Raw genomic sequence first — 141,954 nt, 5'->3', positions numbered from 1 at the left:
GGGACGGGACGGGGCGGGGGTGCCGCTCGGGGCTCGCTGTGGACACGGCACCGGGTCCAGCAGGGGCATGACCAGCGTGGGTCAGACCCGGGTCCAGCCGGGCCGGAGACTGGGTCCAGTTCTAGGTCCAGTTCTGGGTCCACCATGGCACCAGCACGGCCCGGCACTGGGTGCTGGGCGCCTTCCCGAAGTGACAGACCCTCAGCCGGCATCCAGGGGCCACTCAGTCCTGGGGCACCGCAGGGTACTGATGGCTTTGAGCTGTGATGGGCACGGTGTGATCCTCCCGAGACCCCCCTCCCGCCCCACAGGGCAAGGGAAATAGTTTCTTGCAGCCACCCGACGGGTCAGCAGCGTTCCCAGGCTGTGGAAAGCTGCTCTCGTTACTGGAAATGTGTTTCAAGAAGCAGGACAATGTCCCAAGGAAAACTCCTTTTACAGGACATACCTCACTCCACTTTTCCTCCTCCTGCATTAGGTTTCTGCACTTGGGAAATCTGAAACGGTTCTCCTCAAACCAAACAGGTAAAACTACTTGTATCATAGGAATTTTGCTAAAGGCTTCGGTTGAAAGCAAGCATGCAAATTTTAGCAAATTATAATGCCAGAAAAGGTGTGGTTTAGATACAGGCCACGCATTTTTTACCCCAGGAAGTTTAATGGTTCAGAGCAGGGGTGTTTGATGAGAAGGTTGTATTACCAGAAAGGTATGCAGTCAGCTTTAGAGTATACAGATATGTGTGGGCCTGTAGTTAAAGTATGTGTGTATAAAGATATATATATATACTCTTTATATATATGATTATATATATAACTTTTATATGTAAAGTACATAACTCAGCAGTCAAGTTTCTTTAACATGATGTTAAGCACTAAAACCAGGCATCCTGTAATAGAACCTATCTGTGACCTTTTATTTGTGACTGTGTAGTTTTCCTTCAGCTAATGATTAGTTCAAAGTGGAGAAAATATTTTTATACTTATTTTAAAACTAAAAATCCTTCTTTTCTCACCCTTCCCCCCAGTAGTTCTACATTTTTCTCCCTTCAGACTGGATATTACATGCTCTATACTTAGTTTCCATGCTGAACTCTCAGGATCCCTTGGGAATTAGCTAAAGTAAACACACCCCTTTTAGTTTGACTGGGAGTTGGTGGTGTGTAATAACCCTCGATGACTAATGATTCAAAGATAATCCTGAGGTTGTACAGTCTGGTCTCTCAGTGAAAGTTTGCTCTTTACAGGAAAAAGAAACCACTCCAGAAATGCAAGTACAAATTCTCTGAGTATGTGACTTTGACTGAAATTTGTCTTTTATGCTTGAAATGCTGCAGATAAGTTAAACATTTTTTTTTTTTGGTCTTTTTGTTTTTTAATAAATACAGAACTCACGGGTTGCCATGTTTATGTTGCTTGTGTTTGCATTGCTACTGCAAGAAATTCTGGCTAATTCCCAAGCTGAAAATCCTACTGAATTCACAAACATTCCAGAGGAGCCATTGTATAGCTACAAAGCTATCAACTTGCCAGATGAGCATATTCCATACTTTCTGCACAATAACCAGCATATTGCTGACATCTGTAAGCGGGATGCTCTTTGCCCATATAAAGTAAGTTTACTTTTGTTTGTTTGTTTGTTTAAATGTTATATTGAGGTGGTTTGTTCTTGGAGTCATAGCAGTTAAAGATGGTGATTAATTGATCTCCTTACCAGTTAGTCAGGAAAAGGGTTTGGCCTAGAACAGACACATTATAGACAAGAATAAAGTTTCTGTGGATGTGTGTCCTCTTTGGAGCCTCTGTTGTGGGTGAAGAATCTGGATGTTCTTTCTGAAATTGTTTGAAAACAAACCAGACCAAAAGCCTTTTATGCAAGATTTATGAGCAAGGGGTCATTTAAAATCTAACAACTAACTTAAGTCATTTCCTATTTTGCTGTTGCAAAACTAATTCAGTTATTCTTTGTTACAGAAACACTTGAAGAAACTAAAATCCTGCTGGGGTTATGAGAAATCTTGCAGATCAGATAACAGGTTCAATTACCCAGTATGTGATTATGTTGAAACTGGATGGTAAGTTTAATTTTAAAAATATACTGTCCATTATGGTAAAAAAAAAGTGTAGTGCTCACTTTGTTATTAACTGTGAAGTCAACGTTATTGTGATATTTACAATTTAAAGGATGATTCTTTGTAGAGACTTGTGTGTATGTATAATGTGTGTATTTATACATAACATGCCTTTCAACATGATTTTAAAAATTTAATTTTTTAATGAAGAAAATACTGTTGGAAATGCTTCCTGCTAGAATGTTTTCGTTATTCTGATTTAGCCTTGATTTCAGATTCCTAAAATAACTGTGTATTTCCTTTCTTAGCTTTAAAAACAGAGGGGAAAAAAAGGTTAAAAAAAATTTTATACCCTTTTACGGGAGAATAGCTTTAAATTGTCATTGATGTTTTCATTTACATGGAGCTGATAAGTGCTTCCTGTTTTGCATCTTAAATGCCAATAAAGTAACTGGCTGGTCCTTTTCTTCCACTTTCAGTGAAAAAAAAATGTTATCTGTTAAAAGTTATTACTAGAAATAAGCAATAGACCTTGATTTTTTTTCCTCTGTCCTTCACACTTCAGGGCAAGTGACATTGAGACAGCCCAGCAGATATTCTGGAAACAAGCTGATTTTGGTTATGTTCGAGAGAGGCTCAATGAAATGAAGACCCACTGTAAGCCTGCAGCAACAGTAGGTGTTTCTGGTAGATGTGATACTTTGCACTTGTTTTTAGACATAATTTTTGTTATTGACAGAATTCTGCTTGTTCTTTTCTTAACAGGGGGATTCATCTCTGACCTGTTCCCAGTACCTTCAACACTGCAGAGCAACAAACCTGTACATTGATTTAAGGACTGTGAAGAGAAACCATGACAGGTGTCTGGCTTGCTTGTGTTATAGTGAGAACAGGGTGGCAGGGAAAAGGATTTGAGACTTTGCTTAACAAAGCTGGTGTGCTTCTTGCCATGGGCTTTTCTGCTGGTCAGAGACTTGATGATGAAGTCTTGTTGAGGGTTACACCTCTTCACTGCTGTCTGCTGCTGCTGTCAGCAGTACAGGTTGTTTAGAAACCTAAGTGGTCAGTTTTATGGAGTAATGGTGGGTGATTGAAATACTCCCTTATGATAGAAGAGAGGAAGACTTTTCTGTGTCTTCGGTCATGTCCTTTCTTGATTAGATGATATGCAAAACAGAAAGTTTCCATCTGAGCCACCAAGACCTTTCCTGTGCTGGGTACCTTTATACCAGATCTAGGAACTGCATTTTTAGATACAGTGTGACTGAAGAGAGATCTGAGCCTGGATCTTCCATATCCCAATTTAAAACGGTACACGTTGGAAAACTGGGTAAAAATCATACTGCTGATGCTGGCATCACCTCCTGTCTTATTTCTGAAGTCAGTGTCTTGGGGCACATGACTGCAAAGGAGGTGTTTCATGACTGACAATACCCCTCAGAATGGGTTTTGTCTCTTCTCAACCTGTCCTGAAAGCTAATTTAGACAGTGCTTATAGTTGGCAATTTGTTTTCATGAAATTTGTTCTTGCACCTCACTCTTCATATGTTGTATAAAATCTTTGCATAGCTAACTGGGTTGTGAAATCTGAGGTGAATTTCAGTGGTTAAAAACAAACAAAAACTCCAACTAATGGTGCTGCTGTGAGTAATCATGTAGCAAAATCTAATTAAGTTACTCATTCAGGTATGTGAAAATGATTCCTAATAACAGTCTGGGTGGATTAGTGCTGTTTTCTATGTTTTCTAGAACTTTAAGGACACCACTGTCTTTATTTGGGAATTGTGGGAAATCCTTTATTTAAGAAAACACTCAGGTTTTAAATATGTGTGAAGTGCCTTGCAGAACTGACACTAACTAGCACTGCCTTGAGTATGTAACTGAGATTGCAGGGCACTGGTTAGCCCTGTTGTAGCAAAGCTGATCGACTTTTCCTAATTTGCATTAGATTCAAAGAAGACTTTTTCCAGAAGGGAGAGATTGGAGGTCATTGCACCCTCGACGTTAAAGCATTTTTGGCTGAAGGTCAGCGCAAGAGCCCTCTGCAGTCCTGGTAAGAATCTCTTGTCAAGGATTCTGCTTCCAAGTTCACTCACTAATTATTTTTGGTTTTTTGGCATTGGCATTAGCAGCTGTGTGTAGGGGATTTCATACTGAGGAAAGAGTTGCTCCTTTTAGGGTCAGTTTGAGAGTTCATACTAGATACCTCTGGTAATTGCATCTGTGCAGAACCTCTGAACTATGCTGTGGGTAATTGTGTCCTGCCTAATTTACTGCAGCAAAAGATCTGAAAATGTCTTGTAATTGGGAGTTCTAACTTTCAAGTGTTTTCTGGGCAAGATGCTGGCTCTCAGCCTAACCTGCCCGTAGGAGGAGATAATTGTTTTGTTGTGAAATGCCTTGGAATTGGCGCCTGTGTGTTAGTTCACACAGTCCGTGGTGATGATGGGGCCAATGCAGTGCCTGAGCTGGATGTGTTCACACAGTGTTCCCAGGGAGCCTGTGCTTGGAATGTGAGATGGGCAACACGCTGAGGCTGAGTAGGAAGTGCAGAGTATCACAGTTTGCATGTTAGCACTTCAAAGCTGCATTGCCAGTTAATTGAGGAGAGATGAAGGAATTGGAGCCATTAAGGTCCACGTTATAATTCATTTCGTGCTTTTCTCATGTTTGGATTTTTTTTCCCCCCATCATTTTGGCTTGATGGCTAATTTCAGTTGAGAACAGAGGAGGAAAGGACTTTTCTTCTCTACCTGCTATTGTCATTGCAACTGCTCATCCTTGTTTAGATCCAGGAATAATAAATATTACATCTACATTCATTATTCTGACCAAAGCATGGAGATTTTGCTTGAGTGTCTTTGTCAATGCAGATCAAGTTGGATGGACCCACAGACCCAGGCTCTAAGGCTCTTTGTTACATCTCTGCTGCCTTGATTTGTAGATCAAAGATGCTGTTCACTCTTGAGATCAAAGGCAGTGTTTAACCTCCAGAAGCTCATAAACTGAGGAACCCTCCATTATAATTTCAAATCATTTTAATTGTCAGACTCTATCAGTTTTCAGCAGTCCTGTTAAATCAAATGGACTGGATGGACAGTTACTAAACCTTAGGCGTATGAACTACATTTGTATAAGTGTGTTAATGTCAAACCATGTTCTGTGTGATTGAATCTTTCTAGGTTTGCAGAACTCCAGACATTTACTGCATTAGACTTCAGGCCTCTAGAAGATGAAAAGTGTGACATTGTTATTGAAAAGCCAACGTACTTCATGAAGTTAGATGCAGGTAATCGGTATCTTTAGTTTATTTTTTTTATCCTGCAGTACTGCAGTATAAAAAAACCCATATTCAACTTGCCCATCTACATTATGCCTTTGTGATTGTTAAGTTCACTTGTAATATATTTTTATTTTTTGAAAAATGATGTGATTTTTCCTTCCTTTTTTTCCCCTTCTAGTTCCAGTGATGAACTCAAAAACTTAAATTTGAAAATCTTACTTTTTCCCACAGATGATTTAAAAAAAATCAAAATAATTTCCTGCTGCCTTGCACAGTGGTTTTCTTGACTGTGATTTGAGAGTGTTTGTCTTTGTGCCAGAGTCTGTTCTCTACAGAGTCTTTGGCTTTCTTTCTTTATGACAGGTTTCATACTGTGAAACACAACCTGTGGGTGTCTGTGTCTTGTAGTATGTACTCAGTAACAGGATTCTGAGTGTGTTGGATGATATGGAAGAGAGGTGGTATTTCAGGAGGGGCAGCACTCAGGCACCTCTGGGAATCAGCCAGTGGTATCTGACATTTTTTGAGCTTCACCAGGCTTTTTGTTGGTACAGCACAGTTTGCAGACAGCTGTTAGTGGCACAGGGTGCTCAGGATGTGTTCAGACAAAGCAGCTGCAGTGGTGAGCTGTGGTTTGAACAGGATGGTTGTGTGCTGTGTTCTGTCCCTGTGACACATGGCAACTGTAACCTGAATTCATCCTCCTCTCGTGCCAGTGTCTTCCCTTTTAAGCAAAGCTGTTGTAAGGAACTGGACTGTGTTGCCTCCTTTGTTTCATGGTAGTTTTTTATGCACCCTGGTCTTAAGCTTAAGAAACCAAGAATGAACAAGAATGCTCTGAGAGAGAACCTGAGGAATTAATTGGGCTTTGGCTTGTGTGCAAGTACAAGTTCTGTCTTGCAGCTCTGCAGACAGAGCTTCCTTAGCCCCACTAAAGCAGAACCAAGATCAGTGCCCAGGGCCAGCTTTCATGTTTCCTGTGTGTCAGACTGGTTTGTGTTAAAGCAGGAGTTCCTTTCATATACTTCAGAAAGCAGCTGCAGACTGTAATGAGAAATAGCACATGAAACTTATCTGTTTCTTATGCTTTCTTTTGGCCAATCTACTAACTACTTTGTAAAAACATGTTTTACTTCAGATTTTTTACCATGATTCCTTCCCTTTAAAAGTTTGCTTTTTTTAGGGTATATTAGAAGCATTCAGTCAGAACTAGGGGAAAACTAACATAAAAATACAGGATACTGCTAAGGAAAAATGCATGAACCAATAAAGGTGGAAGGAGTGATGCTGTGCTTTGCTAACAATTCTGTCTTTCTCAGGTGTCAACATGTACCATCACTTCTGTGATTTCGTCAATCTTTACATTACCCAGCATATCAATAATTCCTTCAGTACTGATGTCAACATAGTCATGTGGGACACTGTGAGTCTGCTGTGCTTTTGACATATTTGTAATGAGTTGTATTTCTGCTTTGTAGAGACTCTGAAGGCTTTAGTAGCCAATCCCTGGCTTTCCTGTGGGCTTAACCATGTGGAACTGATAAATTTTTAGACCCTTTTAATACAGGTGCACGAACAAGAGCTGGGGAACAGATTTTCCCTGATAAACCATGTGCTGTTGGAACACTACTCTGTAGCTCAGCTTTTGCTAGTGTGTAGTTATGGCTTTTTTTGGTGTGACCTCAAAAATAATATGATCACTTTTTCTAATTTGTAGCATTTGAACATTTCATGCTGTTTTCTGTAGGCTTTTTTTCTCTCAGAATATTGAAATAGAATTACTCAACTGTTTCTTTTATATTTAAAAAGAGTGCAGTCTTGCATTTCTCTAAATCAGTAATGTGCAGCCTGTAATAAAGAAAACAACTAGATTAAATCCTTGTGTATGTATCAAAACAGGGTCTAATACTTAATTTCTTTAAGTAGCCTTCTTGCAGTTACTTCTCTCCATCACCTCTCAGAATACCTTGATGACATATAAAACAAGTTTTTGAGTGGGGCTGTTTCTGTTGTACTGCTGAGTTGAAACCATGACTGCATTTAAGAGTAATATTAATTTTACTGCCCAGTATTTAGGTGGTGTAGGAGACTGTTAGACTAAATAATGAACAACTGAGGAATTTGTAATATGCCAGATAATGTGTATAATCAGGTCCAGAAATAACACAGTTCTTCAGTATGGTATTGTCACATGTCTGTTTTGTGTTCGTGGAGTGCTGTGTTTTCTTTCTGAGTATTTACTGCTAGGACAACTAAAGTTCAGTAGAGAACTGCTTGCTATTTAATGAGAAACCTCTTTGACTAGGAGAGACCCTTTTTTTTTGTTCTATTACATTTTTAAAGATAAAATGCCATCTGCTAGATAAGTGAGCTCTCTGGATGTTATACAGGGACCTGTTAATCCAGATTTTATGACTTTTCAAGAAGATCAGATGTCAGACAGCATTGTAAATTACTTTGAAAAGCAACTCTTTGTCTTATATCTCATTGTTGAATCGAATAACTCGTTCAAATGTCCCATTCAAAGTACTGTCACAGTACTGTCATTTTAAATGAACTTTACCTGCTCAGGCTGCTCGAGTTCATTGCTGTGTACAGCCAGGTGATGGCACCAGTCAACTGTCTGTGCTGATCAAAAGGTGGACTTGAGCTTATTATTCATTCTCTTTTTTTAATTTTTTAGCTTGATGCAATTAGATTTGGCCATGCTTCCTAGCTACTGTTCTTATTAAACAGTAGTGCCCTTAGATGTAGGTTAAACAAAGCAGAAAATGAGGGGGGATTGGTTTGGAGACCATCTCTGCAAATGCAGGGAAGAAATGTTTATAAAGCAGTTTTAAGGAGAGCAGAGAGGGTTAGAAAGTGGTACTTTCATCAGTTCTCTACTTTTAGCCCAGAAAAGCAGTTCTTGTAATACAGATGACCAGAAAGTAGTTTGGACTGTAAAATCCATTAAAACCTAATGGCAGAGGAAGGGGAAGGAAAGTGCCTTGTCAGCTGAAGGAAATCTGGTGCCCTTTAGATTTTTACATCTCAGTAGATATCTGTTCTTTTCTGTGATCATTTGTAGTCTGATTTTCAAATTTCTCGTTGAGAATATTCCCACATAACTTTCCCAGCAGCCTGAACCAGCCCTAGAGTTGAAAGGAAGCTTTAAGTGAGGAATCTGCACCAGGGCTACTGAGGGCACATTTAATTGTGTTCAAAGAGCAAGAGGTGGTGACTCAGCCCTGGGATGTGCAGGAAATGTGACAGATTGAAAGGCAAGAGCCCCTGGGGACAGGCTGATGTTGTAGGGAGTAGATGGCTCTTTAAAGGTTCCACAGAGTGTTGCTGCAAAGGGAAAGGGTTTTTACTGCTCGGTATAGAAACTTCTGAGCTGTTTCTCCCATCAAATCACATCGTTGCCTTCGGTTTGTGGTACATGTGCAATATGCAAGGGACAATTCCAAAAGAGAGGCAAAGACAAAACAAGCTTGTTGTGACTTTTTACCTCAAACCTTACTGCTGCACTTGAATTCTCAGGTGGTTTTTAGTTTCAGGAATTGAGGTTTGCACCCTCTACCATCCCTGTGTTTCTTTTACTTCAAATTTAACTTGTCTTCTGTTGTCTCTGGGAAAGTAGTTGGTACTTCTCTCTCCTGACTCAGAAATTTTAATCTGCTACTGAAGTACTCATCTAGATTGCTAATTTATAGAAGTTTTTATTAAAAATTAACTACCTGACAGGTAATTTGAGTTATCTGTCACTGTAAAGAGAGAGTTTGGTGTTGTGTAATGTTTGTGTTCTGTGCTAGGCTGTTTTGGGTACCGTGGTGGTGTTGCACATATTAATTGTGTATTAAAACTCGTATACAGAGCTTAAATCATGAAGAGAGGTTCTAATATGCATTTATGTAATCATTATGCCCTTGTGTTTTTTGCTTTCCTCCCAGAGCTCATATGGCTACGGTGACCTGTTCAGTGAGACATGGAAGGCATTTACTGACTACGAAATAATTCACTTGAAAACCTTTGATTCTAAAAGGGTATGGAATTTTATATATTGTTTGAATACATAGTCACTAGGGAGAAAATATGACAACTTCTCAAGCTGCTTGTGGTTATGGGTGTTTCAGATTAAAGCATTAATACCTCCCATGCATGTTTAATTTGTGTAATATGAGTATTCTACCTTAGAAATGAGAGTCAGAGCTGTAACCTAATTCTGTGGTGTGTCTCTCCTTTATGTAGATGGACCTTAGTTTTGTGTCCTGAGAGGTGGTATTCATATATGGGGTTTCCTTCTGCAGGGACCCATTACTGAAGTTAAGGGTTCTGTCTTTCTAAGTCTTCTGATTCCTCTTGAGATGTTTCTTTTCCCCTGTAACTTCAGGCATACCTACTGCTTATCATTTAAAAAATTTTACACTACAAAATGTAACCATTCATTCACAGCTCATTTTAGTATCTTAAATCCAGTCTTAAACTCATTAACTGTCTTACTTCTATTTAGTTCATGTTTGTTCTGTTTCAGGGTGTTTTTTTTCACCTCTCCCCACACTTGCATCCATAGGGTCCCAAGTGAGAGCTCTTTTGGGATCAGGATTGTCTTTATTCTGTTCATTTGCACAGTCAAGGAAGTGGGGTTGCTCTTGATGGGAGCAGTAATTGCTGTCTCATTAGAAGCAGGGATCCCAGTGAAGGAGGCAGTGGAAGGTGGCAGTGGGGTGTAACTCCCTGTGATCTCCTTTGCAGGTGTGCTTTAAAGAAGCGGTGTTCTCGTTGCTGCCTCGGATGCGATACGGCTTGTTCTACAACACTCCACTGGTGAGTCCCATTTAGCCATCCACTGCTAACTGGAGGTGTGTGTGACAGTGTGAAATCTGAGCTGATGAATCCCTCCAATATCCAGCTGAGTTATCATGGAAGGTCCAACTCCAAATGGAATGATCTCCCCTGAAGATTAGGATGTTGAAGTTCTTCAGCTGGTTGTGTGCAGTCCCCTCTGTCACAGCTCAGGAGATGCATATTGTTCTTCTTTAATGGGTGGGCACTCTGAACTTACTGGTATTTTTGCAGAGCACAAGACCTTGAACACAGTCAGACTTTCCCAATGGTATCAACTCATGCATTCAGGCTCTAACACTAGAGAGAGTTATATTTCTTTCTAAATGAAGGTGCCACTTGTGTTGCAGTGAATAGTGACATGTTTAGTGCAGTGCATGATACTGGGCTTTTGTTCCACAAGAATGGCAAAAAAACTGATCACAAAGCACAGTTTTCTGAGCAAAATAACTCTGTATGTTAACAATTGCTTTTTTAATTTCAGATCTCTGGCTGTCACGGTACAGGGCTGTTCAGAGCGTTTTCTCAGCATGTGTTACACAGGTTAAATATTACACAAGAAGGACCCAAGGTATGATAACTGAATAATGGCAATTGTAATATGGAGCTCATGGCTCTTAACAGAGAAACAGCATTAGGAAATAGGAACCAGTGGGGAATGAGGGTGTGTTGTGCACTTTTTGCCTTTTTCTGTGATGCCTGGGATTTTTTTGCCCGGTAAGTCAACCTGTTCTGTAAAGGCCTTCAGCAAACATTTGTATATATTTGTGAAAACTGCCCTTTTGTCTTTTTTTCCATAGGACAGACTTTAGAACATTCTAAGGGTCTCATCCCTGTATCCATTCTCTCTGCCAAAGGCCTTGGTGTCCTTCCTGGTTAAGTAATACGTGCGTTACATGTTCTGAGGAGGTGCTGCCCTTGGGTCCAGCAGAAGGGATCCCTTGGAGCAGTGCCCTTTATCAACCCTCATAGGTACTGCTGAGCTCGGATCAGACGAGGAAACGATGGAATCTGGTCCTTCCATCCTTGCCCAGCACCATCTGTGTGGCCCTGGGCAGGGAACTGTTGTACCCACGGGTGGTTTTTGCACGTGGCATTGATGGGCACAGCAGTTCAAGGCTGGCTGAAGGATTTTCCAGAGGGTAGCCTGTGTATTGAGGCTGAGGGGCACCATTCAGAGCTCTGCACAGGCATTTAGTTATGCTTCTCCTGCTGACACTAATGGGAGTCATGCAGTTAAATCTCTTTATTTCACTTGGAACACTTACCCCTGTGAGTCCAATTAATTAAAAGAGGCAAAAGGAGGAACTGTTAGAGAAGTAAAATATTTTTTTCCCAAGGATCTTGTGCACAAGCCATCCTGAAAGCTGCTTTCCTGCTTTCAAAAACTGCCATATAATGTGTAATACAAAGGCTCTTTTGTACTGAATAAAATAAACCTTTCAGAAAATATTTCATTCTTGGTTAATAATCAGACTTTCACAAAGTTTTTGACACTTTGAATCTGTTGGGAAATGGGATGTGAATTTTAAGATGGTTACATCATCTGTTTATTACATGTGGAAGGAACATATTTGGTTGCTCAAATATTTGCCAAAAGTAAATATGGAAGTGTCTGGGATTGTTTTTGTGAGGTCTGCCTCTCAGCTAACACACTGCTCCTTCTTTCTTCTCAGGATGGGAAAATTCGAGTCACGATACTTGCACGCAGTACAGATTACAGGAAAATATTAAACCAGAATGAGGTGTGGTCCTTTTTATTTTTATTTTTAAAAACAGATTTATTAGAAGTTAAGTTTTGCTCGTTGGATTTTTTTTTTTTTTTTTTTTTTGGGTAGAGCCAAGACATCTATTTGCTGACAAATCTTGGACAAATATGTCCAATGCTTATATTAATTTCTTCTAATATGTCTTGTAGCCAGTCTCCATTTCTGTGCACCAGACACTGGACCTTGCTGCCCTTTCTAAATATTGAATGGGAGACTACAAATGTAATACTAGAAGTATTTCCTCTCAGCAAACAGACACTGCAGAGCTTCTAATAAAATTAAATTACTTCGCTTTCAGATTATTTCTTTTATTTACAGCATCCCCAGTGCTGAAGTCTAACAAAACCCTTTGTAATGTCTGCAGATTGAAATGCATAAGCCATTGTACTTGAGTATGTGCACTCAAAACTTAATGAATTCTCATATTGATTCATGTTTTCAAATCATGCAAGTTACAGGACTTACAGTGTAGCTTCTTTTGTGGTTGAATGGTCATATTTAATATTTTCATACCTGGTTTCATTCCTGCTGTTTAGTGCCTGACAAAAATGAATTGGGATTATCATCCCCACCTTATTTAGGGAGAAACTGAGGTTTGTGTGATGCAGTAGCTCAGTGACAGAACAGACAGAACAAAGGATTTGTGCTTTATCTGCTGGGCTGTCCTCAGTTCATGACTCACTGCTGCATGTAGTGTGAGTTCTGGTCAAGTGCACATGACAAAGGGAGAAGTTAGTTTTATTTTTACCATACTTCTGTAAAAGAAAATGCTTGGCTCTTTCTCCCTCTACTGCTGGCTGTGGATTGGAGGCTCTCCAAAAGCCCTTTAGTTCTGAAGCCCAGGTCTAACCTGTTTTCACTCCTCATGTCAGTAAGAGTCTGACCTAGTAATGGATTTTTGAAAATCCTTCTGATTACCAATTCCCTGGTGGGGAGGAGAAGTGTCTGAAGTGTTCAGGAGTGCAGGGGAGCAATTAATCGAAGGAGAACACCAAATCATTGTCTTTTTATTCTCCTCCTCAGCTCGTGAATGCTTTGAAAACAGTATCAACATTGGAGGTCAAAGTGGTGGACTACAAATACAAGTACGTAAGTTGGTGGATGAATCTGGTGTGTGCTGCCTGTGGCTGGGGAAGCTGTTTGCAGGCAGGGCTGTGTCTGTCCCCCTGTCCAACCTGTGCAAAATCCAAGGACTGGGAAGGAAGAGTGTTACTGAGGGAGTGGTGGGTGAGCTAGTCAAGCCCTCCCATCCTATGATACTCTGCTTAGGATTGAATCTCTAGAGCAGTAGGTTCAGATTAAAGCTATTACACAAGGAACAATTTTTGAAATCAGTTTTCTTTCTGTTTCATCCCTTCTCCCCAAACCAGCTGTGTTTCCATCACCCTTTTACGTTTGCTAATGCTCTGCAGAAACTGTGGGTCAGCGGGGATTTCTCTTGTACGATGCCAGAGTCTTATTTTATGTGACCCTTAGCTTAGTAAGGAATAATAACTCTCCTTATTTAATGCTCTGGTGGCCCCTGGAGACACCACTTGAGGTCAGTTTGGGGTGCCAGGTGTAGCAGACACTGTGCCAGTAAGAAATGGATTGAAGGAAAGTTTCCCAAATAGTGCATGCCTGTGCCAAATGGCAGCAGCTCCATGGGCTCACTGGTGCTTCCATGGATCATGCAGGAAGAGTGGGAAACTGAAACAATAGTGAGAGATCAGTGTTCTGACCAAAACAGAGACAATGTGAGGAAGTTTATTTGTGTACTTCAACATCACATTGAATACAGTTCAGAAACAGTTTTAAGTCTTTAATGTTGGATTTTCAGGTGTTTTTTTTTTTTCTGGTTTGGTTTTCTGTTTTTAAGGAAGTGATGCAATTTATTTTAAAGGCAAGTAAAAAGAAAACCCCAAACTTACAAAAACTTTAACTTGAAAGAAAATGTTTTTGAAAGAGATCCTTGTGAAGTTTTGAAACCTGCCTGCATTTCTTTGAGTTCCATGCTGAGTTATTGCTGGCTGCAGCATTTGTGATTCTTAGTATTCTTCCTTGAAAATCAGTTCTCTCTTTCAATATTCCCTTAAGCTAATTTTGTGCTTTCTCCATGTGTGGGATCCTTACTGCTGTGGGTAGACCTGCCATGTGACCAGTTGTGTTGTGCTGTCTGCAGGGAACTTGAATTTTCGGAGCAATTGAGAATTACCCACAACTCTGATATATTCATTGGGATGCACGGAGCTGGACTGACCCATTTGCTCTTTCTACCAGACTGGGCTGTTGTTTTTGAGCTGTAAGTCTGTCTGGTTTTCCCCTCTGTTGTACACAACTGCTCATGTCTGTTCCTATGTGTTAATGAAACCTCTCCCTTGCTAGTATTTGACCATGAATCCTTGCGTCGTTGTTTGCACTTCATTTTTGGCAGCCTCTTCTTCTGGGGATTGAAAGAGAGGAAGCCTTCATTATAAAATATAGTGTAATTATATCATACAGGTTTAGTCTGTGATTTCCTAATATACCATGGCAGAAATAAAATGCAGAAATTTCTTGGGGGAAATGGCAAACAATGGGAAAACTTCACTGCTCAGATCCTGCAGGTGTGTCTGAGATCTAAGGGTGTTTTGGTGACCCAGGTGAATTGATTACATCAGATGCATGTCCAAGGGTGCTAGAGATCCCCTGAAGGTTTTTTTATCCTTTTTGTGCTCAGGACATGAGCACCAGTGTGCTGGCCAAGGTCAGCCCTGTGTCATTCTGTTTTGCTGAGATTCCTCTTGTACCTTCCTTTTAAACGTATTTTGTCACGAAGTACGGGTATTATTAGCAGACACTCCAGTTCTACAGAACTGAACAAAAATGGAGAATACTTGTCAGAAGAGCACTGAATTCTCCATCCTGGGAAGTTTTGCTGTGGGAAGGCTGCAGAGCTGGTGTTTGGCAGCCTAGTCTTGGCTTGAGAGTATTTTGTCCAGTCTCCAGGTAAAGTTCAGAAACCCAGAGGTTTTTTTCACATGTCCAAGAGCTGCTGCAGCTGGACAGGGACATGTCTGACATGCAGATGTTCCTCAAACTGCCTCCTAGGCAGTTGTTTTCAGTTGAGCAGAATTTGTCTACGGTTTTGGTGCCTTAGAACTGAACAACAGATATTGCAACTCGCAGAGTTTTTTCCTGTTTCATCCTTCAGCTCAATCTGTGTAGGTAAAACACGTTTTTTTATGCCTGTACTTAGATACAATTGTGAAGATGAGCGTTGTTACCTGGATTTGGCAAGGCTGAGAGGGATTCATTACATCACTTGGAGGAAAAGGAATAAAGTATTCCCTCAGGATCGGGTAATGATGGTCACTGCTGGGAGGGTGAAGTGCTCTAACTGAAGCATTTTGGGGTTATCTTCCTTTACCTATCTGTGTTCTGGTTTTTGAAATACGATTTTTATTCTTTAGACCAAATTAACTCCCCTGATGTGATAACAAAATTATTTCATGTTAATGGCTGAGGGAAGAAGAGAAATTAAATTAATTTGCCATTAATCCAAACCATCCATAGCACGGCTGTTCTGCAGTTACTTTGCTGATTCTTTTGCCTCAGAGCAGATCAGTGGATCAGAAAGAATAAATTGAAATGGCATATTTTCAATTTTTTTTTTTTGCTTTTTTGAATAAAGATGCATTGATTTTTTTTTTTTCTGTCTAAAATTCCTTATCTCGTTTTTCTAGGGACACCACCCAACACTGGGAGAACATCCAAAATTTACAAACTACTCCTTTGATGTGGAAGAATTTATGTACTTGGTGCTTCTGGCTGCAAATCATGTTTCACAGCATTCCAAGTGGCCGTTTAGGGTAAAACATGATGAATTCTAAATTAGATTTCTGACTGAAATACTGTTTTTAAATAATCACGGAATGGCCTGGGTTGGAAGGGACCTTAAAGATCATCCAGTTCCAACCCCCTCCCATGGGCAGGGACACCTTCCACTAGACCAAGTTGCTCAGAGCCCCATCCAACCTGGCCTTGAACACTTCCAGGGATGGGGCAGCCACAGCTTCTCTGGGTAACCTGTGCCAGGGCCTCACCACCCTCACAGGGAAGAATTTTTTCCTTGTATTTAATCTAAACCTGCTCTCTTTCATTTCAAAGCCATTCCCCCTTGTCCTGTCACTCCACACCCTTGTCCAAAGTCCCTCTCCAGCTTTTTTGTAGCCCCTTTAGGCACTGGAAGGAGCTCTAAGGTCTCCCCAGAGCTTTTTCTTCTCTGGGCTGGATGCCCCCAGCTCTCCCAGCCTGTCTCCAGAGCAGGGGGGCTCCAGCCCTCAGATCATCTGCGTGTTCCTCCTCTGGACTCGCTCCAGCAGGTCACTGATCTCCTTCTGGACATCAAGTCATTGACCACAACTGAGCACAGCCACACAGCCAGCTCCTTATCCATCCTCATAATGCTCCATAAAAATACTGTAACAACAGGAAGCAAAGTGCTGTTGTGAAATGTGTAAACTTCTACGAGGGAAATAACCCATCTTTAATTTGTCAGACCACTCCTTAGCATCATACCTCTGTTTTTCAGGACTCTCTTGGTTTTTGCACTGTATCTTTGCATTCCATATTCTGAAATACTCATCTTTATACAAAGATATGTCCATCCATTTCATGTAAGGTTTTCTGGGGTAGATACAGTGTCAAGAGACTCTGGCAACTCCCTATTTTAAGTTTAGAAACATTTTCACGTTAGAGAGCACAGTCTTTTGTTTTTACATTTAAATATAAGCTTTGATTCCTCTCACTTTAGTTTTAAGTGCTCAAATATAACAGGTCAGTAGGTTCAGTCAGACTTCTGTCTCAGAGCAGGGCAGTCTTTTCCTAAGTGAATACTTAAAGCTTCAGGTAAACTGAGTGTTTCCTACTTTTTCACATAAACCAGCATGTTGCATTGGAAAACTTGAGCAAATTGGAATAAAACTTGAGTCTTTTTGAGGATGATAAAGGGAATGGACTTCTATTTTTTTATGACAAATGGTAAGATGTGTACAGTGTCTTTCAGCTGCAGCTGAAAGGAAAGGAATTCATGAGGAACCTTGGAGTCATTAAAAGCCTAATTGTTAATATTCTTGTTTCCTCAAAATGTTGAAGATTCAATTTAGAAAACTTCTTAAAACCTTCCCAAAGCCAGTAGCACAGTTCACTGTTTCCAGTGAAGGAAATACTAAGCCAAAGCTGAGTTCTTTATGAAATTCCCCCCCCCGACCAGGGCTGACATGTTTGTGCTGATGGGAAAAAAAAAGCGAGTAGTCGTGTTCTCTTAAGTGGGGCCAGAAGGATGTGTGAAAGAATCAAGTCCAGTGAGATAAAAAACAGAGTTCTATGTTAAATTATAGATTTTTTTGGGGAATGTGTTCCCATGCTAGACTTGCAGTTCAGCCATGCAGTGCCGGTGGCACGAGGCAGAGCACACATTTGTATGGAAAAGCAGGAGAGTTCCAGTGAATGTAAACATTTCACTGGTCTAATTGTAGATGTTATTGACTTCCCTTCTCCAGCAGTTGTAGGCAATTCCACAGAGTGTAGGTGCATTTACTGACCTGGCTGTACTGGGAGGGATGGGTTCCTGTAAGCACAATTTCCATATAGATCTCTCATGACCTTAAGCAGTGCATAGGGAAAGCTGGATAGAGCTGAGATCTTTGTATATCTTGTGTATCTGGTGCAATTCTTCCTGTAGTGTGTTGTTTTACTGAGGGAGAAAACTGTTTCACTTTAAAGAACCATAGAAGCAAAATTGCACTTTTTGACGTAAGGAAAAAAAGAAAAAAGCCCTCGAGAAATACAATTTCCTGTATTTGTGTCTGTGTGGGTTTTTTACCTTGTGGGATTTTTAAAGGAAAAAAAATGCATGAAACTTAAGTTGATAAAATGCTTGGGTTTGAATGAAACCAAGTCAAAATAAAGAAGACATTTAATTATGAAATGCACATGCGAGTTTTTTAATAAAAAGCTTTTTAATTAAAAAAAAAATTGTTGTCATAGTTTGCCAGGTTTTAGGGGCAAATGTTTTAAATATTATTAATTGCCTGGAGTCATGTGTCTTTGCTTTCTCCTCCATGACAGCCTGATATTCTGAGATCCAAAGTGATACTCGGATCTCTTCATCTGGGGATCATTTAGAGGTAATGCTGCCATCCTGCACTGATGGCATTTGAAGACTGGTTTGTGAAAGTATTTGTATATGTTTAATGGTGCAGGTGATGCTGCTGAAGGCAGTGTGTGAGTGCAGGCATGTGCTTGAGTCTGTGCAGAAGCAGCTAATGAGGAGCTGCTCTTTCAAGTGATCACTAAAACAAATGGTTGAACATATGCATGGAGGAGAGGCTACAGGGACTTAATCCAAGGGCAAAATATCCTGCCAACGTTCACCAGTTTCAGCAAATTTGAGTGCAGCATCAACAGTTGATGGCCAGGACATTATTCAGCCTTTATGTCCTAATATTGCTGGGATGAAAATACTGGTTTTGTTGATTAACTTTACAAATAGTCACAAAATTTTCTTGGCAGCAGAACAGGCTTGGTTGGATTAATGGGGTTTTGCCAATAAATCCTGAGAGAGTTTGGACAACAGCAAAGATCTGTGGCTTTCTTCCAGAGGGTCTGGGCCATCTCTGTCTGGAAGCTGGAATTTGAAGGAATCCATGAGGCTTTTGGGCCTCTTGTTCTTTAGGCAGGATATAGCTCTGGATTATGTTTTCCTAACAGACTATGGAAATCTTGTTCCTTGCTATTTCTGATTTTTGTTTGTTTGTTTTGCTCTCTCCAGTTTATCCAAGTTTGGAGTCTGTTTTTAACTGGCACATTGGTGTGATGAGTTTCATTTTGGGACTTCACATAATGTTGCCAATCCTGAACACTTATGGGATTGCCTGTGTCTCGTGTACAGTGTAAACTGGGGGCTGGATTTGAAATAAAAAATAATTTATGGATGCATGTGGTGTCTTTCCTTTTTACTTCAGAAGGCTTCAAGGTGTAATTTCAGGTTTTTTCTTTGGGAAGTTCTGCAGAAGTTGGGTAAGTGTGAGAAATGGTTTGTCGTGGGAAGGTGGCAAATCAGGATTATTAATCTTAAGAGTACAATTATAAATATTAAAGTAATAAATTTTTAAAAGCAGTTAAATAATAGTAGAATTATTTAATTTTTGCTGTTAATCTTAGCAGTACCATTAATGAGATAACTCAGGGTTTAGAATGTTTCTTAATCTTGTATTTTTTTAAGGAGAAAAACGGAAGGAAACATTCTCCTTGAGAGCTTTCTGTGTGCTCAGAAGGGTAAAATGTTTGATTTCAACATTGAGTAATTGTTTCAATTTGCAGTGTTTGCCTTAAGTTGCGCTCTTACTCTCTCTGAACACACATTTCTCATGGACTGGGCTTCTTGTCTGAAATAAATGAACTGCTATTAAATACTCTCCAGCTTTGGCCCTGAAATGGTCACAGAAGCTGGTCTTTTTGGTGTTCATTCATGAATTCTTGTTCTGGCCAGGGGTGGTTGCCACAGTTGGATAGAGCTGACAGCACGTTCACAGATCTATAGTTTAATTGGCTGTTGTCCTCTCTTAGAAAAGTGAAGTATTTTTATAATATAAAAATATAATATAAATACAAAATAACCTTTATATATAAATAAAATATAAATATACATAATATTAACTATTTCAGTTATTACCATTGTCTTCTGGATAAGTGAATAAAACTCAAAAATAAAAATTGCAAACTGTATCTTAATTTCATTTATGTTTTCTTGGTTTCCCTTCCCCTTCCAATCATTCCATGGCAAATCAAAAAGGAGAAGTAGCAAAAAAGGAAAAATGATACTGTTACAGAGAATAAATTTATTTTGAATATGTATAACTTCTACAGTGGCATTGTTCTTTACCTTGGGTATTTTTTTAAATCAGATCTGGCTTGGGCCCTTAGAAAAGTGTTTATTAATGTAGTACATAAAGTCTATAAAGCTTTTGAGTAGTGGGTGACAAATCAATTGTCTGGAGCTCAGCTCCCCCATCACTTGGGAACAAAGCAGTGTCAGGAATATTAATTCTGGTTGCCAGGTCTTTGAGTGTCGGATTTGTTGAACACTGAAGAAAAGATGACGTTCAATCGTGATTTGAAAAGCAAAAGTTCAGCATGCATCCGTTATTTTCCAGTTTGTCCTGATAATAATGTTGCTGTTGAATACAAAATTCTCTCAGTAAAGACAACATATGGGAAAAAATGAACTCTTACCAAACCAGACATCACTGGTACAGCCTGGGGAAAAGGGGGCTCAGGGGGGACCTTCTGGCTTTCAGCAACTCCCCGATGGGAGAGGGGAGCCAGGTGGGAGTCAGGCTCTGCTCCCAGGATGAGAGGAAATGGCCTCAAGTTGCAGCAGAAGAGGTTTATATTGGATATTAGGGAAAATTTCTTCACCTAAATAGTTGTCAAGCACTGGCACAGCCTGCTCAGGAGTGGAGTCACCATCCCTGGGGGTATTTAAAAGATGCGTAGATGTGACACTTGGAGACGTTTTAGTGGTGGCCTTGGCAGTGCTGGGTTAATGGTTGGACTCAGTGACCTAAAAGGCCTTTTCTAACCTAAATAATTCTCTGGTTCCATGCTGGTTAACGCCAGGTCAGCACTTGAAATTTGCTTTCTGTGCTCACGTGCTCCCTTGGCAGTGCCGTGGCTGTGCCAGCGAATCCTTCAGGAGAGCCCGCTGGCACCCAGTACCCTGCTGGGAGGTGACAGCCCGGTGTCCTGCTGGTCCCAGGGGTCTCTGCAGACTGGAAATGCCTTTTGCCTCTCGGAGGGACACCCGATTTCCAGGTAAGGCAGGCGAGCGTTCCCTACCTATTGTGGCAGAGTGCAGTAGGTGTCACTAGAGCCCTTTCCAACGTTCGAGGGGAATCTCATTTCAGATGCAGAAGCCGCTCACAGAGGAGCACAACTAAGCAACTGCTCCTGCAGTCACGATTTTGTTTTCCACCTTCCTGTTTGCAGAAGGAAATACCTGCAAAAGAAATTAATCCAGGGAGATTTTAGCTTTTAGCCCAGGATGATTCAGATGCTGTAATATTGGTATATTTTTCTCCAGGTTTTCTTTAAGCAACTTAATTGGTGTTGGAAAATAATTTCAGTTTATTTTTCAGTTCAGTAAAAATTTTCAGTTAATCTTTTGTTGCAAAAAGCTGCTTCTCATTTTGTTCTAAAAACACTTTTTAGTGAATTGTCACTGTTTAGTAGTTAATGAAATTCCTGTTTTGCTGCAAAATCTTGATTTCCACTTAGGCAGCACATTACCCAGGCATGCCATATATCCTGCACCTTCCTCTGCCTAATTACTTGTCCCATGTAGTGCACTGTGGGGGTGTGTGTGTGTGCATATGCACCTGGTGTCGTGAAAATATAAACCACTGACACTTGGAAAACAGTTAGAAAATACTGGAAAATGGTGGAGTTGTTATTCTGTTTATAAAAAAAAAAAAGCAATTACCATGAGGACATTTGTTTTTTAAAGTAAAATAGGTTGGTTTTATATATTTCCCCCTTTCCAAGCTAATTCCACAGTTGGTCTCTAAAAAGGGTGTTGATTGACTTTGCAGGTTTGGAAAGCTTTGAGCAGACTCAGGGAGGGCTGTGGTGTCTGGCACATTGGTTAAAGCCAGTGGAGATGATTACCCTGCCTCACATCTGATCCACAGCTTTCAACAGCTGAGCAAACTAAAAATAAGCTTTAAATGTTAATATAGGGTAGTAATTGTTTGAACTGTCGTGCAAGAAGGGTGGAAAGCAGGTGAGTTTTGCAATATGATGGAATCACTGAAGGAGGGCAGATGTGATGCAAGAGCAATACATCCATCCTCAGCTTTGATGGTTGAATTGGGTTGAATCAGGGCTCTTTGGTGTCCCCATGTGTGAAGAAACCTCAGAACTATCATTTTGCTTTCAGTGGTTCAGGGTGAGGACAGTGAAGGTCAATAACCAAGTGGTACAACTTGGCATCTCTCTGCCATTCTCCACAGATCTGTGTCAGGTGAGGAACTTGGACAGATCCTGAACACTCAGTGAAGTGTGGGCAGCTCTGGTGGAGACCACAGCAGGTGTTATCCCTGTTTGGCATTTGATTTTTTTGCATCTTGGAGGTAATTAAAATGCTCATCATGGTGATGTGTCAGGTGTGGTAACCTGCCCTAGTGCTTGGGACGTGCAGGAGGCGGCTGTGCCCGGGGTGAGGAGGGATGGTCACTCTGGTCAGGGCTCTGTGAGGATCCTGGCACCAGTAAGAGGGCAGTGGTGACCACATTGGACATCATTCAATACCCCATCAAGGACTCTGAGCATCCATCAGCACAAAGGCGTGTGTGCCGAGCTGACAGCTCCGAATTGTTTCCTCACCAATTACCGCGCCAGAGCCTTGATAGCGTAATGAAATGTGCCTCCTACCTATCACTTCATCTTTGTCAAACTGACTGGGTGTTCTTAGTTTGTTATGACTGGGAGAACTTCAGCGGCGTCAGAAAAATAAGCGAGGCTGTCTCTGGTGTGAAAGGCTTAAAGACGGGGTGGATGCTGTTAAATAAAAATGCCTCAGTCCAGATGAAAATGTACATGGAAAAAAACCCTCACAGACCAGCTGAGCCCTCTCAGCTCTGTCATCATTTGGGACCCAGTGGGGGATGAGAAGAGTAAGAACTTTTCTTTTGCTAGACATCTTTATACTTAGTAAAGTATTCAGCCTTTCTTATAATTTATTCATTGTGGTCTAGCATAGTCTAAAATATCAAACCTTCCCCCTCTGTCCTTTTACATACGCATTTTTGATGCCTCTTAATTCATTATTTAAGCAGCCTGCGTTCTGCTTTACAAAATACCCTCCTCCCCAGTGCCTTAATGTTACCAGTTATTTGTGTATCCGTGTCAGTGGCTATCCAGCAGGGAAGGGGCAGGGTGGGTGGGATGCTGATCCCCCAGCCCTTGCCTCCTGTGCCCACACCAGCTCTCCTGCTTGGTGAGGAGCAGAGGGCTTGGCAGCAAAAGGAATTGGGCAGCCAGAGCTCGAGCGCTGCAGCTCCAGCAAAGCACTCGAATATGTGCTGAAGTGATGCTTGAATGTGTGTTGTTGCTTTGAAGCCTGGGAGCTCTTCTGAGAGAGAAAGTGGCTCAGTGGCACTTTAGAGAACGGGACACTGCAGCTCTCAGCACCCAGACGGCTGGATGGAACCCCTGCTCCTGCTGGGACCTGGAGTCCCACTCCCGGGACTCCATGAAAATCCATTTCGCCGTCACAGCCCCTCCTGCAGCAGCAGCTGAGTTAGCGTGGGTGAGATGCAGGGGATCCCTTCGGTGGAACTGCACCTGGAGCACAAAGTATTCCCTGTCATTAATTACAAAGTTGGGTAACTGTCAACAGGAGCATTTGTGGCTGAGAAACGTGTCTGCACATTGCGAAGCCTGAGCGATGCTTTGATTGGAATTCTTGCAGCAGTCTGTTTGCTCCCTGGGTATGGTGCTTGGACCTCTGCCAGATGTGCCATTCCACCCCCCCCAGATTCCATGTGCAGCGTCTGCGAGGCGGGTCTGCATCCGGGAACGGGGAGTCCGGAAGGTGTCATGGTCCTAGCCCTGCTTTTCCCTAACAAAAGCGAATGGGATAGTTGGTTCAATGCAGAATATTAAACCTCTTAATTTAACAACAACAAAAAAAAGGTTAAGTAAATTAAGAGGAACACAACTGCTCCAAATCTCCTGCTTATGCCCTTGCAAAACTGCCCTGGATATTGTCAATTGAGTGTTTTTAACATTCCAACCAAAGAAAAAGTTGGAACTATTTGACCTGTTAATGCATTTAAAAATCCTGTTAATGCTTCAAAGAAAACATTTCTGAATGTTGTGTAATAAATCAATCTTTGCTTATTTAATAGCCACAATGTTTTCCTTTTGAGTTAGGAACTCATGAGAAAGCCTAGGACTGAAAACCAAAACTGACAGCTTTCTGGTCATTTAATGTAAGTTGCATTCTGTTAATCATATTTGAGAGCATTTAATATTAGCTTTGTGCAGTAACATCAGTTGAGGATATTGTTGTCACTTTGGGGACAACAGGAGGAAGCACAATCCCTGTTTGCCTGGCAGGAGCTTGTTCTTAGCAGAAGGGACTTGGCTGAGGACCTCCCAGATCCCACTGACTCAGCACGTGGCTAAATATTTTTGCCTTATGTTTTAAACAAATAAACAATTTTACTTATTTCTAGGGCTTTTGGGGTTTGCCCCCTCCTGACCAAATAACGTTTACTTGTTCTCATATTTACTTTCTCCCAGCTCTCCAATATCATATTTGCACAGTCGATACTCCTCTGCTGGCAGATTATTTTTAATAGAGCGGTTTATTAAAGCATCTTTCATGAGAATATTTGCATTGCAATGCACGTCAGAGCACTGCTGTGTGAGAAAGGTTACTCCTGAATGCAGCAGTACAGCGACCTGCTTATCAAATTTTATACTTGGAACATTTAGATGAGGAAGGGTAAAAAGGAATGAGACTGGGGATCCTGTGTAGATCCTCGTGCAAATCCCACCATGGGTAAAGTCTTACTGGACATTGACTTGTTGTGAGGCAATTACAGCACGTTTCATGCAACTTTTTTTGTCCCCCAGCTTATCTTTCCATCACTTTTTAAATTCTGGCCATCTACATTCTTGATTTTAAAAATTTTGTTTCCTTTTCCTCTTTATGAAGAAGACATCTCAAGTTTCTCTCCCTGGAGGAAAGTGTCAATTTACATCCAGTATATTCAGTTACTCTGGGAGTTAATCAGGCCCAGACTACTTCTTTTTGGTGGTTTTTTTTTGGTTATGCTTTGAATTTTTGCCATCAGTCTGAGATATAGGACTCAGATGGGGCCCTCACTGAAATCCACAACTCGCCCCTCCTGGGATTTCAGTGGCACTGAGGTTGTGTCAGAGGTGGGGTCTGATGTCACTGAACATGGGAACACTGCTCCTTCCAGCCACTCTCCCAGCCAGCACTCCACAGAGAAAAGTTTTGGCAGGGCTGTTGTAGGCAGCTCCAGTTAATTTTGTTCTTTTTCACTATTAATTATTATTGGAAACAATTTCCAGTGAATTTAAATCCTCATGTCTATGCAGTAGGGCTGCATCGTGCTCTGGGTGTGTTTATTTTTCTGTGTGTCTGCTCATGCAGATTTCCTGAGCCCCTGGAGTTTTCCTAGCTTCTCTCTGGTATTTGACATTTATTCTTTGTGTGCTTTTCCAGCTCATTAATTTATTAAACATCAATGGTGATGCAGTTCTTTGATCCTCTTAAAAATTAACCACCTACGCCTGTATCTTAACCAATTCTTGAGCCATGGAAATATTCCCTCTCTCCTGGACACTTCAGCTCATCAACAAACCCTTAGCAGTGCCTTTTCCTGAGAAGTTTTCAAATATCATATGATTAATATGTGTTTCCCTTATTATTTTTCAGATCTGTATGTGGAAAGGTGCAGTTTTCTCTACAGAAATATGTTGTTCACCGAGGTAACTTACTGACTTCTCAAAATAATCGACTTCCTCAGTGAGTTAAAAAAAGTCGTGACGGGGAAATGGATTTGTCTTGAGCATTTCCTAAAGAAGGGGGACACCTGATGTGAATGGGAAGGGATCTCCGTGCTAGAGGCTCAATTGCTCTCTCCTTGCAGAGCTTTTGGGTGAAGCCATCTGACCCTGAGAGTCTGCTTTCCCCTGTGCTGCTGACTCAGGAGATTCTGCACCTCCCTTCTACCAGAAACTCCTGGGTGTCCCCCATGCCAAGTCCAGGGTTTGAATATCCTCCTTTACAGGACTGCTTGATTCCTGTCCATGTTCCCAAATAGTTGTGGGCTTTTTTTTTTTGGTGTGTGCTCTCTTCCTATAGGAGATAAAATACTTCACTACAATGCCCCACAGCCCCTAAAACCAGATGGTCTAGGCAGAGTTTACTGCTGGACTTTGTTCCTCTGGAGATGGGAGCTTCCCTCCCTGGAAGGAGCCCTTCCAAAAGCCGCCTCTGAGTTGCTAAGAAACAGCTTGTCACTGTGGCATGGGCTGTAATCAGTTGCGTACAGGTAATTAGAAGTCACTACTGCTTTATTATTAACTGTTTGTTGATTTTTCTTTTTGTTTTAAATAATTTTCCTCTCCGTCCCCAGAGCATTCAACGCTCCTGGTACGTCTGCATCAATTATGCATCGTCGGTGTGATTTTTCTTCCTGTGGAAACTTGGCTTCCAGAGGCTCTTTGTGGTGCTCCAGCCATGACCTAAACCCTCCTTTGCTGAATAATTCCTACCGAGACAACACAGTTTCCCCGCTGTGTTTTCCACGCTGCCGTGTTTCAGCAAGGCAAATAAATCAGGCTGTCTCCTGCCACCGGGCAGCCTTGTTTGCTCAATTTTGCTGTTCCATTTCTTGCTTTATTGAATAAGCATGTATTTATGTACCTTGTGTCCTCTTCCTGCCTGCCCATTTTTTATTGAACTTCTCTATCAGCCGCGCGGTTGGGTTTTCCTGACAGGGTTTTGGATCTTAAAATGCTATTTCTTCAGACCAGCTGTCACTTCTGTCCTAACCTTGTCCCATGAGGTCCTGTGTGCATCGCTTACGTGTCTAGCTCTGCCTGCCTGATCTAAGTGCCCCTTCACCTTCTCCTCTGCTCTTTTAGTTTTAATACCTGGTACATGAAATTTTGATTTTCCCTCTTCTCTTTAATTAAGAGAATTTTTGACACTATCGAAAAACCAGCACCCATACAATGAGCTTCCCTCACAGCCCTCGTACTTGAGCTCCTCTTTGTGCCGGTACCTTCCACAGGCAGTGCTGAGCCCGTGTCTCCCTGGGGACCAGCAGGGAGGTGCTGCTGCACCAGCCCCAGTCTTAAATCTCATCCCCAGTAATAGAAACAGTCTCCAGCCACAGACTGAGGGGGTTATTTTCACACACCTCAGCCTGCAATGGAGCTGTAGCTGCCCCATTCCAGGGCAGCTCAGGGTGGTTCTGAGGGAATTTCGTGCTGGCAGCAGCTGGCAGCAGCTGGGGAGAGATGTGAGTGCATCCCCACACTGGGGATCTGCTCCCTTCTCGTGGGATGTTATCCCCCACCTAATGGGTTCAGACTCTAGGACTGAAGAGGAAGGTTTTTGTGCTGAATCACCAGTTTGGGAATGTGCCACTTGGCAGGATTTCCCCCCATCCCAGATCCCATTTCTCTCAGGAGAGCACTGTGGAGCTTTGGGGACGTGGGGTGAAAGAAAACCTTTTCCCTAATGGCTCATATTTCTGCTTAGTGACCACTTGCCAAATTTGATGTCAGGAGATGCTGAGATCTGTAGGGCTGAAAGTTGGTGTCTAATGAAGGGACGTCAGGAAGCGAATGAGGTTTTTATATCCCGCGCAGCCGAACGCTGGGATGTTATTTATAGCTGCTCACTTGCACCATAAGCACCTGTAGAGACTTTATTCTTCAGCCTCTCAGTGGAATCACAAATGACAGAAAGAGCTGAAGATGTAATGACCCTTGAGGTAGGAGAAATTATTTACCAAACCGTAGATAAGGCAACAGATCTCTCCTGCACTGTGTTTAGGGCATCCAATCTATTGCAGATGTTACCATAGTCATGCTGTTTAATTTAAAATTGCCCTGCCTTCCTTGTGTCTCAAATTCTTTTCTTGGGAGACTAAATCCTTTCATAACCTAAATGCAGCGGAGGAGATGAAAGCGGCTGGGCTGGGGATGTATATGGCCATTCCAAGGGAGCTCTAGATAATTGTTTTTTAAAAGGACATGCTTGCTCTATTTTTTTTTTTTTTTGGTCTGGTTCATCCTGGTTTCGTTGTTTGTTGTATGTTTTCTGCCATATGCTCCTTGTCTAGCAATAAAAAGTTACCAAGATTAAAAGCCTTTGTTAATTTATAACAGGCATGGTAAGAGCTCTTCTCATTTTACTGACTTTGCAACCTCTGTAGTAGATATAATACAGAGATTATAAAGGAGTGGTTACCATTGGTTTCCTGGAATAATTTTCTTTGTGTATGGGTCAAAAGGATAAGGATTAACTATACTATTAGGCATTGGAGACAGTAGCCCAGTCTGTTTGCCTCTAGCTTTTAAATCTGTCTCTTAACAGGGCAGGTGACTCTGAAGTAGAAGATTTGCCACTGTCTTGAACTGAACATAGTCCCTATCCCCAAAAAACTTGTTCACTTCAGACAAGTCTTTCCCTACCAAACACCCAATAGGTCTTTCTCTGCTGAAATCAGGCAAGGATCCCAGCTTCATCTAAGTGTGAGGAGACTGATTTATACTTGCAAGACTTTAAATGATGAGTCCCAATTTTTTATATGTGCTTTCAGCTGCAATGCCGAGCAGGGAGCTGTGTAAATCTCTCCAGTGTGAACTTTGTTTATCACTTATCAATCACATGTGAGACCTAATTTTAGTTTTCCCTCTTCTGAGGCAAGGTTTTGGAAACACTCCATGGATGTCAAACACATGCAGCTGGAGGTGGCCCTGGGGATTAATTTCACCCATGGCTTTTGCAGGTCTCTGGTGAGACCCACAGTGAAAGAGAAGCCATTTACCCACAGGTGCTGGATTGTTCTTCCTGGTGGTGCTGGAATCAAAGCTGTCAAGGAAAATGGTCTATGTGCAATAGCTTGATTATACTTGTCCTGAGATACTTCTATGCTAAAGGATTTTCAGGTTTTAATCAGTCTGCATTAACCGTGATGCTCTTGTAGTTGATCAAGGAAAGAAAGCAACTGTTGATTGTACTAAAAGCATTAAGTGACCTCTGCTAATTAAAAGATAATGTCAGTGCAACTGAGTGGAGTGCCTGGGTCCTTAGCCTTTTAGGTAGACACTAAATGAAAATCAAAGAGTTTGTGGGAAATAAATGTGGTAAAGGTAAGAGACTTGTTTGTGGAAATAGGAGGTCATGTTGGAGTAAAAGTTATTTAATCCATTAAGCTAATATGTCAGAGAACCAACAATTTGTTGAAAAAGAATAATCTTCCTCCCCAGTTGTGGGATGTTTTCACTTACTCTGCCTTGACTGGAGCGTTTTTCTTGGGAAGCCTATGATGTAGTGGATCCACTGTGTCCCTCTCTCGTCCATAAATAAACTAAATGTGTTTCCTCACAAATGCATGTCACCTTTTAAATGACCCAGACGTTCAGTGTTAAGCTCTGTGTTCAGTAATCATGTAGTCAGTGTCTACAAATGCAGTCTTACTTGCCTTTTTTCATTAATCTTGGTGTCTGTGAGAGAAAACAAGACAGGTGGAATAACTATGTACGAGCACATCCCTTGCTCCTTAGAGAATACAGGTGGTAAACATTATCTTCTGCTTTCTATATTTATATAGATGCAGAATGAAAGCCCTTTGGAAAGAGAAGCAATGGCACAAATTCTGTAAGAAATCACCTGAAGATGCAACATACCCATGTCCTCTGAGGAGCCCTGGTGGACACAGTGGTGTTGGAGGAGATACCAAAGCAGTCGGTAAAAGTGTGGTATAATTTTTCAGGTTTGCATCTCACCCTTTGACTCCTTTCTCTGTGAGAAGAAACAGAAGGAAGGACAGTTAAAATATCTTTTTTTTCCCCACACGGAAGAAATTAAATCCCATGTGGGAATATAGAGGGGAACATAATGGTTCAAAATGTGGTGTTGAGAATGAGGTTGACTCCATGCATAAAGCAGAGGCTTCATGGGGAGGAGAGGGGAGGTGTCTGCTTCTCTTCAGATTAAAAGAAATGTTCTGGAAGCCGAAGGTAATCTCTTCCCAGGCAGTTTGTAACTGAGCTTCACAGCTGCCAAATTGCATTTGATCACATTCAGCATCTCTAGCTGAGGAGGCTGCAGGGTGAGGAGCAGCACGTCCCAGGGTGTGAAGGCGTCTGAGCCAGCCCTGGCTATGGTCTCTGTCAGAGGCTCCATCCAAGGCATCTTCCCAGACAGAATGTGCCTGATTTGCCACCATCCCAAAAGCTACAGGACAAGGTGGGCTGAGCCTCTGTGGCGCTGCTGATCTTTTGACCAGGAAAGAGTGCTGAGATGAGCTTGTGAGCTACAGGCCCAGCTGCTACCACTGATGGTGCTGCAGCATCCGTGCCCTTCATCCCACCCCTGTGGGTAGGAGATCCCATCACTGCGGATAGGAGATCCCCGTTGCTGGCACGTGACCCCTCCTGCCCCTGTGCCAAGTGTGCAGGGCCAGCAGGCTGCAGGGGCACACCCTGTGCATCACTGCACGACAGTCATAGAATCAGAGAATGAATTGTAGAATCGCTGAATGGTTTGGGTTGTTCCATCTTGTTCCAACCCACCCTGCCATGGGCAGGATCGCCTTCCACTAGACCAGGTTGCTCAGAGCCCCCTCCAGCCTGGCCTTGAACATCAAGGGATGGGGCATCCACTGCTCTTCTGGGCAACAAGAGTCAATATTCACCTCAGGAAGGGCAGCTCTGTCATTGTCTCTGACAAGCACAGCCTGGGCTGCTCCACACTGACTACCCCAGGCTGCCTGGAGCAGGAGCTGGGAGCAGCTCCCCATTTGGCTGTGTTAGGAAGTGGGAGGCACGGATCTGGTATTGCAGGGAGAGCAGCAGCACCACTGCCATGTCAGCCCCCTGCCTGCAAGTATCATTTCAGGGCCAGGGGTTTCCTGTTAGGCAAAAGAGAGGGAAATTTTCAAACAGAAAATAGTGATTTTTCTCAGTGCCAGCCACCTGCCTCACAAAAAATATTGTCCATCTGAAAGGAAATCCAGATGGGAGGTTTTGACGCAAATATCCCTTTTGTAGAAGACTTCCCCCCACCCCTCCCGCTATTTGGCAACAGAAAATTACATCTTCTTATGTGAAACCTGAAGAATTTTCACATTGGAAACTTTCAACTTTGAAAAAATACCCCTTCTGTCTCCCCTTAGCACCGAATTTTGTGGAATCCACCCCTTTGTTGTACTGAGGTCTCAGCAGCTCCTGATGCCTCATTTCTCGCTGTTTTAAAATAAATTCTTATTTCAGTGTTTTTTAAAGAGCAATGTGTACACCTGAAGGTATTTTAAAGAAACTATTTAAAAGGTTATAAAAAATAAAATAAATACTTGGCATCAAGATTCTTGGAGTGCATGATGAATATTTTAATAGCCAAAAATCCAGCCAGAGAGAAATGAAAGTATTTAGTGCTCTAAATAAAACTCTTTGTGGGTTTTAATGTGCAAAAATGGACAACAATGGCTTTAAAACCTCTCCACAAATACTTACATCTATGCCCTGGTATACTCTGTGTATCTTATATCCGTAGTCAGTAATGGTCTGTTATGTCTTTTTAGATGCTGAGGAAAGGCATTACACCGATTTTTCTCCTCTAGGACTTTGAATAATAACCTTTAGGTTTTTAGCAGAGAGTTTGGACCTGTGGGAAGACAGTCATGGATGTGAAGCCTCTTCATTCTCAGAGTTTTTGTATCCTTTGATGGAAAGGAAAACCAGAGGGAGGGGAGTGGGAGGTCTGGGACGTGATCATTCCCACACAGAGCAGCTCAGGCAGCATAAATTGTGGAAAGCTCTGTGCTCACATAACTTCTAATTGTCTTGTGACTGCAGTAAGTTTCAGACCAACAATGGGATAATGTTTGGTTGTATCACTGCTTAACATCTCCATTTCTTTCTCTCACACACACATCCCAACACAGCTGGAAGAAAAGAAGCTTTTTGTAGTATCAGCTGTGACAAAGGTGAAGAATTGCTTGAGTTCTTATTTGTGTAACTGGTCAACTCACTAGCCAAGAAAGCCTTTTTTTTTTTTTTTAATTAACCAAATGTATTAGTGTCCATGAAACATGTATTTCTGTAATTATTTCTGTAAAATAATATCTTTTGCCTGAGCAGGAACCCTGCTGCACGGTTACCTTTCTGCAAATCTTCCTGCTAATCGAATCTTCTGTATTTTCTTTCTTGCTTTTGTAGTAACTCCTGTTGCTAAATGTAGTGAATGCAATTGCTAAAGTGATGGTGCCAGTATAAATTATTAAAATTACATGGAGTAATAAAAATGTGTTGTGTATAAAAAGATGCAGAACAAGGCAGTAGGACTCAAGCCTTTAAGTTACTTCAGAAAATTCTCTATATCTATAATATGGACAAACTATACATTAAGCACAGTTGGGTTTTGTCTTTATGTGTTTTCTAAAACAAAATGTTTGGATGCCATTTATTTTAGGTTTCCAGCTTTCCTTGAAGAAAATGAGATTGTGAGAGGTCTTCTCACAGGTTTTGGACAATTTTTGGAAGCATACTGGGTTGGATGATTAAAAACATAGTGTCTAAAATCATAAGTCACTTCTGAAAATCTATGTGGTTTATTTATAACAAGGAGCACTGAAAAGACTAACATATATGAAGATCACTTTGTATCAAATATATAAATCCATTAATTTAGTGCATAATGTCTGTTTTCTTTTTATTGAAACAGAGAAATTCTTGTGAACCAACAAATTAAATATAGCCTTTGTCACCTACTAGCCCTTTTACTACATATTAATACAAATAATTCACTTGAGTTTTTCCTTTCTTGTAGCAGACACTCACAGAGTGGATATGGGAAGTGGTATGGAAAGTTGGAAAGAGATGCTAAACAGCACAGATGTAAGGTTGGTGTTGCACAAAAAAAGAGTTCAGTGCATAATCTCAGCCCTTGATGGAGAAGATATGGTGAAATGTTGACTTTAATTGCCATGGGACACAGATTAGCAGATGGTCCCATGGATAGACTGCTATCCATGTCTATAAATAGCGTAAGATAATTTATGCAAGATCTCTCTTTTCTTTTATAGCTATCTTCCAATGTGTTGATATCTTTCTGGCAAGGAAGTATCCAGCACTGGAGCTGGAATATAGGTCCTGTTTAAAGCCCTGGTATCATGTGATTATGTTACAGCAAAAAAAGCATCTGATCAAGTAGCTCCTGATTGAAAAGACAGGCTGTGACAGCCCGATCTGGATGCACCTTCATTTCAAAAATAACTTTCGGGTATCTGCAAGTCAGCTGGAATAATGGCTGTGAGAAGTGGGGAAGGCAGCTCGGCTCTGAGCGGGGTCAGGGGGCTTCGTGTGGTTCCTGTCTCAGGCTGCTGAGTGGTGTTTTGCTTTGCACATCTCATCTGCCTTCAGATTCCACCTCCCCACAGCTGGATGAATTTCTTTGCTCGAGGTCTCATTGCCACAAGCTGTTTTTCAAAGCTGCTTTTCCTGGCCGGCCCTGCACAGCTTTGCTTGCTTGTCTCCTTCCTCTCCTGCTGCCAGCACGCTCAGGTTTTGGGGTTGGTGCCCAGGAAGCTGCAGTGCTGGAGGGTGTTTGCCTAGTTTAGGGCAACCACATTAACCCTGTTGGGGTCCTGCTGTTCCTGCCCAGCAGCTCAGTGCTCAGAGGGACCAGCACCTGCTCTCTACCACCTCTCAGCACAGGATCTCGACCTCGAGTGGCACCGTGGGACCAGTCACGACTGGAAGAGGTGTTCCAAGGAGGAGCTGCTGAAGCTGCTGGAAAACCTCGTGTCTCCAAGTACCCTCAAAGTACACAGGCTGAGCAGCCAAAGCACTCACAGGTAAGTGGCAGAAAGTTTTTGGGCCCTGCCATCCCTGTGTGCAGTCTGGATCCCCTGTATCAGGTTTTGCCTCCTGGACATCTAGACCCTGGGTGCTACAGCTGCTCCTTATCACTGGAGTTCATTTCCCTCTTTACTGGGCTTTCCCAGCCATCCCAGTCCATATCTCTCTGTCCGTGGTTTCAGTAATGAAAACCTCACTTTTGGGTTCATGTTTTTGGCTTTTCTGTTGTTCAAGAAACCTCACATTTACAGGCTTGGCTGCAACTGTCAGCAAGCAATTGGGAAACAGATTCCTATGGATGTCTGTGCTTTTGGAGTTTTCTCTGCCGTTTGTGCCTTGTCCAAAGAACTCTCAGAAAGCCCCACTTTTTAAGATATTCATCCATCAGTGTGCAAAATTTGGCATTATAGACCAGAGTCCAAGCAATTTTTATGTCCAGTTCTCCCGTGCTATTAAACTGAATTAAGGAAGTACTGGTAAATAAGAGATAAGCAAGGAACTTGTCTCTGTAAGTACAGGGAGTATTTTAAGACAGAGCACTTTTCCCAACAGTGGCACAGTATCTCCCAGCCCCACAGAAGGGTTGAGTCATCCCTCTGCTCATCACCTGGGCAGGTAAATGAAAACATAACAAAGGACCTGCAGGAATTGACTTTATGTCATTTTGAGCCTGAAGTCGTTCAAAATCAGCCACCAGAAACATGCATTGAAAGATCAAGGTCCGCATCCTTCTCCATGATAAATCTAAACCCCCATGGTTCAGTAGGGATATTCTGGATTTACCTACATGTAATTTAGAGCAGATTTTGGACCCTACTCATGAGCATTATGCTTTTCCCAGCAGGAAGGAAGATTGATTCTGACCTTACTTAAACTAAGCAGCTTTAATCGTTCAGTGTGGAAACACCAAGACTGGGCTGGGGGCTGGGGACACAGACATGGGAATCCTATAATCTTTGGTTAAGTTGTAATGAAATTGTCCAGGATGAGAAGGAAACAGATGGATTCTGATTAATTTCTCACAAGTGTAGACCTCAGCATCCGATGCAACATATGTGGTGAGCAAATGTCACTCATGCCTCCAAAGTGCAGAAAAAATCACTATTGTCAGGATATATTCATTGGCATATTGGCTGCTGAACTCCCAAGGGAGTGAGGATGCTGTGCATTACATTTAGTCCTAAATTAAATATTCAGAGGCCGAGATACCTAACCCTTTCCTGTATGCCTCACTGGTTATCACAGTTGAACTTAATGAATTGAAAGAGGGAGGGGAAGGGAGATTTCCTCCCCTCCTTTGTAAATCGTTATTTACTGGGGAAGGAATATCAAGATGGCTTGATATTTCTGCTTTACAGAGTTCAGATGACTACCAATATAGCCTGAGTTAGGGAAAATAACGCAGCTTTGAGCTGTAAATGAGCAACTACACAACTTTCATCTTGTATTGATAGAAATCAGAGCCCAGCTCTGTGTTTGTGGAGTTGTTCTGGGTTTTGTCACTTCTGTAATCTATTCCATGTAATTGCATATTTAAAGAAAATGAAGTTCATGTATTGATTTCCACTATATTGTTTAAGGCAGGTAAGATAAGAGGCCAGAGCTACTTTCTCTTGTCTCCATGTAGTCTTAGGAAGTGGAAGGAGCCATGCATGTGAGTAAAGCGAGGCCCCATCTGCGCTGAGGAAAGAGATTCATTACAGCTGACTTGTCCTGTCAGAATTACTGCCCTGGACTGTTTCTCGGAAGAGGATGTCACTAAGATATCTATTAGAGTATTTCAACCACAAACTTGAGAAATGAATATTGAGCAGTGGGGCTCTGGTGTAGCTCATGCTCTGCCCCCATGTACAGCTCCCCCCTGTCAGTCACTCCCTCTGCAAAATCAAGAAATGTGCAGGTTAGTGTCTTCTCTTCTAAAAATGAATTCATCATTGGGAAAATGGGAAAAATAGGAAAAAATGAGCTCTCTAACTCACTGTATGTTGAAATTATATCTATCTTTACTTGCACATTTCCCTCTCCTCCTTTGGCAAACACTGCTCCACTCACATTATGGGCTGATTTGTTTGTTTTAATGATCCTCCTTTTAACAAGGGAATGTGATTTTTTGTTTTTTTGTTTTTTTTTTTTTTTCTGGGGGAAGCCAAATCATCTCAAAGAGAGTTTTGTTTCTGCCTGAGGAAGATGTGGCTGATAGGCCTGGGGAAATTTGGAGATATCCACATTAGCTGCTGTCATGCACTGGCTGAAGCTCCCTCGCTCTTCACATGCAGCCCTTTGTTTTGTTCTGAGTGGAAGATGCAGCAGAGCTCAGTAATAGCTGGGACTGTGCTAAAGAGCACCCAACTGCTGAAGTCATAACCTTTGTTTTAATTAAGACCCCTAGTTTTGGAAAGCCTGACCTGAGATTCTTGTTTCCCTTTGTCACCATTTAATATGGTGACCTGTGCTGGCCTATGGTCTCCTCTCACCTCGTGGAGCACAGCAGTGTTTAGTTTGACTTCATTGCTCATTAGAGACAACTAGTAGTCTCTGTGCTTAAATCTTTAAAAATTATAAAAAGACAATGAGACTAATTCCTCAGGAAGCTGAGTGCAATTGAGTGTTAGGTTTCTTGAAACTTCTGATTTTTTTTTTTTCTGAAATGGGTTATTTCCAACATTTTTCACCTGGTTTTGCCTTAATTATGTACCAGAACTGAGGTAACAATTTGTGCATTTGCAAACTTTTTGAACACAGTACTCTCCTTTGTCAGCTGGAACCTCCTGTTCAGTTTTTCTGGTTTTTCCATGGTTCTTGACAATGCACCACTTACAGGTCCCTCCATTAAGCTGTTGCCAGTGCAGTGGGACTAAGTTTGATCATTGCTTATTGCATCAAGGCAAAATAACATAAATCCTCTGTCGATCTCCAAAGTCACTGAACGAGATCAAACCGTTTCTTTTTTCCTTGTTTTATAATGTGCCGCTGGAATTTCCTAAAAATGTTACAGCCCCTTTTGCTATCCTGGAGACTAGAAGCTGTTCTGGGACTCCTTGGCTCATAAAAGTGGTGACATTGCAAAGCTACATCAGGATTTTTTGACCCAGCTTGTGTTGCGTGGAAACCTGAGAGTCCCATGATGCCATCCCAGTTAAATACACGGTTTGCTGAACAAACCTGCCCACTGCTTTGCTTGGTAGAGGTTTTTGTGGACCACCAGGAAAGCCTGAAGCCACAGGAAAAGGTGAAGCCAAGGAGAGAGGTGGGAGGTGGACTTATAGGGAAGATAAAATGGTGGGTGTGGAGATTTGTATTAATTAATTGCAAACCCAGAGAAAAAAAGGAATATTCAACAAGTACAGAAATAGCTGGTGACCAAAAATATTTCCCTAACTCAGATAATTGAGAATATTCTCAGTCAAGTGAAGCCATTTTCAAGGTGCAGAGTGATGAGGATGGGACCTGAGTGCACGTTGCCTTTGTCTCTTCAGCTGAGGCCTCACACATGAAAGTCCCAATTGCTGCTTCCTGTGTTCACCAAACCAGCAGAGATATTAAATTGGGGCATAATGATGAATGAAACTGTGGGATGTGTCTCGATTATCCCAGGTTTCTAATGTATAATTGAATTATTTTGGTAAGTGTATTTCAAGCCCTTTGATTTCTGGCCTCTGTTTTTAATTACTCAGCCCCCTCTTGCCCTTGTGCATTATTATGCTGCTCATTAGCATTCAGTGAGACTACAGAAGTTTGACTTCTGAATAAAGTAGCGTACAAAAGAGAAGGGATGCTTTTTATCTTACCACTTAATAATTTAAATGGAATCCTTTTCTTTAATCAATGTTTAATAGTACAATAGTTGTTTATTTAAACTGTGCTTTGCCTAATTTTGGAAACAAAAAAGCGAGGCAGGATAAACATGTTTAGAAATAATAAACTTTGTAACCGTTTTAATCTCCAAAAGATTTAAAATCTCTCCAGCACTTCTAATGTTGGTTCATCTCAACAAGACACTAACACGGGCCTTGAATGTATCTGTATCGTTCATGCAGTGTTAAGAAGTACAAGCCTATTTTTTATTTGAGGGAAGCAGAAAACACTGCTAATTGCAAAACTGAAAGCTACTCAGCAGCGTTAATATTGTTGGCATGACTGCCAGCTGTGATGATTAGGATGTGTGACAGAGGGAGAGATAATTTGATCACAGGCCTGGGGACTAGAAGCTCCCGTGTCCTGCTCCTTCCCAGTACACCTGCAAAGGCAAGGAGAATACAGTTCAGCCCCACAGTGCCCGAGCTTTCTGGGAAGGGGGTCCTGCAGGGCACAGTGGATGCCATAAATATGTGAATCACACCAGGTGGAGGGGATGGGAGCTCAAGCCTGGGTGTTGACCTCTCAAAGGAAATAGCTTTATAGGGAGTTAGTAGCCAGGTATGAAGGCTCTACATCTGTGATGCTTGTTCTGTGTCATCAGCAAAATGTGGCTTTGGATGGGGCTTGGACACTGTGAGCCAACAACTGGGAACCTGAGCCACGGCAAGGTCAGGGGGACCCTCAGAACCCGACATAAAAGAGATGGACTAAAGCATCCGTCCCTCTGCTTGGCTTCCTCATCTGTAAAACAGGAATTGATCAGGGATATCCTGAGGATTTAGAGATATCTGGAGACCGCTTTGGAGGCATTAAAACCAGTGAGCATAATATCTGCATTTCAAAGTACTCTTTGGACCTCTTAATTCATTTTGACAGCAATGCTGCACAAGAAATGTGGCTGCCTCTATTGTCTGGATGGGAAAACTGAGACTAAGGGATGGCGGTTGTGGAAGGAAATGTGAGCACAGGACAGCACCAGGCCAGGGAGAGCTGTGAACTCCTGTCCTCTGTGGCTCAGCAACCCACTTGTAAGAGCACCCACAGCTGGTAAACTGCTCTATCTCCACATACCAGGGGGTGCTGATCCTATGTAATCCCTGTCTGATGTCCTGACCAGTCTACTTTCAACAAATTGTACTCCAGGTAGAAAGACCAGACCTTTTTTCTGCTGATTTCTGTCTCCTGTCCTCTAAATCATTCCCTTTCCCATCCGTATATCCAGCTCTCTCCCTTTCCCCCAGATCTACTTCTCACATTTCTTTATGCAACCTTGGAGCTCCCTCCTCTCTCTGCCTTTTCTGTGTCCCCATTTCTAGGCTCACTAGAGGTCTGGAGGGGTGTTAAATGCCAGGAGCAGTAGGCAAGAAGGTGACAGCTCCTTATGTAAGGAATGAGATGGATATTTGACTGTATCATAACTCTTGTTGATTAAAAGAGCATAGCTGAGTTGTGTTAACATGAGATGAGGGAGAGCTAAGGGGATATGGATCCTTTCTTTCAGGCTAAATGAATTTATCCAGGATGTGAGAGTCTGCTCCTGTATTATTAATTTACAATGAATGGTGGTGTGAAAGCTGCTGAGATTTTTACTGTTTTTCACATGTGCACTAGAGAAGTTGCACAAAGACAACTTGAAAGGCAATATGCAATTCCACAGCAGCAGCCAACGAGTGATTTCCTGTGATCAAAGTAGCCTGCCCTGTTCCACAAGGCGTTTTTTCAGTGGTTCTTCCAATTTGAGGAATGTTTGTCCAGGAGGATGATGGTTTGTATCACACCAGGATTCAGGTAATATAGCCGAGGTGAACCTACTGTTGCACTGAGCCCTACGGTCACTAACGGTGAGACACTGCCCTCTCTCACAGAAACGGGACTCTATACATATTTAAATTCACGACTCCCACAGAAGCACGTATTTGGACATCACTGTTTAGGCAAGCACCAGAGCTACGGGAGAAACTGAGGGTGTAAGGTGAGGTGATAAAGGTTGCACAGAGTCAGCGGCAGAGCAAGAAGCAGAATCCGTTTCCCAGTGGCTGCTGGAAAAGCTGTTGAAGTGACCCCGGCTTTGTAGCCAGGGAAACACCATCTTTCATTTTTCCTATTTAAACTAAATTTGTGAAGGCGATGATTTATTGATAACGCGCAGGACTGTGGGGTAGGGGCAGCAGCGATCAGACATGCGGTAAGAGGAGGGGGGAGGTTGTGGCCCTGACCCCCCGCACCCGTCTCAAGTTGCGGCTGCCTCCCAAAGATGCTGCGAACTCCGGTCCGGCTGCGAGCGAGAAAACATCTCCTGTCTCTTCCCTCGGCTGAGCAGCGACCACTCGGATACTGAAATAAGGTCAGGGCTCCGTCAGGCGGCTAAAAACCCGGGCTGAGGGAGGGCTCTGCCTCTGGAAGGCAGCGCGATCTTCCCTGGCAGCATCCCGCTGCCCGGAGCCGAGGAAGGGAGGGAGAGAAGGAAGGAGGAAGAGAGGGAGGGAGGGAGGAGAGGGCACCTCGCCCGAGCAGCGCTGGCTCTGCGCTCGCCGTGCGCGGCGGGGTCAGGTACGGGGGGAGCGGAGGTGGGAGAGGCAGCGAAGCCGTGACACTGAGCTTCCAACCCCGTCTCTGAGGAGGAGTGGGAGGGGAGTTCCGAAGCCACTTTGGGCGATGCGCCGCTACGTGCGGGAGTCTGTGCGGAGAATCCTCCCGGTAGCCTGAACGCCGGGTGCGCTCCCCGCTCCCTCGTGGGTGATTCCCCCTTGCCCGCACCTCGCTCCTGCCTCCGCAGCCGCTCCTCGGACGAGACGGCGGCCAGGTGAGCGGTACCGGGGAGCGGGGCCGGGGGCCGGGAGGTGCGGGGCTGGGGCCGGGGATCCCCTCCTGCTGCCCGGGCTGGGGCTCGATGCGGGGCCGGGCCGGAGCTGGGGCTCCCGTCCGGGAGGGGCTGGGCTGGGCTGTGTCCCCACCGCTGCCGGGGCTGGTGGTCGGTTCTGCGCGTCCCGGGCGGGGTGTGTGTGATCCGCGCCGGGGGGAGGCAGCCGGGAGAACCATCGCTTCGTCTGCCGTGTAACTTGTGTCTCGGAGCGCAATTACCGGGAGTGCGGTGGCTTAACAGTGGCTTAGCTGTTCCCCAAGAAGCCATGCGTGGCTGGCGGGCTGCCCGGCCGGGGGCGGAGGGATCCCCTGCTCCGAGCACTCCCCGTGCCGCAGGTGTCGGGGGTGTTTGCTCTTCTCAGGTGTGGAGAGAACCCCGCGGGCTGGGCAGGCTCCGGCGCTGGAAGAGTGGCTGTGTGAGTGTCAGTCCGAAACACTCAAGTACTGATGTTAGAGTTAAATATACCTCCCTACTAGTGTGTCTGCACGCAATTCATTTACTGCCACCGTTATTTTAGTGGTGGAGGTGTCGCTAGAAAAGGGACAAGCTTGGTCTGCAAATACCACTCTCTTTTTTTTTTTTCCCTTTATAAAAATGTTTATAGTTTCAGCTACCGATTTTATGGCTCCTGAAATACTTTCATTTCCCAGATCAGTTGGTTTCTCACCACTGGCAATTTCATCTTTCTGAGTGGGAGATCTCGAGGATTTACTTTCTTTTAAAGAGGGCTCCAACAATACCCTCTCCTTTCAGCGAGGCATGTGTTATATCCTGACCCCAGCAACTTCACTTTGACAAAAGAAAAGCTGGAAATAAGCACTTAAGAGATGCGACTTTCCCTGTTTCAACAAGTTGCTTTGTTCTCTGCTCGCGTAATTTCCTCCAAGATGAGCGGTCATTGTCGTTAGTGGATGATGTGGTGATACGTGTGATGTTAAACCTGCAGTCATCGGGGATTAATGTACGGGCATGACATCACCGACAGCCAATGAGGGCATGGGTTTGGACTCGTACTGACCCAAACTGTCTTCCAAACTGATGTGGTGATCCTGCCATGCTCCTAAGGAATAATGCAAGTTTGGTGGTTTCCTAGCATAGTGTGACTGTATTTCCCGGTCTTGTGTCCTCTTCTGAGACAGTCACCGTTCATTAAACAGCCTCATGTCTGTAGTTAATCTGGTTGGTTAAAGGTTTCACTCTTTGGGAAGAGACTGTTGAATATGGACATATTAGTTCCCTGGCACAGAGGGAGGTAATGTGACTGAGCTGATTTCTAACAGAGTATAAACAGCCAGAGTTCTAAGCCCTTGTGGCAGAAGAACTACCTGAACAGCATGTTTGAGCACACAGTGGTTTCACCTGTAGTAAATTGCCTCCTTTGCCTTATTGCTTAGAGTAGAGCTGCTCACATGGAGGTTGGCACAGACCCCGTGCCAGGGGAGTGAGGAGGGAAGCCGTGCAGCCAGGTGGATGCTGCCGTGGCTGGTGAGGCAGGAGAGCGCGTGTTCCCTGCTGTGGCTCTTGCTGTGCTTCTCCCCGAGACCTCGATGCCTCCATGCTGCCAAGGTCTAGCAGGTGTGAAGCCCTCGGCCTCAGTTCCTATTCCTTTGCTCTAGGGTTGCTCAAAAACTCAGCTGTCTTGGGTGGCTTTTGCAGAATTGCAACAGATGTTGCCTGGCGTGGTCTGGCTCCTGAAACGTGCATTTCAGAGTTCAGGCTGCCTCTTCTGCCTAATGTTTCCTTAACTGTCGTCATTCACAGCAGACTCATCCAAGTCCCCTGCAGGTCAGCCAGGGGCTTCCCCACAGGCTGTGCAAGACCCTTTGTGCCACTATCCCAAATATTTGCAGACAAATCACTTATATTGCCTTAAATATTACCTGTTTGCCAGAATTATTAATGCTGAGAGTAAATTTTTTGCGTACAGACTTCATCCCTCGAGTCTTTTAACATTTTTGGTTGTAATTTATATGTAGGTACACACACACACGTTCCCCTGCCAGTGCCATTGCATCGACAGCCCTCTACACTGAGGGACCCACACAGAGTGTTAGCAACATGACTGACATGCCTCAGAGTTGTGTGTGATCCTTACGCCTTCGTTGCCAATAAGACGTGACAGGATACATCTAATGAATTACCTTTAAATTAGAAAGCAGTAAACAAGCCATTATTGGATTAGAGGAATATTAAAATTAGAAGAACGTTACAGTCTTTTGATATCCTGTGGCACATTTTTACCAGCTAGGAAATGACACGGGTTGCTGCAGAGAGAGAGAGGGTCTCTAGAGAACTGTAATGATTTTCATCTGTGTGAAATAGATTTTTTTTAATGCTATTACTTAGTGTCTTATGTTTTAGATGATGCTGTAGCAGATTTCTTCCCCCCCCCCCTTCTAGTTTCATATTGATGTTTGATATATTTGTCTGAGTGACTTCAATGCTTGTGGAAGGTACAGGTTTGATGTACTCTGATGGCTAAAAAGCTTCTAATTATTGAAGAAAAACACAGGCAAAATGAAACAAGAGCCTTGGTGATAGATTTTAGTCCAACACTGAAGAGCCTTCTGCCTTGCCAGGGTGCAGAGATTGTCTGGGTTCATGCCACTTATTCCGTGGCCCTTTTCCTCAGCTGCCTAGAAGGCTACTCCAGCTCTGGTAATTCTGGGATATTATTCTAACTGCATAAAAAGTTTCACATTGACTTTACTGAGACCCCTAAGAACTAGATTAAATCTACCAGTTCTCCTGGTCATACAGCTCAGGTGCAGGTGTTACCTGGTATTGCTTTCCAGATGTGACTGCTCTGGATTAGATATGAACTGGCAACTGGTTGCTGGTACGTGTGAGCAGCTCCTGATCTCCCCATGCCAGCTTTCTATTAATTGAAGGCCAGCACCTCCTGTCCTCTCTCAGGTAAAGCTGCCCAATTAAGGAGGAGGCTGTGAGTGAAAAAAGCAGAATTTGGCCAGTACTCCTCAAGTGTTACAAAAAAAAGAGTACATATTTTGTATGTACATTTGATGGAAAAATATTTGATGAAAATCAGTTAATTCTCAGGTTGAAGCAAAATAAAATTTCTTATGAAATCTTAAAATTATTATGTTTATTGCCACCTGTGTTGGCCGTTGAAAAAAGTAAGCTCAATCTAGAACTAAGCTTGAATTTGTGGGTGCAAAAATTGTTTTTGTTTGGAATGTCAATCTTTAATAACACTCCAAGACCAGTCTTTTATTGTTTTAAACTCACTATCAATATGAATATGGATCAACAAGGTACCTTGGAGTGCTAAGCCTCATTGCAGTCTCCTGAGGAGAGCCTCGAGCATCCTATTTTTTCCTGGATTTTGGAAGCACATTCAGAATAAAGATCTCTCCTATATAAATACTTTTCATCCAAGGTATTGGATTTTCCTCGTCTCACTCTCAGAGTTTATGGCCCTGGGACTCCTTGCCCCTTCTTGAGGTCTAGTAGAACTCCTTCAGCATCTCTTTTTCCCTTTGAAAAATGTGATAACCATCATGCAAGCGGTTGCTTTGAAGCGGGTGCCAGCCCTGCAGATCAGAAGATCACAGCACACTTTCACCTGAGGTCAGGCAGCTCGAGCTGGGCTGCTTTGCAGTGGCAAAGCATCCTGAATACTTGCAAGCAGTGGGGATTTCTGTCGGACTGTGCCACTCAAGCCTCTTTGCTATTCTGAAGAGGCTTGTAAGGAGGAACAAAGCACGGCGGATTTCGCCAGTTTTCCTCTATTTTGTATTTTCCAGCAGTTATTTTGGAAAGGCTGTGAGCTGAAAGGCTGATTTTCTCGGACTTGGTACAACTATGCCAGAGTAAAGCTCAAACGAGGAAAGTGGTATTGGGTATCTCTGTGACTCCAAAGGTGACCTGTTGTTTTTATTGCCCCTTCTGTTGTGTTACAATTTCAGTTACACTTTACAGGGAACATCTATGGAATGAAAACTCTGGTGGGGTCAGGCCTTTCTGCTAGAAGGATATTTCCCTCTGCACAGCCTCAGTACGAGTTTTCTCCCTCCCACTTTTAAAGTAACAGTTGTGTTACGTGTGCTGTGAGATGTAACAAGGATAAATATATTGAGGGGCAGCAATCCCATCCTTGGTGTTACATGATGGTAAAAGATGGTTAAAGAACTTAGTCCTTGACCCTCGATGCAGAGCTCTTTCCCATTTCTGTTCTCCAGCTGCTTGCCAAGCACAGCTCAGCCATGTGCTACATCCTTCTGAGCTGAAGGACACGGTCTAACTGCAAACAGCCTGTTTCTGGTTCTGGAAGCAATAAACCTTCTCCATATAAAGGAGGGAGAAGAACTCTGATGCTTTAGCTCCTCTTTGTAGGCTTTTTTTTTCCTGACCTGCAAGAAGCTACTAACTAAACCAGAAGCATTTGAGTAATACCTAGACATGGATAAACCAATTAACAGGAGTCCTTTCAGCTTTTTAAAACAAATCGCAAATTTTGGGTTCATATTTGCATAATTCAGGTTATTAATTCATGTGTTTGCATTTCCTAAACTGTGTGCCAGATTCCCATTTGGCGCGAGTTTGAGTGTTAATCTCAGTGTAAAGGGCAAAAGGTGGAAACTGAGTTGTTGTAGGAAGCACTGAAGGGTTAATGATTTTTCTTTTCGACAAAATTAAATGAGTTTCTCTCTTTTCTGAGTCATTTCGGCATCACCTCAGGTATTCAGTGAGAAATTCAGAAACCCTTAATTGATAAGGTACCTCGTCTCTCCTATATGCATCTCTGGGATTTATATATATTGCGAGTTAATAAAACTTCCAGCACACATTCTGTGCGTGTGTAATTAAGGAGTGACTGCCCCTCGGTGTCATTTGCTGTGTTATGTAGATTCCAGTTGTGGGGATGATGGTATTTTATGCTGTCATATAAAAGCAGGAACATCCCTGCATGAGTGAATCTGTTTGAAGGACCAGGCTGTGGCTGGTTTAGTCTAGAGAGCAGTTACCCTCGGATTTCTTTGCTGCTTCCATTATTCAATGAGAATTATGTGTGTTTATGATAGTCGGATCAGCAAACAGAAGTGCATTGCAGATGCAGATATATTGTGAAGTACAGCGGTTTACATTAATGGGAAGGATTTATCTTGTTGCTGTGTTGAATTTATGATGCCAAGCTGTGATATTTTCCTGTTTCAAAAATGTTATATTGCAGTGAGTTGATACCAGGGTGATAAAATAAATGTTTCTTTTTTAATTCAAGCCACCGTAAGATGCTAATAATGTTGGAGACAGGAAGAGAAATGCCGTATTTCAGAAAAAATAAAATGCATCTGTATTATGATTTCCTGGCAAAATTAACTCAGCTTGGGCTCCTAAATGAAAGTTCTTGTTATGTTTGAACTAATAAACAGGTGTGGTTGAGTTCTTTAATGGAGGTACGGTTCTATGACACAAGTACTGGGGTTATTATGCCCTGCTTAATTTAGTCTTTGGGACTCTATTCCCTATAATTTACGAGGGCATGTAGTGATAGGACAAGGGGGAATGGCTTTAAACTGAAAGAGAGCAGGTTTACAGGGTGTTAGAAATTTAGATGATAGGAAGAAATGTTTCACGATGGAGGTGGTGAGGCCCTGGCACAGATTGCCCAGAGAAGCTGTGGCTGCCCCATCCCTGGAAGTGTTCAAGGCCAGGCTGGACGGGGCTTGGAGCAACCTGGGCTAGTGGAAGGTGTCCCTGCCCATGGGGAGGCAGCTGAAACTTTACGGTCCCTTTCAGCCTGTATCATTCTATGATAATTCTGAAAAGAAAATAGAGAAGCTCTGGGTGCTGGTGATGGTCCCTTCACTGGGCATTCAGGCAGCTCATGTTCCTTGCTTGTTTAATTCCAGTTTACTGGCAAATGCTCAGCAGACAGGGTTACTAGGAAGGAAGGAGTGGTCATGTCTTGTCCTTTGCTGTTACCTCCTCCTCTGGCCTTGCCAGGGGCTGTGGCAATGCCAGGGCTGTACTCAGGATGTCCATTTGTCCTGTTCCTAGAAAAGGCAAGGAAACCTTCATGAGAGAAGGTTGTCGTGGCTGCTCTGCTCTGGGGCCACAGTACTGCTTCCTCCCCAAGGAAAACCAGGATGCAACAAGCCAGTGAATTTAACATTGGTCAGGTGGCACTGATGTTATGAAGCTAAACCTTTTTGTCTCAGTATATGTGCAGCTGTGCCTCACTCCAAGAGCATTTTACTGGTTTCACTGGAATTGTCCCAGCATGAATACAGGCAGCTGTGAAAGCCTGATCCTGACTGTCTGGCAGGCTCGTGTTCACTGCATTACTATTTGTGCTGAGCACTGTCAGTTTAATGACTGTGAAGCACCATAGTTAGAAGTCAAGTGTTATAAAATTTTCCCCAAACACAGATCTACAGCAGTGAGTGGACCCGGACATAAAATAGGTTATTGAATCTAAACAAAGGATTAGTCATTTTGTGGAATATAGAAAGATTGTCATATGTGTGTATTCCTGTTACGTTACTCCCTTAAACAGTGTCTCTGAACCTTTGAGTTAATACCCATTATTTGGAGGCACATGGGAGAGTATTTGACATTGGCTTGTTTAGCTGAAAGGTACTACAGGAGTAACAGTTTGACTGTGGAAATACTTACCAGTTATGGGTGTTTGGGCTTAGCTCGGGCTGAAGGTGGAAAAAGAAAAAAAATTATTTTAGCACTATATTATCCGCATATTTTTGGTGTGCTGGTGAAATGATTCATTCTGCTTTTGTTTAGTAATAGATCTGTTTCTGTTCATGGACCATTAAAAGAACATAATTTTCTTAGAAACAATTACTTAAAAAAAACCTGCACTGATTGTCTTCTATTAAGAGAATACTAGGTAAAAAGGACTATCCCTCCTTTTCTACACCAAATTGAAATGGAGGGATGGATCTGAGGTGAAGCAGGACAATTTCTGGCAGAATTAGTGTAACCTTCCACCTGAGAAATGAATAGGTTCATGTAGTTCAATAAGTGTTAGAAATTAATTGGTACTGAGCTTATCCACATACTTAAGAGCATTTCCCTCCAGAACATTTCCTTCCTGTAGATGTTTCTAATGTATTTTTATGGTATATATGTCAGTTTAACAATAGAAGAATAGTCACAGAAGCCTGAAACCTTTAAGAATAATTACTGTTTATAGCTCTGAAAAGGGTTCAGCACTTTAAATACAATTACTCATCCTGCCAGTGTGTATCATTCAGCTATGGAATGCTCCAGGTGCAGTTTGCTTGCAGGTTGCACCCCAGATGGGTTGTGTTTTTGGGTGGATGAACAGGTAGCTGCATTCACCCAGTGTCTTTGCAGACAGCTGTAAGAATGAGAAGGAAAACGTGTCATTTAAGCAAAATTCTTGGGTTTTGTAAGTATTAGGCATTCTTTTTCCTGAACATGTTCTTCAGCAATGAATAAACTGTTACTCCTAAATCTTCCTTGGAAATGCAGTGGAGACAGGTAGCTATTTATAATTTGCATATATGGAATATGCTTAATTGTATTATGGCTAAAAATCTGATATACCTTCTGTGTTTTCCTCCCATAAGAGGAAAAATAAAGACTGAGTAAAGTCAAACTGGTTTTATTTTAAATGCCTTTCTTTTTTTTTCTACAGCAGAAACATCTTCAGTTACAGTTAATGAGTATTATTGTCTTTTGTTCAAATTCTTTGTTACAGATGCTTAGAGCAAAAGGGCATTAATAATAAAAAGGCCTTCTTCTCTGGAATGTCTATCTGATAATGGCCTGTATGATTTAAAAATAATACTGTAAAATAATTGGTTTTCAAAGGAATAATTTTGTATAACTAATTGGAGGGCAAAAGGAAAATCCGCATCCTCCAGACAAAAGCAATGTCTCTTTAAATTCCCAAACAATTTTTCCTTCTATATTTCCACCCTCAAGACCAAAATAATATCAAATCTCCTTCAGGTTATACTTAAATATGACCAAACTGATAATTACATTATTACAGAGAAGGGCAGGATAGCTGGAGGGTGTGTACAAGGTGCATTAGTACTGCAAATAGAAGCTGATTTACTTATTGATAGTGGAGACACGTTTTAGTCACTTTATAGAATTAACAATTGATCAGCTTGTTAGGTTCTAGTTCTTCATAAGCACAGCATGTTTATTCATTATTGTCATTACACGGTGCAAGCAGCTGAGGTCATGATTAGTAAGGCAAGATCTAAAAAATTTTAAACTCTCTTAAATACAACTTCTGCAATGGGCAGTTTCTGAGCAATGCACCGATTCTCCCTTCTCAGAAATAAATATAACATACACCTGCCCTGTTCATTTGTATTTCATTTACATTTTTCAGAACCATCAGATTTAGTTATTTCCCAAATGCCAGCGATTCAGGCTTGTAAAAGTACAATAAGATGGGCGACATAAAAGCATTACTATCAAATTGCCTCGGTCACTGTAAATATCCACCAATCTATAGTATTGCAACTGATAAACAGAACACGCTGCTGAAGGAGAATGGAATGATGTTATTCCAATAAATATATCCATGATTGTTTGTTACTAAGTGTAAGTTATATCTTGTAAATCAGCATTGACTTAAGCTTGAGCAAACTCGATAGCAAAAATTCCCACAGAGGCTTCTCCTGCTGTATATGACTAATATATTAAAGAAGATAAATAGTCATTTTTAAAACTTATTACACAGTAGGATTGAATGCAAGAGGAAACCATTTTACAAATCTGAAAGTTAAGGTCACCTTGAGAAGAAAAGGACACTTAAGATGACTAGAAAAAGTCTGTTTCCTCCAGAAATTGAGATTCAAGTTTACTCTTTTCACGGTGTCTTTTATAAAGCTTTAGAATCCCAAGTGTAAAACCAGAGTTAGTTTTGATGTGCAAATATTTCAAAACTGTGTAGTGGATAGCCATTTAGACACTTGCATCTAACCAGTGCTACAGATTATCTTCCAGTCTCGTACTAATAAATAAAATACAGAATAATAAATAATAAAGAATAAAAAACAGAATATGAAGCTTTTTCGATAGCGACATTTATAATATAACCCAGCATTAGGGCTGAACTTTCTAAAACATTTAATTGGGCTGTCATAATAGTTTTTTACTTTTTCCTTTTTCTATTTATAAGCATTTTGAAAAATTATCATGATGTATATTTTAGTCATACTGAACACTGTCAAGCTTTTGGTTCATAATTCAGACTTTTAGGAGTATGAAAATGTGCCAAATAGCGTTTTCTTAGGGCTTGCTAATAAAGTTAATGAAATATTTTTCTATTAGTCAGTCTTATCATAGATGATACTGTTCCCTTGTTTGGGCTGTAGCAAATCAGGACAACATTGATTTTCTTTAAGAGATGAATAATGAAAGATCTATATTCTTAAATATGTAGATAAAGATAAGTAACTTAATTAAAAAATTATCAGTGGAAGGTAGTAAGATGAATTAGCTGTTTTAATTTGTTGTATATGTCAATATGCTGCAACATAACCCGGAGTTTTACCCAAAATCAATTTATGATACCTTTTTCTTCATTTTTTCAGTGTAATTTCATAGTGTCTTCAATTGCTTATTCTTTTGAAAATCGCTCATATACAGGGAATGTTAAATTCTTGGAACTATCTACCCCAACTTCAGCTTATGTAGGCATTGAGTCTGCAGATGTTTAATGTCCGGAGCGGTGCAGCCTGATGAAAATAGTTCTGCTCTGATCAATAGTGATGTTTACAGGCTCTGTCTCCAGCGGTGGAAGTCACGTTACGAGCCTGATTGTTTTCCCAGTGACTGGCAAATTCTGCTCTTTGATCACATGTGCTATGAATATCCAAGCTGGCAAAATTCCAGTCTAAATTGCTTGCTATTTTTTGACTAGCTTTACAAATTATACATGATGGAAAAAGGGACGTCTCCGGGCCCCCGTCTTTCCCCCAGTGTTGCTTTTAATATCGAGTAGACATCATCAGGGTGCACAGTGTAGGGGAGGAGCTGTTAGGAGGAGCTGCTGTATTAAGATGTGGTAGTTGATCTTATTTAAAGGAGGAGATAAACAGCCCTGTGCTGGAAGGGCTCCTCTGTGTCGCACACATGGAGTTTTTTTTGGTCTCACATTAACGGAGCAGGCACCCATACCCTTTCCACTGGTGGATTCTGTGGTGGGAATAATTATGTGTATAGTGCTGTGCCTTGAATAAGACTTTCACAATCCCCATGCTTAAATTCTAAGTGACTCCCAAGTCATGCTGGTTTTCAAGCTTGAATCTCCAATCTCAGTGCAGCTACAAATACATGATTTGACAAGCACGGCTGAGCTTCTGCTTCAGGTCCTTGGGTCACTGCCTTTCTGTTGCAAATGCATTGTCCAACGGCTGGTTAGAAGGTATTTTTTTTAAAAAGGCTGTTTTTTCTAGACATCTCTGTTAGCTATCCAGGGTAAGACAAAACTGGTTCAAAAAGATTTTCAGATTTTTCACCTTCTCCTCACTAGACTCAAGGCTGTTCTGTTTGAAATGACTCAGCTGGGTGATGAGAAAAGGGGAATGTTGTAGGTAGGCCATATCTGTTATAGGAAGGGATTGGGGAGAGATTTTATAAAATCTCTGGGTAAGGCATTGCTTGGTAGATAAGACATGAGCTGAGCAGTGTGTTAGGATGTTTCTGTAGCGCTTCCCTGGGATGATTTGACAATACAGTGTGTGATTTGGGCAGGAAAATTTTACTCTTCCTACTCTACCCAGTAATGCCCTGGCAAGCTCTGAAGCGTTGAGGAGACATTGGTATCCTCCAAGCTTCAGGCTTTACTTTGTTTTACCTTGTTTTATGCACTTTGTCTTGCTATAGCTTTTGATTAAACACATTACTTCTGTCACCGAATGAGTAGCAAACACTTGCTGTGGATTTTGCTCCATTAGGAGTAATGGATGGGAGTGTTTCTTGTCCAGAACAAGACTGTCAGAATCCAAGATGTAAATAAGAGCCAAGGAAAATTAACTGCAAACCTGTCAAGCCTAGTCTGTCTGTATTTTTATTACACAGTGTCCAAAAGATCTTTCTGGGACATTTTTTTTTTAAAATCCTGTTCCTTGTGCAAATCCATCTGAAATTTACCCAGGCACAGCAGAGGTACTGTTACTGGTCCTCTGTGCTAAGGGAACAACCTCTGGATTCTCTCTTTAGTTCATCATTTTTGCTACACACTGTAGAACACACAGACAGGATATGATTGTGGTTCTGTATTTTGGGACATGTATCTCAGGAGACCAGTGGGCCAGAGGTCTCTGGTGGATAAAACCTCCAAGGAATCTCAGATAACCTGTGTCCAAACTGTTGCAATGGAACTTAAGCCAGGCTTGAGTGCTGCATTCAGAGAGCTCTGCTAACTTCTCCTGAGTGGAGAACAGGAAGCTTCGGAAAGCAATACTTTCCAGTTAGGATGACTGTCGTAGGAATATTCCATTATTAAATGAGAAATTTTTCATATTCTTGAAGACCAGATGCTGAAACCTTCAGGTTAAAAAGGCGATAGGTTATTTATGCTATACTGCTATTGTCAGGTAATAAATTGGATGGTGCTGTTGCAAGCAGAGACATAATTAAGAATTCTGGTACAATTGAGCAGTCAAATTTAAAAGGACAAAATAATGGTTTAAGAACCCAACTGTCTTTGGCTGGAGAGCAAAAATAATTTAAAATGATAAACCACACCCTCCACTGGCCATTTATTCTGTTTTACACAGCAGTGTCAGTATTCCAAGTGGGTTCTTCTGTCTTTCTGACGTACAGAAGCTGCTGTAAGGCACTTCATACTCACAAGTATCTCCTCAAAATCACACAGTCTGAATGAAGCTGAACAAATAAGTACCTATAAGTACCAGAGTATTTATTCTATTTGCCCAAAGCCCTCAGTTTAGAAAAAGAAAAAGGACCACGAGAGTAAAATTAGGGTGGTTGCACTCTCTAGAAAATGTCCTTTGGGTTTGGCTCACCAAACACTTTCTGTGAACAGAGGATGAATTTTGGCCATTTAGGGGAGGATAGAGATGGACAGAACTTCATCCATGGTTAAAAAATGAAGTATTAGACTAAACTGACAGTAGATAGCTACATGAAAATGAATAGGGTTTGCCTAGTGAATGGAACAGCTCTAAATTAAAAGTCTGTACCTTTCTTTTTGGATGTGGTGGTACCCTCTGGTGAGTGAAGGTTCAGTTATCTGCAGCTTCTCTTGCTAATCTTGGCCAAAACACTTGCCACTGAGTGATTTTTTTCCATATTTTTTTTTTTTTTTAATTAAGGTTTCCATTAAAGTAGAAGACTTAAATTCCTGCTCTGGTCCCTGAGATGTAGCACATTTTTAATGACAGCAGTTTTTAATCTAAACCAGTCCTGTGACTGTCTTTGCTAATGGCCTTCCTCCAGCCTGTGTGACTGCCTTGCCTTGTGCCAGGCTGTGGAAATGCTGTGTGCAATAACCCTAGAATTTGAATCAATGATGCAACCACTCCATAGGCCTCTTAAAAGATGTATCTCACAGTGCAGGAAACTCAGGTGGGAACAGTTAAAGTGAGAGTTTCACTTTTGTGTTCCAGTTCATCAATCTTTAAAGAGACATGAGCAGGTCAAACGGGTCTAACACTGATCGATGTACAAGAAGAATCCCTTTTTAAAGTAATCACAATTCACCTCCAATGGACAATTGAGAAATTAAATAAAAAGATGCAGCCACTGGGGTCCTGGTGGGGGAGAACTTAATTAGCTCAGCCCTCACATTGAGTCATCCCTTGGAACCCATAACCCAGCCCGACCGGGTTTTTGCGGCCCATTATGTTTTTGTTCAGTGAGCTCTTACTGGGTCTGAGAACTTGTCTCTGACTAGTGCCTGCCATCAAGAAGGGCATCCCTGCTTGGCTTGGAGGACAGTTCCCTGCAATGTGACAGCAACCAACCATGTCTGTCCCCCAGTCTCTCACTGAAGGCTCCTTACTATGTAACTGCATCTCAGGGACACACAGAGGACACGGCCTGGTCACCACCTGAAGGGCAAATGCCTGCTGGTCTGCAGCAGGACAGCAGCAGCTGTCTCAGGACCTTGCTAAGTGCTCATGATTGCTCTTGTTTGAGTTACATTTGAGTTAGAACCAATGTACTAGTAAGGGTACACATGGCAATAGTAAACAAGGTATGTTCAGGGTGGATTTTAATGGGATTATTGGTTAGGAAAACTTCTGTAAAGTTGTGTGTAAGACGAAGAGACTATTCAGTTGCCTGTCTGAGGCATTTCATACCTGTTGCTAATTCTAATATTATTGAAATTTGGAGGTTGCTCTCCTTATTGTAGTTAAGTTTGAGTACCGTTTCCCCCAGGACAGAAATTCACAGATCATTTACTCAAAAGTGGGAAAAAATGTGTATTGTGGGGATCTGAAAGCCAGGTTCTGTGAATAGTCAGAAATCAGAGAAACGGAAGACTTCTGCAATCCATTCCCTGAAAAAAAAGATTTGGCAGAAATATCTGAGTGTCCACCAAGGTGGCTGAAAATACTGGTTTTTAATCTGATGCCAATATCCGTAATATCATACAAGCTCAGGAAGCACAATCCAATCTCTGGCAAACAATATCTCATTGCTAAAAGATTGAACTAAACATGTCACCAAGTTAATTTTTTTTCTCTGTGAATCTTGAGACTTTTTTTTTTTTCCATAAAATCTCACTTTCCTGGATGAAAATAATTGGAGAAGATTTTTCTTTTCTGTTTTTTAATCATTTTTTAAGAGAGTTAATAGCTCACCTGTAGCAGTGATGAGAAGCTGATTAAAAGCTGATTGTTGTCTACCCTGAAAATAAACAATCAACAGTTTGTTATTTTCACAGATCTCATGTCTTTAAGGCACTCATAATTGCCTTCAAGTGAGGCACGGAAAGTGGGGGGAATCTCATGCTACATTTCCAACCCTGAGCATTTCAAAGCATAATCAAAATTATACCACTTACCCTTCCCCCTGCCCCTCCCATCAATCATGCACACGATCACGAAGAGGCCTTTGCATGAATGGAGGGGCAAGATAAAAGCAAAAATCTCTTCTAGGAAGATTGGGAAATGAAAGCCTGAATTTCATCCTTCTCTGAGCTTTGTGAAAAGGAAGATTACTATTTTTTTTATTTTTTTTTTTAAAAAAAGCAAAGAAGAAAGATTCTAGCTTTAGCCATGAGGATGCTGTTACTCATTCAAAGCCTGGCTGTGGTCATACTTCAGCCAGAGAAACTGGCTGAGCCTCCTGCATGGAAATGTGCTCTTGGATCAGCTGTGATGGGCGCTGGAAGGAGGAACCTGTGACAATTCAGGTGCTTGAGGGGGAAGTATGACCCTAGCAACACCTATAACTGTTTCTGAAGAGCAGTTACCAGCTTGCTCTGGCTGCTGCTGTCCTGTCCTGGTAGTACAGTGACAGGAAAAGTGTCTGGGACTGTTCTTACCAGTCTTTCAGCACCTTTTGAGGTTTGCTCCTTGTTCATTGCAACAGTAGCCAGAGCTCTACCTGGCTTCCTTGTGCCTGTGAAAGGATGAAAACAGCATCCAGCAGATGATCAACCTGCTCTAAACAGGGAGACCTTTTCCCCCTGTTGATCAATATGAAACTCAGGTGGGGTCTCTTTCCCTGCCTCCCAACTGTTCTCTTGATGCTCATAGACAGGCTGCTGCCAAGCAGGTCAACTTCCCAGAGGAGTCAGGGAAGATGCTATGCAAGCAAGAAACAGAGAGGGCTGAGAAGGGACAGGGGAAGAGTTGTGAAGGATTGAACTGGAATAGGGAAGGATGAAGGAAATTCGTTCTGGAGGTGAGGAGCAAAATGTGATTTATAGGACTTGTGAAATTCTCTTGCACCAGGGAATTAAGTCCCTGGTGCTGCTGGAAATGAAAATTGCTGAGAGTGTTACCTCATATATTCATATTGGGATTTGGAGTTTTTCTGGTTACAAAGGAGAAAGACGGGGTCCTGCTGGAGAGAGATGGAGTCAGTCCATGTACAGACTGTGCACAATGCAGGTTCACTCTGTGTGATGGTCTGTGCTTCCATCCAGCATGATGTTGCCCAACCACAGAAAAGCAAACACAACTCTGAGATTGGCTCTGAATATGCTTTTGTTCATTTAACCTGAATCCAGAGTGAATAAGATTGGGATCTCCTTTAAAGTGCAGTTGTTTATTGACCCAGCTCCAAGTCTTCATGCCACACAATTGGCTTTTTACTTATGAGCAGTATTTTGCCTCTGTCATTCAATGATGTAACACTTTATTCTTTTGATTAGCAATTCCTGAACTGGTGGGTCAGGAACCCAGTTCTGGAATTCTCCTATTCAATAGAGCAATGGTTTTCTAAAATAACTCTGATAAGCAAAGAATGTTTTTTAACACTGAGTAAAAAGCTCTGAACCCATAGCATCAAAGCTGGGTTAAAGCTCTTTGGCCTGTGCCTCTCCCCTCCTGTACAAGTTTAATTCTTCATTATTGCCACAAAAGATTCTGCATGGGGCAGAATTTTAAACCAATCCCAAGCTGACTGTGTTATTTTCGTACCAAAATGGGAATACAAAAGATGTTACCTTTCAATTTTCTAGTAGTTCCTCTACATACTGCCCTGAGCCTGGCAGAGAGAGCACAGCACAAGGTACTTTGCTATTGGCTTATGTAGTGGATAACACAGGTGCTAAAAAATGTGTGTTCAGCCCATAATTGCACTTCTGGAAATTTAGTGCTGTATTTATGAAATGCTTTTCCTTAGAATCTTTTAATAATTAGATAATGAGTCCCAAGTGGAACAATTATCTCATATACCCAGACAGTTGGGATTCTTCATCAGCCAGTGTGCATCCACTGCTCATCAAGCATGTTTGTGTTCTAAAAGCAAAACTGACTATTCTGTGTTTTCCTCTTGGAGCATTTCAGGCATTGAAACAAAGGCAGAGACCAGTTTACATGGATGACACAGGAATGGACAGACACTGTTGCAGTCAGGGCCTAATACAGCTTAGGGAAGCATGAGTGGACATAATGCAACTATTTACTGTGAATGAGGTGTCTTGGGGAATAACAAGAGAATATAATATTCTAATGCAGTAGAACCAGAAAGAACCATATTTGGTTGTATAAGGACCCTGAGAACCACCAGAAAGATATCTAAATACAGTACACACTGACCCACCTGCATGAAAAATACCAACATGTGTTGGAGGTTTCTTTCTGCTACAATTTTCCTCCAGGAACCTCTGATTTGATGAGTGTCTGCATTCAGGGTACTGGAGATGACACTGAACCGTGACTATCTACCTCACATATTCCAGCGGGTTTTTTTTGCTCCAAGGCATAAAGGAGATGGATTCCTGTTACATACCCTGAGCAAACATGTCATCCAACCCTGTGGAGAAAGAAGGGAGCCTTGACCACCTCACATGTCCATCCAATTTAAAGAAAACTTCACAAACCAGGCTTCTAGAAATTTTGATTGGCTTGTACCACTACTTTTCCACCCTTAGACACAGGAAGTTTCTCCTCATATACACCAATTAATCTTTGCAGGACACTGAATTTACTTTCATGCTATTCGCAGTAGCTACAGAGAGCCACTTCTTTAAATCATACCCTTCTTTAAAATAAACCTCTTCAAGGAGACAATTAGGTCTTTTCCTGACTAAATAAACAACAGCTACTTCAGTCTTTCTTTACCACTTGCACTTGCTGACTCTCTTAATTTTCATGTTATTTCCCTGTGATTGCCACTTGTTCTTAGTTTGAATGGCCACCCTTAGTCAGTGATGATCTGCTTCTTGCACCCTGAACAGGTCTGGGACCTCCCAATGCATCCTCCATAGGCACAAACAGACATGAATTTTGCTCCTTCAGCCCTTCCATCCGTTCGTCCCTCCTCTGAGCAATCTCTGCAAAATAACCAACCAGCTCACCTGGGTCCCTGGTGAGTGGGAAGAAAGTTGAGTGACCTGTTCTATGGCAGGTCAGGTATCTTTTCACTCCAGGGGAGAAATTAAATTCCTCCGTCAATTCAGGATATAGAAAACATAGGATAGTCTGTACAACAACTTCAGTGCTTTGCTACCTGGCAGGCAAAGTTTACAGTGGGGGAAAAGGAGTATTTGCTGTGTCTGGAACATCCTGCTGAAGAGACTTCCCTCAAAGACGTTTCTCTCCACATTTTTTTGGTGTGCTCTCTGCTTTAGATGAGTACTGCGCTGCTTCTGGGAGGTCAGCTGGGAGTGGAGCAGGGCACTGTCTCTGCTCTGCCTCCTCTTTGAACAGGGTTGAAGCAATTCCTGCTCTCCCTTGAACACAGTGCCTGAAGCCTGCCCATCTCTTAAGCAGGCCTTGCTCTGGGGGGGTGAAGATTTTGAGCTGCTGTGAGGGACTGAAAGTAGCTGGATAATCACAAGGAAAAATTCTTTCTGATAAAGACAGTTGAAAAGAGTTGAAATGCTGAGCTGTAATGAGATCTCCTGTGTTGGCTGTAGACGTTGGTAAGTCTGTGCAACCTTAAAAATGAAATCTTGATGGTGATACCTCCCTCTTCAGGACTTTACTTTAGCAGAATGGTTTTTTGTGGGGTGGTCATGAATAATAAATAATACTGAATGGAGAAAAGCGTCTATTCTGCCTCTGTTCTACAGGTAGAATAGCTGTACTTTACTCTCTGAGCAGTCCTGTTGGTCTTGGTGAACTTTTTGCTGGAGGAAAGATGAGAACTCACTTTGAGTTGAGATTCTAAAACGTCTTCCCAAAAATTAATTTTCTAAATGAGATTCTGTTTCATTCAGATGATCATCTCATACTCAGAGATTATTCTTTTGGACTGCAAGTGATCAGTTATTTGTGCCAGCATGACTCATGTGCTTCATTTTCAAGTCTAATTCTTGCTGTGCAAATACACTTGCAAGCTGTGAGTTCTGGTGACCACAGGTCCCCAGAATGTACACTGGAGCTGGTGTATATGAAGAAGTTACTGTTTCCTTGCCTGGAAGGGCCCTGAACTAGCCTCATTTCAAACTCCTCCTTACACTGTGTGGACTTGAGGTTTTGTGGCAGTCCTCTAGGTCTCACCTCCAGTCCCTCACTTGAATTTGTTTTCTGATTCTGCTGTTGCTGCTTCTGTGTGACCTGAGCTCTACTGAATCAAATTTAGAGTCCACAAACTCTCACTTAAAATGAGTCCAACCGAAAAACCTTTCCAGGGCTCATCCACTCATGTCCCTATTGTGACTGGAGCTATTAGCTAAGGAGGGCTGTGGTGTCTGGAGCAGAGAATTAGGGTGACTCAGGCATATTTCTCCCAGGACATCATCTTAACATGCCCACTACAGACAGAAGGTTTGTTCTCATCTTTAAAGGAGGTGGTGAGGACAGATACAGCCTAGAGAACTCCAAATGCTGCTGAAGACAGACTCAGTTCCCCCCAAACATGTGGCACACAGGATGCCTGTCTGTGTGTGGATGGTCTGGCTGCTGGTGTGGTCGATACCTCATGCTATGTAGATATAATAGCAGTTCACTCCATCCTTCTTGGGAGGCTGTGGGTTTTATTTCCTTTAGTTCTCATTTGGTATTGTTTTCTTTACCTCCCCATCTCCCCCACTTGCTGTTTAGTGAGATTTTGAAATATTCCTGTGGAAAGGGCCAACTAGTGATGACAGACTGAGCTGCCACCAGCAGAAAGTGATGTCTAAATGGAATGTGATGTTCAAAAGTTGCACATGAAGTGTGTTGGGAGTGTGCTGGGGTCTGAGAGGTACTGGGCATTGCTGCATTTCCCCCGTGGTTTTTAGGATACCTGCCTGGCTTTCTCAAAAGCAAGGATGCACACTTGCAGCTTGCTGCCAGCTTCCTTAGCTGATTTTCATGCTGTCTGAAGAGCATTCTCACTTCAGTTTGCTGTGTGGAGCTCGATGTGACAGGGCCTCCCTCCCTCAGAGACACCTGCAGAGAAGCAGAAAAGTAGATGTTGACTCTGGGAGTAAACAGGTAGAGGAACTGAGCCCAAAGAGTTTCACTTTCTTGCACTGTGAGATTGGTCTTGTGCTACCTTCCAGTACTTGAAGGGAGCTTACAAGAAAGATGGAGAGGGACTTTGGAAAAGGACATGTAGTGACAGGACAAGGAGGAATGGATTAAAAGTAAAAGAAAGTAGGTTTAGATTAGATATTAGGAAAAAACTCTTTATTGTTAGGGTGGTGAGGCCCTGGCACAGGTTGCCCAGAGAAGCTGTGGCTGCCCCAACCCTGGAAGTGTTCAAGGCCAGATTGGACAGGGCTTAGAGCAACCTGGTCTAAGTGGAAGGTGTCCCTGCCCATGGCAGAGGGTTGGAATAAGATGAGCTTTAAGGTCCCTTCCAATCCAAACCCTTCTATGATCCTGTGATCCTACTACATGGATAACTTTGTGTCCTTCCTCAGTTTGCACAGTGCCTTCCTACCCGGTGTAACCCTTATTTGGTGTAAGGACTGGCAGAACTGAGGCCTTTAAAGACCTGACATGTCCCTGTGGGATGTGCCAGCTGGGAAAACAACAGGAATGTATCAGGAGGTACAAGCTGGAAGGTGCAGTGTTTAAAGCGAGGTTAAGTAACTCTTGGAATAACTTGGCCAAGGTGGATTTACTACACTTGAAGCTGTCAGATCAAGCTGAGTTTATGTGGCCTGATGCAGAGCTTTCTGTGAGAGAGTCGAGTGACTAAATTTGGAGTCCCAGATGCCTAATTTCGCTGTATCAGCCCATTCCTGGGGGCTGACGGGGCTCCCAGAGGAGACCTGCGAGGAGCCCGTGCCCGTGAGCACTTCCCTGCGGTGTCCAGACCCCGAGGGGAGACTGAGCTGAGGGAACCTGTGACAGCGACGTGTTAATGTGATTAATGAGGAGCCCTAATTGTCACGGACAGCCCGTGCCGGCGCAGGGAAGCGCTGCCGAGCGGGGAGAGCATCCCTGGGGACCGGGGCGGCTCCGGCGGGGAACAATGAGCGGGGTTCGGCGGAGCGGCTGTGTGGACGGGATTTAATGAGATTTCCGAGTACTGACAAGAGCTGGAAGTGTTTAATAGCTCCGATTTAAATTATTCATGGCCGGGCGGGGCCGGACCGGGGCTGGGGGGGGGAGCCGCTGGGGCGGCGCGCGGCCGCCAGGGGGCAGCATTGCCCCGCCGGTGGCGAGAATCCCTTTGGATGGAACCGGGATAACGATCCTGGAACAGGGATAACCATCCTGGAACCGGGATAACCATCCTGGAACCGGGATAACCATCCTGGAACCGGGATAGCGATCCTGGAACCGGGATAGTGATCCTGCATCTCAGGATAGCGGTCCTGCATCCTGGGTTAACCATCCTGCATCCCGGGATAGAGACCCTCCATCCTGGAACAACCACCTTCCATCCCGGGATAACCCCCTTCCCTCCCTGGATAACGATCCTCCATCCCAGGATAACGATCCTCTATTCCGGCAAAATGAGTCACCCTCTCACGCCCCGAAAGCGGCTGCAGGCCGAGGGGTAACATCATCACAGAATCACAGAACGCTCAGGAATGGAAGGGACTTGAGAGATCATCCGGTTCCACCCCTCTGCCATGGGCAGGGACAACTCCGGGTAGAGTGGATTGTTGCAAGCCCTGTCCAAACTCGCCTTGAACAGTTCCAGGGACGGGGCAGCCACATCTACATAACACCTAGTCTAAATCTCTCCTCTTTTAGTTTGAAACCATCCCCCCTTGTCCTATCACTGTCTGCCTGTGTAAAAAAATTGCTCTCCCTCTTTCTTACAAGCCCCCTTCAAGTTCTATTGCTGAATACCTGACCTGTTTATAGAGGTTTAGCCCTGAAATGTAGCTCTGGGTTAGCCATTTTGCAGGGGGGGATATGGCCAAGAAGGTGTTCACTCTCGCTCTTTTCTTGATTTTTTTTTTAGGTCTGGTTCCCCTCAAACTCAAATAGCAGCACTTTTCAAATACATACAGTGACCAGACTAGATCTTTCCCCCCCCCTCTTCTATGAAATGCAGATGTTGGTCTGTTTTCTCTTGTTCTCTTATTCAGTAGGAGGTAAGATTTTAACCAGGCTGACAGTGGGGTTAAGCTCAGGCAGGCAAATCCCCCTGTACAGTACACGGCCCCCAAACTGCTTTCCTCTCTCACCCATTGCTTTACAGAGAAGAGGAGTCTTTTGAGGGATGCACTGCTGTATTATAAGTGAGGAATTACTGAGGATGGAGAAATTAAAGCCTTTTAAATATTTAATGGAAGAAGGTTTTCTAAATTATTTAATAGCTTATTATGAAAAATTGCATAAAATGGTTTGGTAATTTATTCTTTACAGAAAGTAGCCTTAAGAAGCATTTTACAATATATAAATATTGGTAGGAAATGCACCTAATTTAAAACCCTATCTTATTCCTACTGTCAAAGGAATTATACAGCGCCCATACAGTTTTCAAATAACTTTAAACCTTTATTGTTTCTGTTCTTGAAACACTTCTCTGGCATAGGGAAATGCTACTGAAAACTGATTTTACTGGAGTGCAGAGGCACAGAGAACAGACTGTGCTGAGACTGAGGCACATCAGATCTGACCATGGCAATTCCTTTCAGATCCCAGAAGCCATAGTCTTTGTTTTGGGCGTGTGGATGCCCTAAATACTGACACAGGGGAGCTGTGTAGCCTCCGGGGTGACTCATATGCAAAGCAGGAGCTGTTCATGGCCAGCCCAGGGGTAAATACTGAGAGCCCTTCCCCTCTCCAATTCCCTCTTCCTTCTTTTCTATATATTTACTGGAGATGGAAGTGGGATTCAGTTGCCCACTGACTAGTCATTGTATAAAATCAAATGAACAGCTCTACTTTCCAAAGTAGTGCAATACCCTAAGAGGAGATAGAGACCAGCAGCAAATACAATGTTCAGAAAACACACAGAAAACGTGGCTTTGCCATGAAAAACCTGGAATTCCTTTTACCCTTATTAACCAAGCGAGCCTCTTGCTTCTGTTCTGACCTGTCTCCTTTATTGACATAAACCACCTGACGTTGGTTTCAGGAGTTTGCCATAATCTCCCCTCAAACAACCCTGTTTTTAAAAGAAATATCTCTACCTGGAAGGCATCAGAAAGCCCCAAGATATGCTGGTGACTGTATCATCTGTCAATTTTGCTGCTTCCATTTAATTAGAATGAGTTGGAATAATCAATATTTCCTTGTCTTTTACAAGTGTTTAACATGTGTTTACAGAACAGGTTACAGCAACGTTAGTATTTACCTGTAGGTGCATCTACACAGGGTTTTATTTTCCTCTCTAATAAAAATTATGGAACAGATAAGCACTAAAACCCAGGTTAGTGTATTGCAGTATTGATTTCTGCAAGAGCATTGTAAGAAAATATTTATCTACCTGTCCTATTATGAAATGGGTAAAAATGTACCACATAACCATTTCAGTCAGTCAATGCTATATCGAAAAGCCTCTTTGTTTGTTCTTCTCAATAGGCCTTTTGAGACACACTTTTTTATTTTTATTTTTTATTTTATGTGTATTTGTGGAAGAAAGGATTAATACAGGATGGTAGTGCTCTGTCTTAAGACATCTCTTTGTCCACATTTTGTTTTAATTACAACTGTTGTGTTGTGATTTTGGCTCAGTCTGCAACTCCACATTGGAAAGCAAAGAGAGAGTAAAATGTGATTAATTACAGTTTGCTGGCCTGGCACCTCTTTAATTCCAGCAATTACTCTATTTTCTCATGGCATTCTGAACAAAAAGGAGCTGTTAAGGCAAGGCTGGACGGGGCTTTGAGCAACCTGGTCTAGTGGAAGGTGTCCCTGCCTGTGGCAGGGGGTTGGAATGAGGTGATCTTTAAAGTCCCTTCCATCCCAAAGCATTCTGTGATTCTATGATTGTGTTGAGCCACGGGCTTCTGAGAGGTGTCTGCCTAGAGATGTTTTGCCCTCTGATGTGGTGGTGTAATTTTGTGTTTCTTAAAAGCAAATTTCTAATTGATCAAAAGAAGAGTGAAATTAAAAGAGTGGTGGAGAAGATGAGAAAAGGTTATTGTCACCTCTCCGTAGTGAAGACCACATTATTATTACTCTCACAAATTGCACTGTGTCGTGCTTTCTATAGCAGAAGGTCAAGCTGCGCCCAGGGATAGAAGTGAGAGAACAAATATAAACAACAAAAGCAAAGAGACTCAAATGTCTATAAAAGGGAGTGTTTGAGCTGGTTATTCTGTGGAATGTGTGTCAGTACTGCTGCACAAGGGTCTCCATGTAATGATTTCAAAGGGTAACTTCTGGGTACAGGTGGGCTGGGTGTGAGAGGTGATGCTGGAAGCAAGAGGAGACAGAAGTGTCAGAGGGTGCAGCAGTGCACTGATCACACAGACACACTCCTGTGGATGTGACCCTCTGCTCCTGAGGCAGCCACACTCCAGGGCCTTGGCCAAACTTTTATGAAGACAAAGAAAGATTTTTTTTTTCCCCTTTCTCTAATAATCTCTGGTTCATACTGTTAGAGGCTTCATGTAATCATGTGGAAATGTGTTTGCACTATGGTGGGGCCTTAGACCTTACAGCTTTCACAGCATTTGGGTAGCAAGAGGGCACATGGTTATAAAGCCCCAGCAAGCTGCATGTTCTGTTTGTGATTCCTAGTACAGTGAACTCTGCCTTTAGTTAATGCAGTGATAATTCAGAGCTGCCTTACCACAATTTCTCTGTGTTCTTGGAAAGAATAGAGCAATACAACTGCTGTCTTCTGCCCTGGATTGCACTGTAGATGGCACTGTGAAACAATGATTTTGGTTACAGAGATGTATTTTACAGCACCATTCCAGACGTTAATTGCAGTGTAATATGGCTTTCTTTCTAGGTCCCCAAAGTGAAGGAAAAATTCTGAGATGCAGAAAGTCTTATTTGCTGCCGCAAATGGGAATCTGGAATAACTATGAAAAACACACTGAAATAATTGTGTTTGACTGGAACAAAATTCTTACAAAGTCCCCAAGGTAAGAGCACTTTTTATCTTTCAAATGACACTGAAGATTTGCTGTTCTGGTGAGCAACAATATCCACTTGAATCCAATAGAGAATGAAGGCTTGACATTTCTAGAAGCAGCAGCCCACTGACGCTGAAGGGCTCAGCACCCCTTGCTGCATCTGTCTGCCAAATTTCATTTTTCTCCTGCCTTTTCAAAGATCCTCTTGTATTTCTTTACATTGTCAGGCTGAGAACTTGAGTCCTGTCTACCTGTAAGGCAGACCAAAGTCTGAAAATGTATCATTTCAATGGTACTGTCTGCTTTTAGCAGCCTTTCAGTTTGGATATAACTAAGTTGATGCTTGGTAGTGATACACTTATTCCTGGACTTGAATATTCTTGCAGCGGGGTAAGGTTACCCTGTTACCCTGATGAACCCTGGTTTCACATTCCCTGTCTAACATCACAGTATGGCTTCATAATCTGGGAAAGCTCTTGAAATTATTTCAGCACACAACCATTTCTACTGAGACCAGTTTTGCTCCTGCACTGGGAACAGTGGGAACACCTGGGTTCACTTAATTGCTGAAATAGCAGCTGATAAGCACACAGTGCATGATTTGAGACTAAATACCTGTCCCTTCCATTAACTCCTACCAGTAATGGCATGTTCAAAATACCTGATCTGTGGTATTTAATTCCATGGGTTAAATCCTGCTTTCAGACACACCTCAGGAAATCTGTAGGAAAGTTCCCGCCTTTGTTATGATACCACAGAGTGAAACCAGAGCTGAGGTCTCTGCTATTTGGATCAGATTCCAGTGTTTGCATTTAGAGCAACAGACAGATGGGATTGCAGGATGAGCAGATGATGACATCCTATTTAGTGATAACTGGTGCATGAGCTGTAAGCTCATGTATGTTTCTCATGGAGAGTAAGAAAACTAAGATTAAATTCATCTGTCTCCTCAGGAAAATGAGGTTCAGTTACCTGGGAAAGAAATGGTACATTGATTTCAGAACTTACTAGGCAGTTTTCTTAGGCTAATATTGGATCACCAGTAATAATAACATTTATGCTGGTTTCACAGTGACTCAATCCCATTAGCTGCAGTGGCATTATGTGGTTCAGCTGGATGCAAGAGGTGAATTAGGTTCAGCTGCTCTGAATTAGCCTGGGAGTGCTCCATAAGAGGGCACTCACAGGGTAGGCAAGGACTAGTGATGTCTTTATTTTCTGAGCTGTAAAAGACCCTCAGCGTGTTCCTTCCTGTACTGGTTCATTTGCATTCAGGGTGGCAACACTGGGCTTGATATAGAGCACCATCTTAAAGCCAAAAAAGGTACCACATTGTCAAATCAGTCTTTAAAATGTGGGTTCTTTACATGTAATCTTTACATTCTGAGATTTGTAGACATGGTGAGCTCTTTATTAATGCTAATTGTGTAATTTTTAAAAAAAGTTTGTAGGCTGGAGTAAAGTCTATAAGGACAGCTGAAGATGCTGGGGTTTGCACCAATGTGTAAAACAGTATTTGTTGCTAAGATATGTTTACATGCAGCAGACTTTTTGTCTCTTGATTTTTGATATTAGTAAGTGCTTTTGTGATTTGTTTGGGCTTTATTAAGATTCTCAATAAGGGAACAATATTGTTTTATGAAGTGTGAAAGTGAAACTTATGCAAGCACTACTAAATGAGGAAACATGGCCTCTGCTTTGGTTTTCTTTGTAGATGTTTATCAAACTTAATATCCAAGTGCTTCACCTGGCTGTGACAGTAGAGCTGTCTAAGGCATGAATTGTTTCTTTTTTTTTTTTTTTTTACTATCCCTGTATTCAACACTTGAATATTGGGTTAACTGAATAGTCTCAGACATTTTTAAAGATAAACAGATAAATTATTTGGAACATACTTGGAAGAATCAGAACTGGAATCCGCTGGGGGAAGAAGTTCCCAAAGGACTTTTTGGTGCAAATAAATATGCTTGTGATAGACTTGTCCAAATCCCAGTATGTCGATTCACTGCAGACTAACATCACTGCTATGAAAGCAGTATTTAGTTCAATTTATGCAAATCTATAAATTGCCTTTAATTAATTTGATGTATTCCTGCTTACAGAATTTGCTGAAAGTGTGAAGCGTGGTATCTAAGGGTTCAACTACATAATGCCTGTTTATGTATCACACAAGTAATAAATCATCATAACTGAGTTTAAGAAGATGATTAGATTCCCTTTCTATATGATGAATGGCAAAACATAAGCCATTGAGGGATTTAATTGCAGATATTTGCCGAAGAATTACTGAGGATTTGTGATCTTAGGTCTAACGCTAAGACTAACAACATGCACTTTCTTTAGAACAAGTGTTTTCTGAAATGCAGTTTTTAACACCCTGGCAGAGAAGTGAGTCCTTGCATATCTGACTGAGGTGCTGGTTTCATGAATGTTTAACCCTCAACAAACCTACTGGAAAGGAAAGCTCACAGATGTTGTGTGACTGGGAGGCCCAGCCAATTCCTACACACGGTTACATGGGAGCTGGTACCTTTAGCAAATGTGTCCTGAGAAGTGTTAAGTAAAAATGACATTTTTTTCTATGATTGGGGCAAGTGCAGTTTAAAAATAGTAGTACAGCTTATATTTACATTTGAGTGTGGAGGGATCTTAATAAAAAACAACCCACCCTTTATCTCAGATTCATAGAAATGTATTGCTCATAATGTGTTATTATAAATATGTGTTTGTGGGTAATGTGACGTGTGATAGACATTGTTTTGCTTCTAATTATGAAACATTATTAACAAATAACTGATGCCAACTAAATCATGAATATGATTTTATCACTGTTGTCTTGTAATAAGCCATATTGGTTATTCTTCAACATCGTCTCAGCTTTCCTTCCCCGCACCATTTTTATGTTATTCCCTACATACATTGTTCTTTCACTCAACTGCTTCCTTTTCTGCCTCCAGGATGAGATTCTGTGCCAAATCAATGCTTCTCTCTGAGTGGCTCTTTCTGGTCTATGTGTTAATGGTCTGCTGTAAATTGTTGTCCGCCTCTAGCCACCATCCCCGGGGGCACACAGGTAGGAGCTTTTAAACTCATTATGTGCTACTGAGACCAATTAATACCACTTGCAGCATGTTAAAGCCCACTTTTTAGCAATGGATAATTGATGAGGCTGTTGACAGCATGTTATAATCAGTGCGATAGGTTAAAAATATAAAACCAAGAAAAAAATGAGTTATTGTAAATTTTCATGGTTTTTCTCTAATAATTTTATGTACTGAAGCTCACCAGACAGTTTTTTTGAGTGACTTCGTGACTGCTAGGACTTGGGGGTTTGTTTGTGTCATTTTGCTTTATCTGTATTGGGATTTGTGTCATTTTGCTTTATCTGTATTGGGATTTGTTTGTGTCATTTTGCTTTATCCGTGTCCGAAGACATTTTGAAATGTATCTTTATCTTCTCCCTCTTAATCCTGTCATTATCAACTGACTTTACAACAGTGTCATTGGCTTTGGTGGGCAATAGATCAAAGCCTTCAGACTTATCTTAGTCAGTTCTTTCACTGAGTAACACAAATTCTGAACAGTGCTTTAGACCAGCTTGTGATGTGCTCCTTCTTTTCCTAACTTGCATAGTGAGGCAACCAGAAAGATCTCGCATTTAAGAATATGTACTATTATAGTAGGGAATTATCTATGAGGCATAATGTGTTATCACATTACAAGTGACTGAAATAGCTCAGAATAAGCTGGGTTGGCTTTATGGAGAGATATCAGACTGAATCTCTGGAGCAACATCTCTGTTAGGATCATGCAGACACGTCAGTTTGAAAGCAGAAAGAGAGAGAGATGTACCTGTGCCAGTGAAAAGTGGAAGCCCTAAATAAAATGGGGTAGCTGTGCTAAGGTTGTGTCACCTTTGATCCCAGGAGAGAAATAAATTAACAAAATACCTCTTTGAGCACCACTTCTCAGGAGAGGCCAAAATCCTGGCTGCAACACCGTGATGATGCCTGAATTCTCAGCACCATAGTCACCTTCATGGTGGCTTGGGGACTTCAGCAAGTGTTGCTGTTTGTCATGTAGTTTTATTCTTAAATTAGTCCTAGAGTCCATATGTAATGTTCTTAGCTCTGAGCCAGACTCTTGTGGTTCCAGGTCTAATGTTAGCATCCACTCCAGCTCAGCACTAGGAAGTGGGGATGCATTTCTTAAGGCTCCATCCTCCAGATGAGACAAACTATTGATCTCTTTCCTGGCTGCTTCAAGTGGTCATCTAGGTGGGAGCTGAAGGCTCCTCACGTGCTCTCCAAAATGTCTTCAGTCCTGGCAAGCAGGACTGACTGTCCTGCACAGAGATGCTGTGTCTGTATCTACGTGCTCAGAGCACATCAGCAGTGGGTGTCTCTGAGAGCTACCAAAACCACCTCCCTGCCTTACCCCATCACCAGCTCTGTGCTCCCAGGTGCTGTGCAGCACTTGTATGTGTTTGCCATAAAATGCAATCACAGACTATGGAGAATAACGGGAATGTTTTAGCAAAAGCCCAAAGAGTGATTCCAGTGAACAGAGTGTTGGAGGAGGATCCGTATTACTGCTTTGCAGGGATCTTTTATGGAAACTAGTTCAATTACTTCAATGAGGAAGGGGGTTTATGCACAGTGACAAGTTAATTAGGCCCTCTTGACCTTTCCTGTAAACAACTGCTGCTTAGCAAAGCATTTCAGAGCTGACTACACAGAAAAACCTGGAGAACAGCCTTCTGCAGCATTTGTCATTTAGGGAAGAGTCTTGTCAGAGGGAATGATATTTTTGTCTTTTCAAGATGCACTTTGCATTTGTCATTAAGGGAAACACCTGTAATAGGGCGGTAGTGATCTTGTGTTGTGGGCTCATATGATGAACACTTATTATGTATTATGTAAATTATGACAATTTTTTTTACATAACATTTCAGAATGCTTGACCGCTTACCTACAGTTGACACCAGGAATTCTTTCCACCGTATCAGAGAGGTTCCATAAAACACAGTGAGGCTGCTCGACTGTTAAGCAGTTTTGTGCACTGATTTCTCTGGGAGGCTAAAGAAAGGTTCTGCTCTTCCTGACTACTTTGGTCAGATTGTGGAATTATTTTTCAAATGGACACCCTTGAAGCTGGAGCCATCATGCACCTTTTTAGACTATGGTGTCTTGTTCTTCCCCAGATGTGAGTTTCCCTCATCCCGTCCCACTTTAGGGTTCCATGTGTTAGATGAAACAGTTATCCCATTTTTGATTCTCCAACTCTCTGTCTGACATGTGGTACCACAGAACATTTAGAGGGCTTGAGGAGCTCTCCTCAAGGGGCCAGTGTTTCCCAGCCTCACCTTATCTTTGCTGTTTGACACAACACCTAAATAGGCCTTCTAACATATGATCAAATCTGTGCTGGAATCTGTTGTTTGAGCAAGATGTGTCCTTGTTCGTCAGGAAAACAAATAATTCAGAGCTTTCAGCACAGCCTGTTTTGTGGAAAGCAAATAATTAGCCTCATTTGTTTAATAAAATTAGCATGTTCTTGGATGGCAATTGAGACAAAATTTTTGCAGTCAACAGGCAGCATTAACACTTTTCAAAGTAAAAGGTGCAGAAGCACATAAGAGGGATGAATTCAAGCTTTATGTTTGATGCTTTGTCTGGTGTCCCTTGGATCAAGCAGCTGTAACCTGACAGGTACATGCTGAGGTGGGATGCTGCTTATGAGGCAGGAGGTGCTGAGCCTGGGATACTTTAGGGGGAGCTGGTTTTTAAGAACATGTTGTGCCTGCTTCTGGCAATCAGTGTGTCTCAAGTGATGTGCTTGACACCGTCAGTACCTTAGAATCAAATGCGTAATCACTACAGCCAAGAAACTGTATTAATTAAGAGCAGAAAATAGAATTTAGATGAAAATAGGGATTGACTTTTTCTTTTCAAAATACAACCATTTTTAAGGAGCCTAATCCGATAAAAGACAATTATTGACTTGGGTCATGTTAGATGGTGCCTGAAAGAATAACATTCTACAGCTGTCTCTGCAATATTCAGGCAGGAATAGAGACTAGATCTTAAGGACCCAATAACCATCTTGTTTCTGAGAAGTGGGAGAGAACACCACTGAGCAACCCCTTTGACAAAGGGGGCCTCTTCACTGTAATAAAGTGTAAGGCAGACCTGGTTCTTTCTTTTGTTCTGTGAAATATTCACCACCATCAAATGACTGGTAGGGGAGAAAGAGACTGTTCGATCCTGCCAAGGCAATCCTGCCATTGCTTTGCAGAACTTTGGATCTCAAGCCCAGCTTGGAGGACGCAGCCTGTTTTTAATTGGAACACTGTAATTGCTTTGACTGGCAGAGTTAACCAGGCAAAAAGTAGGGAAGAAATGTTCCTTCTCATTACCATTGGATTGTTGAAGATGCTGCTTATGCAGATTATTCCAGCACCCTCCCTGTACATCTGTGTGGAGAAGACAAGTCAGAATATTCGTCTGACTTTGTTGCTCTGAATTGCTTTTCTGAAGAGTTTTTCTTTTGCACTAACAATAGCCAAGGGAAGCATAAGCACCAACCTTACTATAGCTTTTGGGCAGTATTTCAGGCTCCTGGACTACCTAATACCAATATAATGATCAATTCTATGCTGTGCTGGATGAAGCAACATACATTTAGTAGCAGAAAACATTTGTTTCTGCCTCACTGCTGTAAGTCAAAATCCACAAATGAAGAAGCATTGAAAAGACACTTTGTCAGGTCAGCTCACGTGGAGGCTGGACTTGCAGAACATCAGTTGGTACAGCCAGCTGAGCAGTTTCTGCCATGGATTACCAGTGCAGCTTGGCTTTTTTGAGGCTGCTTGTTTTACATGATGATGCTCACCTGAAGTGCTTCCAGCTGCCTGCTGCTTGTTGAAAGGTCTAGATTTTTGAGAAGTCCATTATTATTAGTATTATTAATATGCCTGGAATCCATATATTTAATGAACATCTGTAGCTTAAAGCAGAGCCAAATTGGTTCACATTTCCCTTTTCTTTGTAATTTCAAGTGAAGAGTTCAGTGATAGCCAGAATGGTTTGCTTGCTCACTGCAGCTGCAGGATGATGGAGATCACGGGGATAAATCACAGTGTGTGGGTGCACTGGGACAGCTTGGTCTTTTAGCCATCTGGAAGAATGAGTAGCAACTTTGTTTCCTGGAGTTTTCCCCTTGTTGCATCGCAGACAGTTTTATTTATGGGCTTATCAGAGGTTAAAAGGGAGAAGTCTAAAAATGGCAGTGGCAAGCAAATATACATGACCCCACCAAACCTAGTGACCCTTCTAACACCCTGGGGCATACACACCTCATGGCCCTCTGGTAGGGAATGAGGGAGGAACAGCAGCCCAGAATAGGTGAGGTGTCAGTGTGGGGTGTGTTATCAGTCAATCAAGCATCAGGTGATGAAAAAATGAACACCACACTTCCCCTGAAGGATGAATAAGGAGTTCAGTGGTGCTGTTGGACTGGGCTCAGGGGCTGAGTGGCAGCTGGGCGTGTGTGATTATGGGAACATCCAGCAGAAGGTTGTTCCTTTATGCACAAAATAGCAGCTCATGCTGAGGAATGTATCAGACGCTGGTTTGGTCTGCAGCACCCTCCAAACATGCTTATATTTTTAACTCTGAGTGTGAACTGTCATCATCAGCTGGAATTCAGACCTCTTGATCATGCTTTTAGTTTCAGGTGGTCCTGTAGCAGACTGGATTGTTCCCCATCGATTGCAGTTTTTCACAGCTTTAAGGACTTTTTTTTTCTCTACTTTTCAGAACTTTAGGGACATATTCTGTCCCCACTGGAGTCAGAGGAAAAATTCCTTATTTACACAAGCTCCAGGATTTAATCTGCTTAAGGGAAAACTGTGTGTCTGAAAAACGAAGTTTAGTGTTAGAAATATTGCTGCTTTCAAGGAAACAGGGAAACCAGAAAACTCAGTCTTCTTGTTCTCCCCTTATTTTTGGTTTGGAACGTCATTCTTCCTAGCAGTGCTGTTTGGCAGCCACGGGCTGGATTCCCAGTTCCACCAGAGGGCCCTGCAAGGCCGTGGAAGGGGTTCCGGTACAAAGCCACTGCACTGATTTAAAACCCAACTCTGCATTTTGCTAACTAAAATTATGAGTCCTTTGTATCTCAACGGGTCAGACATGGTTACTGCACAATAAGCTTTAGCCCTTTGTTCTATTTAACTCCTTTTATGTCTTAATGTTTTATTCAGTGTGCTATTTATGTGGTTTATTATCCAGCTTCTAAATATAGGGCTGCTACAATATACAGCCCTGACTGTAATCTCTTCAAGTAATAAGGTAGGGAAAGCAATTCAGTTGAGAAATAGGTTCCCTTTAAGTCAAAAGGAGCAGAATTCTCCCTGTGAAGTTTGCTTTTGAGGAGAAAAAAAACCAAACAAACACATAAGAAATTCTTATTATTTTCTCTTTTTATTTTTCTTAAATAACTCTCAATATATATGACACCAAGTCAGTGTTGATTTAATCTTTTATAGGGTAAAATGTAGCTTCTGGTGTCATTTTTCATGAATGTACACTGTGAGTGGAATGTGATTGTATATGAAAAGATGTGTATATTCCAGGGAGATGGGGTGGAGGAAGATTACAGGCAAACCAGTGAATGAGCAGGTTTTGTGTCAGATTTCACTGTTTCAAAAGTGGGGGGGACAAGTTCTGTAACTAAAATAAGATGGAATCTCATTTGATGCAAATACTGAAGCCCAGTGTATCAACCTGTAGAGCAGGAGGCTGAAACCAAACTCTTTCCTGCAGTATCAAAATGACTTTATTTTAAAGCTATTGGGGAAAAGAATGTGAAAATACAGCCTTTATTTTATTTATTTTACATCGACAGCATAATTTTTTTATATAGCTGCCATCTGCAGTAAATTATAATCTTTAGATTCCATTGACCAAAATTATAACCAGGAAAGCTTTCTTTACTCTTTTCTTCTAAATGTACCTCTCCTAAAGTTAGAATTGATTATAGAAAAAAATTTTGCATTGAAAATGGTTAGGCTTGTGTTAAAATGTGGAGAAAGAAACGGTCAGATAGGTGTAAATCCACAAATAAAATGGATGGAAAATATCTTGTCCTCAGTGTTCATTTGGGTGAAGTGATGCAACAAAAAGTGGAACATGCTTTGTTCTGGGTTTACATGAAGGTCAACACACAGAGTCCTTGAGAGGATGGATACTTGAGTGATGAAGGCAATAGATTAAAATATAAAGGACTTGCATTGAATTCTTTGCTCTGAAATGATTAAAAGACCTGCCTAAGATGAAGTCCTGACCCCACTGAAGCAGGAGGTTGTGATTCTTCTGTGATTTAGTTTCCAGCCTACTCCGGATATGTCATATGGTTTTTGGTCCCAGCAGAAAAGTTAGACTTCATAGTTATGACTTTATTAACGCTTAAGCCAGTTATTCTTACAGAATTCATCATTCAGTGCTTTGCAAATCACTGCCATTTTGAGGGATGGAAAGTGCTTTAGGGCCTGTTCTGCTATTGATCGGCTCGTCTGTGCTCAGTGCCTGGGCTGCACTGCCACAGCCTTACAATAACATCAATTGTGATGGCAGCACAGGGCCTGTCCCAAACTTACAGTCCCATTTCAATGGAATTGTAAGGCCTTTCATCCCAAATGAGTGGCTGCACAGGCTTGAATAAAAGCCCATGGAAATGGGTAGCAGTTTCTGTTGACTTGCTGACTTCAGCTCCGTGTCTGGTTTTGTCTGTGCTGCCAGGGGAAGCGTGGCTCAGAGGCGGACTAGGGCATGCTGACCCTTGGTGTTGGTTTTCCTTTGCCTGGCTGTAAGTGGGTACAAAACATTTACTCTGCATTTAAGAGCAGGAAGTTAGGTCCCATCCTTGGCTGTAGCATCCATCGTGCCCCACCTGTGCCCAGCCCACTCAGACCCCATGAAGAAGCGCTCTGCTCTGCTCTCCTGCCAAGCACAGTGTTTCCCCTGCCAGAGAAGCTGCCCTTTGACTTGAACTTTATGGTGTTGATCTGTCTGGTTTCAAGGATGTGTTTAAGCAAGCATTTCTTCTTGGGAACCAGAAAATGTTTAATTAATAATGGAAGAATCTGGAGATGGAATTTTTTTATTTTTTACTATCATTTAAGTGTTTTGTTGGCGGAGCACCTCTGGATTGCTGCCGGTAGCCCTTTGCTGCCTGTTTTTCAGTGCTTGGCAGCATTCTTGCATTCCTTCAGGAGAGTGACAACTGATAGTGGACAATGGATTCTAAATCAGGAGATTAAAGATGTCTTGTAGGGTTCAGCAAGGTAATCTCTCCTCATCAGACTGGAGATGGAAGCTGCACCTGACATTCATTATCTTCCAGCGTAGCAATCTCTAACAATACCTCCAGAAATGACAGAAGTTATGAGTGGAGAATTCTAGGATCAACAGTTCTATTGCCTAGTGTGTGACCAACCTTTATTTAATTATTTCCTTTTTTTATTTCCACTTTTTTTTTTCTCCCTGATGGACATCATCCATATGCCTTGCAGTCCAGTGATGATAAGTAGTCTTTTGATTTGTGTTGTTACTTTAACACATAATGAACATGTAAGTCTGAGGCAGGGTTTCTCTTAATGTTATTTACTGTTTACATCTTCCTGATGTCAGTTTATAGCTGTGTTTCCTTAAAGTACCATCTTAAGAAGCAGTGAATATTTTGGAATAAGCAGAATTCTTTTACTGTCTTTTTTTTCTTTTTGGCACAGAGACAAATTGTTGCAAATTAGCTCGTGTGGAATGGCAGGATCTCTGTGTAGCAGATGAGGATTGTGTTAGCAGCTGTTTGTAGGATGTTGCATCATGTTGGATATTCTTGCCTGATTGCAAAGTGAGTGATTGTAACCCAAAATATGAATGTATCAAGGTAGTCTTTTGTGTGCCTCTCATTTTCAGGTTGGGTGAAAAAGCTTAGAGCACTTCTTGTGCTCTCTTACATCTCTTCTTCTATAGCTCCCTTTTCCCTTGGGAGATTTCCTTCTATATAGCAGGAAATAGTGTTGACAGGGAGCACACTGTCCTTCCTGCTTCATGCTGTCCCTGGATGGGACACAAAGATGAGGGGGTTCAAGGACTCTAGGGTGGCATTAACCCACTTGGTTAGAGAGTATCTTTGAGCAACTAACAGCACAAAAGGGGAGAGAGGAAGTGTGACAGTCCCTCACTCATAGCTATCACCTTTGTAAGGCACCAGAATGGATCCAGAGCTTTTCCTACTTCAGTGTCCAGCACAATGAAAGACAAAATCTCTTAAAGTGCATGGAAATACCTATTTTCCTTATAAATATGTATTTACATGTCTTTTATCTATGCTACATGCCACACACAATTTCAAAGTATCAAGGCTTTCTGTCACATTTCCCCCAATCCCATTGATATGTTGCACTGTCTGGTGATATATTAAAAAGTATATTGAGGGACTGAAAGTTATGGAACCAGATTATTGCACTTCATGAATAAGCAATAGTTGTGCAAACGCTCTCCCTGTCTCAGTTTTGAATGAGGCACGATAAATAACTTGTCCAAAGGAATGGTACCTGTTTTCTTCTGGCTTGCCATGTTGAGAAGGTGCCCTCTTGAGAGGGGATAAGAAGGAAGATCTTAAAACTGTATGTCATCACTGACATTTGCTACTTACTTAAGATTGTCTTTAGAAAATGTAATTTAATGAAAATATTAAAACCGAGTCAAAATATAATTTAAAAAAGTGAAAATTATGTCAGTTGGCATAACTCACCCCAGCAACATGAATATCTGGCACAAACTGTGAATATGCTAAAGATTTCTGTCTATTGAGTCCTTTCAGCAGATGTTGGTATTCCTCCAATTAAAAAAAATAAACCAAAACAAAAAAACCCACTCCTTCAAACTCAATCAACTGAAATTTCTCATCTAAAAGAGTTTGAATATAGAAAGAGATCCCTTCTGTTCTCTTCATGCACCCTGTTGGAGTTGATACTGTTGGATCACCAAGGAAAAAAAATGTAACTGATAATTTTATTTTCAGAGTATCTAAGTGCATCTTGCTTAAAAAAGAAGCCTGATTGCTCTGGAAGTTGTCCTTTGGGACTGTCACTTGCTTGACTGCATGTCCAGATGAGTTGTCTGGTTCTGGGAGTGCCTGCTGATAATAGAGTTTAATAATTTACTTGCATTGAGTTAATTTTTCAGATTTTGTTCTTCATCCAAAGTTTCAGAAATGAGGAGGGAACACAGTAAAATCTACTATCAGAACTATGCTTGGATTTTTGTGGTTGTTTGAACTGTATAGGGAAAAGCCCTATTTTGACATTTCAGTTGGGAATACTGTAACAGATGTTTTATATTTCTCCCTGCACCAGACATTATTATTACTGGAAATACAAAAAAAAATTGCTGCCCTCAGCAAAATGTAATTTACTGCAAGGGATGCCACAGTCCCCAAACAAGGAGCCAAGATAATTAGTCTACAACTGAAAAATAAGTCTGCTATGCTAATGTAGTGAAACATCCTTTTATCAGACTGTATCACATGGTAGTTTGTGCCAAGCTAGAGAGAAACGAGAGTTTACTCTGAAAACATGTCCTCTTCTGGGGGAACAAATCTAATCCAGCAGTGACTATGCAAAGCATTTTCCTGACCCTTCCCCAGTATCAAGGGATTTGGATTAACTGAATTCTGGATCAAAACCAAGACCTGAGTAGGGGTTTTTGCAAAATCGTTTCCATTTTTCTTTCTGCTGAAACAAGAACTGCATCAAAATGACATTAAAAAGAACTATGGCTGCAGAATGACCAGTTTATCAGGTGATTCAGCATTCTCTCTGTATTGCCTCTCAAAAAAACCGAAAGGGTCTTTGCCCCCAGATTGGGCAGTCTAAATGTGATATATGCTGGAGTAACTCCTTTGGCAGCCAGACTCACTGAAACCAAAGCAATACAAGGTGTTTTTTCAGCAGCATGAGCTGCTTTACAAGAGAAGTGTGATTGTTCTCATTTAACAGACAGGGGCTGAAGCATGTGTGCATGGTGAATGTCTCTGTGTCTTGGGAGCAAATTGGACTCTGTTGCAGAACAGAGCCAGAGGTCATATTTAGATTGCCTTGCCTGGGACTTGTTGGCGGGGCTACTATTTATGCAAACAACACAGAGCAGTACTTAAATACCATCATTGCACCGTGCTGGCAGCTACAGCGAAGGTACACACCTGACAGAGCTGAGAAGTGACTGGTAAGCTCCTTCCCAAAATTATTTCCAGTGTTTCTTGGTCCAGAGTCTGTCAGTTGAGTTGGTCAAAAAGCAATGCAAAGGGATGGCATTTATTCTTGCAGTTATCAGCTTTTGCTCACTGTATTTTTTTTTAATGGGCTATGACATGAGCTTTCATTCTGAGATCTGCTAGATAATAAATAGTATTAATGAGGTTGTTCCTTGATCAAGGGAAAAACGCAAGATGTGTAATGATAAATGTGGTCAGTGGACAAGCAATAGAAAGAGGTCTGGTTTGTGACAGCATCAGCAGAGGGTTGTACTGAGACAATGGATATTTCTAACTGCCACTGCTCTTATGTCAGTGTGTCCACTAAGAACTGGTTTGCCACTTGCCTGTGGGGGATGGGGGATCCTTCTGTCTCAGGTGAGTGATGTAATAGTACAGTCACTGTGTATGAATCAGCTGATCCTCATTTCATGAAAAGCCAGGTAACACCAAGGTATCTGGAGTGGAGGGGGGCAGCATGTACTGACCTCCAGCAGAGGAGGAGTCATTGATGTTATAAGATACTTTAAATAAAGCATTAAACAAAGAATTGATGAATATAAAAATAAAACAGCACAAAACACAAAAGGATGAATGCTGCGCTTCAATAAGAGTGTGTGTCAAGAAGAGCATCCAGTTGCAAAGTTCTCTCTAGGTTAATGAGAGCTACTGACTGTTTTTTGCATAAGTCTGATGACTTCAGCTATCTGCTTTGTGAAAGGAAGATAACATAGGGGTGATTGATAGAGTGAACAGGACATGACAATCTTCAAGGAAGAAGAAAAGCAGAAATCACTTTCAGTGGAGACAGTTTCTTATGATGTCACTGAGCACTTGATAAGCCAATTGAAATTCAAAAATAACATTTAAATTACTGAATGATGAAATGAGAGGAAGATAAATAGGTCTGTGCTAATGATTACATAACCTCTTCATTAGAATCAGAGATTAAATAATGTACTGTACATTTTCAGTCAAGTCTTCTCTCCTGTAATCAAACAACTGTTAAAGCTTAAAATGCAGTTTAGCAGAAACCTGGTAGAAACGTGCAAAGGCTCAGATTATTCTTCATGTTAGGTGCTATGCAAGTCTCGTCTATGCAATGTTTGTATTTGTGTGCAAATTACTAAAGCTTTAGTGCAACACTTAACTTTTTTAACAGGTAAATGGGCTTTTTGTTCTTTGGTATAGGGGCAAATCAGGGACATCTGTTTACCCACGAAATGTAACTATCCTAAATTAGTCCTTCTGAAATTAAGCTCTGAGAGTGTCCTGGGCTTGGTCTTTTGCTCAGACAGAACTGAAATATAAAATAAAGGCAGGTACACTTGCAGATTCTCAGTAGAAGCTGGCTTGGTGCCTGGGACAATGTATACTGTGTAATCACAGGGCAGCTCCAAGTTTTGCCTATGATTCCAGGAGAATATTATTCATAGAATCCAGGCCTTGCTATAGGGTGGAAGGATTCTGATCCTGCTTTTCAGGCAGGTTAACTGTGCAAGGAAGACCCAGTATGTCAGGCTTTCCAAGTGCCACACAAATCCCAAGATAAGCAAAGTTATACTCAGTAGTCAAACCAGATGAAACATGAATTACGATTTTTCCATTCTGTCGATGATGTACTTGAGTGTCAAGTATTGGTAAGTGATGTTTGTTGGGCCACAGTTCACAGTTCTTTGGTGTCTCCCATATACCAAAGAAAAGCATCATCCCCTTCTTTGTTGACTGTTGCACTACTGCTGCTCCTTGGGAGAATTCTGTGTAGTGAGATTTAAAGACAGATTAAAAATGGATTAATTTAAAAGTGGATTAAATGATCATTTTATGTTGCTTGTAGTAATTTTACAGTAAATATGAAAGTATGAAAAATACATAGAGAAACAAGAGTCATTCTCATCAGCATCTCACAGTCTCACAAAGCAGAGTGCTGATTGTGCAGCTAAACTGCTGAGGAAAGCTTTGTCTTTTCCAATCTCCTAGTCCTAAGTCAACCCACTTCCCCCTGCTTCCCTCCCATTCTCCTTGATTTGGAGGAGTTCTTGCCTGTTGATGTCTTGCTGCAGAGTCCTATTAGCATCAGAAATTTATCTTCTTCATAAATTGCCCTGTAAACTGCACCTTGACAATCTGAGTTGGCTTTAAATTGTTGTCACTGCCTCTGCTTCATCACCCACCAAGTAATGATGTTGATAATGAAAATGTTATGCTATCATTTACAAATTCTGAGCCCCTCTGTTATCTGTGAGGGAATGCTAAGTAGATAGAGTATCAGTCTCATTTTGCTCTACACATTTATATTCTGAGCTCCCAAGTACCTAAACAAAGCAGATACAGGCTTTTAAAGCCAGATTTAACAAGATATTTAGATACCTATCGTGGCAGATTAGCAGTCAGTAGGATTTTTCAAATGTGTGTGTTCAAGGTAGTCGCTGAACTTCCATTTTAACTGCAATGAAATTTCTAGATTTGAAGACTTTAAATCTGTGCTGGTACAAGCTGAGATCCTGCATGTTACAGGGCTCTGTGTAACCACTCCTCTGTCAGCTCCAGTATCTTAAAACAGCTAAACAGCTGCAGAGATCGAAGCAGATCAAGTCCGTAGAGGGATTTCACAGTCAGCACCAGGAAAAAGCTGGAGTACAGGTGCCTCTTTTGTCCTCGCCCAGAAGGAGCAGACTGTTACAACGACTTCTTGTTCAGCACCTGCTTTATTTTACTTTCTCTGAAAACTTTTGTCTCAGATGGCATTGACAGCAAGGTGCAGAATGAGCATCAGTCTGACAGTGCCTCACCTCAGCCCTCGTTAGCCATCGATCTCTGCTCAAGTGCTCTCTGCTCAGCCGCCCCACTGGATGGCAGCAGCAGAACACAGCCACGGATTCCTTTTCTGCCTGAGTAGTGGGACTGTCCAAGTTAGAACATATTCTCCCAGCTTTTTACGTGCCTTTCTCTCTGCTTAATCTTCTGTTATTTACCTCTGTGTTTCCAGGAGAGGCGCAGCTTGGTCTCCAGTTTCCTGTTCTCAGTGTCCAAGAACCTGTGTTGCTGTTCCACATCTTCAAAGACCCAGGGTGAGGTCAGGCAGTGAGTAGGTGATGTGCTCATGGACCTGGTGTAGGTCACACTGCAGATATGACCAGCTCAGCTTGCTGATTTCAGGTAGAACTTTACCTGGAAAGAGAAATGAAACTGGGCATGAGCATTTGCTTTCCAAGCTTTATTAGGCTCTATCAACAGCAATTAAAACAGGCAGGTATTTACTGCTGGATAGCATGGACAAATAATTTAATTTCCTACTGCCTAAAAACTGATCCTCATCTTAGCAGGACTTGTAATTAGGTTTGACCTTGAGCAGTCTTGCATTCCTCATGTTACTTGAAGCAGTATATGAATTTTTGAGTCTATTTAAAATGTAAATTATGTTACTCGAAATTGTTAACAACATCTTGTGTAACATTCTACCTTTACAACGTAGAGGTACATAATAAACAAATGTTTCATAACTAAATGTCATGATTTTATGCTGAGTGCTCAGACCTGCAATAGTTTGTATGTGTACCAGCATTTAAGTGGGATCCAGCTCACCTCCAAGGCTAACAATCCATTAGGATGAAAGTGTGGGCAGTTCACCCCAGTGTCAGTGCTGTATTTTCCAGCAGTTTGTGTGTGGAGTCTGTACAGTAAGAGAAAAGAGATCTGTACAGTTACGGGGCTCTGCAGCATGAAAGTCCTACGAAAATTAAAATTCTGATGATGGTAACTTTTTTGGGTGTCTAGGTAGAGCCTGAACTTCAATCAACCGAACAGAGCTTTTTAATTTTTTAACATCTGGTCTCTTGCAACTAAATGTTGAGAGTCAATGCATTCTTTTTGGTTGTTCTTGGCTATTAGTAAATACTGTAGCTGAAATGACAGCAAGATGTATTTTAGGAAATATCACACCTCCTTTCTTTGGAGGTGGCTCTAAGTTTAAGAGGAAATGCTTGTATTTACTAGGGAGTGAATATGGCATTAAGTAGGTACAATCAAGATGACACTGTTTATTGCAGCAGGAAATAAGAGATGATAACAGAGCAGTGGGACCTATAAATTCTGTAGCAGTGACACCCTGTCACTGGATTATTAACAGTAATTCCACAGTAGTTCCTTTTGGATACATAGAAGAGACTTAATCCCAGCCACAGGTCTTATTGATGGTACTAGGCAAGGATGTGGAGATAATAAAGAAAATTTCTTTATCGAGAAAAATACAAGCTTGGAGCTGGTACAGGCTTGACCTCTGTTACAGCCCTTAATCTTGGACTAAAAAAAGATTTTGGCAACTTGTTCACCCTTTCTGAACTTGCTTGCAGATACAATGACACAAACCTGTTTTGAACTTATCAACACCAGCCATGTGCATGGGCTGAATGTATTATCTGATGCAGGGTTTTGGGAATTGGGGCTGTTTGATTTACAGGACTGTCCCAGCTGTTGAATTTATCTGGTTGTCTTAAAGGCCTGAAGAAAAAATTGCTTTGAAGGAAATTTTTTTTCTTAAATAAAGAGATCCTCTAGTTAGGGTGAATTGTACCATTCAGGAAAGGTAGCTCATTAGCATTATTAATCTAGGTCTGTGACTGGCCCTGTGGGAGTGTGCTGTGTATGCTCCAGGTGACAGATGATGGAAGATCCATGGAGAGGACAGCACATCTCCAGCTGGCAGGCACATGAAATAATCTGTATGAAATTGGGGAGTTTTAGGGGAGTTTGGAAGTTTTAAGGGCACAGCACAGAACTATACTGGGATTTGGTCCTGTACATTCATTATGAAATGACACAGTATAACGAAGAGATGATTTATGTCATTGTAATAGTTGTGTAGAAAGGCTCCTGTTAAGTACATCCCTATGCTGATGTCTTGTTCCAAGTACTGGGATTAACTACAGGTGATAAGAACTATGCTTTGGTTTTTGTCTGAAGCAAGCTGTTCCTTCCTTCCTCTTTAGTTACCCCATTCCATTTCAATTTGCTCTTGTATATCATGATACTTGTCAGTCCAATAGTCCAGCATGTTCTGAATTAATTATGAAATGCTTCAGTTTAAATGTAACTGGGACTGTTGCAGAGAGTGGGAGATGGCTGAGGATTACTGTCCTTACTGAGACTCTTTAATTCCTGTTCTTTCCAAAAAGGGAACCATGTGCACATCTTGCATTTCAAACACTTCTGAACCCTGAAGGACTTAAAGTTCTCAAGGAGCAGGACAGACATTATTTTATAGTCCCTCTAACTGACTACCTAATAACTTTTTGAGACTTCTGGGCCAGTAGAAGCTCTTGTCAGTGTGGACTGTGATCCCAACACTGGAGTCTGTCCCTCCCAGCACAACCCTTGCTATTCTCACCTGTGAGTGCCCATTTGGTTTCAATTCCTTTTGATTTTTGTTATTAGGTATCATCCATTTGAAATACCATCCATTAAACATCATCAACAAATGCCAAGCAGGAAAAGCCACTGTCTTCAGTGCTTCTGTGTCCTCTTTCAGACACTTGTGAAAATCCTGTCTGAAAGTCCAACTCTTATTAGCCACTTTCATTTTATGAGCAATGTCACTCCTCATCCTGAAATGACAGGGAAAAACCAATAGTAGTTCACCTATTGCATCTCTTTAATTTTTTATTATGGTGAGTGCCAAAGTTATAAAGTACATTTATCAGGGTCCCAAAAGTAATTCCAAACTGAGAACAGGATAGTAACTAGTTAGCCAGATCATACAACTGCAATGCTTTGTGTTGCTAAGAAGGACTTACTCCATGTTGCTTGCAGAGTTGCTGTTCTGAACCTCCTTGAAACCTGGAGGAAGTCTAATTTGAGAAATATTATGGATTTCTTTATGTAATAGTTCTAAGAAGCCTTGCCCCCAGTGACCTAATTATGTCACCTGGATGCTGCACAACTTTGTACTCAAGCAAGGCTGCCACAAGGCATGTGAGCTTTGTACTGAAATTTTTTTGTAAATTGGATTTTATCTTTTCTTCCCCCCCCCAGCCCCCCTCCCAGTACAAGATGCTGACTTCAACATTTTACCTGAGGTTGGAAGCTCCACTGATTTTTGTTTTCTTTTGGATTTTGTTTATGTTTTGGGATTTTTTTTCCTTTCCAAAAGGCCAAGGAGGCAATGATAAAACTAATTTGTCTTTTTAATCTGTACCTTGTAATTAGAGCTAAGAGAGGCTGGAAAGAGATGCCAAGCGAGTAAGCTCTTTTCCTTTAAAAGCTCTCCAGGCACATAACTGAGTCTTGGGAGACCTTTAAAGGAAAGCACTAATGAAAATCTTGCAGAAAAGGAAAAATAAGCCAACAAAATTAAGACTTAAGTGTGCTATTTTTATTCAGGACTGAGGGTAAAAAAGACTCTGGTGCCCCCTGGGTTCATTCTCAGATAAAACATTTGAATCACTAATTATTTTTAAATGTGTTTTTTGTGTGGATGAGCTTCCATCTTTGTTTCTGCCCTGCTGATTTCCCCAGCATTGAGATTTTAGGTGATTGAAGGTGATGTTGGTCTCACTCGGAGGTTTTGGAATCGTTTTACCTCGGCTTTGTTTGAAAATCAGGTTTTTACTGTGAAACCAGTAATTTTCATGAAGTTTTGTTTTTCTAGAAGGCAAAGCTCTGAAGCACAAAACCCAACTTCATTTAAATACTGGAAATTGAATGGCTGTGGAATTTAGGCACGTGGATCTCAGAAAGGTTTAGAAATATCACACCTTTCACTCGGGCAGAGCACTGAGTTAGAAACAAAGGGCAGACATGATCCTTCATGTTCATAACCTCAAAGAAGGCGATGGTGGTGGCAAGAGAGACTGAATGGCAGAGAGTCGAGGTGCCAGGGCTGGTCTCTGGAGAAGCTGAAGTAGGTGCTAATCGTTCCTTTGGGCAGGATGCTGCAGTCTTAAGCCAAAAGATTTCCACTGGCAGAGCAGTGTTGCTGCATGGATCTGCTGATAGGATTGCTCTAGCAGAGCAGATTCTTTGTTTCTAGGAAACACACATGTAAAATTTTCATTATTTGTTCCCTTCTGAGTACATATAACTCCACAAGCACAGCAAACTCCAGAACATTCCTTCTGCCATCTTATCATCCTGGTCCCATGACTTCTGCTCTCAGCGGCTTTTCTTCTTAGTCTTTACCAACCTTTGTTGTATAAATATGAGACTGTAGGATCAAAATGATGTCTCTGAGCATTGCTCTGAAATGGAGATGTTGCAGAGCTAACCCGTATTGTTCATTGGCACATTATGCTGTGCATGAGATGTGCAGTTTGAGAAGGAATATAAACCTCATATTGTGCTGGTGTTCCTGAGGACAGAGGAGAACAAATGTTTTTGAATAAGATGTCTTCTGATAAACAAGGTACCCAGTTAAAATGACACTCACATCCTTTTTTACTTGTGCAAGTCTAGCTTTCAGGCTTTTTAAAGAAGAGGTGTCCAGATAAATACACTTGGTCTTAGCTGGCATCGCTTAAAACTGGATTATTCCCTCCTACCTTGGTGGGGCCATGAGTGATTACACCTTGCCCTCACCCCTCTCTTTCTGAGCTGATGAGGAACACTGCAAAACTGGTTTTATCTCCTTATTATTTGGAAACTATCCTCTGTCCTTTGGGTTTTCCGGAGTGGTTTGGGTTATTTCTTTGTTTTCAGTGGCTTAGTGAAGGCTGCTTTCTCTGCTGTCTTAGCTGGAGGACAAGGCCAAAGATCCAAGTGACATGTCATCCACGGTCTGAAGGGAGAAGAGGACCAATAGCAGTTAGGGCTTGTGAGTTGAATGGTAAATGACGGGGATTTTTATATTTCTAAAACTAAGTTTTGGAAAACCAGCAATATCCCCCATCATCAAGGGTGTTCTCAGCTATATCTCTAACTTCAATGTGCTGGTTTTCCAAGTGATGTAAATAAAATCAGCGGGCCTGACTTTCTTTAGGTGCTGTGCCTCCATGCAGTCACGGCCCTGGTGCAAACACTATCATCTGGACATTTGCAAGCAGCTGTAAACCTCTATTCTTTATTGCTCCCTGGTAGCTCTGTGCTATGATGCAGCTCAGCATGCAGATTTTTGAGTAAGGAGAGGCAATAGTTTTCAACATAAACAAGTCCGCTGGGTCGCATTAACCTCCTTCAGTCTCTGTGTTAAATAATTAAAATAAACTAGGTAGTGTTTAACTATACGTATTTAGAGGCTTACTGGAGGAGCTTATTAGTTCAATATTCTAACACAGTGTCTTAAACCTTCCTGAGCTCCAGGATCCCTTATTAAATATTTAGTGCATATTGCTGAAAAAGTCAAGATTTGCTTTATTTTTTAGAGGCAATTTCTATTCTCAAAATTTATGCAGCCTTTCAAACACTGGCCACCTATAAATAGTACTTTTCTCAAGTTGTCATTTCTTGCCACCAAGGAGTATTTTTCATTTGTGCCAATCCTAATAGCGCCACAAGAATTAATACTTGCAGAAGGCTCTGCAATGCATCCTTGCTGTGTTCCATAGAACCACCTCAAACACCTTTTTAAGCAACTCATTTGACAGCAGCTCCTTTGGATAGAAAGAAGATGTGTGTCAGCTGCTGACTGTGCTTCGGAGACATCAATATTTCTCCTCTTCTGCTTCTAAAACCGTCAAAATGAAATTAGTTAATTGGCGAGTTCTTTTGTGTAGTTGCTGTGGGATAGTAATTATTGGTGACAAGAGCTGCTGGATGTGCACTAGTACAGTACAGCAAAACCTAAAATTTGGAAATAGAAGGCATTATCCTGCACTATTATTATGACTAGTCATTTTGCCATAGTCTGGCTTGCTATAAATTCAAACCTTCAAGTTCAAGGACTTTTTGCCAGGAGAGAGAAGATTTTTGCCTTGTACAGAGCAGAGTTTCATAAGACTTGCCACATAGCTGAGCAAAGGCAGCTTAGTGGATTAAAATAGCATCAGTGCTATCTGTAGTCTCTAGGGTGATGAGTTATAAGGAAAGGCAAAGACCTCCAGGAAGGGATTTTGTTTCTGTGGAGTCTCTATCAGATGTTAGTGTATAATAAACAAATAACAAATTGTTTCACTGAGTCCATTCTCATTTTACCTAATTGCCTGTCTCAGTTCAGAACTGGTGAAGACAAGACATAAACCATGTTGTGTTTACTTTTACACCCGAGGCCTGATTGCTTATGAAAAGAAATCGGGTTCTGTGTTTTCTCTGCCTGTAGCTGGAAAGTGGTCATCCCCTGCTACAGACTCTTCTTTCAAGATTTTAATTCATCACTGTCTGTGTTGTTGCATGGTCTAAGGTGGCAACTGAGAAAGAGACCCTGTTCAACTCCAGTAAAAGCATCAGCTTTGTAGAGTGAAGGTATCTGGGTGAGCCATTCACAGAATCCTGCAAACAAAACTGTTTTCTACATCTAACAGTGAGTCCCCATAAATGGCCTGTGTGCCTTAAGACATAAACTACCTAATAAACCACCTCTATCCAAATACTTAAAATTACTTAAAATCTGACAAAGGATAATGTGTTAGATTGGCAGCATGTTTAATCTCTAATATAGAATCTATTCATCCCAGTAATTGCCATCCACCTCTCATCTGAAACTCAGCTGTGTGCTTTAAGCAGGGAATCATGATCAGTCATAACACTGTCCTCATAATACTAGGAAGGAGAAATACTAGGTGAGAAATTCTTTTAAAGAAGGTACTCCCAATTTTGACAAGATGGTTCATGCACAAATATGTCTGGTTTTTTCATTGTAGTATTATAAGGCTTTATAGTGTCTAGATTAACAGATTTCCCCTCTTCTCCACTGGAACTTTTACTGAAATTTGGTGGACATGTAAAAAGTTAATTAAAAGAAACATTAGAAATCTATTCTCTCTTACCCAATTTCAGTGCTTTAAATAACAATATATATTACTAAAGTTCCTAATATAATGTCAATTATTTAAAAGAAATAAAAAAAGGAAAAACAAGTTATGATTTTCCAGAGGTTGCACCTTTTAATCTCAGAGTGAGAAATGCATTCCTGAAGGAGATAAATGACACTGTTTTTTCTAGGCCATTGCAAGTGGATGTCAGGTTTGTTGCCAAATAACACGTCTGATTTCATGTCTAATAGTTAGTGAAATTTAATGAGCACAAGGTGAAAAAGGAAATAGTTCTCAGTAGGAAGGGAGCTGAGTTCTTCTTTCGACACACCCTGCTGTTCATTCGATTGTAAAAGATACCCACAGGTGGCAATTCAGTGCTCTCAATGCCTTGCCTGTGTGAAAGAATGAATGTGGAGCCAGGGCATCTTGGGAACAAATCCACCCCACCTCCCAGGCTGAATAGGTTTCAAGAGGAGGGAAAAAGGGTAGCCTTTGGAGCTAATAGGACGGCATTGGTGGGCTGAGATTTTCACCACTGATGTCTGAGGTACTTGACATTTAAGGCGCTTACACCTAAAACTCAGGAAGGGAGTGAAATTTATACTTAATACAGTGGTTAAATCCTTCAGATGTTGAATTGTTGCAGGTTGGAAGCCATACTTGAAAGCTTCTCCAGGTTTTTCTGCTGGGAATCATTTGCCAACTGGGTGCATCAAAACACTGTGCTGTGGCCTGAGTGGGCTTTGTGGAGAGGCAGCAGAGAAATCCTCGTGAGGACTTGAAGAGGGAGCCTGTGAGAAATATGGAGACAGACTATTTACAAGGGCATGCAGTGGCAGGATGAGGGGAAATAGCTTCAAATTGAGAGAGGGTAGGTTTGGATTGGATATTAGGATGAAATTCTTTTCTGGGAAGGGTTGGCCAGAGAAGCTGTGGTTGCTCCATCCCTGGAAGTGTTCAAGGCCAGGTTGGATGGGGCTTGGAGCAACCTGGAATAGTGGAAGCTGTCCCTGCCCATGATAGGTGGGTTGGAATGAGATGATCTTTAAGGTCCCTTCCAATCCAAACTGTTCCATGATTTGAAGTTTCTATGACTGTCACACTTTTCTTCAACTGTCCCATCCACAGCTAGTGCAGAACATGTGGCTCAGGGACTCTCACATAGATTTTACCTTCATTGGAGTTGTCATGGTACCTGGGGAAATTGCATCCTTGTGATGGTTTAGTTGTTCAGCTCTTGCCTCTAGGATGTGTTAAAGTTAAAATAGTCCCCGAGGAAAAGGTGATGCTGAAATGTGTCATTTAGTCACTTCATGTGGAACTGTAGGTGCCAGGAATGGATGTATGTTCTGGTACTTCCCTGCTTTTTTAGGAAACTTGCATGTCAAATTTCCTTCAGTAAAAGCAGGATATCTTAAGCGAGGTGTTGGATGTTTTTAATATCTGAAGGTCTAATTCTCTCTGGTGCTGAGCCTTGTAAACCAATGCTTTGTATAACTTGGAGTTAGGAATACTCTATACATGGCCAGATCAAATTATGAACATGGTGACTATCAGCAAACTGGTCTAGTTGCTGTGTAGTTTTGAGTTGTGATCAAAGATAGATCATTATTTTGCAGCTTCTCAGAGCACAGAATGCTTGGAATACGATATTGAGAAACCTGCTTTCATGTTTGTAAGTGAACTCCTCCGGGGTTATGTTGCTGAAGCTGGATACCTTCTCAGCTAAGGCTATTTCCAAAGTGTACATATTTATGATAACCTCAGGCCATCTGCCACCAATTTCAGAATGAATTAAAATATTCATCCTAGATACATCTTGCCGTATCACGGCCAGTGATTCACAGCAGAATGTATCTTTTACTGTATTTTCTTCTTTTAAACCAAATAACTTTTTTACTAATTTTAGAATCTTTTAAGTCTTCCACCCTTTTTGTCTCTCCCTTAAACTTTGCCCAAAAATAAAGAGAAATTTTCCTTTACCTTCTATACTGCTATTTTTGCATTCTCAAAAGCAACTTGTTGGAGACTGCAATTAAAATTATTACAAATTTCACATGTAATATAGAAGTAAAAAGTAAATGATTTTGTTAGAATTATTTAAACAGAAAGCTTGCATGCAATAAATCATATATAAAGTGACAAAAGACTTTTGAAAAGTCATTTGTTTTTCAGTGCTTTCATGCTGAATACCACCATGCCTGTTCCCTAACAATAGAATTTTATAATAATTTTTTAAGCAAAACTCATATTTTTATTAATGTAGAAATGTAGATATTTTTTCATTACAAGACTCAGGCTATTTCATTACAGAAGTTAAGGCATGACAGTTCAAGTGGGTGAATTATTTTCCTCAAAAGTTCTGTTTGCCAAGGTAGAATTAAACTGGTCTCGCCAGGACTGTCAGTGCACTGACAATTGAGTTCTCTTTGTGGAAGTGGTAGTGCAGAAACCAATTCATTAATGATGTTGTTTGATCTCAAATGGTCAGGTTTGCATGCTCAGAAGGTGGATAGTCACTATAAAGAAAGTCTTGTAATTTCTTGTGCTCAAAAGAGGCACTTGTAGGTAATTGCATGATGCAATCACAAAGGATCAGGAAGCCTCGATGGATTAGTAATGAGATACAGAGCCTTTTACCTCAAGGTCATTGTTCCTAATCCAGATCTGCCTAGTGGTGTTTGGAAGTGCCATCAGACAGGTGCTTAGTTTGAAATTAGCTGGAGATCTCAGAGTTGTTAGTAAGTACATATCCACCAAAGAAAAATTGCTGTGGGTGTGATTTTCTCTCTAGCTGTCTCCCTCTCTCCTACCTAGATAGGAGACAATTTCTGCTGTTCCTTGTATTGTGCTGACTGAGTAAGATTAATGTGACTCTGGCCAGTTTCTCTGCTGCTGAGAGCTGCCTGCTGGGCACTGATGGTGCTGTCAGACACGAGTCCTCTGCCTGCTGTGGGCACTGCAGGGAGGGCAGCAGAGGGAGGCAGTGCAGTAGTTCACGTTTAAAGGAGAGGCTGGTGGGAATTGATGTTTACAGGCTGGAAGGACAGTGTGAGGGAGGCAGTCCAACCACACACAGTGTCCTAGGAAGCTCTGAAAATAGCCTGAGTTGAACAGGCATGGGTGGAAGGGAAATCTTTTTCCATGACCTGTCCAGCGAGTGTCTTGTACAGACTGAAGGACCTCACGGCTCATTGTCAACAGCGGCACCAATGCAGTTGTCACTGATTCCCACTGCTGTGGTTCACTACAGATTAAACTGACCTTTTCTTGGGTTTTCAGGACCTCTAAGCAAGGAGTCCTGCAGAGGAATGTGCCTTTATGAAGCTGCTGCTCTGTAGGACAGCTATCACAAACAATACCTGTTGGTTCTCCCTGCCAGGTCCTTGGTGAGACATTGAGCTGAAGAAAGTACCAAAAGGACACTATGTATAATCTCATAATGTCCATGCATTTTCAAAACCAGTTACCATTCTGACAGTTTATCTTGCAAATGAGGCAGTCTGTGTTTTGAGACCAAGAGAAGCCAACCACACAGCAGAAACTGTTTTTTAATGAGTTTAAGTCAGCACAGTTTTTAAAGGTAAAAAAAACCAGCATGAAATGTTGATTTGAAATTTTTTTTGAGAATAGGATCGGAAGAAACCTGTTAGAAGTTCTACTTTGTAATGTAAGGACTCCAAGAGAGAGAATTCAACTGTTTAAATTAAAATGCCATCTTTGTGGAAAGAGTGGAACTAATGACAACTGTACCAGGTCACCTTTAAACTTTCTCAGACAGGGGAGATGGTGGAACATTGCTGTTAAAGTCAATGGCTCTTGGGGGAGCCTAACCAGCACTGTGTAAGTTAATGGCATGCCCTCTCCTACCACCTATGGCTGCTCCATTATCCTTGAAAGCAGCCATCAAATTTGCACAGCTTTAACAGGAACATCTGCTTCTCTCCCCCGGTTGTTTCCTTCACATCTGCAGTGGTTGTGACAGGGCACGTGCTCTTCTTCATTCACCCTTGTTGCTCTGACCTTTCCTGTGGCTCATTTTTTATGCTCTGGCTCCTTAATGACTATTCTAATTCATCTCTGCATTTGCTGATAGTCTCATTAGGGCCAAGGGAAAATTCACCAGGTGAGGAAACCTGTTGTTTTCTGGTAAGAATAAAAGTTTGTCAAATCTGACAACCTGGCTGGGGTACATTGGAGGGACAATTTTTCTACACCATTTCTGCAGTTGTGACAAGTGTTCCTAATAAAAGAGCAATCCCTCTCTTCTGTGGTGAATGAAGTGTGTCCTCTTTTCTACCTGACTTTCTGCCCCCCCCCCCCCCCCCAACACCTAGAAAGGTATCCAAGACTCTTCCTGCTATTTAAACATCTTATTTCCATTGATTTAAAGTAGATTTCATTGCCAACATAAGAACTGGATGGACATTTAAAAGCCCTTGGGAATTTGAGACTTCCCCTTCAATTCTACCTCCGTTGAGCCTCCACTCTAAATATGCTTTGTCAAGTGTCCTGGGGCAAAACCAGTGTCTGTCTGGTTATATACAGGTGTAAAGAAATGCTATTATTGCAGCTGCTACATTACGAAATAAATGCGCTCAGATATTGGGGAGCAAATTTCCATCTCATGGTAGAAAACCCCCTTCCGAATACAATAATCTACAAGAGTCAAGAGCCTTCTCTGTCCTCGGAGTGATGACAGTAAGGATTGAATAAGATTTGAGGATCAGACTGTCAGACTTTCTCCCAGAGTTGTAGTCTCTTTCTGTCAAAGCTATGCCATGGTATGGAGGGAGGTTTTTGATGTTACTCTCCAGTTTGTTCCTCCTGTACAAATTACAGGATACAGTGGCTTCTGTACCATTTTAAAGTTAAAATATAACTTTTCACTTCAAGCTGAATTAAGATGGAAAATCTACCTAATCACAGTTAAGGACTATAAATTTTAATAAGAATGGAAGAAGACTTGGGTTCCTGCATGCTTGGAAGGGGATGTGTGGAACAGGAAAGGAATGTTTTAACATATAGTTCTTCCCTTTCTGAGAAAGGCCTGTTACCACTCTGCTTTTACTGCTTCATACAGCTTTTTCATAGCAACTCACATTGTAAGCTTGGGTGAAATATCTTTACTGTTGCTAGTCACCAAATGAAAAAAGGTAAATTTGGGTAGAACAAGCCATATACTGACCATAAAAACAGCTTTTGCTGCATAGGACCATATGGTTAATAATACATATAACATGGAGGAAATATGATGAAGGACCAGTGTAGTATGTGTGTTCTGGCAGCACCCACTTATGCTTGCACCCAGTTATTGAGCACAGATGTCCAGATTTGGCTCTTTGAACTGCAACTCTCTGGGATTTTTCTTTGCAACTGAAATGTTAAAATTTTAGACTTGAACCTTTATTCTTAGGTAAAGAAGATTAAAAATCAAAAGTTGAGAGGCTCAAGAGATCTGCAGAATCTTGAAAAGAAAAAGAAGTACTAATGGTGAAACTTTGACAGAGAGCCATCAGTATGAAACAGGAAACATGCAGACCCCCACAACTTCTGAATTCTGACCTTTTAAATCATTATTCTGTCATTACCAGTGTAAGTCAGGGTCATGAGTCTAAATGTGGGCCTATGGGGAACTGTTAGTAGGTTCTAATTCTCACTTTATTTCATTGTGACTATATTTTATATATATATATTTATGGTCTCTTTTACTGTTCCAGCGTAGCATAAAGTGGTGGCACTCTGCAGTATTCTTTTTTTCTGTGTATCATCATCATTCAACAATGCTGACTAAAAAAATATCTGACATTCTGGAAACCTCACTTATGTTTTGCACTTACGGATACAGTAGTTAAAATACCTTAAGTTCAATTAACTGTTCAGCCAGGTTGGATACAGTCTGCACATGCTGAAACCACTTAAAAGTCCGCATGCCACTCAAAATTAAAAATGCATTTGTGCAATTTAGTTTTATGACCTGTTATTGCTTAACTGGCAGCTGGATCTTATACTTGCACTGCTGTGATGCTTTCCTTGAGTTTTCCATTAGATAAACCCAAGATAATCATTATAGGTGCATAAAACCTGATGTAAAATGAGACAAAGTTTGAAAACAATTAATCAGTGGTGATCAAGACATAGGGCTTTTTCCAGAGATTAAAGACCAGCAGAGGAGCTGATGGCCTGGCGCCAAGTGCATCAGCTGATCTGATTGCATATAATGTTCTTCAAAATTTCCTTTGCCTGATTTGCCTATTGCATGAAAATTTCATCTCACTTCAGCAGTGAAATCTATAATCCAAATTCACAGCCTTATCTGCTGGTTCTGGTTTTTGCAAAAGACCAGTAGCAGCAAATGGTGCTGTATGATTTTAATAAACACAGAGCAATTAGTGTAAAGAGATTGACTGCCAAAGTCAGTCTTTTAAATTAAGACTCAAACAGGACCACCAGAAGAACTTTCATAACCACAGCATTTAATGACAATAGTTATGTCTGTATCTTTCTGGATCAGATTCTCAAATGAGGGTTAACTAATGACTTTATTTGCCTACCTCTAACTGCCAAATTCAGGTGCAGTCCTATTACTTTACAGTCCAACAAAATTAATTTAATTTAAGGAGGGAAACACACCTTTGTATTAAAAAATCAAACCCAGAAAAGCAGAAGTTCTTTGTACCTTGTAAATGTGAGCTGTTTTGAGCACTGAAATGGAACATTTCCTTGGTTGTACTCCCCAGTTTTACTGATTCTACTTGGACATGAGAATACAGATTCAATTTTCACTTGAAATTAAGAGAATGCTTCTTTCTCAAACATCTACTTTGTTTTCTGGCATCTTCCATTTTCTTAATCTGCAAAGCCTAATGGCTTAGATGACAATTAGTGTTTCATATTCTCTGAACAAATACCATTCTAGTCTGATGAATGACCTTGAAGTGGGTTAAAAGTACCTCTGGTGTTTAGTAGATTACAAATGTTTGTTTTACACAATTAAGCCCAAAATGATCATTAGGTATTTCAGGTGATGGAGGAATGCTTGGAAAGGCATTCCTAATCTTCAAAATATATTTTGTTGCATGCCAGAGACAGACTTAAAAGTTTTTATGTCTCTTTTTTTTTCTTTAATGTTCTGAAGATTATTGTACTATTAAATGAACTTCTGACATGCCTTAGATGAGCAGTAATAAGCTGTACAAGCACAGTTCTGATCTTGGGTGTAGAGAGCAGCTGCCAATCGCAGCAGGCTCCGGGGACAGTGAAATCCTGGTGCCTTCAAGGGCTGCATTAGTGACATTTTGGTCAGGATGGCTTCATTACTGATGTGGATGGGACAGTCTTTCCCAGTTTGTGGTCCCAAGTATGCTATTTTTGCTTCCCTATGGCAAGAACAGCCCTGTTTTTAGAGGCCAACAGCTCTCACAATTGAGGCAGAAAATTTAATTTTTGCTTACAAACTGGTGAGCAGCTGTAAGCCTGGCCTGTATGGATGTGTGTGTACCTGCTTTCTTCAGGCAAGCAGAAATCTCTCTAGAGAATAGTTTCATTCTTTTTCCCTTTCTCTCATGATAAATTTGTGGAGGAAGGAATAAATGAGAGAAAAAGAGTGGTCCGCATGTAATAGCGAGAGTGAATGTTAATGGGACACATGGGAAATACTTCTATATTACAGAGCACAGTGTGGCTCATTTGCTACAAGTTATGATTGAAAACCAAATCTTTCCTTGGTATTTTCTTCTCTGCCTCACCTAAAACAGCCACACAGTGGAAAGTTCCCCCCAGAAAATGATTAGCTCTGCTTTAGTCTGAGGTGTGTTATGAAGTTTCAGGCTCTTAGATTTCATTTGTACAAGTGATATGTGTGCTTGAACCAGGATAAATATTGCTGCCCAGCTGAAAAGCAGTCCTTATTGATTGACTTCAGTGTAGCACTCTGGCGGGTAGAGACACTCATGTTTTAATTTGTTTTTGCTTCCAGGTCACCCTTCATCTACCTTTCCATTTGCAGCAGCTTTTTCCTCCTCCCTTTCCTATTTACAGCACCTTCTCAGCTGTTTTGATTTATTGACTGCTTAGATTTAATGCTTCATCCCTTGGAGAAGTCTCAGTGCTTGTGTCTGATCTAAGGTCACCTATGCTACTTATTCCATGGGATTTTAATCTCCATATGGATGTGACCTCTGACACTCACCAAAGAATTCACTGTTACATAGATCTCTGCAGCTGTGTCAGCAGGTTCTTCCACCTACTCTGAAGGGTTATGCTTTTGATTTTATTAACTCTTCGGGTCTCATTATCAGGGTTTGGGGTCATTCACCTTTTTTCAAATATACAGCTGTATCTACTGTACCCCCAGGGTTCCTCCCTAATTAGTTGCTTGTTTTGAAAGTTGTTTTTTACCTCGGGTGTCACTTCTCACCCTGCACAAGTTAAAGTGGTTGAGGACTGGTTCCCAGGTTCCTCAGTTCAAATGCTGATTGTGATTTTGCACATACCACACTCCTGCTTTCTGCAAGAGATGAAGACCAACTGTCTTGACTGGAACAAAAGCTGTAACTTTATGGGCTATGAGAAAGAAAATCTGGTTTTAAACCTGCATGTTGTGGAAGCATCAACCTCTGTTCCTTCATCTGGAAGACTGTTGTATCTTTGCTTGCTTTTTTTGCTACAGATACTGGCTCCATGTATCACCATACTGTTGTGTATTTGATGATTGTGAGAATAATGAATAGTGAACTGGATTCCTTGCTCCCCTTTTTTTTTTTTTTTATTTTGGTGTGTGTGTTACATCTGACTTTGCCTTCTGTCATGGGCAGGTGGTTATGGGAAGATATTTCTTGTCTATTTATTTCTAGAGTAGTTGAACTGGGCTTTCATGGCAGTTCTGGACTATCTCTGAGCAGTCTCTTACTGCCAATAAGTTGAAAGGTTAAACTTTAAAGGTGAAACTGGACTGATTTCTATATGTAGAGACAATTTATGAGGAAGTGTATGTATGTATATGTATCTATCTATCTATATAAATCTACTCTATATCCTTGAGGAGGAAGAGCATCTAAGTCAGAACCTTGTGACATGAATGTGAAACTGTGAAAAAAATCCAGAGGCTGATGGAATGGTAGTAGAGAAAAGCTCTGCTGAAATTCTCAGCCTAGAAGATGGTGTGTTAATTTTACCCCTCAATGACTTCTAGCTTCTTCTCTTGAGAAGAGTTTTTACCTTTAGAAACACCCCTTCTCTGCTCCCCTCCCAAAAAAAAAAAACCCAAAGCACCCCGTGAGCTGGAGAGGGTCTTGTAAATATGTTTGGTAAATAATATGAAAAATAGCAAATGTTATTTCCATTAATATGTGTTTTTCTAACAATATTTGCCTTTTGGTGTGTGCTTCTGCAAGTTCACATATTTGTAAGCAAAAGCCAGCATGAAATGAAGGCAGAACAGATGATGAACTGGCACTAACATTTCAGAGTGTCTTCCTCTTCCAAACAGCATCAGTGTTTCTCTTAATGTTGTCTGCAATGTTTGGTTCCAAAGCTGTTCATCTTCCTATTGACAGCCATCCTCTTATCCTTTAAATAAATGATGCAGTTGATTTTGTGCAGACCAATCTCGTGGGTTTTGAGGCTTTCTGAGGAATGTGCTGAGCTGGGCTAGTATGGTCCTACTCCCTAGATGTGCTGCTCTCCACAGTACAGTTGCTGTCTTCATCAGAGGTGGCAGCTTATGAAACAGAGATAAAATTTCCCTTTAAGTCTGTCTTTTCCTTATGTTTCTTAGCCAAGAAAGTAGAAAAAGAGGAGGTTGTTCAGAATTTCTGATTGAGGCATGCTGCCTGCATGTATATTGCATTGAAGCAGCACTCCTTGGGAGTGATTAGGGTTAGTCACAGAGATGAAATGGATGTGGACAGAATTGGTTAACAACCTTCTGAAAGCCTTCCTCTTTCTTTGATAAGTTCCTTGTAGTTTTGAAGCACGACACTATGATGTTTGATATTTTATTAACAATAATTGTATTTCCCTCTTTTCATTTGAGCGTTTCAAAGAGTTTTAGAACATTTAATTGAGTGTCTACCCTCTGACTTGTAGGAAGAAAGTGAAAATACTGTCTTGTCTAGTATGTTAGTTGAAAAAACGTATTAAACTGAGAATAAACAATTCAGTGGTGATTATTGAGTCAACTCTACTCACAACACTTGTGCTGGCTTGTAATGTGAAAGCCTAATAACCTCCTGGCTTGTACTCTCTTATTCTTCAGAGATGATGGCTGTGTGCTCTGAGCACTCTGGGGGTTGTCTCACAGCTCTGCATGGTACATCCTTCTGGGCTGAAAACAGAACCTTCATTGGCCACTCCTTGAGGTCACTAAGAGGTGTTCTGGACTTGGGCACATGAGGCCTGTTGTTATTTGTAGATATCTCATAATGGAAGGCAGGAAAATTCATAGCAGGGAGTGTCGTGGAGGTTACTTCCATTAGGAAGTCCTGTCCCATTATGTCTGTGCCCTTTATGGAGAGAGAAAGTGTACTTAGTGAACTTGAATAACACTGATATTTCTAGGGAAGCTAAGCTGTACAGAAATTGGGATATGGATAACAACACATGTGCCAAACTCCTGGTCAGAGGTAACCCAGATCCCCACAGTTTCCAACACTCATTCCCCATCCTCTGCAGTGCTCAGCTGGCAGATGTTCTGTCCTTGATATTTGGGAGGTGTTCCATGATAGGAAGCTTTCTCTTGTAGTGTTGCTGATAAAATGTAGCTCTCCTTGGAGAGTTTTCTTATTTAAATGTGATGATGTAACTGAATTTCAACTGCAAATATTGACAGCCCTAAAGTTGCAGATCTGAATAAGTTTACTGGTGATGAGCTATGAATTTATGGGCTTTGCTCTCCACAGCCTGGCTTTGTCCCGTTTTCTCACTGCAGTTCTCCCTGAAATGGCTTTCTTGATGTGTCTGGTGTAGAATTCACTTACTGTGATCTTCATATTTTAAAAACTCTTCAGTCCCTGCTCCTCAAATGACTTGGCTTCCAGGGACTCCCTGAGTTATAACACACTGTAAGGCTGTTCTTGAGTGTTTCTGTCAGTACACTCTCAGCTGTACATTAAATGTACTTTAAACCTGAGATGAAGGTTTATTTTAGTGCAAGATGAATATCAAAACATGCAGGAGAGTATTCTTATATACCTTCTTTTTGCTGCCTTTGGGCACCTGAATGCAGATACAACAGGTTTCAGTGGATATGGGTAGGAATAGACTGAGCTGATGGTTGGTTAAGATATTCTGTGAGTTTTCTTAAATGTAAAAGTCACTCTGCAAATGGGAGTGCTTATCCTCAAAGTTGCTGAACACTGACAAAAACAGGACCAAAAGCCACCACATTAACCCTCAGCACTTGTTCAGCACCTGTTCACAGATGTGTCTGAATATTAAGAAATGTGTGTGGTGTTCAGCAGAATAAAAAGTGTTAAGATATGTGTGAACAAGCAGGAGGAAATATTGATGAGAACATGTAGGAGGGGAAAGACTATTACAAGGGCAATCCAATTAATGCAAATGATGCATGCAGATGTCTGTGGCTTTTTAGTTCCTCTAGTGTTCTACTCCTTAAAGAGCTGTGCACTAGGGACAAGGGAGGAGAGCTCTGTCTTTCTTTGGGTGCTTTGAAACCTTAGCACCCCACCTCTGCCAGCAGATGAAGAGGGGACACCTCCCCTCACCTGTCTGTGTAGCTGCAAAGCGTGAATAAGTGACAGCAAAACAGCTACTAAACCAAAGGGTGCATTCATAAGGGAACTTAATCTTGCCTTCTGCAAACAGCAGTGTGTCTGTTGGCTCTTGGTACTTCAGGGCAGAGCTGTCACTGCTTTAAAATTCAAACAACATGATTGAAAGAGAGCCCCAGGTTTCTGGGGCTGTATGCTCAGGGCCAACCTGTTTGATTTCTTTTGGTATTGGCTTAACAGGACTCTTCACCTGAGGGAAGCAGGATTTGAGCTTGAAAACAGACATTCTTGCAGCTACATACTGAGAGTTGGAGCTGGATCTAGTCCATCCTTATGATGTACCTTCTGGAAAAAAGGCTTTTATCTTGGCATCTCATATCTGGTGACTAATGACTTCAATTAAAATGAAGACCTGGTCACTTGGTCTTTCAGATGAGATACATGGCAAACACAAATATGTGGCCTGGGCAGTTAAAAATTTTTGCTTTTTTTCCCCCTCCCTTATAAAATCTGCTTCTCAAGAGACAGTCCAAAATGACCTTGCTCTCCTGAAGTCAATAGAAATTTTGTTGTTGACTCCAGTGAATGCAGGGACCACCACAGTAAGCACTGTAGGAAACCAATGGAAGTTTTTTCTGTTTACTCCAAAGAGTTTTGACTCAGGCTGTAGATCTAATACACAGATAATTAAATAAATATACTCTCTTAAATTAACAACCTCATTTTACAAAATCTTTTCTATCAGAACCCCATACCACCTTATTAACTCCAAGCATTGTCATGTGAGGCGCTTTGTGGAACCACAATTTGGAATGAAGTGGCCAATTTGCCTTTTCTTCTGTGTATGTTTTCCATATTGACTTACAGAAAAGCAACTGTCAAAGGGATTAGTAGCTTTTTTTTCATTTTTTCCATGTTTATTATGATATTGATATTAGGTACCTGCATGAAAATTCAGTCTGCCAATAAACTGTGTCTGATATTAGTTAGTAACAGATTTTGTAAAAAAGAAAAAACACCCCACCCCAAACAACAAACCCAAAACAGAGCAAACCTGGAGTGAATAGGAAATAGGATAATCCTCTGTTTGCCACCTGGAGGATTCTGTTCCTGAAGAGTGCTTTCCCTTTCCCCTGCCTTTCCTCAGTCTCTGTGCCTTTGATATCAGCCACACCTACACCAATAACTAAGCTGTTGTCTCTTCTCATATCAGGAGCCTGTACTGCTTTGATGGTGACTATTTTTATTATTCTCAGCCTTGTCTCTCTGTCTAGCTCACTTATGAAATAACTCCCCCTGTTCTGTAGTGCTGTTAATTTACAAGGTGCTTTACAAACACAGATAAGAGCCTTCCAAGGCTCTGCTCTAAATAAGACAAGACAAATGCAAGATGAAGCACTTGAAGGCTGTTCAGGGAACTGAGGATGTGGAAATGACTTATGCAAAGAGGAGAGGGGTTTGTGGAGTTTCTGAGGAAGGGTTTTAGGCAGGATAGAGAGTAAATTTGGCAATGGAAGAAAAGGGTCAGGTGCAAGGAGCAGTGAAGTCAGATGTGAAGGCAAGAGCAAGGAAAAGAGAGGAAGGGGAAAATGACCTCAGAGAAATAAGGGACAGTGAATTGTGAGGAAATGCACTCAAGAGCATAGAATATTTAGAATATTTATACAACACTTATCACAGGTTTATTCAGAATGATCTAGGAGGGAACTTGGGAAATCCATGTAGTTTGGGCGTGGTTTTTTCCTTTTCTTTTTTGACAAAACTTGACTGCCCATGGCAGCTTTTCAACCTACCTCGTTCTTGTTGTCTGCAAGCAACAGGCAGGACTCACATGTTGTTGTGTTGGAAAGTTTCCCTACTATTTAAGATAACTCTCTCCTGCATTAAACATTATCCTGTCCATTGTGTCCATTTATGAAGTGAAAGAATTGAGTACCAAACCTAATGGAAGACAGGAAGCCAAAGGAAGGAAGAGCTTCTTCTGTCTGCATGTCTGTTCTTCCTACCTAATTGACTACTCCAACTTCCTTTTCTCCCTGTGGTTCTGTAAAGGCCAGGGAAGATAGACTGAAAAATTGATTTATGATGAACTAATCTTTGTTAGTAAGAATAGGATAAACTCAGGGAACAAGCCAGATCCTACAAGGTGCTTTGCCTCTTTGTTTTTCTGGGCTTTAAGCTGACGCTGGGGAGACTGAGTACCTCGCAGGACTGTATGAAGTGTCTCTTCCTTTATGTGCTGATGTTTTGTTTTGCTCTCCATCACTTGTCTCTGCATTTATTAGGCCAGCACCAGGTCAAGCAAGGGACATGTGAGGTTGTGGCCGTGCACCGTTGCTGCAATAAGAACCGGATCGAGGAGCGATCCCAGACAGTGAAGTGTTCCTGCTTCCCGGGGCAGGTGGCTGGGACAACACGGGCCCAGCCCTCGTGTGTGGAAGGTAAGCAGCCTCCTGCTCACTAGTGGTTCATTGTTTGAGGAGTTTAGTCTCCTTGATGTTTGACTTCCCCCCCATTGCCTCTAAAGCGTAATCCTTCCTTTTGTTAATTTTGGAAACATCTCTGTGCATTGATGATAATGAGTCTGTGAATAAATCTTGGTGTAATTAATCCTCTTAATATATGTACTAGTCCATTTTGTGTGTGTGCCAATAAAGCTCCTTAATTTTTTCCACACAAGAATTCTCCTTTAAAACTAGTCTGAAAACTGCATAAGCCCAGAAATTCGAGCTTATGGTATTAACTCTTCCAGGTGTCTTAAGAGAGAGTAGCTTGGTTAAAACTCAACAGATAATAAATGCAACCCTAAGGCTGGGCATGCAGATAGTGCTTGGACAGCTGATATTGAGAACTGTGCTCTTTTCACCATTTAATGTGCCTAATGGGCTCTTACACTTGCCACCAGTGCTACAATGATGCCCCAAGTTAATTCAGTTCCATGTGTGGTGATCCTGAATATTTCAGAGTTTGGAGACTGAAGCAAGCACAGGGTTGCATAGGACACTGTCTGAGCTAGGACACCTCCCTGGGGAATGAAAAATGGGGCCCAGTTGCCTTAGTCTATTCCAAGGACAGGATGCTGCTTTTTTTTTTTAATGTAGTAAAGCTACTCCAAGACAGATTTATTTTCTTTTTTAATCTCAAAGTTACCAGAATCCTCCATTTTTTAAGCAAGACCTTTCTATTTTTATTCTTTTGCACATAAAATTGTAACCATTTCAGTTAGGTATAAAACAAAAACTTCAAAGTCCAATTTTAATCTAGCATTCAGAAATATTTGACTTCAAACATAAAACTCTAAGTACATGTGAATCTGTTCTGTTTTTTTTTTTAACTTGTTATGAGGTTCTCAAAACAGATATTAAAGAAAGTAGATTTTCATTTTCTATTTTTTAGATGCTTAGTCTTTTCATGCCTTGTAATTCAGGAGTACAATCAACTTTAACTGTGCAATTTGTTAGGGGGTTTTCTTGTTACATCAGAAATATCTTCTGTATTTTTAGGTGACATATCAAATAGCAGAAATGCTTTTACATATAACAGGTAATAGAAGTCAGGCATTATTTTAAACTAATTTAAGGATGGTAAAGGTGACACTGTCATTCTGTGGCAGAAATCTATAGAAGCTTGATTCAATCAATAATTGCTGAAGGAATTTGGTAGCTGTTTTTTCTTAAAAGATAGTTGAAATTAAATGCAACAAAATATTATGAATGTAAGATTTTGATTTTTCCAGTAGAAGCCTTTGATTGCCCCCTCACCCCTTAGGGTAATGTTTTAGCAGACTTCGCTTATTTTTGCAGGCATGTGGGACTACAGTTATAGTTTCTGAGCTACAGAACTCACCATCTTTCCTTAGCCCCAGGATTAGATGTGTTTTCTCCCACTCTGTACATATCCTTCAGTAGGCTTCTACACTGTGAAAACCAGAAAGTTTGTGTCTTGAATTTGCATATTACAGTCTGATACAGACACTCAGTTTTCTTTTTCAGCACATTTTTCCTGAATGCAGGCCTGCTTAGTTTGCCTGTATTTTGCCCTGAGTTTAAAGGGAAGGATATACCCAAAGCCTAGAGTTACTTTTCTAACCAAAAGAAAAGATTTTATAGAGCAATTGGCTCGTGGTAGTATTTTATTTTCTTTGAACTTCAGGTGTTATCCAGCAGTATTGATGATTTACACCAGGGCAGCAACTGTCCCTCTGCTGCTGATCACACACATGGGGGTTGGTACGTGTAGTTCCTACCTTGAATCACCCAGCCCTACCTACCCCAGCACACCAGCTTTTTTCACTCCATCCTTTGTGACCTTGTCCTCACCCCTCTTTCTGCCTGGGAAAGAAATCCCTAAGGTGCCAAAAGCAGGGCTCTCTGAGGAAGTTTTCCTTCAGCCTCTCTGCCCCATCTCTCCCCTCTTGTTCCTCCAGTGAAGGTTACCTGCCTCTAAGCTGCACAAGTTTGGCTGCTTGTGAGAGGAAGGAAAGCAGAAAGGGAGGAAAATTTCCCGGCTTTTATTTCAGACTATGTCACAGGTGTTTATTTTGGTTTGTTGTTTGTGTGGGTTTTTTGTTTGTTTGTTTGTTTGTTTTTTCTTTAAAAGACAGAGCCCCACAAAAACTGCCAAACAAACTGACAAAAATCGTGCTGCTGCCCAGTGGGGCAGTGATAGCATGTCCTTGGCTCTGTGGGGCTGGTGGACATTCCAAGGAGAAATCATTCTCTGGAAAACACCTCTGGACAGCCAGTAACTAGAGTTTTGCAAGCCTGATCCTCAGGAATCCAATGAGAATCCATGGAACTAAAGGAGCTATTGGAGTAACTGAGGCACAAGGGATTCTAGATACCTTCAGGGAACAGGTGACTTCCAGATCTGAATTTGAACTTATGTTTTCAGGTATATGAAAGCACATTCCCATGTCAGAGTGCAGGCAAAGCCTCAGTGTGTCACTGCATCCCTTCTCCCAGCATTCCTGTGCAGAGCTGTGGTGATGGAGCCAGGCCCCCTGGCACTCGCTGGCTTTGAGGCAGAGCTCTGAAATCACAGCTGGTTTGCTGCCAGGATCTCCTGCCTCCTCAGAGGCCTTTGCATGTGCCCTCAGGCTTCTGCATTTACCTAAAATAAACGTGGTATAGAAATTGGAATAAATTTAGAAAGTAGCAGAGATAAAATGGATTAAATAGATGACTGGACCATATGCCTGGAGCGGGAATGATCCCTCACCTCCTTGGAAGCACAGTCAAGTTTCACCCCCTTTGTCAACAATCAATCAGCACTAATGCAAATGATCTGAGACCCAAATGTCTGGTGAAAATTCACACTTATTTTATAATGTTATAAGACTGAAAAATTAGTTTATGAAAGCCAAACTACTGTTCCAGAAGGATATTTTTTCACAGTGCTTTTCACATAGGCTTTGAGTGAAAGTGCAAAACAAAAGTAATTGAATGAACATTTCAGCGATGTCCTGATGTCAGCTTGCCTGCTTGTCGCCCTAATTTAAAGGTTGCAGAAGTACAAATATGCCTTAAAATTAAAAGGAAAGAAGTGCTTTACTTGAAGTAGACTGTTATTTTTGTTCATCTCTTTTGAGTGTGTTGTCCTTTCAAACAGGCATTTCAGCAGTTTGTGCACATAATAGAATAATGCAGACTAGCTAAATCAGCATTTTAAGTCGTATTTTATTTTGAAATTCAATCTAGATTATGTAGGATGGTTAACTGACATATTTCATGATAATTTTCAGGGATTTGGTAAGTTCCATGAACAATGTAAAACTGAGAAGTGCATGCAGATGCTTGCAGCTCTTTGTGGGAAAGTATATATCTTTTTACTAGCAGTTTCATAAAGTCATGACTACATTTGTAAAAATAACAAGCATGGTCTTATTAATAAAAATTGGCTTAAGGGTAGAAAATTAATAAATTTGCACAGTTAAGGTCTGCTACTGTAGTCTTCCAAAACATATTGAAAACTGGCAGTGTAACTGCAGGTAGATTTTTAGTTGATAATCTAATGCTTGCCAGTGGTTTCCACATTCTTACCTGCACTGTTTGCTGACAGACCTCATGTGGTTATATCTCTGTGCAATTCTATTTTCTCACCCAGTGAAGGGAGAAACTGGCATTTCTACATCCAGTCTTGCATATGCATATCTGGATTAAATAAGAAACCTCAGCTTCATTCCACCTTGCAGCAGGTACTTGACTGAAGCATGTAAATGAAGGAGGCAAGTCATTTTTGTAGTCAGTGGAGATGGAAAGGCATTTCCAGAGGTCAGTTCAAATGCTGGAGTCAGTCTCTGGTGGTGCTTGCCTGCCTTCATCATTTGCATACGGCATTTACCCTTCTGAGGGCTGGAGGAGTTTTTTAGCTCAAAAGCACTCTGTGTGATTCACTGTTAGAACAGTAATTGTTGGTGCTACCTTTTGAAACCAAGCAGTTGAAGATGGCACAGACAAACCTCCCTGCTAAACCCCATAGTAATAAAAGATATTCTATCCTGTTTCTCTTTGCTGTTTCTAGCTTCCATTGTCCTACAGAAGTGGTGGTGTCATATGAACCCCTGTTTGGATGGAGAAGACTGTAAAGTACTACCAGACTATTCAGGTTGGTCTTGCAGCAGTGGAAATAAAGTCAAAACCACAAAGGCAAGTACAGAGATCGCCTATATTTAAAGGTGGCTCTTGCTTATGGCATTACATCTGTGGGTGTGAGCACCAGTACTGGCCTCTACGGTGTTTTGGAAAGCAATGATTAATGTAATTGCTCTCAGAGAGGGAAACACTGGGTCAGAACAGCCCCTTTACTCCTGGAATCAAACTGGAAAAGGCCCTGCTTCAGTCTCTAGTGGGCAGAGAAGCTATCCCGTTGTGACCAGTGCTAGAGGGATGATCACATTCCAGGATCAATCTTCAGTTTGCAGATGGAGTACATGGCTCCAAGGTCTCTAAGTTTAGGTGACACTGGTAAATTCCTGTGCTACTGGAAAGCCCCTTTAGCTTTTGGAAGTACCAGCATGGCTTGGGAGTTGTTGAGAACCTGCACTGATAGCAGTAGGAACTGTGTAACACTGAGCACTACTGGAAATCAGGTTGGTTCAGACCATTTCTAATTACAGACCATCCTGTAGATGGCCTGTTTTTTAACAAAACCCCAAACGACCCTTTGCTATGATATCTTATTTCTTAATTAATGGCTAGCAGAGAGTAAATACCATGTTCCTCTGTCTGCTTAACAATTTAAAATGAGTTCAGTGCATCAAAGTTCAACAAGTCACAAACTGCATGTCTAAATATATCATAAACCAGGAGTCTTTAGCAGGTAATAGCAAGGAGAGACATATGCTCAGTTTTTCCCTTTACAGTATCTTCTAGCTGGGAATGAATGTTGTTGATTAGGTTACACTCTGAGTTAATAAGCAAATACTGTCACCAAATGTTGTTTAATAATGGTTGTTCTAAGGAATGTAAACTGCACTAATTTCTGGATGAAAGAGGGAACGTTAGAAGGTTTGGGCAGCTGTGGTGTGATACCAGCAATCTGAAGCCCAGTTACTGACATTGCACAGTGTCAGACTTGCTGGAAAAATCTGACCAAGCCAACCAGTCTGAAAAAGCTTGCTTCTGTTTTGAAGATCAGAGGAGTGGCATCCCTGCCCCTGACAGAGGGTTTGGAATTAGGTGGTCTCTGAGGTCCCTTCGAACCCAAACCGCTCTGTGATCAATTTTATTTATCAGGTACCAAAGGTGTAGTCCATAGTGTGACTGGTGTTCTCCTGTGGTGGATAATACACCTGAAAGTTGGCCTGCATGCTCTAGAATCAGTGTGGGTAACTGGCAGTCAGTTATTGCAAGATAAAGATTACCCTCAGCCTTTAAAGTTTTTCTCAGGCACTGACTTTTAACTACTCATATATAAATAAAGGGGTAGTGTTGTAGCATCACACTGAAGGGTCAGGCTGGTAGAGTAGGAATTTTAGATATTGAATAAGAAAATCTCTGGACATACCAGAAGAGAGCTGGCAACTTATACCAAAAGGACCTTAGTGGATAAGAGTGAGCCAGTGTTAAATATCCTTAACACCCTCAGTAGATACCAGAAGGATGAGGGGCAGAACAAGGAGCTTTATGTTGTCACTGATGACTGAAGGCCTGAGATGTCAAGTCTTCATTCACGCAGCTGCCTCTTCCTTCCTGGGAAAATTTGCCTTTTAGTTCACTGAGATCAACTGACCACATGAGTCACACACTGTGTTCATGACTCTTGCTCTTACTCAGGGAAAGGAGGCAGCCTGAGTCAGTGGGAGTTTACTGATAGAAGGGTGAATTTGGCATGGATTGTTTATTTTATTACCCATGACAAGTACTGCAGCTGGTGAAGTACAGACTGTGGTATTGCATTCTGATGAGCTTAGGGATGTCTTTATAAAGCTGGAGCGGGACAAATCATCCTGCCTGCAATTAGGCCTGTGCAAATTCATCAACTCCAGTGAGTTTGTGTGGGGCTAAGAGAGGGCAGGGTGTAGCAATATGAGGGAAAATGTTGTTTCACTAAACTCTTCCTCTATTTTGCTGGGATGTGGGGTACATTTTGTGTTGGTTTTTATCACCACAGGAGATTTCTCTGAGGACAAGTGTAAGTAAACAACTGGCACTTGAGCTGAGGTGTGAATTTAAGGGGGTTCATTGGGATTCGTTGTTCCCAGCTGCAGGAATATTTCCAGCCAAGCTGAGTTTTTAGGATTCTCCCAAGTCACATGGGGAGAAATGGGTGATCTCACAGCATGGCTGTGCCCATCCACAAGAATGTTTCCATGAGTATTTCTTTCTCTCTCCTGCACCAAGGAAACCCTGGATGACAAGCTCACTTGTAGATATCTGCTTGCTAGACAGCAAAAGCTGTGATACAGAATCTGTCCTGGTACCCATTTTTCCCCTGCAGGTATTTTGCCTGTCTTGTGGGTAGTTTTCTCTGTCAACCAAGATATAGTTGTTGCACGAATAAAATGAGCAATGGTAACCTCAGATTCAGAACAGAAGCTTGTGGCACTCAAGTTCACTATTTTTCAATTGGAAGGGAAATAGAATGGAAAGAAAATTTCCCTTGTTAACAGAGAAAAGGAAAGTATGATATAACTTAGTTTTTTATTTTGAAAATGAACCAAAGATTTGTCTCAGATCAACCAACGAAATATTTATTAAGTGTATTATTAACATTTTTCGCAAAGAGGACTATATGAACTGTCAGACCAGTAGCCCAAACCCTACAGTCACCTGTGAGTCTCAGAACTGGGATGCTTAAATCAGACACAGTAAAACCCTCTGGGACAATTACAGAAAATGTACACGTACATGAAGTTCTTCCAGTGTAATAGTTGCCTTACGTCTAAAACAAAAGAGTTGAGATCCATTCCATACTAATTTTTTTTTCTGTTATGCACCAGAGATGATCTCATTACCATTTAAATTTGTAATCAATTTTTAAAGCTTTCTAAGACCCTGGGATCAGTGCTACTTGGGACAATGGCTTCTACAGGTTAATTATACACTGAAAGAGGAAATGCCATTTAATCAATTTTAAGTCCTCTATCTTTTCATTCCATGAAAATAAGTAAAAATTGTGGAACTTGAAGCATTTGAAGCATGGGAGACTGCTGATGCTGCTCAGTATTTGGATGAATAGTTACTGGCTGAGTGGGACAGTTAAAATGTGAAAAGCTGAGGAGCTTGTATCTTCCATCAGTTCCCTCAGGGAAGGAAATAAAAACTTCTCTACGCTGAGTGTCTCTTCAGTTTTGTGACACATGTAGACACTACAGAGCAGAGCTGACAAAGCTTTCCTCCTTGCAGGCTGCCTGTCCTCATCCATTTCCAGAGTGGGAAATCCAACAGGAACCCTCCTCACTCTGTACCCAAACCCCACTGGGTTTGTGCCTGTGTGTGCATTAAAGCTTAAACACAGGTCCCTGCAGCCCTGACATTTGGTTTGAAGGGGGAAAGGCTGTGGGGTCCCATGGGAGAAGTGCTGTCTAGGAGAGATTTCTTCTGCAAGAACAATTTTTCCCCTCTGCAGACCATGTGCTGTCTGTTCCCTGGTTCCCTCCCATCCACAAAATGGACCGCTGGGAATGGGTAGTGGTTTGCATGAATGGTCTTTTTCATGAATGGTCTTTTGGGATGTACACTCGTGCTGTAGGCATTGGTGTTGAAAATGACATGAAGCAAAGGAAAATAGGAGATTTCCATGAGATACCAGTGCCAAATTTAATAGTGAATGGCCACTTTTTTATCTGTAGATCTCCCTTGTGCTGTTGAATATCAGTGTAATTAACATTTGTGTGGAGATTCTGCTTCTCTGCACGGTGCAAAGGTTGGCTGGGTCACATTCATTCATGATGTGTTCATGTGCACAGTTCCTTTGCAGCAACAAAGCACGTGCTGTCGTCCTTGTTTGGTCCATTTTGTGTAGGTAACTCTTTCCTCTTCTTTTATAGGTAACACGGTAGCAGAGAGTAAACCTGTGGGTCACTACCAGAACTACGGTACATGGAACTGTTCCTTGGCTGTTGCACAGAGACCCTTTTTGTCATGATGCTCCTGACTTTATGCTTTGAACTTGAAAAATGAGTCAGCGAAAAGGACAGTGCTTCTCCCTGCAACTGTGGCTGCAGTTCCTAAACCTGGATTTTACTGTACAGTGGTACATTATAATTTCACAGGAAGAAAATCAAGGATATTTGGTTCTACCTGACATGCACCTTGAATTCCCAAAGATCTGAGACCTAACTGGAATTAATGGAAGCACACACCTGAACTTCTGTGGTGCATCAAGGACGCTTCTTAATGACACTAAGATATGTAAAATTCCAAATGAGTTTAGGTCATGAATGTAACCTAGGGGGCCATAGAAAGAAAATGCTGATGTTAGAACTGGTACAGATGATCTTAAAGGTCTTTTCAACCTAAATGATTCTATGGATTTGTCTGAGGCATTTCTCACATATACTACAACATAAAAATACAAATCTGATCTCAATGCTAAGTCAGTTGATGGGACCATGTTAATAAATTATGTCAGTGTATTTTCAACTGTAATTTAGTAACTGTCAAGGTTGTATGAAGGTGAAAAGATGGAACTTACAGAATCAGTAGCAATTATTGTAGGGTATACTTTGGTTATAGCTATGAAATTAGATTTATTTCCTTAGATAGTTCTAGGTAGTTTAACTTTTACATTCATAAGTGGTGGCAGGAAAGCATGAGGAAGAGATAAAATTTGAAAGCAGGCATAGTTTTTCTTGTCCTAAAATAAATCTGTTCTCTAGGGGAATAGCAAAGTATACATATTCCTTGCCTCTTTGAATCTAGATATGGAAAAGAATTTAGCCATTAGCTAGAAATATTCATTCAGATGCCTCAAAAAGAAAAGGAAAGCAGGCTTGTACTGCATAAGGAAGGCTTACTGTAAGGGGAGTAATTTGTTTGGATTTTCATAGATTTGGTTATATCCTAATAGGTAACACACTTAAAATTCATAAGCAAAAGTCGAGATAAAAGTGAATCTTCGGTTGCAATTAGTTCTTGTTTAGAATGATTATAATAATTAAATGTCCAGTTCCTTGACAGACTGAATTTCCAAGTGGTTACATTTCAAGACAGATAATTGTTCCCTATTATTGTAGATGCATTTCATGCTGTTTTCCTTATTTGCCTGTTACAGTTTTTTGTCATGAGTCTTCATAAATAGGACAGTGAGTAGAGGTGAAGCTGTAGCCAGTCTGTTCCCCGTGACATCATTTTGTGCATTGCAACAGCCTGAAATGCAGTGATGCAGATGGCTCTTGTGCAGATGAACTGCTGGTGACCCAGCAACTGAATTCATTGTTATGCTTTATGTAAATATTAGGGTAACAATACACATCTAATTTTTATATAGACAAAAAAGCAAAAAAAAAAAAAAGGTGTGTTGTACTAATGTAGGTCATTGTGCATAAGTTTTCTAGTGTATGGGAAAGGTCCCATCAGCAGTGGGAAGCTGTTCAGGGTAATAATTGTTAACTTCTGATTGCTGGAGTGAGTGGGAGCATCCAACCAGTTAATTCCACTGGAGTCAGTGGTGTGTCAGTCAGATCTGGCCCTGTGTTTTTTGGGTTTGATTTCTCTGGTTTAGTTCTCTTTCAGTTCTGTATTTGATTACAGCTGGGATCGTAGTGGTCATTGTACTCGGTGAAAAAGAGATTTTCTGCTCTATGCTTGGACAGCTGAACAGTTAATTGACTCTGCTTGCCCTGATGAGCTCTACATTCCTAATACTTTTCCATTGTTTTGATTTTCTGATTAAATTTTAAAGTTACCTTTACTATTCCTATAGTTTCTGTGCATATATATTCATGGTGTCATTAGAGAAGATCATTTTCATTTGCCATTTGTACAATGTTGACCCATAACTGCCATTTATTTATTTCTTTATTTATTTCGGTATGTGCTCTACAAAGCCTCTAAAAAACCATTGCTGAGATGTTCTAATTGGACAAACAAGAGTTTTAGAGAAAAATTTTCTTTTTTTTTTTTCTTTTTAAAGATAAATACAAATAAAATAAGTTACTTTCCAGTGGTCATACACTGAATTTGTGGCAGAATTGAGAGCAGAACCAAAACTACTTATGTGTAATTAAGTCTTACCCCAAAGGGGTACAGTATGTTACATGCCTTGTAATAGCCACCTGGAAGGTGCTTTAGCTGCCACTGAGGAAGAGGGGAAATTACAACATAAATTTGGTAGTATGGGAAATTCAGCCCCAATGAATGACTTGCCTTCCTAGATCCTCAGTCCGTGATGGAGATTTTATATTCCTAAAGCAGCTTTGTTCCAGAGGATCTTGGCTTGATTTACAGCTTTTTCTGACTCATCTCACAAATGCTGTAACGTGTGCCTGTCTCTTTTTGGAGGATTGCTGTTTCTTTTGATGCTGTTGTCTGGTATCTGACACCATCACTGCCCTTCTGCTGAGCGACAGCAAAATCAAAGTCTTTGCCAGCAGCTCTATTGGTGGAAGAGATCAGTGTCCCAGATTCTTGGTGTGTTCTCTCTGGAAATGACTTGGTTTATGTTTACCTACTTTATGTTTACCTGCTCGTTCTAGAAGAGCAGTTTTTGTAAGCAGCATATTTGTCATCTCTCAGAAGCCTCAGTTTGCATCTCACTGTTAAGCTTCTATGGGGCTAAATCCTGTGGGTCATCATGTCCAGGCTTTTGTTTGGACAGACACTGTCCTATTCTGGTTCAGAGTAATCCTCTTGTTCCAAAAGTGACAATGTTTTGCCATGCAATTTCAAACAGAGATTATTGCAGACACTCACTTCTCTGATGATATACAATCTTAATAACCAAGCTGAACTGATTCATATCCTGATTATACTTCTATCTTCTTAACTGTGTTCTTTTCATCCCTCATTAGGATGACCCTGACATATTTCCTTTCACCCAGATGACTTTTCAGTAGGCATAACATAACCACAGATTCTTCATCACTTTTTTTTTCCTCCCTCTGCCTGTCTTTGTCGCCCTCTTTGCATCCTTGTAATTTAAGTGAATCTTTTTTTTGACCACGGATTGCCAGAATTATGCACTTTATTTGACATCTGCCATTGCTGGTTTTCTGGAGTGTCATCAGCATTTCCCTGTCTCTGCTGCAAATACTTCACTTTCCACAGCCTGTGTAGTTTTTGCCTTTCATAGCTGCATCATGCCAGAAATTCTCAGTCAGCAAGGGTTTGACTTATATCCTGGGCTGGCTTTTCTCAGCTCATGCTCCTTGCTGATAGCGCATGTTCCTACTGATCCCAACTCAAAAGTGGCCTTGAAGTTCATGCTGCTGAATGTCAACCCCTGTTACACTCCCAGCCTGAGGGCATGAGGTGCAGCCTGTTCCCTGTGCTGAGGTTTTCCAGATGCCTCCTTGCAAGGCTGTGCTTGAACTTTTCCAGGACTGACTGGTGAGGATCTCCGTCCTGTCTCGCTTTGAGCAGAAAGTGCCACTGTTCCCTCTTCAGCCATTTCCAGACCACCATCCTTATCTTCTCCAATTAGATAAGGAAATATCTGTGGTATCAAAATAAATGCTTTGATATACAGATTAAACTAGCTATGTGGAATTTTATTTATCTAGAAATTAAATTATCTTAATAGAAATCCCTGCAAGGTTTCTCTTGTGTCCTGCAACTCTGTAAAACCTGTGACAGATTTTATTCCATTTTCCATTTACCTCTAAGTCCGTTATCTTCAAGGATTTTTGTTGGAATTTGGATCTAATAAGAGTGAATAATTTTTTTACATTTGCTGTAAATTTTCTCAAGGGTTAGTTTATAACAAACCTACAACAACAGAAAATGGCTTTGAAGACTCACAATTTGCTGGCAGACAGAAAAGACCCTGAGGTAAAAGTTAAGAGTTCTGTCATAACAACAGGCACTTCTGTATCTATTGAAATAGAGATGATCCTGTAACAAACTTTTAGCTATTTAGGATAAATTAATGCCTCTAAACTGTAGTAATGTCATTTAAAGGACTGCTTTTTGCAGCCCAGTGTCCCCCAGTAACATGTTGTGGTAATAATTCTGGGCAGATTCAGAATGGATCTGCTCACCTTGGAATTTGGAATATGTTGGTTATGTTCAGTTTGGGAGGACAGTTTTTGGAAGGTTATGGCTGCAGGAATTCTCACTGCATGAAAATATGAAGTATGTACCTGTTTTCCCCTTAGTGTTTAGCTGAGAAACTAGAATGCAAGGTGCAAGAACAGAGTTAACTAAACAATGATAAAAACTGGAGGTTTTATTCCAAATGATGACTTTGCCTTGATGAATTAGCAGCAGAAAGCTACTTAAAAAACCAACCAGACAAAAAAGTGCCTGGGCAGAGTTTACAGCTAGTACTTTTAAGTCTAGAACCTTTTATGAGTACGTCTCAATTACCAGATCTTTCTAATTTGGATGGAATTTCACAAAGGTAGTGGGTTAGAACAACAGCCTGTACCAACCTTCAAGAGACCTTTTGCATTTTATAAAGTACCACAGCTTTATTATTGTTATGAGGACAAAGTCATCCACCAGGAGAAATTAATAGTGAGTTAGAACACTTCAGGGGCTACTCTACCCTGCTGTGCATGTGTGTGTAACATTCTCATTAATACATAGAAACCACATGAACTCAAAAGAAGAACAGTTTTGGTAGCATATTTTATTGGTAGCATATTGTTATTACAATCATTTATACAAAATGATAGTTGATGAAATTTTGCCAGAAAAATCACTTCAGGTTACACTGAATGCAGAGGCTTAAGCCTGTGAAAAGCCAGCGGTGTATTTTACCAGCCCAAGATGGGTCTGGAAATGAATATGTATTTCAGGTCCCTTTGAGGTGTAATGACTTGTAAAAGGTGTAGACATGAGGGAGAGTTAAATGGGAAATCAGTTCTGGCTTCACTCTTCTCACCTATTCCATATTGTGAAGAAAATGATTGTACCTTCAGTCTTTGGACACCTTTCTGGGACTTAAGTTCAGAGACTTATAAATGTCTTCTGGCCAATATTTTCCATTTTGGAAGGTATTTAAGGGCCTGGTCAGATCACAGGTGATTAAGCAGTGATCTTAACAAGATGCTGGTCTTTAACTGAAATGAAGGTACCATCATTCCTTGTGGTCTGTGTATATATGGAGTAAAGTGAGGTAGCTCAAACTACTATGAAGATTGCAGCTTTTAAAGCTCTCTTAACCCTCTCAAGTACAGTCTGTCATATATTGTCTGTCTCAGCCACAACCTGCATTGTATCTGCCACATAGTGGTTATTTAGGGACAATGGATAATCCAGCACTAGCAGTGACTTCTTCGTTTGGGGGTATATAAGGTTTTTATCTTTGTAAGTGAAATTTTGCAGAACTGACTCAACTTCCATCCTTGGTACTTAGGCATTGAAGACTTCCCAGAAGAGATATAGGATCAAAAATGTTTTGTTCACTCACTGAAGTTGTGTTTCACTTGATGACAATCTCCTGGTAGGAGGTTCCAGAGGTTGGTAAGAGAATTTACACAAAAATGTATAAATTGTAGAAATCCAGTGTCCTTTCTTCTCTTCAGTGTTCACACTGGGTAAAGGTTTGGAGATTCTACTCTCGGGTCTTGGCTATAGAATCCTCGTTTGTATTCTCTGCCATTCAAGGCTGTGGGTGCATGCACTTCCTTTTTTATTTTCCCCCCTGATTTGCATCAGGAAGGTTTCTCACAGAAATGCCTTCCAGCCAGGGAACTTCTTGCTGGGTCTTCTGAGCAAAGGGAATGTTTGGTTCAGACATAAAAAGAAACATAAGAGGGACAAGGTTCATCCAATCCCACAAATGGTCTCTACAGTGACCTAGAAGAGTGACAAGGTAACGTAGGTAGGATAACTTTACCTCAAGATACTTCATGTTATTGATACAAAGGGTTATTCAAGAGGCATTTCAAGGACAATTGACCTGTGGCCTTCATACAGCTGAGACCTCAGAGAGCCACAATAAATTGAAAAATAATTTTCATACACCTTAATGGAACATCTATAGTGCCATCCATCAGCCACTGTGAGAAAGAGATGAACATTGCAGCAGTAGAAAAGTAGCCAAAAGGTAACACAAAATGAGATACATAACCTGTTTACAGTCCAGTACTATGCAGATCCACCCAAGATCAGGCACTGAATTATTTTCCATGTTACGGGAACACAATAATTTTTTTATTTACCACGTATTTTGACAAATATGCCCATTGCTTAAGATTTACTAGAACAAGTGATTTGAAAGCAAAATTGTCAGGTGTTTGCTTACTCTTCAAATTAAGTAGCTCACCAAATAATCTACTACAGTGGTAAAATCAATGTAAAATGCATTACTCTAACTCCCAACAAAATAGCATCGGCACTTTGTAAAACAGCTCTGGTATTCACAGGACTAAACTGTGCTGTCACTCGGATTCCTATGAAACTCCTGGAGCTGATGAGTTCACACGGGCCCAGATGAATGCACAATGATGTTCTCTCTCTGTCTTTGAAGATGTGCCCGCAGTCAGCAGGAGGCATTAGCAAATCCGTGAGGAATATTGCGGGAAGAGAAGAGGAATCGTACTTTCAACAACTTTTACAGAGTCTTTGGAAAGTAATAGGAAAACTACTTCCTTCTACAGTATCCTATGGCTTTCACAGCCTGAGGATTAGGCCCTGCCCCATGGAGAGCACGGGTGTCCGTCAGTGGTTAGCAGCGAACTGAGGGCTTGTTGGCTCTGGTTAATGCATGTTTTTTGACAGGGACCATGCAAGTTGTAATGTGACTGTGCTGAGTGTCTAAATATGTATTTTTGGTCCTGTAAAGAAGAGGCCATGGGGGTGCATCCGTAGCAGCCCAGATTGATTGGGGTGTGTGTGAAAGGACTGATCTTTCTCTCCACATGGTGCTGTGTCTCCAGACATTCTCTCTTTACATGTGCCATGAATTCTGTCCAATCTTCCGACAGTAGGAAAACACAAACAACTGCAAAGGGGATGTGAATTCCTGCAGCAAGGGCTAAAAAGAACACTTTTTGTCACTTAAAGTAAAGCAGACAAGGTAGCATATCCCACAGGACACTAATGAGCCACCTGATAACACCAAGTGCACACCTGACCTCTTGACACATGAAGCGAAGATGACAGATGTACTGTCAAAATACAAATCTATCAACTTCATCATGTAAATCTACCCACAGATGCTTTACAGTAGAGATCTGAGGGCAAACAAACATTTTAACTTACAGAGTAACCTTGTAAACAGGAACTTTTTACAAAAGACTCAGGTTAATAATTTATGAATTGTAACAGTGTCAGGAGAAAAGGATACTGAGCATTGATTTTTGGCATTGAATGACAACAAAGCCAATCCCCCAGTTTCCACAATAATGGTGCACTCTCTGTTCTAGTGTTGGGGTGCATTGATATTAATAATGCATTTGCATAAAATCCCATCTCTCATCTTTTATATTATTCATTTGATGCTTTCCATCTCTTTCCCAAATGTGTTGTGTTGCTCCCTTAAACACACAGACTTCTACTCTGCAAGTGGGAGGCATTTCAGAGTCACTTCAGGATGCTGATTTTTGTCCTTTAATTAGGTCTGTAAAGAGTTGGGTACTTAGAGAAGGAACTAATTTTTTTTCTTGTTTATAAGTAATTTATTGTGACCTCTCCAAATGATAGCACTTGCCTTGTGTGAAGACAGTTAATTTTCCAAGATGTGACAAGCACAGTTTTTAATTAGATTAGGGTAATCACGTCAGAAAAAGGACTTTCATTTATGAATAACGGGGACATTTGCATTCTTTTAGCAAAAGCTTTTCTTTTTCTTCATGATTGAAAGTTAAGCCTAGCAACAAAACAGATCTGGAGTGTTGAAATACGCAAAAAGAAATTTTTTTAGCTGTTTATAATATCTTTCATGACTTCGCTCACAGAGCTGCATTTGTGGTACAACATGTTTATCTATGATTAATGTGTCAATATTTTCGTTTCTAATTTAGCGAGGTTTTATCCAAACTCTGTAAATATTTTTTGCAGAGAAACCCTCGAAGTGTGAGTTGTGTAGAGCTTTAGTTGTTGCCTTTTCCCCCTTGTGCCCTTGCTCTTGCTCCATTTATTCACCCACCAGGTTAAATTCCTCACCGTGAAGGTCATAAAGACATCCATGAAGTTCTTCACCCTGTCTTCCTTTCCTGACAAGAAGTGAGGAGGAACAAAGATCTGTGGATCAGCAGGGCACAAGTCTTGGATTGGGAAGGCTGGTTGGGCTGTGTGGCGAGTTTGTGTTGTGTTGAAATTAAGTAATGAATGAAATCTTGTTCTATCCATTCAAGCATCCCATTGGAGTTCTCCATTCATGGTGTGTGAAAGGTGTGGGATTTTCAATATGATCTAAAGCCCCCACAAGCACCTTTTGATGATGTTTTAGTTAATAGATCTGATGAGGCTATTTCAGTCTGCCAAATCAAATCAGACTGTGCTCCTCCTTTAGAAAGAGGTACATTGGTAGACCTGTGGTTAAATGGACTGATGGCAATTTTAGAGATGCTACAGTCTGCTGAATTGCTGCAGGTGCACTGATGGGTGAGACCCTATAGGCCTATTCTGATCCATTAATGTTCACCATGTCAAGAATATTTCAACAGAGTTATGTTCCTGGGTCATTGATCTGCTGATCCATAGATACGTAGAATTACATTCTGTCAGACAAACTGAAAGAAGCAGGAATGTTTCCTGAACTCTTCAATAATAGTTTTTATTTCCTTACAAGTGTCTCAATTCAGGATTGCTTTTGAGACTCTAGAGATGTTTTAAATGAAGGAATGACATTACATAGCCTGCCAAAGGTGTTCTCCCTACTCTATATCTAGTTATATCTATAGCTGATATATATATATATATAAATAAGTAGCCTCTGAAATTATAAACTAAATTATTGCCTTTCTTAATGCTTTCTACCACCACACAGTGTGTTCTGGGGTATGATTCCTTATATCCACAAATCTAGGAGAAATTACTATTTGACAAATAACAAAGTCAGTACAATTTTTTTTCTCTGTCAAGTTTATAAATGCATCTATGGGATTCAGCTTTCAGTTGATTTCTGGAAGTGGTCAAGCAGGAGACTAGGAGAGAGGGTCCTCTGTTTGAGAGGAATGCTGGATTTGGTTCTGCTGTTGATCCGAGTCTTGCTGTGGAAATTGTATTTGAGATCCAGTTGCAGGCCGTGACACACAAACGATGCCAAGCTGGTTGAATAAATGCAGGTAGGCTTTTAAATGCAGTGGATATCCTACTGTGCATCTTTATCAATAGAAATTCTGCATGAATGATGGAGCCCAAAGGTTTTCCATCAATGTGTGAAAGCAATTGTATCTCTCTCTTCTTTATTGCTTCTGACAGTGAGAGCTAAGGAGCCGAGGCTGTTCCCGTTCTGTCCCCAAGGCACAGGTCCAAGGGAGAAGCCAGACAGCAGTGTTTCCCTGGTGTGGATTCCTGTAGCCTGCCTGCCTACAACTCAGTCTGCTGTGTTGTAAGCAGGTAATGGAAGATGTAAGAGGCTTTGCCAACTTGTCTATCAAATATTGACTGTGTGCAGCTACTGTGAGGCTTCACAGGCAGTGGAAAATTTGGCTGCATGGTAAAAGCTACATTTACACTCATTCAACCCAAGATGTAGATCTAAATTTTCCTCACTTCTGTTCTCCTCTTCCTTCCCCTCCTTTTACCCAAACTGTGTGTAAACACACATTCAAAAGGCAGTGGAGAGATATTCATTAAAGCCTCCGGCACTGCTGTTGCATGGACAGGAATAGATGAGAGCAGTTTTTCCCTTCAAAACAGCATATTTTGTTCTTCAGGAACATTTGCAGTATTATGCAGCGAGGGAAACTCTTCATAACAGTGTTCAGTTCTTACAGACAGGTGCTGCAGAATGGTTTTCCACAAAGGGCTAAAGGCTTTACAACTGCTCTGCAGCTGTAACCACTGCTATCCTGACACGGCAGAGCCATCCTGAGAGGTCTGGGAGCCTGGTAGGTCTCTGGTACTTGTCTCAGTTCTCTGTGATAGTAGAGATCACATCAAGCCACTGTGAAAACCTGTGGAAACTCATCCTTTCGTGCAGCTGGAAAGGCTGTTACATTCTAATGCTGCAGCATGCATGGCACAGCAGAACTTGCATTGTCACTTTTGCTGTTAGCCCTGTTTTTAGCCCCTGCTGGGATGGATTTGGATCTGTGGGAAATGAATGTATGACTGGCATATAACAGAGAGCCCAGTGTCAGGAGGGAGATGGGTGGAGATTTTCCAACAGCAGAGTAATCAGCTGCTGGCTTTCATCAGTCTCCAGCACTGGCTTAGCCAGTTGGAAACTGCAAAGGAACAAGGAGTATCCCATTTACCAATACCTTTCTTATTTGCATGGCAGGGAAGGACTGAACTAACACTGTTGTGCTGCCATCAGGTTGCAGTAAGGGAGAGACAGACAATGCCAGATGAGAAGCAGTGGAATTTAAATACATTTTTTATGCCACTCTCTCATGTTTCTAAATTAGCTTGAGCTTCAGTGGTAGATTCATAGGATAACCTGTATTGGAAGGGACTCACAAGGATCATGAAAGTCCAGCTCCTTGTCTTACACAGGACAGCTCCAAGAATGCGCCTGAGAGTGTGCACTTCTTGAATCTTCTTCAGTCTTTTAGACTAAGGTAGTGTTAACTGAAGGCAAAGTAATATTTAACTACATGTGAAGAGTGACAACCCTTTTATTTTCATTCATTTACCAAATAAAATGTTAGATTTGCAGAGGTACTACTTTACAACTGAAAGTAAAGTATTACTAAAAATCTGACATTAATTTATTCAGATTTATAAGCCAACGAGAACTTTTCTTACTTTGCTTCTGCAGCCAAAGAGACTGTCTTGTGTGGCCTCTGCAAATCTTAATAACTCCTCAAACTTCAGCTAATGTCTTATATATATTAGTCACATGCGAGTTTAATCGCCATTATGAGAGGCTGCCATGGGTCATGGTCAACCATTTCCCTTGGAAATAATTACCCTCAGCTGCAGTATAATGTGTTAATAGAATTGCTCTAAAGCAGGAGAGCAGCCCCATTAACACTTTTCACTGCTCTGTGTATTTTCAGTAGGTCTCTCTCTTCTATTGTGAACCATCAGAATAGAAAGGGCTTGGATGCAGTAAATAGTCTGGTGCACACTGGCAGCTGTGAGCAGTGAACTGACAAGTGATTTATTCAAAAGGAGACATCTAACACTCCAAAGGTGGTTGTTTCCTCGACATGCTTGGTCCAGCGCCGCAGCCCTGCTGCTGAGCACACTCAGGTGAAGTGGTCTGTGTAACTGCTCATTTTTTGGCTGCTGCTCCGTGTTTGTCAGAGCTGCTCAGCCAGGCTGTGTGGCTGCACATGCCAGCAGTGCTCTACGGTGAGTTTTTCTTAGTTAAAATCACGTCAAAGCCAGCAAATGGAATGGAAGTGCGAGCAGGAGGCTCCTCAAACATGTAGGAGAGTGTGCAGGTGCTGCTTCCATCTGCCCCAGCGATCCTGTGCAATCCTGGACCTGCCTGTGCAATGTGGAGCTGCTTCAGCTGATTGGAGTGAGGATGTCTGTCTCAGACCTTCAGCAAACGCAGTGGTGTATCCTGGTGAGCTTTGAGCTGAAATCCTTCAGAGGGAGAAAGTGATTGACCCTCATGTCCCACACCCTGTGAAAGATGGGAGCAACGAGCAGTGCAAGTGGTGCAAGCAAAGGGGATAGTTGGCAGATCATTTGACTGGATGATGGTTATGCTCAGAAACAGCATTTGTTTTCCATGGCATCTGCAATCTTCCTTCACAAAACTCTCTGTTCATTACATTAAACTGAAGCAAATGTAAAAAATGCATGACTATGGTTCAGTATATATTTTCATTGCTTTGCTTTTGCAATTAACTTGTTGGCAACAAAGTCATTATCTGATGACATTTGGGAACAAAAAAACCCAATATTGTCTGGGGCAGAGGAATTCTGCCCATCTTTGCAACAGCCATTAAGACAAACACTTCTCTGGTTTTGTGCAAACAACCTGATCGCTTTTTTGGCAATTTAAATCAGCTGGCATCATCACTGTGCTCCATCCCAATGCCAAAGGTTGATAAGCAATAAATGTTCAAGTCAAAGCTGACCTAATGCAGGCCTCCCAGAGCTTAGAAAAAGCTTGCAATATTTCAGCCACAGCAGGTGCATTCTGTAATCCTTTATTAAAAACTCCTGCCACACATCCCCCAACATGTGGTGGGGCCTTATGCAGATTAAATGTGACATGCTATGAAGTCACCACAACCTTTTCCTTACTCCTAATTAAAGGAAAGAAAGCCAAGAAAAGAATGAAGTACTCCTAAAGAGAAATGTGAGGCAGGTGTGCAGGAATTACTGCGTTGTGTTTGACAATCACTAGGCCTGAGGTTCACAAGATGGGGAAGGTGCTTGACCTCCTGTTCTTCCTCTGTGTGTGCGCTTAAATTAAATTGTAGGCTTTCTGTGAAAGGTAACTGATTTTGTTTAATTAAAACTCTCTCTTCTGTTCTACCTGGACTTCTAATTCCAGTGCAATGTGTAGGCACACGGTGCTTTATCTTCTCAGGGTATAATTAGACTTAGTAATGCAGCTGTCCTGTTTACAGTGTAAATCCCCCTAATGATAAATGGAGTAGACTTATGGAGAAACCCTGATGATACTTCAGACAGGGAGAGTGGATGATCTTTGCAAATAGCTGGTGGGTAGAAAGTAAATCATTATCTGCTAATAAGCTTCTGATTGCTGGGTGTTTTATACCGTGGAAGATTAGAGAACTTTGCTGTATATTAGTCCTGCCTGCAGAGCTGGAGCACGAACAGGAGCAACTGGTTTGTTTATGGGTGAGATTCTGATCTTGGGTTTTGAGAATCTCTTTGAGAATTCATACTATGTCAGAAGTTTTTCTGTGGTTTTGGTGACAAAAAGGCCTTAGAAATGGCTAGTCTGTAGTAATATGGGGAGCAGGTTCAGCTCTGTGTGTTATGAAGCACACAGTGACCTCAGTCAGGTTGAGGAACTGCTTAAGTGCTCCACAGCCAAATAACAGGAGACTTCTCTGTCCCCCAAATCCCACAGCATCAGGAGATGGAGTGCACCAAGGGTGGAGTGAGGATGTGCTTTTCCCTTCATTTTCAGGTATGGGTGAGGTTCCTGAGGAGAGCACAGGGTGCAAACTGCAGTCACTGACTTTTGCTGAGGCAGAGCTGGGGGCCAGGAAGGGGAGGTCATTTCAGCTGTCATATTTCAGAGACCAGAGACTGCTCAGCGGGGAAGAGATGAGCAACATATGATGTGGTGGGAGGAGGTGACAGTGGCACCAAAGAGCAAGAAATAAAATGAGAGGTGAACTTTTGGTGGGGTGCCGACTTCAGGAAATTCAGTGGCAGAGGGCAGGAACTGGTGAGAGTGTGGCTGTGTGTGCAAAGGAGGGTCAAATAGTGTAAAGACAGGAGCTGTGAACAGAGATGAGCCTTGGGAGGGAAACTGCCTTCTGTCATGTGTGTGCTTCTCGTGGCATATGTTGGCCTGGAGGCCACTGGAGCTGTGACGTGAACTAGAGGAGCATCTTGAGAGATGGATGATCTACGTCCATATGTTGCTCTCCAGAGGAATAAAACTTGAGGTCTCTGCTGATTACTCTCTACCTCTGGTTTTGATTCAGGAGGGGACAGGAGCTACTTGTCTGGCATACATGATTGGGTAAGTACAGCCCTGTCTCTCCTGAGACAGGCCATAGGAAGAGATGTGCCACCAGCCCATCGTGCCTGGGGTCACTCACTGGAGCAAGACAGGAGCAGCTCCAGGAGAAACAAATGGACAGGAAGCAACCGGTAGGGAGTTCCTTCGACAGGACTGAATCCCATTTCTCCTTGCTCCATGGTGCTTCAGTGACATGGGATGGGTTGGGTGGCACTACCTTTGCTAGTTGTGTGTTATACCATAATGTCATTGGACAAAGTAATCTTCTCTGTCTGATGCTGATTCCAGGGATTTTCAGCCCACCAAGGAGACAACTTGAGGAACTGTTCATTAGCATGCTCACTGACCACGTTCAAGAATTTATGGACATCTGAAGATCTGCTACAATTTCTCATAGAGTTCTTATGACTGTTATGGCTTGGTGGAATTTGTTTTCCCAATCTCTGAGAAATTCAAGATTCAAAAAATGTTTTAGTTTCAAGTTAAGACAGGAAACCAAAACCTCAACAATTTTTATTCATCAGCTGGGGGAATTTCAGAGGAAGGAACTTGCTCAGTTGAAAAAACCCTTTTTCAGTTAATTGCAATTAGTGCAGTTTGAGTTCAGACTTTTTAAAATGTAAATGAAGTATTTGCTGATCGTTATAAATTTCAAAGAAAGAAAGCAGGTCTATATGAAATGCAGTCTGTTTCAAGTAAAAAAAAAGCATATTAAAAAGTAGTTTAGGTTACAATTTTTTTCTTAAGTAACAAATTTATGAACAATATGTCATTTACAATATGTTTTGAATGAGGCAAAGTGGCATTTTCTGATGTTTACTCAAAAACTTCCCAACTTGTCTTAACAATCTAACCAACAGCAGTCGTCCGTGGCTTTTTGCCAATATGTTAGTTTATGTATAATTATACTGGAATTATATTAAAAGTTTATTTCATAATGAAAATAACCTCAAGAGGAATGAAAATGGATATAGAGTTGCAAATGTAGCACTCTGCAAAAAGTGGAATTTGCCCTGCAAGGAAATCCATGCTCCACTTTCAGGTCTGAGATGGTAATAAATTGAACACAGAGCATTTCACAGACAGTGTCAGATATAAAATATATTAATCTTGTCGGAGAGTGTACTAACTCTCCCAGATTTATGATCAGGTGCACTTAAGTTCTGTTCTTCTCATTAATCTTGATTTACAAACAGTAGCCTTCAGAAGAAGGGGTCAGAAGAGACAAGAGAATCATAGATATGTCACTTGGATAACTCACCTTCCCCAGCTGCCTCGTGCCTTTCAATGACATCCTTCCATCTTTAATTAGTGAAAGGCCTTTAATCTTGTCTGTGTAAGGGCAGAACATGATGAATGTGAGGGATTGCCTGTGCTACTCTGAGTTTGTTTTCTACAAGAGATGTCGTGGACACTGGTGGGAACAGCAAGATAATCAGATTTACCACCCGCAGGCCTTGATGCTGAGAAAGTTCAGTGGGAGAGGGATGTACTGGGAAGGAGGAAAAACAGGAGGAGAATGGTTGAGGCTGGTGAAAGTAGCCTTTTGAAAAAATAAAGAAACTGCATTTTGAAGTCTGCTTAACACACATACCATGTATAAGATTGTGTCCATGTGCAAAAGACTGTCCCTTTGTAATTCTTAAAATTATGAAGAGCCAGAAACCCAAGCTTTCAAAGACAATAAATCTGGTAATTCCACTAGTCAATACTGGAGAGAAAGCAGTCTTCCTGCATGCTGGTGTGCTAGGTAGGATAACATCACCCTGGATGCTTGTCCAGGTGCTTGAGCTGGAGGAGGAGTAAATAACAGGCTTCCCAATTGCAATTCATAAGAGGAATGAACAAAAGAATTCAACTGAGGAAGCTGCAAAACCTTCAGATATGAGAAGGTAGGTGTGTCACAAATGAAAGTAGTTTTAAACTTTCTTTCAGATAAAGCTGTCATCAAAAGAACCCTCAAGGACGGATTAAAACACAGACTAAATTGCATTAAGCACATTCTTCTTGCTCTTGCTTTTCTGTTCTTTCTCTAAGGGTATTAGACTGCTGGAACACCTGTATATTGTGGGCAAGGCCAGTGGCAGCCTTAAGTGTCTAATGGACTTTGTAGACCCTCTTCCAATTCTTCACAAAGGGAGTAGAAACTCATGACATTTGATGTGATGTGGAAGTTGGAATGAGTTTTGGAATGAAACAGTTATCTGAGTTGTGCATTCAAGTTAGGAAGTTAATCCACCTCAAAGAAATATTCCTGAAGTGTACCAGAATCTGGATTGGCTTGGTCTCCACTAGAAAAATATTCCACAGCTATTGATAAAAAATGCCTGTTTTTGTCACAACCCTCCTAGATGCTTTGTTCTGAGCTTTAAGACCTCTCAAAGGCACACAGTTACCATGGGGGTTCATGGATGAAAATTCAGACTTTGATGTGGTTGGAAGTTGAGACACTAATTGCTTTGAAAATAGGACCAGGGCCTTAAGTTGGCATCAGATACTGGCTAGGAGCTGTGGGAAAGATTTGAGCACAAACCAGATATGCCCTTGGCAACACAAGCCATAGAATAAGCAGTTGTTCCCCATTCCCAACCAGCTGGAGCTGGTGTACAGTTTCCACACTGAGTTTCAAAACATGCTGAGTTATTATAATCCAGCCCAGAGGTGACAAATTCATGGTTTACTGATGCCACCTAAGCAGCCAGACTTTGCAGGGTGTCAGACCCAAGGCACAGCTTTGACAAACGTGAACAGAGTGCTTTTCCACAGAGGGGGAGGCGATGATTCCATGAGCTGTTTAAAGAAATCCTTCTCCTCATCCTGCATTTTGGCTGTGCTTGGATTCATTCACTTCAGCCTTGCTTGGATGCAGTTCAAGCCATCTGCTCCTCTCCAAGAGCTGTTTCACTGGAGCTGTCCTGGTGGCTGTTGGTGTCAGTGGTTGTATCTGTGGAGAATGAGGACACTGACTGCTGGTAACCAAGCCTGCAGCACCTTCTCCTTCTCTCCCAGTCATCCTGCCTAATTAATGGAGACAAGGAAGGATTATGTGGATGTCTATGGGCTGTTCAATGATGGGAGAACGGAACCTGCCTCCACTTTTAGGTTTGCTGGACAACAGTGACAGCAAGTATGTTGAGGATTAACTGTCCACTTCTGGAGCACATTGTTATTCATGGGTTCTTCAGTCTTTCATACAAAGGCTGCAGACTGACCCAGGGGTGTAAGGACCATGGGAACATCCCTGGGTGTCAGCAGAGCTGTCTGTCCTGTTTCATGGGCTGTATCCCTCTGCTCTGTGGATGTTGGCCAATGATACTGCTGGCAGGCAGCAGGGAGATGGTAAGAGGAGAAAGCATGCAAGAATCTTCAAGGTCAAGGATCAGCTTTTGAAAAGGTCGAAGAAATTATTTATCATTGAAAGAAGGGCTTTGAAGGCTTGCTTTTTTGAATGTTTTCTTTGAATGCTGCCTTTTTTTTGAAAAGGGTATTGTTTACTTCTTTTTATGTTAGGGATTTTTATTCTTCTCTGACTTTTATCAGGCAGGAAAGACATCAATCTCTTTCACATATAATGACTCTGATTTTTATTTTCCTTTTTTTTCTCAGAACTTGTAATGATCTGGCATGTGTGATGGGCAGAGAAACACAGCCATCAGTTCGGTTACAGGTGGAAGTTTCTTTTCCAGGAAGAGCCATATGTACATGATTAACAAGCTGACACTTCTCCACAACTTTTGTTTTGCTGGCTTACAGATTCATGGAGTGACCTTCTTAGTAGGAATAAAGGGAATAGATAGGGTGAAGGTACCTAAACAGTAGTAGAGAATAGGTAATGAATTTTTTTCCTGACTGGTTTGCTCACCTAGGGCAAGGCAAACTGGTTTCAGTTGTTCTCAAGCATGCTGGTGTGTAGCTTAACCTCTGGTCTCTGCTCTCATGAACTGGTAATAATTCTAACAGTGTATGAGATTTCTAGTGCTTCCAGAATATAAGATTTCTGATATTTTATTGAAAATATGATGCCCCCTAAGAAAATCCAAATAATAACATGATTTTCAAAATAGGACTAAGTTTATGCAGTTTTCTAAGTTGAATGTCTCTGTGTGAAGTTCACACATGGTGGTAGGCAATTAATCTGTCAGCTCTTTAAAAGAGTCAGAAGTCTTTCTATTTGGAGGAGAACATGCTGTCGATCATCTTATTTTCCAGATTGCTGTATGTTTTTTTTAAAATTTATTTATTTTTATTTCCGATTATTCAATGTAGGAATGCTTTCTGTATCTGAAACTGAAGAACTGCTAACTCCTTCTCTTAATTTGTCTGGTACACACTAGAACATATCCTAGAGTATGAATTAAGACTTTCTGCTGAGAGGAAGCAAAGGTGAAAGAGCTGTCTTTTCAAGAGTCAAAAGCATCATTGAGTAACATCTCAGTGATGCAATCAGGACTAAATACAGCAACCAAATTGAAATCCTGCCTAGTCTGCCTCGTTTTATTGGATCTGATCTTTCAGTCAGCTGCTGGAGTGTTAGGCTTTTTTTTACCCCCTTCTCTTCTGTTTAATGGTGTTGCAGAATGAGCAAATGCCTTCAGAATTGATTCAACAAATGGTGCAGTTGAAAGAAATATCTTGTGAGAGATAAGAAGGTTTAGGGCAATGTTATTTCAGAAACTTCTTCCCTTTCCTGAGCCCTGGAGCGTCTGGCTTGGACTCTATATAAGGAGATTTGCATTTTTTCCTTAACTAGGTACAACTGGTTTAACAAACTACAGTTCAAAGAGTTGGGTGTTCTTGTAAGGTGACAGAGTCAAATGCCCAAAGACCTTCCTCCCAGTGATGTCACCAAGGCCAGAGCTGTGGATGGGAAGGAGATGGCTATCTGTGGTTAGGAAAAAAAAAGTATTCAGCAAAGCACCATCCCTTGCTAAACCATCAAGTGTTGGTAGTAACTGCAAATGCACCATACTCAGTGCTTAGATCTACCAGTGCTTCTCTGTGTATTGCCTGAGTGTCACTCGTAGTGAGATGTAATACCAGCTTTTCAAATTAAAAATTCACTGTTTCTTAAAATATGTAAAGCATAAATTAACACATAGAGTGAAAAGCTCAATGATTTTTATCCCTTAGAACCACTGCTCAGAATGTTTCTTTGTTTTGCCAGATTGGAAAGGCATCAAATTGTTTTATTCATTATTTCTCCCTGTAGGATACTTTCCAACTTCATGTGTTTTGCATTGTATAGTTTGGAATCTTTTCAGACTGGAAAGTGCAGACAAAGAGACCTCCAACTTGTTTTGACAGGGGCTTGTGGATTTTACACACTAGTTTAAATCAAACTACACCCCTTGACTCAGCCCCCCCCCCCCCCCCCCAATAATAATGATCTCTGATTTGATTCACTTCATGGAGCTAGGATTTATATGAAAACGTGTGCAAGGACTAAGCTGAGGGAATAATTAAAAAATCATGTCTAAATAAAAGTTCAGCAGGATTCACTCCTGGAAATTCTCAGAAGAGCTTAAAGAAGATCTTTCATGAATAGTTTAAGTAGATATGGTCCTCTGTTGGGACTGGGGGAACAGACTGGGTAACCTTTTTCAGCTCCCTTGTGGGTCTGTCTTCTGTAATTCTCTAATTCATCGCTTCACATTTATTTCCAAATAAGGAAGGATTGTTTTTATAAGAAAAGCTTAGTAGCACTACAGCTTACTTGGTCAGAGAAGCATGAAGACAGGATAGAGATATGTCTCGTGCCAGAGGTTTCCCAGGAGTTTCAGCTGGACCTGGGTTAGGCTCAGTGTGGAAAGGGATCAGCAGGACACAAAGACTCAGCTGAATTTATGGGTGTATTTATCCAGCAGCAGCTTTTGCCTCTCCAGGTCAGCCCACCTGAAGTGGATGTATATAGTGATATAGAGGAATAAGCTATAAAACCATGAAATGTACAGCAGACTGAGGAGATGTCAAGTGGATTATTACTTTGACAGACTCAGGAGACCAAAGCACAGGTGCAGCCTAACAGCAGCTGGCAAAGTAAGTGCTGACTGCTAACGAGGGCTACCAAAGTGCACAACAGCTAATGCTCCAAGGAGACCACTCCTTGGGTAGGAGCTGTTCCTTTTTGCTACCCTCCAAGGCTGAGGCATTCCTAAATGGTGGATAACCCTGCTAATCCAAATGTTGCATTCTCTCTCCATCCTTGGGAAGCTGTGTGATTTTTCACTGGAGCTAAATAATCCCTGGTATGAGCGAGCATTCATTATGAAACGTTGGGAAGGCTGAGAGATGGCCGTCCAACAGCAGCCTTGGTGACCTGTAACCATCAGTGCTGGGAATCCTGTGCTCCCCTGGGCAGAGAGCAGACTAGGGAGAGGAAAAGCCGCATGGTTTTTTTTGTTTGTTTCTTGCCATCTGTAGGAAAAAAAGGAGGGGTTGTGTTGTATGCTCACCACCATCCTTTGTACCTGAAGGTGGAAGCCAAGGGGTTCATGTGCTGGGTGAAGGTGGTGTCTGCTGAACATTTTCCTGCACATTTTGTTCTCTCCCCTTGGAGGAACTGGTTGAGATTGTCAAACAGAAGAACAAGACGCTGAGAGACGGTTTTACTGCCGTCAGTAGTTCCTAGGTGTGGGTTTTGCCAGCAGTGAAAATGCTGTGTACTTCACTGACTAATTTGATGGAATGAGCTTTGTAAAAACAGATTAAACTATTTCCCATTCACTTCAGGAAGGGATAATTAGGTGGGAACAGAACAGACAAGAACAAGTCACAAGTACTGTGTTATCAGACACTGCCTTTGATCATCCCGTTACTCCAAGGTCTGCAGTCACAAATTAGGGTGTTCTGTTTGCAGTGGATGGGGCTTCACACACATTGTGCTCAAAGCTGCATTTTTCCTTGATTTCCTCTTCAAATACCTTTTTCTAGTGCTGCTCTGGACTCAGAGAAACTGTGCTATCTCCAAAAGGTGCTCACAGAGGGAAAGGCAACTTTCCCAGTCTCCAGGAGCATGAAGTTTACCTTCTCCTGGTTTGAAGAAAAAAGCAGTCTCTCCTTTATGCCTCTTGGAGCTGCTTTCTCAGAACCAAAATTAATTATTTAATCCTCTGTTTGTTGAAGCCTGTCTCTGTTCTATATATTAAGTTTCCCTTCTACGTGGCTGTGATGGGCTGTGTGGCTTGTGAGTGCCTAATAGAAGTAGAAAATGTAGTAACATTCAGCAAATACACTCAGTTGCCAGGGCTGTGGATGGGGAGCTACAGCTGGGAGTCCTGGCAGACCTCTGAGCTGGACAGACTTACTGACCTGTTTGGTGTGTTTTCATCTCCCAAGTCCTCAATCAGTAGGATCAGGAAAACCCCCATTTCTGTGCTTTCCCCTCCTCCTGCTCTGTGTGGGGTCGTCTCTATTCTTCACGGGGTGGCAGCTCTCCAAAGCCTGTTTCTGAAGTGAGTTTTGAGTTTGTGTCTGGTGCCCTCCTTTTCCTACTCAGTACCCACCAGTGTTTGGTCTTCAGATTTGCTGTGGTGGTGATGGGAACAGTTTTCAGAAAAGAGTGTCTGTAGGTTTGTCCTCAGGGAAAGATCTTGATGACAAACGCAAGAAATCCGATGAAGGAGTGAAAAATAACCAAATTTCTTTTATAGTATGTGAGCTAGAAAGGAGGAAAGTGAAGGAGGGACTCTGGGGCTGCTTTATCCTATTGCTTTTGAACCTATGAAGGAAAACTCCTCTGTTAAGTCTGAGTCTGCCAGATCTGGGAGACAGCTGCTCTATTATCAAGTCTCTTGAAACTAAATCTGATGCCTTGGTTCCCTGGTGAGGGCCCTGGAGGGAAATGAAGCCGCTGGAAAGCTCTTGAGAAAAACAGAGTGGGGCTGTCATAGGGTGGAAGTCCCCATAGCCTTGGAGAGAAGGCTCAAAGAAATGGTTCAAAAGAAAATTTTAAAGGGATTCAAAGGTGGGGCGGGCTTCAAATGTCAGGAGAAGATGGAGAAGAATGCTTGTAATGCTTAGTCAGTCTAGTGTATGGAAAGTTTCCCACTGGGAGCATTGTGGGAGAGACTGGATTTGAAGAACACCCATCTGTAGGGCTCAGCTCAAGCTGTGAGCATTTCTCTTTCAGTGTTGGATGTCTTGTGTCAGTAGCAGGTAGGTCAGTCAGGAAGATGACTTTCATGTTTCCTCCAGGAAAATACTGACCCTTGTGCCCCAAGCACAGGTCATTTCTACAGCCATTCTCACCTTAGGGGTGAAGACTCTCCAAAATGATAATTTAGTTTGAAATAGGGAGTATTTTCTGTCCAAAAAATTGGGCTCTATTTTTATAAAAATTAAATCTAGGCATTTAGGCCTTGGCAACATAAAAATATCCCCTCTAGGTAGAGGTGTGATAGAGTTCTTCATGGAATTTGTCATTTCGCATTATTGCTGGAAAACAAGGAGACAGATTGCGTTGAAACCGTGGGGAGATGCTGATGAAAGCAATTTGTGCTGCAGGAGAGTGGGCTACATGTGATGGAAACAAGAGAGATGTAGGCTGGAGCAGTGAGTATGAGGTACACAGCAGCTGAAGGGTTTTTTCTTGGTCAGCTGTAGCCATGAGCTGCTGGAAGGAGCAGTGGGGCAGCTGTTTGTTCATGCTGCTTTCCATGCATGAATTCCAACCCTCAGTGTCTCAGCTCTCTCGCCTGGGAACACAGAAAGCTTCAGGTGCCCCCTGTAGATGGTGTTTTCAACAAGTCCCACACTTTCCCCTGCTAAGCTTTGCTTGCCCATCTTCAAGAAACATCTCCTTGGGAGGCCAAACCCCTGAACAGGAATGGGGCCTATGGCAGTAAGTTGACTTTGTATCATTTTCTATTCTTTTTGCCTCATTCCAATGACAGAGACTGCATTAGAAGCTGTGAAACTCATAAATTCTGAGTTATAGCTGTAGGCAGTTCACAAAGGGGAAATTGGGACTGGGAAGGGTTTTTAATTTGCATATACACCACACCCACTGCTATTTAATTTGCATTTTATTTGCATACATCATGGTTAAATAATACCCATGCAGTGCTTTTAAGGAGTGAGGACTGTATCAGTTTGTCTATGATTTATATAATTTTAGCTTTAAGTGTAATTTTATAGAGTAGTTTGGAGAGCATGCAGCACGAACTTATATTTAATTTCACGAAAATGATCAAATAACACTTATCAGCCAGAAATATACACTTCTCTTTCAAAAGAATGTTGTCTTCATAAAGATGCAAGATTAACAGCACTGCAGGCTGAAGTCTGCTGTTCATCAGCTGAAAAATCATGATACAATACAATTACAAACTTTCCCACACATTGGGATTGTAATGGGTTCTGGCCTGAACTGAGTGGGAAGCCAGGACTCATGTCTGTTCAATAGTATGTGATTCCTCCTCCTTTAGGGACTGTGAGTTTGAATAGTGTTTTAAAGTGTGTTCCTTCCTTGTTTGCATTACAGTGATTTTTCCAGGATGAATGCAGGAACAAAGTGATGGTGTCTGTCCATCTCAAGGTGGCAAATGACTGTAACATAATTATTAGATAATTGTGACTAGTGTCCTACGTGGGAAGAGAGAGGACAAAATTATTTCAAGATGCTTTTCATATTTTTGTTACTGTGAACTTGTCACAAATTTGAATGTAGAAAGTAAAACCACCTGATACTCTTTGCTTTGTGCCTGTCCCAATGGCTCAGGAATTGCAACATCCTATTTAATTTTTTTTTCTCTTTTAGTTTTGTAAGTGTTCTTTAGCACAAAAACCAGTTCTGCAAAGGCATTTCTGCATCCTTGATATGCAGAGAGCACTGAAGCAGAGAAGTGCTGTGCTCCTGTCATTGCATTTCCCTTGACTGGGAGGACTTGGAAATTCCACTAAGCCCTACCCAGAAAAAGCTTTCTTCCTCAGGGATCTGAGCCCATGTGTTTCTCTGCATTTTTAGGCACCTGAACATTTTTTAGCTGTAACTGCATCTTTGGTCATGTATTAAAACCCTTGGAGTACCATGTAATGCCCTCTCCTCCTCCACACACACTCAGGAATCTCACACTGTAACCACACTCTCTCTGCTCCTTTTCATTAAAGGCAGTTCTTCCCTGGCTGCCCAGCAATAAATCTGCTCTCAGACAGAGAATATTTCTATAAGGCAGCACAGAGATCTTCGTGTCCTTTCAGTGACAGTGGCCTATAACCCTGCAGTGCTCTCAGCTCCTGCAGCCTGCAAACACGAGCCCCTGCCCCTCACTGCGGTGCTGGGCTGCCCACAGGCTGCCTGAGGGGTTGAAGTTTGCCTTGAATGATCTCTCAGCTAAGAAATAAAACGTGTCACTCTGGAAACCTGAGCTTAAATTGGGTTTGAGTCGGTAAGAAATGCTCTTGGTTTCTCTCTAACCTCCCTGCACCAGCAATAACTCAGTTCTGAATGTGCAGCCTGTTATTACTGTGAGCCTTTGACACATGGATGTGAAACCTTCTCTTAACCTGGCTGAGCCTTGTCAGCATGATGGACATCCAGAAGGTCTGCTCTGTTTTGATCAGCACTGATGTTCTTGGGAGCTCATCCCTAATCGGTTGCTTTTGTCGGTGTCTGAGTGTTTCAGCAAGGCTTCAGGAGCTGGTGGGGGATGTCTCACCCAACCTCTCTTTTTGTCTCTAACCTCAGACACTTGTACAGATGTCATCTGGAGGGGAAACTGGAGATGTGCTGTTACACAAGTTGCAGGTACTGTATATAGCAAAATGGGCCAAGTGTGGGTTTGTGTGCTTGAGATCTGAGTGCGTTTTTTAGAACTTTATATGCTCCTTGTTGCTTTGCAGCATCAAAAGTAATTTGAATTTCTTCTGCTTCTTGATCCCTTTGAGAGTCTTCCAGCTTTGCTGCTTTGTTTCTGTGCTCATGTGTGGCATCAAAACCAGTGCATTTGCTGCTTCTCTTTGTCCAAGTTGCTCAGGATGCCTCCAGCCCCTCTTTGCAAATTGCATATGGGTGTCAGTCTTCTCTTGGTTTGCTTTGTATTGTTGGGAAAACAAGTATGTTCATGTCAACTCAGAAAAAAATCCTTTAAGTCTACCATTTAGTGATCTGCTTTTGCACTTGAATGACTCTTTTTAAATTCAAGGCATGAATTATCAAAGGTGTGGAAGGAGATAAGCATGCGTTTTGCTTGGTGGGCCACTGAACAGAATTTCTGAGTAAAACTTCAGTGACTTAGGAGCCCAAGAGCACCTCTGAAGATCTGAGCCCTTGGAAACAACTCTATGGAATGTACTGGAAACAGAAGCACAGCACTGAAAGCATCACCCTGCGCCTTTCTACCTTGCTCTGATGGCAGTACTGAGATGTGATGCTATGAGAAGACTGGAACAGGAGGATGGGCTGGTTTGTCTTCTCTCATAGCCCTGGTCTGGCAGCCCTTGAAGGTATAAAGTGTCACTCACTGGCTGTGGTGTTTTCAAGCTTGCTCAGGTGTTGCTACAACCTTAAAATCCCCTCGTTTGCCTCCAAGTGTCCTTGGTGCTGTCAGCAGCTGCCTAGTGCCCTGATGTGCTCCTGAGCCCACAGCACTGCAGTGGAGCTGCTTTCTGCCTCCATCTGTCTTTTCACACAGCTGAGACTGTGATTGCATATGCATGGGAGCACGTGTGAGGCTTAGAGAGCAGCCTGAAAGCAAGCCAGTCATTGAGTGTTTGCAGAGCAACAGGAGCATGCCATGAGCGTGTGCCCTTCCACAGTGTGAATAAGATAGAGCAAGACACCAGGTCAAGGAGGAGACATGTGCAGCAGAAGGGGAAGTGGGAAAGAAACCCATAAATATTCAATGAAGGAAGTGGGAAAACATATTTTGATTACAACTCTGGCTCTAATGTATGCAAATATAATAGTTTCCTCCCCTACTAAGGAATCATGTATTACATACATTACATGATGTACTACTGTGTAGCAACATAGTTTATGACTCCTAGGAGAAGAAAATCATAATTCACAGCCATTAACAAAAATAATAGTGCTTTCACCCAGAGGAGCTTTCCTTCGAAAGCCTGTACAGATTCTATCTAACCTAATTTAAGCAATGTCATGAGTTGGAACAGATCGCAATCAAGTCTGTCATGCTTGTCATAACATGGCACTTGAATCGAAGACATCCCTTCCCAGGAGAAATTCCTGTGAAGGAACTGTATTATTTAATGGAGTTTAGAATTCCTTTTAAGTTTCAGAGCTTGTTTATTTGAAAATTGTTCCAGTAAAAAGCAAGCGTTAGCCAGGTTTCATTTAAAGAGAAATGAGTTTCCACGTACGTGATTGCAGGCTTCTATTCCTCAAAGTTATAATTAACTGGGGGTGCAAAGGGGAAGCCTCTGCAGAGGAGCAGAGTGTGTATCACGTGCTTTGCAGCTGGCATATATTTTCTCAGGGACGAGGTTTTCTGGAGCCTGTGAATGGACACCAGCATTTATGGGAAGAGACATCCCCCCGTGACAGCCACCTGTCTCTGTCACACCTTTCCTCATCCCTCCTGCATTTTATGCAAGCAGCTAATTAGCTTTCAGTGTTTAACATGTAACAAGGCAGAAAACCTAAGAACGAAATGAGAGACAATGGTCTCCAAAAAAAATACACGGAGTAAAACAGCATCTTAATGAGTATGTTTGTTTAAACCCTTGGATGGCCACAAGCGCAGGCTCGCGACTGCTCATTTAATTCTGATTTAAGGCAGCAACAAAGGCTGTTGGGAGATGTGGAAGTTCACATCGGTTACCCCAGTGCTGCTCCCACTGCCAGGCATTTCCATACACCATTTGTTCCTGTATTTCTGGAGTGCCTCGCACGGGGAGCCGAGGGAGGCAGATTGCGGGTGCTCTGCACAGCTCCGCACTCGCCTCATTAGGAGCACGTGTGGGCTGCCCTCATTTGGTGTGGCTGCTCAGGAACCTCCTGTTTGCAGAAACTTTGGCAGCTTGTCACAGCATGTCAAGATCTGCTCGTCTCCCCGGGTAGCAGAGTTTATGCATAATGCAATAAATAGAGACAGGGAGAATTGTGTTCCTTGCATTTAGCCAATTTTAGGTTGTGTGAGAGAGGAGTTAAACTAATGCTTTCCTGTCAACCTCTCAAAACATTTAATCATCTTTTTGTGTTTACTTTCGTTGCTCCTCTCATTTTGATTTGTTTATTTGTACAAGATCTTTTGGGTTTTACATCTCTCAGTTAAAAATGAGTTGATGTCTTTTTCTTTTTGAATCCTTTAGGGGATGTTGAGGAATACTTGACAAAGAAATATAACGGGAAACAGAGTGAGAAAGGTGTTTGAGCAACTGAAAGTGTTGGGGGAAAAAAAATTCTTTTATTCTCCCTTGTTGCTCTGCCTGTTCTCAGACTTCTGTGACTGGACCACACAGTGGCCTTTGGAAACTTTGGTGTCTAACACTGAAGCTGTGTTCAAAGCAAAGCCTGCCCTGTCCTGGGCAAGGCACAGGGCTGATCAAACCTTGCTGAAGTCAATGGAAAGGCTTTTGCTAAAGGCAGTGGGCTTTGGCTCAGATGCTAAAAGCATTATCATCACTCTCTGGCTGATCCTCTTGATACCAGTTCTCTCATCAAACCCTCTGACAGAAAAAGAGAGAAAATCCAGTCCCTGCTGGTTAAAACAGCAGCTAAACACAGAGTTTTGACAGATCTAAACCACTTCTATGGAGAAATCAAGAGTTTTTCAGCACAGAGTTACAAAAACACAACTGCTGAAAACTCCTCCAATCTTCAAAGCACCCTGCACACTCTGAATTTCTTAATGTGCAGGACTTTTCATGACCAGGAGGAGCAGTAAATGCTTAAGTTTGTTGCCTTGCATCCTCCCCATTCCCAGCAGGGTGCCAGAGAGCATCCTGTGGGCATGGGGCTCTCCCTCCCTGGGGTTTGTGGCAGGGGTGTGGGGTTGTGTCCTATTCCCAGGAATGGAGCTGTCAGTGAGGGGGAGGCTGAAAGATGGGGCAAGAGAGAGGTACTGGTGGGTATCAGCTTGAGCCTAACAATGGGACAGGGGAAGACTGAGAGCTGGTGAACCATAACCAGGGAAGGGGCAGGGGAACTGAGCTTAAAGCCTGAAAGGAAAAGATATTTAATGAATATTCAAGACAATAAAATTACATGAATAATCAGGGCTGGCCTTATTTCTAGTGCTGGCATCTTGACACTAAATGAAAGTGTAACATAGGGAACATGAATCCTGATTTTTTTTCCTGTTCTTACTTCAAAGTCTCAGTTCACAGGTTCAGTCACTGTTAACAAAGAGCCAACAGTCAGGTGGTAGATCCAGAGACACCAACCCAGTTACACATTTCAAGTAGCTTCTGACTTAAACAAGAAGACAGAGCTAAACAAAATCCCTCTTGATTCAATCAAATACCTCCTTCCAGCCAGCAAGAGTAACAGGCTTTGGGTGTTAGGTGGCCAGTCTGAGTGGATTAATAACTTGCTTTATATTATCAGCCGGGTTTCATCTAGAAATAAATCCTGTCTGATCCCTGTGAACATGACACAAGATTATTCCAGCAAGTGCGGGGGTTGGGATTTGTGCATTGCAACTGGTGGTGAGCTGGGCTGGGAGAGGGGCTGTGGTGGCAGGGACTGCACTGGGTCAGGGTTCTGGGAACCGAGAGAAGGTTGCAAAGGTGTTCCCAAAGGTGTCCCCTGCTCTGCACCTGAGCTGAAGTGGCAAAGCTGGAGAAACCAGCACATGACATACCCCTGGGACAAACTGCCCTGCAAAGTCTGATGAGAAACAGCTCAGTGAGCTTGGGGTGTTCAGCCTGGACAACAGGAGACTCAGGAGGAACCTTCTCTCTCTCCAAAAGGAGGCTGTAGCAAGGTGAGTGTTGGTTCTTCTCCCAGGTAACAAGTGATAGGACAGGAGGAAATGGTCTCAAGTTGTGCCAGAGAGATTTAGATTGGATATTAGGAAACATTTTGTCACTAAAAGGGACAGGCATTGGAACAGGCTGCCCAAGGGCAGGGGTGGAATCACCATGCCTGGAAGTGTTCAAAAAACATGTGGGTGTGGCACCTGGGGATGTGGTTTAATCGTGACCGTGGCAGTGCTGGGTTAATGCTCACTGACTCAATGATCTTAGAGGTCTTTTACACCCCTAATGATGCTATGATTCTACAAGATGAATTCACCATAGAGAGAAGTAAATCACCCACATTTGACCCATTACGTGTCCCCAGATTGCCTTATCCTGAATTAATGGACTCCATGAGCTCACAGCCCTGGTTTGGTGCAGCCTGGGGGGTCCAGGACAACCCCTGTTTGAGTTTCAGCTCTGGGATGGGCAGCAGTGTAGTGAGGGGTGTGGGAAGCTGAGGTGAGACAGGATGATGCAAGGAAGTGTGGGAGAGGATTTAATCTCAGAGGGAAGGGTTTGCATCCTACCCCTCTATCAGAATCATGCCACAAGGCTCAATTTCCATGATTCCTCCCATGGGAAATTCTGCCCAGCATTTTAATTAGCAACAGAAAGGCATTTAAAGAAGCTTGAAGTTCATTACTTCTTACTCATCCACTACACACCTCTAAGTTAGCCTTTCATTCTTGGTCTACATTTGCAGTTTCTGTTGTTTTTTTTTTTCTTGCTTCTGCTTTGAAACAAAGAAACGTAGAGCAAAATTGTAAATTATTTGGTTGCAGAAACATGCTTGGGTTTTCAGCTAATTTTTCTATTAACCTTTCCCTGTGTTTGTACAGAAGCAGGACCTAGTTCTGGGAGCTAAACCTTGTCTGATTCCCAGGCAGAGCTCACTGAGAACAGGACAAATCCATGCTGATGCCATGGTTTTCCATGGGATTTTTGGTCATTGCTGAGTGTGGGCAGCAGGACTTGGTGTGCTAAGCCCATCCTGGACCTGTATGAAAAGGTTTGCAGCCAGGTACTGGCAGGACCACTGAGGTGAGAATCAGCCCTTAGCCTGTCAAACACGCTGTTAATTTATTTTTTATCCCCCATCCCTAAATCAGTATGAAACAAAAATATAGAAAAATACCTTTGTATTTACTGAATCAAAAAAAATATGGATTTTTCCTCATCGAAGCACTTCCCCCTCCCACAGCAAGTTGCTCTCTGGTTCGGAAATGCTTTCGCAGATGTCGGTCGAGTTAAATGTCAGAGGCTTTTGATCTAATCTGTGCCCTCTGAAGGATACCTCTGTTTATTTTTAACCTGTCTCTCGCCTCGTTTCTCTTTGTCTTTTTGGAGCTGCTCTGTCGAGCCCTCCAGCAGAAATGGGTTGAAGACTCTGTCTTTTGGCATCTAGTCTGATCTTGCTTGATGGTGTTTTTGACTGTCAGGACTGTTGCTTGTTGTTACCTCACAGCCCACATTTTCAAAGCTATTGGTGATGCTGGAGAGGTGCTGACCTGGTGTCATCCCTCAGCCCCCTGCAGCAGGAGCTGAGAAAAGGCAGGAGGAGGAACATTGCTCAACACAGGGTGGAAGAGGAGGTGACTGTGTGATGGGAGACTGTGAGAAGGAAGGCAGAAAGGGGGCAAGATGGGCAAGATAAAAACAGAAATGAGTGACCCAGCCCAGCTTCAGTGGTGCTGGTAACAGTGAGGATGTGGGTGAATCTGTACAGGTCACTGCAAGCATCCAACTGGCCTCGGTCAGGCCCTGCTTCTGTACCAAGGGAAAAACAGAGTTTTGGGGAAGTTAGTGCAATTCTACAAGAAAATAAAGCTCAGTAAGCTTTTCCCATACTCGTGATCCTCATGCTGACAAACCTCAATCTTTCCCTGGCTTGTCCAGCAAACCTGATTAGGATTACACAACAGGATTTCCCTTTTTTTAATTCTTTTTTTTCCCTTTTCAGCTGGAAAAATATAATTTTCTCTCTGTCCAGATGGAATGGGTGATTTTCTTGACAGTCTTTAAATTGGCCTCCTTGGGAACATGCTCTGAGATAGTGATGTCTACATTACAGAAAAGAGACAACTCTAGCTTTGCCAAAAAGGAGAAGAAAAGAAAAAAGGTGATTGAATAAAATGGTGGTTGGAATAAAAACTCTGTTCGAAAGACATTATAATAAAATTTTACAGACAGAGAGCTTTCAGATGATACTTTTCCTTAGGGTCTCAGCTATGAGTGCTTCAGGGACTCTCAATCCAGATTAAACCCCTAGGGAGATTTAAATACATATATATTTATATGTGTGTGTATATGTATGTAAAAACCACATAAGCCTGTAAAAAATCCAAAAGAATCTCTCTATTGACTTCAAAGGCACTTAAATCCATGGTAGTAATGCAACTGTATATTTGTAGCTGATTTGAGGATTTAGGGAATCTCTCTCTGAACAACTTATGAAGGCTGCTAGAGATTATAGCATTACTCCAGGTAGCTCTATTAAATTACAGACGTTGTTCTGATTGCACTTCTGGTCTGCCTGTGCCGCAGTCTTTTTATTTCTGCCTTGGACTGAAAGTCCCGGACATTAGTGATGCCGAATTAATAATGGATCACACTGTCCCTGGAGCAAGGCTTGTTTACTGTCCAGAAGAACCACGGGGCTGGGAAGTGACAGGTCATTTTGAGGGTAGGGAGGTAAAAGGTCAGGTAGTGTGGCTTGTCACTTGGCCAAGGGTGCTGGAAGGTGACCCAGAGTCTTGAGGACCATTTCTAACAGCACAGAAGTGATGAGTCAGTATTGTGGTGGAAGGGGAAGAGCCAGGAGATTCAATAGTGATACATTTTTAATGGTTCAACATAGAATTATAGAGAGGTTTGGGTTGGAAGGGACCCAAAAGATCATCTTGTTCCAATTCCCCTGCCATGGACAGGAACATCTTCCACTAGACTGGATTGCTGCAAGCCACATCCACCTGATCTTTAACACTTCCAGGGATGAGACATCCACAGCTTTTCTGGGCAACCTGTGCCAGGACCTCACCACCCTCACAGTGTAGAATTTCTTCCTTATATCTGATCTAAATCTACCCTCTTTCGTTGTAAAGCCATTTCCCCTTGTGGAGAAAACTTGGAATTGAACAGAATCTGAAAACTTGGAGCCAATTCTGTGCTGGCACAAGTCCATGACAGGCAGTGGCACCTCACATGGTCCCTTTGCTAGGCTGAGGCAGACACCTGGACTACAGCAACAGCACAGAAATGAACCCTCCCTCTGTTTGCACGGGGCTGAAGTTGCACAAATGTCTCTCTTGCAAACCATCACCTTTTTTGTCGGTGAACATTT

The 141,954-nt window shown here is 41.7% G+C and overlaps 2 protein-coding genes and 1 long non-coding RNA gene across 12 annotated transcripts in view; all 3 read left to right on the top strand.

The window, feature by feature from the left end:
• The window catches only part of EOGT (EGF domain specific O-linked N-acetylglucosamine transferase), a 16,210-nt gene extending 297 nt beyond the window's left edge, over nt 1–15,913 (top strand). The window contains exons 2-17 of one of the 2 annotated variants that reach the window (XM_027640334.1): nt 479–525; nt 1,386–1,610; nt 1,972–2,072; nt 2,635–2,743; nt 2,835–2,929; nt 4,018–4,122; nt 5,252–5,358; nt 6,672–6,775; nt 9,288–9,380; nt 10,090–10,161; nt 10,664–10,750; nt 11,856–11,924; nt 12,972–13,033; nt 14,110–14,229; nt 15,166–15,268; nt 15,653–15,913. In XM_027640334.1, coding sequence (XP_027496135.1) covers nt 1,401–1,610; nt 1,972–2,072; nt 2,635–2,743; nt 2,835–2,929; nt 4,018–4,122; nt 5,252–5,358; nt 6,672–6,775; nt 9,288–9,380; nt 10,090–10,161; nt 10,664–10,750; nt 11,856–11,924; nt 12,972–13,033; nt 14,110–14,229; nt 15,166–15,268; nt 15,653–15,799 — 1,584 coding nt within the window. In that variant the 5' untranslated portion in view covers nt 479–525; nt 1,386–1,400 and the 3' untranslated portion in view covers nt 15,800–15,913. Of the gene's footprint in view, nt 1–478; nt 526–1,262; nt 1,287–1,385; nt 1,611–1,971; nt 2,073–2,634; nt 2,744–2,834; nt 2,930–4,017; nt 4,123–5,251; nt 5,359–6,671; nt 6,776–9,287; nt 9,381–10,089; nt 10,162–10,663; nt 10,751–11,855; nt 11,925–12,971; nt 13,034–14,109; nt 14,230–15,165; nt 15,269–15,652 lie in introns of those variants that run through there. The other variant, XM_027640335.1, reaches the window with a different exon arrangement.
• A 9,138-nt stretch (nt 15,914–25,051) lies between these two features.
• LOC113945949 lies at nt 25,052–26,372 on the top strand. Of its 4 annotated transcripts, none has more exons than XR_003527227.1 (4): nt 25,052–25,127; nt 25,234–25,423; nt 25,876–26,065; nt 26,150–26,372. It is a non-coding gene; the product is annotated as an uncharacterized LOC113945949 (long non-coding RNA). The 4 variants fall into 4 exon arrangements; XR_003527228.1 differs by having other exon boundaries at nt 25,234–25,499; XR_003527229.1 differs by lacking the exon at nt 25,234–25,423 and adding an exon at nt 25,447–25,499 and having other exon boundaries at nt 25,059–25,127.
• A 5,584-nt stretch (nt 26,373–31,956) lies between these two features.
• FAM19A4 (family with sequence similarity 19 member A4, C-C motif chemokine like) lies at nt 31,957–111,695 on the top strand. Of its 6 annotated transcripts, XM_027640808.1 has the most exons (8): nt 31,957–32,653; nt 32,837–32,900; nt 33,418–33,607; nt 64,255–64,390; nt 67,339–67,454; nt 101,621–101,776; nt 105,858–105,941; nt 109,828–111,695. In XM_027640808.1, exons 4-8 carry the CDS (start codon nt 64,311–64,313, stop codon nt 109,923–109,925), a joined length of 534 nt encoding a protein of 177 aa, XP_027496609.1. In that variant the 5' UTR covers nt 31,957–32,653; nt 32,837–32,900; nt 33,418–33,607; nt 64,255–64,310; the 3' UTR covers nt 109,926–111,695. The 6 variants fall into 6 exon arrangements, with proteins under 6 accessions (XP_027496609.1, XP_027496612.1, XP_027496611.1 ...); XM_027640811.1 differs by lacking the exons at nt 31,957–32,653; nt 32,837–32,900 and having other exon boundaries at nt 33,240–33,607; nt 105,858–105,982; XM_027640810.1 differs by lacking the exons at nt 31,957–32,653; nt 32,837–32,900; nt 33,418–33,607 and adding an exon at nt 39,577–39,654.
• The last annotated feature ends 30,259 nt before the right edge of the window (nt 111,696–141,954 follow it).

Source organism: Corapipo altera, unplaced genomic scaffold, assembly GCF_003945725.1.
Source record: "Corapipo altera isolate COAL_440 unplaced genomic scaffold, ASM394572v1 55, whole genome shotgun sequence".
Taxonomy (NCBI): Eukaryota; Metazoa; Chordata; class Aves; order Passeriformes; family Pipridae; genus Corapipo; species Corapipo altera.
Note: the sequence above shows the minus strand (reverse complement) of the source record. Positions and strands in the feature narration are given on the sequence as shown.

Coding starts and splice junctions, on each gene's coding strand:
- FAM19A4 (XM_027640808.1), top strand. CDS start 64,311: ATGGGAATCTGGAATAACTATGAAAAACACACTGAAATAATTGTGTTT. Junction 64,391..67,338: donor ATTCTTACAAAGTCCCCAAG/GTAAGAGCACTT, acceptor TTCTGCCTCCAG/GATGAGATTCTGTGCCAAAT. Junction 67,455..101,620: donor CCATCCCCGGGGGCACACAG/GTAGGAGCTTTT, acceptor TGCATTTATTAG/GCCAGCACCAGGTCAAGCAA.